Source organism: Alexandromys fortis, unplaced genomic scaffold (genome assembly GCF_014885135.2).
Source record: "Alexandromys fortis isolate MF-2015 unplaced genomic scaffold, M_Fortis_MF-2015_v1.1 scaffold_146, whole genome shotgun sequence".
Lineage (NCBI taxonomy): Eukaryota > Metazoa > Chordata > Mammalia > Rodentia > Cricetidae > Alexandromys > Alexandromys fortis.
Genome location: NW_026068042.1, coordinates 3,231,642 through 3,348,838, shown reverse-complemented (window position 1 = coordinate 3,348,838; position 117,197 = coordinate 3,231,642). Strand labels below are relative to the sequence as shown.

Here is a 117,197-nt window from a genome sequence, read left to right as displayed (position 1 = left end):
TGATGGGGGAGGGAGTGGGAGAGGGTGATGGGGGAGGGAGTGGGAGAGGGTGATGGGGAGGGAATGAGAGAGGGCGATGGGGAGGGAATGAGAGAGGGCAATGGGGAGGACGTTGTGATCATAGTAAATCTCGTATATATGTATGAAATTGTGAAAGAATAAATGCATTAAAAACAAACAGACATCCCTGTCTATAATGCAGTTCTTTCTTTAACATCCTGGAAAAAACGCAAACTCCCCAGGACTCTCCTGCCTCCCACCCTGATGACCTAGTTGCAGGGGAAAGTATGATTTTTTCAGAGCTGAAACTGCTCTGGTGTAGGACATGGGGAGACTGCTCAGCATTTCCATGAAGAACACTTTCCGGGCCCCAAAGCCCAGCCATAAAGATGCGTTTTGGATGAGAATTCGTCCTTCCCCTGCTGAACCTGGGACTCTTTATTTCCAGGCCCTTGAAAACATCGTCTCCTCTTGAAGTTCAAATCCGTGTGGTTTGCGGCTCCCTAGACCCTGCCTGGGGTTTGGGATTTCACAGTGTGCCATTCTTCCAGCCTCTTATTTTAAAGCCATCACCCCCTCGATTTATTCCATGGTTAAGGTTGGTATTTTCTCCTCTCTCTCTCTTTTTCCTTATGAGGACAGGGTTACGGAAAGGAGAACTCGCCTTTGCACTGAAGACACACACTGGACTTTGGCAGAGTCTTAAAGTAGCTGTTTCTTAAGTGCATTAATTAATGGTAGCTGAGGAGACTATCTGGGCATGCGTCAGCCCTCTGTGAGGTGTGGTCTGCATTTGTAGCTGTGTTTTATTTGTTCTCTGAGTGAGCCTAGGGATGCATTTGTAACAATCTGGATGGAATGATCAGAAAATGGAGCTCCTGGTCTCTTGGAGGCGTTCTCAGGGAAATATTTGAAAGCAGACTCCATGTCCTGCAGTGACTTACTGTTTTAAAGAAACAGGATGTACTAAGTGTGAAGTGGTGGCCTGCAGGACACATAATGGTTCCTGATATTTGTCCATGGGCTTCATTCAAACAGCTCCTATTTCTTGAACTTTCTAACCTGTCAAGATGTCTTCCCCACCTCCTAAGCTAGAGACTTATCATCCCCTCCCCTGCTCTCTCTGTTTAATATTCAGTTGACCACCACTTCCTGTCTATCCTCCTACAAAATGTGCTAAGCCCAGGCCATCTTTCCCATCTCCATTATCCGGTCTCGCCTGTATCCTTGTGGTATACGGCCTGGGCTCAGCTTCCTAATTGGCTTAGCCTCCCTCATCCCTTCCTCTCCGCCCTACTTTCCCGCTCTGTTACTACTTTCAGGTTTGTTTTGTTTTGTTGTTGTTGTTGTTTAAATCCTACAGTCCCATTCTATTCTCTTGTTTAAAAACTACTGTTGCCCCTTGCTGCCTCAGGGCAAAGCCTAAATCAATGCTTGCTATACAACCAATTTTCCAGGCTTGACATATCCTTCCCCTTCAGAAATGCACCTTCCTCTTGCCCCGAATCCATCACCCCATGGGCAAGCAGGCCTGTTCATAACACATCTCTGTTCACTCCCTCTTGTTTTCCCCTCCCAACACCCTCCTGTGGCAAGAGTCAAGGCCTTTGTTGGGCACTCTACCCTTCCAAGGTCTTTCCTGCTCTCTTCTAGGCAAAGTTCCTGTTTCATGCAAAGCTCAGTGATAGCATGTGTTGTGGACTATTTTTCTTTGAGTCTTTTCTTCTGCAAGACTATGGCTCCATGGAGGACAAGGTTGTGAATGTGCAACTAATCTGATTTCTTATGACCTATAGGAGGGGCTTAATCTATGTCATCTGAGTCAAATGATCATTGCTAATCTTTATTAGTACTTCTCAGATATCTGGAAAGCATTAGGTGCTCTATACATTCCAATATTCTCAGCCACCTATGAGAGATAAATGCTTACGTTTGCTGATGAGAAAATGGAAGCACAGATGGGGAACAGGGCTTATATAAGGTCACATGACCTTGTTTCATTGAATTCAGACGTCTTGAGCTCAGACTTTCCATGCAGATTAAAGTCTAACATGATTCCTTTTTCTGGTAAATGAGGCTCGAGTCAAGCACTCTGATCATCTTTGAATACAATTAAGATTTAAACTTGAGAGCCACTCCTGGTCCAGGATTGACACCTAGGACTGTGGACCAAATGCTAAGTCTCTAGGTTCTTCAGCTCCTCAGCTAGCAGACTTGGATGAGTCAGTGCAGGCTCAGTCTGGAAGGCTCAGGCAAATCATTGGCCTGTTTTAGAGGAAATCACTGCACATGTGAACCTTTGATCCCAACAGGCACCTAAAAGGAAGTGCCAGTCCCCAAGGACAAAGAAAGAGGCATATTAACATCACCACCAACTACAGCATCATCATCATCATCATCATCTTATTATTATTATTATTATTATCATTTTTTATTGTCTTCATTCTTCAGGAGTCTCTCTGAGGTCAGACACAGACTTCATGTATCAAATTGTTGTAGAACAATGTCTTCCGGAGAAGACCCTCAAGATGAGGCCTGCTGATGTTCCCTTATAGAAGGAGATGCTAGAGGAGGGTCATTAGAGTGCCACCATCAATTCCACATGCTTCTTCTTCCATGTCCCTCCCAGCTGTATGTAATTCTGCCCCAGCTGTACTCGATCTCATGCTCCTGGCAGGAGATGGTATGTGTAGAGTATGAAAGATGAGCTGAAGAGGCACTTCCGCCGTTACAGCTATGGGGAAGTTGTCATCTGTGCTGGGTAAGGCTCCTTACTGGTGCTGTTGATTTAGGGTCGCTCACTCTCGTGGTAGTAACCCTTTACCAAGGCCAAATAAACTTGTTGGTTTGCCAAGATGGGCTTTAGGGCAATTGTACTTTGGTCTGACGTTGATGCCCCCTCTGGGGGAGGTAGATGCTTGTTCACATTTTCTTAGAAAAAAAAATAATAAATGTCTTCGTGTTGAAGACCACATTATAGTTTTCTGTATATTCATTACAGAGCACAGGTTGATACAGGGAACACACAGGTGACCAGAGAGTGTTACTGAAGTTTTCTGCAGAAATACCTATTATTGCATCCTTCCTTCAAGTACTGGGATAGATACAATCCTTTGGTCTGTGATGGTTAGGTGTAGTCCCTGCTGAAGGAGAACAAGGTGTTTCTCTAGAGTTTTCCCTCACTCACCAGAAGCCTACATTCAGCCTACATTCAGCAAACACCACCACCATCTGAGCTCTTCAACAGAGGGTCCAAACAGAAATGGCCAGGTGTGCTGGAGAGAGCAGAGCCTCCTTGGTCTCCATTATGGCTCTGCCATCGCCCCACCCCATGGGTAATTACTGCTCACCTTTCAGGTATAATTCTGTCCCCTGACTCATCCCAACAGCCCCACTGCTGTGTGATCTGTTTCTGGGGATGCTGATTAATCCTGTCTCCAGGGATGGAGCCCAGGACCTAATAGGCCTGGTCTATTACCGCAAAGGTGGCTATGTAACTATTGGCCAGAAGGGGCCTGTGATCTAAGTTGGTCTAATTAGAGGACTTGGGATGTGGCGATAAGATAAAGCATTCTTTCCCCCCTCTTAATTTAACCCGAGGGACTGGTTGGATATGCAGATTCTTAGGCTCCTCCCCAGTCGGTTGAGCCAGCTCCTTCCAGAAGACTCTTAGTAACCTTGGCTGTGAGGACCACTTCTCCACGCCCTTTCATTTGCAGATGGCCTAAACCTATGCCCACAGTCAACTGGCTAGTGAGGAGGTAGCCAGGACCACACAAAGCCAAGTAAGTTCTCACCAACTCCTTCAAGAGCCATCTTGAACTTGTGTTTCTGTAACCTATAGAGTTATGGTAGGAGCTGAAGTCTCAGCCTTGGAGGCTCTCCGCTCTTCATGTTGACATTCATATGCTGAGAGGTCCTTGGAGACAGATCCTAAGGCAACCACATTTTGGAGACCTGAGAGTCAGCCAAGGGCTTTACTATGCCCCCAAAACACAGGGCTACACGGGACCGAGCCCCAGTGCATTCTGGGTGAAGGCTGGCTGCTGTCACTTCATGCGTGAGTTTCTGGCTTCTTCCAAGCTGCTCTGGGCCTCCGTTTTGACTCATCCCCTGTCCTAAAGCTCTGCTCCGAGCCTCTGAGAGGTAGGTGTGCGCACGCGTGTGGGGGTGCACAGCTGGTCCCTGGCCAGAGTCATGGCTCCAGTCTGAAAATCCAGGCATACCTAAGTTGTCTCTCTTGGCTTCCCAACGCCATATTAGGCTGCCCCCTCGGAGGGGTGGAATCTCTGACTCATCCTCCCCTCCCCCACACCCCTCCTTCTGCCAGTTTGGGCCAAGATTAGAATTCCCTCAAATCTGTGGGTTCTAAGGTTTATGTGCTGTTTCAACTTGGCAGCCAACCTCCTCTTATTTCAAGAAGCCTTTTCCTGAACGGGGCCTTGGGAGGCTGGGCTTGGACACCCCAGATTTCTGCACAGCCAAAAAAGCACTGAGGTGACTCTGGTGTGTTTGATCAGCAGGACGCTGATTGGGGTTCTCAGATGCCTCCTGGAATGAATGGGTGGTGAGCAAGGAGAATGTTTCTATCAGGACTCTACCCTGGACCCCTGTCAGCTACTCCTGACTACTCTGGAGCTTTGGACTGTGTCCCCAGCCCCCACCAGCCACTCCTGATAACAAGGAAGCATCCTCTGTGTATTCTATCAACACACACCCCATTGCCACAAGGCTAGAAAACATTACCATTCTAGAGATGAGGAAACAAGTTTAGGGCAATGGGGTCCTCAGACAGAGGTGGTGTCAGGCCTGGAGCTTTGGCCTTGCCACAGTTGGAGCCTACCACTATGGCACGAGGGGCAACAAGATGACTGATCACCTTGCCTTTGCCCCAGGATGTAGGTGTGGCAGTTTGGGGCTTTCAGGTTATGTGCAACAGAATGGGAAGTAGAAAAATGTGGCAGCAGCTGGAAGGGTAAGAGAGCAGGCTGGTGTGTCAGGGCAAACGCGTGGAGACCTGGTTGTCCAGAGAAATACCCTTGGTGGAAGCAGATGGAATGTGGCCACAGAGACGCTGCTAGAATAGGGGCAGCAGCGACTACCTGCCTTCGTTCTGCCTATACCTCAGGTTCCTGGGAGAGCATGCGCACTCTGCTGGGGGCTCTGCAGGAAGGCACACGTCCTGAATGATGGTGGTCCCATTAGACTGTGTCCAAGTGGCACAGGGCTCATTCCTCAGAAGGAAATCAGAACGGTGCTTCTTAGAGAGAGGGGAAGAGAGGGGATGTGGGTTGAAGGGCCAGCAAGCCGGAAATGTCTGTGGTGCTGGAATTGCCCAGGCACCTGGGAGGCTGCTGAGGTTCTCTCTGTGGTACACCTCTCTTGAACATCTTAGAGCCAAGGGCACTCTGTTGAGTGGCACAGGCCTGAGAACATCAGCCTGTGTAGAGCTGACCACCATGCTGAGAGGCGGCTTGGTTCAGCAGGCTAGTGGTCACAAAGATGCTGATCCAGGAAACTGAAGCCCTGCTTCCTCCTTCAGTGCAGGGCTTGGGATGCAGGCCTCTGAAACCCCAGTCCTGTTTGCCTGAGGTCTTTGGGGACCAGCCAAGGCTGGCCCTGGGGAGCTGTGGGCAGCAATTATGAGACCCCCTCCCCCTGCAGGAAGTGCTGGAGTTCAAGTTAGGAGCCAACCAAGCTCTTCTTGGCTGCCAGGAAGTGCTCCCAAGATGAGGAAGGAGAGAGAAGAAAACCGGGGTCTTAGGTCCAAGCAAATTATTACTTTAGAGCGGGAAACCAAGGCTGTGCCTTTGATTGACAACCCGCCGAAAGAACACACAGGTTCTGTAAATTTCCCCGAGGGTGTACCTCCCCCCACACCCCGCCCCCACTCTTCTATCATCTCTCCTTACGGGTAGTCAGGCTATTAACCCCCGTTTATTAAGCGGCTGCTAGGTGTGTGGTTCCACCAGGACTCAGGAAATCTACACACTACCTGGATGAAAACACAAATCAAAGGAGGAGGACACCACTACTCCTAAAGTACGGAGAATTTGACTGTAGATGAAGGAAGAAAGCAGGCAGAAGGAAGAGTCCAGGCTGAACATGGCCGCCAGACTAACCCGGACCGTGAGAGGACAGAGGAGGAAGGTGAGCAATAGGGGAGCCACCAACCAAGAGACTTGGCATTGCCAAAATGACTGAGTTACTTACAAAAGAATCAGGCTAGGGGAGTGGGACTGGGGGGAGGGGGGCGGCGGAAACCCAGCCCCTGGGTGGGAGAGGTTTAGGGGGCGGGGCCAGGAGTACTGGGAGGAGCCACGGGCACGGAGTGACGTTTGTCTTAGGTTTGAGACCTAACACCACCCTGAGGGAATGCACAACCAATAGGGAGGAGAAATTAATTAACCCCAGCAAAGGACTGCAGGGAATGGCGCTACCTCAGGGACTCAGACGTCTCCTCTCTTTAAACCCAAGCTTCCATCTGTGACCCGAGAATAAGGAATGTGAGTAGAAAACGGTCGTAATAGAAGACCTGAAGAATGGAGCCTCAGAAGAAAGCCAGTGGGAATTAGTGCAAGTGTGCACACACGAGGGTATGTGTGAGTGCGCGCGCGCGCGCGTGTGTGCCCGCGCACGTGCGTGCGTCCACATGCGTGTGCAAACAGACAAGGGCCGAGCGAGGATCTTCCTCTTTTCGTCTCTGGTAGGTGTTTTTAAGATCCAGGTGTTAGCAGAACACATATTGCAGGGAAGAGGGCTCCTGTGCTTCCTGGGTTCCTGTGTGTTCTCACACTCTTGCCTTGGCTAAAAAGTCTGCAAGAGAGGAGGAGGACTCAAAACATTTTCTTAGCCGTGGCCTCCCCACCTGGGCCTGGGCCCTCTGCTGTCTGGCAGCCCTGTTAGCTATGCTTGTCATCCTCCACGCCCCAGCACAGAGGCCTGCCCTGCTCCCCTGCACACTTTGGCAGCCTTTTCCAGGCAGGTCCCAGGAGCCCCTGCTACACAGATAGTGTGGAGTGCAGCCTGGGGCCGGCTCAGGAGATTGGTTCAGCCTGGGCCACTTAGCATACTCTGAGGATCTTGGATACATCCATTTGATTAAAATAAAATTAAAAAAAAAAGTGATTCACTATGCCCAGGCCTAATCGTTAGGATAAAAAGAAGAAAAGGAAAAGGAAACAAGGAAAAGAATGTAGCATCCTTGGCTCTGGGCTCTTTTCTTTTACAAATGCAAACACAGTCCAAGGGAAAGGCCTGGGAAACCCGCTGATTAGATAGATAGCGAGGATGCTCTCTATCAGGAGGGTTATCTCTGTTCTAACAAAGCCCTGTTGACCTGCCCTCGTGAGTGTCCCTCACCCAGGCCAGCCTGGCCACCTAGCTGAACTCTGAGAGCTGCTGTTGTCTCTAAGGTATGCGGGCTGTGAAGGGAAGGAGCGGGACTGTGGAGCCTTGGTACATCCAGAATAGCAGAATGCAGGAAGGGTACAGGGAGACTGGAGGAGGCCAGTGTGGGTCAGGGGAGACTCAGGGGCTTGATTTTCTCAGAGCAAGCTGAGGCATTTCGGGAGCTGGGGTTGTGGATCAATGGGACAACCACAGTGCTGTCGAAGCTGGGCATGGACATGTGAGAAGGGAGTGTTGTAAGGAAAGCTGTGCTCCAGTTCTCTGGAGCTGGCAATTTCCAGGAGTACTAGCAGAGGAAACAGGGGAAAAGTCTAGGATGTTGCCGGGAGGCCTGCCTCACCTTCAGCAGTGTGAGGGTGGGTGAGAGGCACTGGGACTTGGCTTCCTCCCACTTCCTTCCCATTTGAGATAGGGAGTTGAAATCTTTACCATGTTTAATGATGAAACAACGTTCTACAATGTTCCACCGCAGGGCACACCTGCCAGGGCAAAGGACCCAGTCTCCTAGCATCTCTGTGGTGCCCTCTAGGCTTCTGATTACACAGGGCTTGAATCAATAAGCAGGACCTGAACAATCAATGAATGAGTGGAGACCAGTGGGTCTGGGATGAGACGAACAGACAAGGATGAGGTACAGCCCAGAAGGCAGCTGGTAACAGTATGTTTATGATATACCCAATTCCGGCTAATGGTAGCACGGCTACTGGAAAAGCCTGAGTTGGGTGGTAATTGCGTTCATGTTCGTAGGAAAGCATCTCTCCCTGGGAGCCTTTGCTCACTATGGACCTGTGTGCATGGCTGTATGTGATGTGCACCCAGATGTCTGCCAGCGGGTAGTCTGTCCTGCAGAAAGACTTGGACCACCACTTCTTCTCAGCTGCATTTGAACTCTTATAAACAGTGGGCAAGACGATTCAGTCGATAAAGGATCTTGTCACCAAGGCTTACAACCCGAGTTCAATACCTCCAAACACCTTGTTCTCTGATCTCCACAGGTGCACCTGTCATGTACATAGCCACATGCACACATATGTGTGCATATAAAATACATAGATATAATAAAAATATGTTTAAAAGGATTTTTTTAACTTTTTGAGAAGTTCTTTATTGTCTGCTTTAACAGAAGACATCTGGGATGCTATAACTGCTTATGTATTTAATCTGTTGTGAGACGACATATCATATAGACAGAGAATTTGTTCATATGTTGTTTCAAGAATGAGAATGGATGGTATTACATAGTATTTCTATGAAAACCATAAACTCATGAGGCCTGGCAAGGGCCCTGGGAGCCCCCAGGGGATACCTTGGTGACGCTTTGAGAATGGTTGCTTGGCATTGCTATGCCCTGTCTTCTCTCAAGCTCCCACGGCACACCCACACTTTCTCTCCCGTTCAGTTCAGCCTAACTTGGATGTCACCTGCCCCCAACCCACTCACTCACAAGCAAGGGTGCAAATGATGCCTCCACCCACTGCCCTCACCCTCTTTGGCCAGACCAGAGCACCCACTGAGCTTAGCTCTGTGCAGAATCCTGGAGAGAGTTACAGCAGGGATCGGGGAGTCTTGCATTCTACTCAGAGATTGGGGGAATAGGGATTGAATGCCTCTGACTGGGCCTGGTGAAACTCTGTGAGCTCTGCTTTATGATGATCCCACCTGAGCCAATCAACATCCCTTTTTAAAGAGGAAAAAGGAGACTATATATTTCGCCCAGCAAAATTGGATATAAAAACATAGTTCTGCCAGTGTAGGGGCAGAGAGGATGACAAGGTAGAACATGGGGATTTTAAGGTTGGGGTTTTTCTATACAATCATATAAGGATGGATATATGTTATCATCCATTTGCCAAAACCCACAGAATATATAGTACCAAGACTATACTCTAGTGAAAACAATAGGCTTTAGCTAACAGTTATTACTCCATATTGGCATGTTCATTGTAAAAGTACCACTTCAATGCCAGTTTTAATAAAGGGGGACATGGAATGTTAAGGTATCGTCTAATTTTTTTTTCTAAACATAGAGCAAAATGAAAAGGCCATGGAAAACATTGTGCTAAAAAAAAAACATCGAACAAAACCTCAAAGGCTACGGTCAGGCTGAATCATGATCAGGGGCCCTGTGTGGTTGGAGGGTTTGTGTGGGTCAAACGGAACCCTCCAGACCAGGGTTCTGACTGGGCCACCACACAGGACTGTTCTACACTCTAACCTGGTTTCCCTTACACATCATTCTCCTGACACATGGTTCCTGCAAAGCATTGTTCCCCTAGACACCATATCTTCTGGGATCTGTCTCATAAACTTAGCATCCTAGCCTCTACAGTGGTGGAGGGCTGTGGTGCCATTCTGGTGGTGTGACCAATTATTAAGGAGAATCGAATGATGCTGGCTTTGTTGAGTGAGGGCCTATCTCCTTGACCATCTTCATCAGTAGCACAGGGCTGGGCTCTAGGGTAAAATGAAGCAAGAACAATGACATTACTTTCCATGGCCTCCTATACTCTCAGTGAGGATTTGGAGGATGCTTAGCTCTTCTGTCCCGGCTCCTTGGGGCTTCCTGTGACTAGGAATTCAACTAAAGATGGGGTGAGTGGGAAGCTGTGGTGATTGCTGGGGGATGGCTCTGATGGACCAGCAAGTTTTTGTTCGCTAGGATGTTTCCCTCCCTCTTCTATCATGCCAGAATTAAGGTAAGGGGGTGGAGCCTGCTTTTGGTATCTTGGGGAATTTGTGGGCCACGGGGCTGGGATGAAGATATAGCAAGAGTGGTACCCAGAGTTTCTGTTCTCAGGAGACACTGACTCTTGGTCTTACGCAGATGTAGGACTGGCCTCTGCGAAGGATAACATTGGGTACTCAAGGTACCTCTCTCCTTAACCCCAAGTGTGCCCCACGCTGACCTATCATATACCTTGGTGGCTATTTTATCGTTACCTGTTACCTGCATTCATTACACCCAGTCTTACATATTCTAAATCATTCACCATGTGTAGTCACGCTGATTCTCTTCACACAACTTGCATCTTCTTCCCCAGCACCTTCAGGACTGGTAGGTTCAAGACATAGGCTTGAATCCGGGAGGTTCCTTCTACATCCCAAGGAACCCACAGACACAAACACACTCACCAACACATGCACACTCAGGAGACAATAGCTAGTTGTTCTGAGGTTGGAAGCAGAGACCCTAGTGACACCGAGTGGGGGAGGTTCCCCCAAGGGAACCCTCAGAAGACCCTTGTCACTCAGGGTGGGAGCTGCCTGGGGGTCGTATAGGAGGACAGGCACTTCCTTGACCCTCTCAAAGAATTTGCTTTCTTTTCCCTCTTCTTTGTTCAAACCTAATCAGTGATATTGTAACTCTCAATTTAATCATTTACCTAAATGAGTTGTATTTTTATCTCTGCAGGAGCCTGGCTGAGCAGCAAGAAGCAGCTGGGACGCTGAGTGAGAGGGAAACTCATTCCGAGATAAGATGGAGACTTACTTAAGTTATGTTTTAAAATCATAAACCCTTGAGTCTCGTGCTGGAGATAAGCTCTGTGTGGGTCTGGAGAGCTGTGAGAGCCAAGAGGGAAGGGCCAGCCCCAAGTCCCTGGGACAATGGCTGCAGCCAAGGCTGTAAGGTCCTGGGGTTTGCAGAGCTCTCCCCGGGGCCACAATAGATGCCTTGCTATCTTGGATTCCTGAGCTGGGGTCAGGTTAACTATTAAAAGAGGGAAGAAAGTATGTCTAACAAAACTTGCAGTTTATTTAAGGCATGCCCCCATTCCACCGCTTCCGTGGGTCCATCTCAGCCTCCAGCTCTTTTCTGGAGCTCTCAGCCATTCTATTGTCAATTCACTCCAGGCAAAGATGAATGTAATGGCATTTCCTTTCCTGGTGATGCGTAAGGGCTACCTCATTGTCTGCAGGGGAATAGATGTCTGTCCCTCACAGAAGCCCGGTCCCAAACCATCATGGTCTGGTCTGGTGTGAGTGTGTGTGTGTGTGTGTGTGTGTATGTGTGTGTACACGAATGTGTACGTGTCCGTAGAGGGCAGAGGACAACCTTGGCTTACATTTTTCTGGTACCATCCACATTGTTTTCTGGGATAAGGTTTCTTACTGGCCTGGAACTTACCAAGAAGGCTAGGCTGGCTAGTCGGGGATCCTCAGGGGATAATCCTCCTGCCTCCACTTTCCCCACCCATGGGATTAAGCGTACCTGTCACTTCACCCAGCTCTTGGAATGTTTGCTGGGGATTGAACTCAGGTCCTTGTGCTTGGGTGGCAAGAACTTTTCTGACGGAACTGTATCCCTGGCCCCATCACGGTCTTTATTTCTCTTACCTCAGGAGCCCTTGTGCAGAAACTCAAGGGCGGGTTGCACATGTCTACTCAAACACAACAGACCCTGCCTCATCCTTGACTGTGCCGTCTCACAAGCTTTGCGTGCCTTCAGTCTTTATAGCCTCCTGCTGGAACCGCTTTCATCTGAAGGGGGAAAAAAATCACATTTTCCTTGAAGATACTGATCATGTAGAGGAAGCAACAATGCTCATAAATAACTCCTCCAGCCAAATCTAAGGCATACATTAATTATTTCAATTTTTTTCCACAGTTCTCTTTGCCCTATCTCCGGTTCTCATCTGCTCTTTGAATGGGAAGACTACAGCCTGAAAGGTTGCTAGCATTTTCTTGGTTAGCCAGGCTACCCCTTTTATCAGATGAGATGCTTTGTCTATAAATGGAAATTTTTCGTTTGGTCCAACTGGTTTGGGATGATGTTCTCCGGGTCAAAGGATTTACGTTTGCATTTATTTATTCGTTCTTAAGGAAAAAAAAAACATTTCTGGGGCTGGCGAGGCGGCTCAGTGGTTCAGAGCACTCTGCTCTTCCAGAGGACCTGGGCTCAATTCCCAACACCCACATGGAGGTTTACAATTGTCTCGTCTCAGGACATCTGATGCCCTGCAGGCATGTAAATGCTGCACGAACAAACATAAAAGCCAAACACCCATGTACATGACAATTCAAAAATAATTTTTTAAAATTAGTGGTTTTGAGTATTTCATACATAAATACCGTATTTATATCATTTCCACTCTTCCCTTTCTCCCCTTCTAGCACTTCCCATGCTCCTCCGCAATGCCTTCTTGAATTTATGATTTCCTTTTGTGTAATTATTATACATGCACACACACACACACACAGACACACACATACACATACCACTGTATTGGGTTTATTTAGTGTTGTTTCTCTATGTGTGTGTTTAGGGCTGACTACTTGGGGTTCAAGAAACTCATCCCTGGTAAAAAACGGATTCTCCCTCCCTGAGCAGCCTGTATCTTTTCATGGAGAGGTGGGGCCATATGACATGTCCTCCACCTGTACTGGGATGCTGGTCAGTGTGGCCATTATCCAGGCCTTGCTTAGGTAACACTGCTATGGAGATGTCGTGGATTCAGTATCCCTCTCACGTCTAGACAGTTCTGTCTCCATGTTGGTTGGTCTTTCTGTTCCCTCTTCCACTGTGTTTCTTAGTGTAGGGGTTGTACTGTAGATACACCTACTGAGGGTGCGCTCCTGTGGACACTTACTCTCTGCGCTAAACATTTCTTAAAAATATTTATTATTATTATTGTTATGTGTGCATGATGTGTGTATATGGACATATACATGCCACAGCACATGTGTGGAGGTCAGAGGACAACTTTGGCGAGCTGGTTTTCTCCTCCCACCTTAATGTGTGTTCTGAGGATTGAATTCTGGTCATCAGGCTTAGGAGACAAATACTTTAATCCACAGAGTCATCTTGCTGACCACATTTCTTTTTAAAGACCACCACCTACAAAAACCAACAGCAGTAGCAGCAGAAGGCAGGCAGGGGATGCATGCGTGTAATCCTAGTGTCTAGAAGGCTGAGGCAGGAATATCAGCCTGGCTACATAGCAAGAGTCTATCTGAAACAAAACGTGGGGGCAGAAGACTTCTTAGCGATCAGACTTAGGCCTTACTGCTCAGAGTCCTTGTGCTGCGGGTCACAGAGACCTGATAAAAGAGAACTGTGGCTTTTTAGAGCAAGCAAAGAACAAAGCATGAGCTCCTGAATCCCAATGTCTTTCTAGAACTTCCCCTTTCCCCTAATCAGAAACTCCTGTCCCCATTAAACAACTATTTCTCACGCCTCCTCCCTGGAGTCCCTGCAGAAACCATTCTTCATTCAGTCGCTATGGGTCTGCTTGTCTCAGGCTTCTGGAACGTGCTGTCAATCAATTTCAAGTTTCCCCGTGCTGTAGTGGGTAGGAGAACTTTACTCCTTTCCTTGGGCAAATGCTGGACGCGTTCCTTTTGTCTCTGAGTCCATTTGCTGTGGAGGTGGGCGGTCCAGCATTTTGGCTATGAGGAGCAGAGCTAATGTGAGCTTCGATGTGAACCAAGACATTTGGGCGTGCAGAGAGACATTTTTATTTTATAAAAATGATGCTGAGAAATCTTTGAAGAAAGAAAACTATACAGAAAAGGAAGGCTTCCCAGCACAATGGAGGCTCTTTGGTGGCATGGAGGAGGCATGGGCTCCAGGGACCTTAGGCTTCTTTGGTGCTGTGCCTATGGCTCCACAGTCTGAGGATGCTGGGCAAATTATTGAAGCCATTTGAGCATTACATCTGACAAATGGCAGACAAAAAGGTGCTGAGATGGATATGTCTGGGGTGTTTTGAAATTCTGGTGTTTCCTAAATTCACTTAGCCACCAAAGAAATACCCAGCAGGCCTTTGGGAGTCCCGTTCTCAAACTCCTATCCAGCGCGTACAGTAGCAAGGTTTGGAGATCTTGGTCCAGATCTTCAGGAGACGTGGACAAGGCTGTTTAAACTCATCATGTGACCACACGGGTGACCCCTTCGCTCAGGGTCTGATCCACAAGAAGGATCTGGATAGATGCTCTCCTGTTCTTCTCCCCTTACTCACCCTGGAAAGAAAGATCATGGACAACCGCATCGTAAGGAACACTTGCAATAGTGGCCATGCTACCGTGCTGGGCTTTTCTGTGGGTCTTGGGATCCAAACATCAATCCTCAAACTTGTCTAGTAAGTAAGTGGTTTATCTGCTGAGATACTTCCTCAGCTCGGCAACAGCGAAGAGTCTAATCACAAGCTGTTTCCTCTTCTAGACAAGTTACCATCTTTGCCTGTAAAGAGCATTGGCAGTTTAGGTTTAAAAAGTCACTTTCTGCATTTATTTCTTGGCCATAGATTTGTGTGTGATTGCACTGGGTATAATGCAAGTCTGCTGGGGAAGGTGGTGACAAGGAGGGAGGCAGAAGGTGCCCAACTATGTTATGTAGAAAGAGAATTGCTTGCCATGAAATCCCGAGACTTCAATGCAGAGAACTCAGTGAATTTATATCAAACAAATCAGATTAATGCTTTTTTGCTCCACCCCCCTTTTCTTGTTCCTTTCAAATTATAAAAGGACCGGACAGAGGGAATCTTGTAACTGTAATTTGTTCCAGGTTTGAATAAAGCGTATTTGTGCCTTATGAAAATCCTACGAGAAAAAAAATGTAATTCAAATTGGCTTGGAGATGCGAACTGTCAGATAGATTGAAGGCTGGATTATAAACCAAGACTAATGAGGGCCCTGCAACTCTACAGAATCAGGGATGGCGTCCAAGAGAATCTCTGCAAGGTCCTACAGGGGAGGTAAACAGCCTATTAATTAAGGTAGCAGATGGTAGTAAATAGGGAGATGCTTCAGATTCCAAGGGCAGAAAAAGAAACGAGAGCAGGGAAGTTAGATTGGGTGGTTAGAAACCCCAGCACGAAGTCAATGACAGGAAAATAACGGGAGCTGCAGGTAGCCCTGGAAGCAAGCAGCATTTGCTCCAGCAAGGGGCTAGAGAGAGGCTCAAAATGTCGGGGAGGGGGCGCGGTAGAGAAGCTGCTGGCGATGGTGGCTGGCGAGGTCCTGGTGTGGATTCAGGACCCAGAGGAATGCCTTGGGCACGTGTGTTCAGATTGAAGGCGCTCATTTCTGGGCAGGAGTCATCCTAAGGCCTCCCCAGAGGGACTGGCAGGCAAGGAGCTGCCTGAGTAGAAGGGACTAAATTGGATGCAAAGAGAAGACATAAATTAGCACTGGGGAAGAAGAAACAGGTGAGCTAAGCTGATGAGAGTGATTTAGCCCGAATGGTGAAATGGGTGAAACTTGGGATTCAGATTCCAGCCGCACCCCCACCCCTCCAGCTCAGCCGTGTAACAGGATGATCATGTCACCTTACTAAGCCTCAGCCTGGGGGAGATTTGCTCGCCATCACCCTCAGAGCACCTGCACACCTCCCTGGCACCCCCATGTAACAAACGTAAGCAGCGTAGGCTTTCAGGAGGGGAAGGTGAGGATGTTTGAGGACTCTCAAACTTTGATAGGAAGGAGTGATCCAGCTATCCCTGCATCTTTTGTGTTTGTTTTTGTTAGATTATATTGTAATTTAACCACACCATCTTCCCCTTTCTCTTTCCTTCCTCCAAACCTTCCTACACACCCGTTCCTCACTCTCTTTCCAGTCCACTGCCTCTTTTATTCATTAATTGATGTTACCTGCGTCCAGGTATATACACATATATTCCTAAGTACATAACTACCTCTGCTCAGTCTGTGTGTTGCTACTCATATGTATGCTTTCAGGACTGGCCACTTGGCTTTGGATAACCAATCAGTGTGCTCTTCCCTGTTTCCTATAGTTCTTGCATAGGGTTGAAGCCTCCTTGGCTTCCCCTCACCCAAGTCTGTCGTTGCTGTCCTTGCTCAGCCCATGTTTAGACGGTCATGGTGGTGAGGCATTATGTCCGCAGCTTCTGACATTGCTAGGAGACAGACTGTGGGAGCCGGAGGATTGGGGAGTTTGCCGCGACTGCTTCCTAGTAATATTGAAACTTGGAACAGAGAAGTTGGCCCCGCTGTCAGCTAGAGAGCAATCGCATAACTGGGGGGGGGGGGGGGGGGGGGGGGGGGGGGGGGGGGGGGGGATAGAGGCTAAAGCCATCACATGACCTGAGGAAAACATATGGTCAAAATTACCCTTGGAAAATCCCAGAACTCACCCATAAAATATAGTGCTCATGCTGTCCTTTGAGAAGTTTTCCTCAGATGGCGATTCCTCTAGTGCTGGAACTCATTTGACGGTTTTGTTTTCCTCTGAGCTGAGCACTAAAAACAGCAGGGGGTGTGTTTGGGGGGGGTGATGCTGGATGAAAATGTCTAACTTTTAACATAAAAAATGGTACTTGACCCGTGGGATGCCCTCAATGAGGGAGGGGGTAGTTGGGGATTCCCTAGATCCAAAGGGTAGATCGGAAGCTTTCAATTCCTGCTGGCTGCACACTTGAGCTAGACAGGTAACCCTGAAAATCTTGATCTCACTCCCCTCTCCTTGTATCTCGCCCTCCTTCTCCTTCTTCCTGTCCCACCCCCATTGGTTTGGACAGCTAGCCTAGGCACCATCTACGGTTACTGTGGTTTGATTCCCCGCACGCTGCAGGTAGTGGAACTTTGAAGACATGGGATTAACAGAGAAAAGGTAGGTTATTGGGGGGCATTTGCCTTTGAAGGTGACCTGGCCCCTTTCTGTACCTCCCCGCTTCCTGACTACATGCACTGAGCAGTTTCTTCTGCCACACCCTTGCTATGAGGTCTCACCTCTGCACAGACTCAGTGTTACAAAGTAACGGAACCAAGAGACCATGGGCTGGGAGCGTGAGCCAACACTAACCTTCCTGCTTTGTAAGTGGCTCGTCTCAGGTATTTTGTCATCATGACTGCAGATGGACTGACTTCAAGGACAGACTTCATTTCTCACAGCAGTAGAAGCTAGATGCCCAAAAACACGCACTGCAGACTTGATGTCTGGCAAAGGCTCTTCCTGGTCCGAAGGCAGCTGCCTTCCAAACAAGTCCTCACATAGTTGAGAGCCAGTTCTAGTTTCTTTAATTGCACCCTGGGGACCCTATCTCAGGACTTTATTTAATTCTAATCCCCTCCCAAAGGCCCTGCCTCTTAATGGTTCTGGGGTTTGGTCTTCAACATAGAGGGAGGAGCCTCATTTAACAGAATAAAGCTGACTGACTGGGAGCATGGGGGGCAGGGGAGGGGGGGGTCCAGCCTTGGAGGAATGCACATGATGCAGAGTCTCTTTGTACTGGGGAGCTTGCCCAGGCCCCCTGCTCAGCAGTTATAACTGGGCACAGGAGACGGGGATGCAAAGCTCAGCCCAGAGCTGCCTGTGTGGAGCCCGGGATCAGGGGAACCAACCTGACTTGTACAGAAAGGCCATTGGCAAGTGCTGCTCCACACTTGCATGGGAAGAAAGTTTGGCTTGAGTTTAAGGTGGCTCGGGTGTAGGTCTGTGTCTCTGCCTGTCTTCCCAGGACGCTAAGCCGTATTAATAAGGGCATTATGGTAAACGAGATATGGATGATAGCCTGTGTCTGTAGTTCTGTATCAGAGAAGTGCTTTTGATGTTACTTAACAAGTATTCTGGGGATTAGTCCTATTGATAAATAAAGAACTCCTTTTTGTTCTTGAGGCAAAATGTAACCTGTGCAAAAGTTATCATTTCAACTTTTTTTTTTTTTTTTGAGATGGGGTCTCATGCATCTCAGACTTCCCTTGAACTTGTTCTGTCCTTGAACTTTTTACCCTCCTGCTTCCACTTCCCAAGGGTGGGATGAGACGTGCGTGCCACCACACCCAGTTTTACGTGGCACTGTCCATTGAACCCAGGGTTTCCTGTATGCTAGGCAAGCACTCTGCCAATCGTGCGGTGTCCTTAGCCCATAACGACTATTTAAAGCACGTGTCTCAGCAGCTCCCAGAGAACTCATAGGGTCGTGCAAGCCTTGCTGCTGTCTAATTGGAAAGATTTTTACTATCATAGAGGAAAGTCTATATCAGTGACAGCCAAAGCCCAGCAGTTAGCTGGCTGCATCTCCTTTTAAGAGAAACATCTGTTAAGAGTTTGTGGTGATATTTTGTTTGGGTTTAACAAGTAAAGCTTGTCTGATGATCAGAGTATAGAGCTAAGCCACTAGAGGCCAGGCAGTGGTGGCACACACCTTTAATCCCAGGACTCTGGAGACAGAGGCAGACCGATTGCTGTTAGCCCAAGGTTATCTTGGGCTGCACAAAACTGATCTAGTCTAAAAGAGAAACGGAGCTCACACAAAGGTGATCCCATTCTTTTAATCCCAGCACTAGGGAGGTGGAGACAGCAGGGATATGGCTGGGTGGAGGGGAAGAATATTAGGCGGAAGGAGACAGGAGTCCAGTACAGTCTGCGGCAGCAGTCTGAAGCAGTCAGTCTGAGGATGCAGTCAGTCTGAGAAGGCAGTCCGAGGACAGGATCGCTCCTTCAGTCTGCATTAATAGAGGTAAGAACTCTCTAGTGACTAGCCACTCTGCTTCTCTGATCTTCCAGCATTAACCCTATATCTGACTCTGGGGTTTTATTATTAATACCAAGTAAAATTCATGCTACAGTTGTTCTTGCGCTCTCTCTCTCTCTCTCTCTCTCTCTCTCTCTCTCTCTCTCTCTCTCTCTCTTCCTTTTGGTGACAGCATCTCACATTGCAACCATGTATCACTGCTTAGACAAAGGTTCTCTGTTTCGGTTCCCCAAAGCTAGGATCACAGGACCATGATGCTCAACTTTATCCTCTCATGGTCTTAACATATCTCAACTAAAGTTGAGAGATCAGTGGTGATTAAGAAGTGTTACCTGTGGGTCAGCACACAGAAGCTGTGCTCCAGAGGTGGCCAAGGTTGTACCTCATCCTGGCAGTCAAACTTGGCAGTGTAAAAATCATGCAGGTGGTACTGGTTTTGAAAGCATGAAGGGGCCATGGAGAACTGCTGAGGCTTGCACTGTGAGAGGTCAGGAGGGGCTCATCAGAATACCCCAGCATTTGGGAGATGCCAGTACCATGGGATGGACCACCAGGAACAGCAGCAGCAGTGGAGTGGAGCCTGTGTTACAAGACAAGCTGTGTGTGCTGCAGAGGGTGGAACTGGAAAAGGGACCCAAGCCCCTTGGAAATGCCCAGATTGTGAGTGATTCCCAGACACTTGGCATTGAGTTATTTACACTTTTGGAGTTTGGTTTTGCTTTGTTCAGATTGTGCTCTGGCTCTTCCCTCTTGAAGTAAGAACATATTCAATTTTTTTAAATTTTTTTTATTTTACTGGAGCCCACAGTTGTGAGACTAAATTTTAAAAGACTTTGGATTTGGATTTTAGAAGAGATTGACTATTTTAAAGGAACCAAAATTATAATTTATTTAAATTTGTAAAGGCTGGGATTTTAAAAAGATATTTATGATTTTAATGTGAGATTTTGGGTATGAATAAAACAGGAAAGATTGTGGCTTAATAGTGATGTGTTCATTGTGTTAAGTTGACAAGGGGTCAGTTGTGCTGACTAGTCTTATGTCAACTTGACATAAGCTAGAGTTATCTTAAAGGAGAAAACCTCATTTAAGAAAATGTCTCCATAAGATCTGCTGTAGGGCATTTTCTTAGTTAGTTATTGTTGGGGAAGGGCACAGCTCATTGTGGGTAGTGCCATCCCTGGACTGGTGGTCCTGGGTTCTATAAGAAAACAGACTAAGCAAGCAATGGGGAGCAAGCCAGTAAGCAGCACTCCTCTATGGTCTCTGAATCTGCTCCTGCCTCCAGGTTCCTGTCCTGTCTGAGGTCCTGTCCTGACTTCCTTCAGTAATGAACAGAGATATGGAGGTGTATGAGAAATAGACCCTTTCCGCCTCAACTGGCCTTTTTGGTCATGGCGTTTTATTGTAGCAATAGAAACCCTAACTAAGACACTGTGTAACTCCAAAATGAATAAAGACAGAGGAAAAGTATAGATGCATAGGTTCCAGACGCATGCTGGCCAGCAGCCCATCAGAAATGGTGAGCTTGTGTCTCTGTGAGAAACCCTGTTCAAGGCAATGAGGCAGAGAGTGATAGAGGAAATGACCTGAATCCTGCTCTGGCCTTAACATGTGCGTGTATAGATGCCTGTACCAGGACACTCATGTACATGCACCAAACCAAAAACATACACCAAACACGTGTACCGCACTTCACACACATACACACACACACACACACAAAACACCACATCACATGCACAAGCACATCACATAACTCACACACACACAAGCACATCACACATACATGACATCATACACAAGCACACCACATAAGGACACCACGTAACACAGAAAAATGCAATACACACACAAGCACCCAGCATAAGCACATCACACAAAAGAACATCACACACCACATCATCCACAAGAACGTCTCTCACACAAGCATACCGTATCATGCACACACAACACACAAGCACACCACAAATACACACAAGCTAATCACACACACAAACACATCACATATGTCACTCACAAGCATACTACATCATATACAAATACATCTCTCTTTCTCCTTCTCTATCTCTCTTACACACACACACACACACACATACACACACACACTCAACACCCCTCTGTTCCAGAGTCTATTAACCAGTTTTCTTCCTATTATGTTATTTGATTTACTTCCAACCCTTCTTACTTAGAACAAAGAGACAACAACGTGCACGTGTAACCACTTCCTACATATGTAAGCACGCGCGTATTAAATCCCTGAAGGTAAGGCTGCGGAGTCAAGCATTGGCTGCCTAACTGCTCCCGCTGGAGGCTGACAGGACATGCCTGCCCTGCAGCTCTGACTCAGAATGTGTTTGCCCACACTCTTACTAATCCATGCAGACCTCTGCCAACTACCCTGTTTGCTTTCATTAGGAATTTTGTCAGGACTTTTATCACTTCTTTACTGCAGCCCTTTCATCGCCTTCACCTAGATTCTCTGTTGCACGTCTGGTATTTATTTGATAGGAGATATTTATGAAGTTAAGGGGCTGTGTGTCTATAATATGTTTTTCATCTGTCCTTTGGCTTTTTAAATAGTCTTGTTTTCTGTACAGGAACAGAGGTAATCTGTGAAGAGTTCCAGTCTGCTAGGACCTGTGAGGTGTTACAGGAGCCTCCCAGAGCAGTGTTACTAGGTGATCCTGAAACAGTGTTACTGCTTCATCACATTGATACATCCTATCCTGTGCCTATGGTTTCAACACTCTGTTTAACTGTTGCTACAAATGAAGTTCTTCTGGTCTTCTGGTGTAAGGCAGGGATGCATTTTTCTCAGTGAGATAATTAAAGTAGTTGCCCCGTTTGTTTATTTTTGAGATAGGTTCTCATACTGTAGCCTAGGCTGCCCTAGAACTGCCTAGGAAAACAGAGCCCAAAGGCAGATGGGGTAGAAGTTCTTCACTTTCAATATCTAGTTGTACGGCCCTGATAAAATAGTCTAACCTCTTTAACAGGGTTCCCTCATCTCCTAAGTGGTAGCAATTATTGCATGTAAACTGTTCAACAGTGGCACCGGGGATCTGCCCAATCTCCTGGTTGTTTACCAAGTCACCAACATCACCATTAACTGTAGCAGGGAGGCCACTAGTTAGTTCCAGGCTGCTTAGCCCCGAAATAATCACACAGAAACTGTATTATTTAAATCATTGCTTGGCCCATTAGCTCTAGTTTCTTATTGGCTTACTCTTACATCTTAATTCAACCCATCTTTTTTAATCTGTGCATCACCATGAGGTTGTGGCCTATCAGCAAAGTTTCAGCATGTCTGTCTCCTGCGGTGGATCCATGGCTTCTCCTTGACTCTGCCTCCTTTCTCCCAGCATTCAGCTTAGTTTTCTCCACCTGGCTCTGTTCCCCTATAGCTCTGTTATAGGCCCTAAGCAGTTCCTTTATTAACCAATGATATTCACAGCATACAGAGGGGAATCCCACATCAATTAACTGATAGCTCCAAACTTAGATTTGCCTCCCCCCAGCCTTGTTGACACAGATCACTGGAATGCACTGGCTTCCTTGCTTTCTCCCCAGTGTAGGTGACCTTCTTTCAAGACAATGAGTGACCCCAATGTGTCCAGCCTTGGCCGCTGTAAGGGGGATTCCGAGATTTTCTGTGCCCTATTCACCACTCAACTTTTACCCACTGTTTAATTTTTTTTTTTTTACATTTTAAGTTTATTTCTATGTTTATTTGTGTGCATTTGCATGGGCATTTGCATGGGCACACATGTGCATAGAAATCAACGGTTGCCTAGATATTGCAGGAGTTGCAGGGACTCAGGATCAAACTCAGGTTGTCAGGCTTGGCAACAGGTGTCTCCACCCACTGAGCCAACTTGCTGCCCCCCTCACATTTTTAAAAGAGATGTTTTTGCTTTTGGAGATTATAATTACACCATTTCTCTCTTTCCTTTTCCTCCTTCCAGATTCTGCCATCTCCTCAATGTTTTAACTAGATGAACTAAAAAAAAATATTAAATCAAACCGTTTTTAATTTAGATGAAATGAAAGCAGAAATTGCATGAAGCACTGAGGGAAGAGTGAAATCTCGCTAAAGGTGAGTTCCCTGGTCTGTTAAAATTAGCTTGCCTGTTTGGCAGAGTGAACCGAAGTTCAGAGTATAAAGATGACCAGAGACCTAAATTAAAACTTTTGTGTCAGGCTCAACCCTCAGACCCATCCTTGTAGCTGTAGTATTTGGTCTTACCTGCTATTGGCATGTTGGGCCGATCAGAAGTTTTATGATTAATTTTTTTAAGTTATTTTCTCAGTTTTTCTTATGTAGAGAAAGGGTATTACTCTGGCACACCTCTGTGTGGGAGGCCCCTGAGCAGTGCCTGCAGTTTCTAATACATCACAGGAGAAACTGGAGGAGTTAGCCTCTACCCGGGAAACCATTACTTCCTTTTGCCCTGTGACCTATGGAGTGGCAGTCACCTCTGCCTCTCCTCAGCCTTAGGGAAGGATGACACAATTCAGTGGAGCGAAGTAGCAAATCTTTGAAACTTGAAAGGGGAAATCTATAAAGTGATAGGTTGCCGAGTCCCACTTTTTTCAGGATTGGGGGTGGGTTGGGCTAAGAAAGAAGACAAATTGACTTACCCGATCTCTCAGGAAGGTTAGGGGATCCGAGTTGGAGGAGGGATCTGCACCTTCTCTTCCTGGAGACCTTGTTCAGATGGGAACTGGCTGCCCAGTGATCTGTAGGAGTCTGGCCTTCTGGGGTTGGCAAAATCCAGGGGTGAGTTTAAATTATAAACAAGTTACAGGCCATAGAACTCGAAATCCTCTTTAGAAGATAATTCAGAAGAAGTAGCAAGCAGGGCTTTGCCATAGTGGGTGAAGTATCCTGGGATTGGGCCAACCGTATACCTTCACAAGTGCACTAAAAACACACTTGTTTTGTGTGTGTGTGTGTGTGTGTGTGTGTGTGTGTGTTGTTTTTGTCTTTTGAGACAGTCTCTGAGTGGCGCTGATTGGCCTGGAACTCACAGAAATCTGTGTGCCTTTGCCCTCGTTGGTCAAAGGTGATTTACTCATTGTGTTTGCTATCCCGTTACTAAGACTGGCTTTGAAGTCCCGATTCTCTGGTCTGAACCTCTTAGGTGCTGGGATTATGAATGTTCGTCTCTGTGACGAGTCCAAAAGGATGCATGGTAGGGCATGTGAATTAGACTTCAAAAAGAAAGAAAATGCCATTTTAGGGGCTCTGGAGAGGCGGCTCTGTAATTAAGAGCAAGTACTGTTCTTCCCAAGGACTGGAGTCTGTTTCCCAGCACTTGCACTGGACAGCTGACAACTACCTTTAAACTCTAGCTCCAGGAGATCTGTCTCCCTCTTCTGGACCCCAATGGCACCTGCACTTACATGCATAGACACACATGGACATACTCTCGTACACATAACTAAAAATGAAGTAAATCTTAACAATATTGTCTTAAAACAAGCAAGAATGTGAAGCTGGGCACGATGGTGCACCCAGGTTCTAGGAGGGGTTAAACAAGAGCGAAGCCAAAGCAAAGGTTGGTTTGTGTTACAGTGCTGAGCCTTCATAGTGTTTAGTTACTGTAGTGCTAAATGCTAAGTCCTTGTGGTGCTGAGCTCCAGTGTGACAAAGGAACAGATGCATGCCAGAATGTCACAGGGCAGAGAGTCCTACTCGTAACTGCACGGGAGATAGTGGCCTTGGGGAGCAGGCCTGCCACAACCCCTATCTATATTTTCTGCTCAGGCCTAGATGGGTGCACTCAAGAACTTTGATACTATCCCAGAAGAAAAATAGAGGAAAGAAAGAGAATTAACAGAAGTCAGGTTTGAGAGATGGGATCAGCACATTCAGTAAGCCTTATTTTCTGTGCTCCTGACTATGACTTGAGGTGTTTGTGTGTGCTTGTGCGCGCATCTGGGTTGCTCCGGTTTGGAGAAGATCCATGATCAGGTTTCCTTCTGCCCCCACAGGTGGCAGGCAAGCAGGGCAGGTTGGCTGCAGGGGACCCCACTTTAAGCCCTCTGGGTTTTTTTTTTTTTTTTTGGATGGAAAAAGTGTCTGCAGTCTGGGCAAGCAGACGGGGCTCTTCGGAGGCCAGGGATATGCCACTGTCATACTTATAACTGATTCTTGTTCGTCGTGATTCAGGCTTCTGTTCCTCACATTTAAAGATCTGAGCCCAAAGCATATTGGGAATCTGGGGGAGGGAGGAAACGAACCAGTGAAATAAATAAGTCACTCTTTCTGACATGACACCCGCTCAATGCTTAGCTTTAGCTGTGGCTTTTTAGATGCATGTGTGTATGTACCTATGTGCGAGCTATCACAGTTCTTTCGGAAAAGGCTCCTTTAATATCCTGGGCTTCTGCTAGTCTAGTCCCCAGTCTCTCTCTCTCTCTCTCTCTCTCTCTCTCTCTCTCTCTTTCTCTCTCTCTCCCTCCCTCCCTCCCTCCCTCCCTTCCTCCTGTTAAGCCAGTCCCTTCTGGTGGGAGGGCAAGTGTGGTACAGTCTTCTATTGTGTGTGTAAAACAGAGCCCTATCAGTGGGGAAGTAACGATAACATTTGTAGTTGTGGAAGCGAAGATAACAGGAATCAGGTCTCTGCTCTGGGGAAGAAAGGAATGGCCTGAGCCTCACCAGGGCCTGGGTGTTCTGCTGAGAGGTGAGTCAAATGTGCTGATGTGTTTTTGTTTCTGGCCCCTTTTCCGTCCTGCAGTTCTTTTTAGCTAACACACTTCACACTCCTTCAAGACAGGAGACCCTACCCTAGATGGCAAGCCTCTATTGCCCCTCCTTGCTTAGCTCCCTCTTGGCTAGTTTTCCTTACATCCAGTGATTTAGTGTTTCCTTTCCTCTCCGGCAGGTAATCTGACCTCTAGAATGGAAGGCAGGCGAGCTAATGTGTTCATTGCGGCAGAGGCCAGTGGCGTGATAGCATCAGTCTGCAGCCCATTTGGATGTCTTACAGAAAGGTGCTAGGCTGGGGCTGCCTTTGCTGGTGAGCTTTCCAAATCTGATTTCCCTGTGGGGGTTTCTGTTTCACTTCCCCCCCAAACAGCACACAAACAGATTGACACCAGGGAGTTTTAACAGTGGCAAAAACTCCACGTCCTGATTCCCAAAGCATAGCAGGCCCAATACACCACCCCAGGGAGAGAAGGCTTTTGTGTAATGGGGGCCAAAGGCCTTAAAAGGTGAGCTACTTGTAGACAATATAAAGTTAACTTTATTAGATGTGGGCTATCCCAGTTTCTCTGCCAGCTGACTTGTCCAGTTTCATTTGGGGGTTGTAGTTTGGTTTGGGGAGACGTGAGGAAGAAGTGGCCACGATATCTTTTTCGTTTTTCATGATAGGGTTTCTCTGTGTAGCCCTGGCTGTCCTGGAACTCACTCTGTAGATCAGGCTGTCCTCAAACTCACAGAGATCCACAGAGATTAAAGTTGTACGCCACCACTGCTCGGCAATAGCCATGATATAACCCAGCACAGAATGGTAGCCCATTCACTTCTGCTGGCTGCCCATCTGATGCCTGTAAGCCCAGATCCATAATTGCAGTTTTTAATAAAATGGAGGCTGAGATAGACCTTCTATTTGGCCCGAAGCACCCCTATTTGTTGTAAAGTGAGGGGTCTTTTTTTTTCTTTTCTGCTGGATTCCTAGGTGGATGACCCACGTTATTCCCCCTTTCTACTTCTCTCTGTGTCCAGAAGAAAAGGGAACTATGAGTGTAGATTTGGGTTTCTGAACAGCAGCCACGGAGTCTACGGCTCACCTAGGGCTGCGGCTAAGAGGAAGCTCTACCAGGAACTGCAATTTTGTTTTTAAATACGCACACGTTTCTTTCCCTGTCTCCAGACAGAAATTTTTGAATTAAAAAATAACTTTGAACACAATGCAGATGTTGACATTTTAAAATCAAATCCAATTGGTCCTGTTGTTGCTAAGTAACTGGTGGACTCCAATCGGCTGGGGTTCTAGGATAGAAAAGATTCTGGGAGACAAGAAGACAGAAAGCTTCCAGGATTGCCTAATTCCTTGGGCTGAGGGCAGTGAGCTAGGGCAGGTGGAATCTCGCGATGCTCACCGTTGGAAGAGCGGAGCTCTTGTCTGAGCATGCATTTTAATTTGACTGTGTCAATTCTCATTATCTATCTACATGGATTCCCCTCTTCGGGTTTGCAGAAATAATTGAGGAAAAAGGCCGTTTCACTCGCTGCATTTTTGGCATTGATAAAGACATCTGAAGCATTTCAGACAGTGTGGGAGCCAGTATCACAGGCGGGCTTTGAAGATGTTCTTTCAATTGAGTTCTGACAAACAGTGGCAAACAGACCAATTAACCCCAGAATCTAAGTCCTGGCTGCTTTCAACTCCTTTCAAACGAAATTAGCCCTTGATGCTAATGAAGTGGGTGTCGGACCATTTCAGATATCAGCTGAGTAGATTGAGTCGGTTGGAATAGAACCATTACGCTGCCTGGGCAAAGAGGAGCCTGGAGCTCGTGTGAAGTTTTGATACAGTTACTGTCTGAAGAATAGGGGGGAAAATCCAAACTATAATAGGAGCAAAAAATTCCAAGTGCAATGCTTAAAAAAAAAAAAAAAAGATGTTGGTGGAGGAGGGGGAGAGGCTGCAGGGAGGAAAGAAAAGGAAGTATCTGGGAGTGGCCGTGCCTTGCAGGGTTTGTGGTTAGAACAAGTATTGTGTTTAGGGCTCACTCAGTAGTGATAAGCCTCACTAATACGTCTCTCTTTGCCAAGGTAGCCTTGTAGCTTGACTTGTTGATTCCTTTTCGATTTTTTTTTTTAGAGCTTTGCGGAGAATGCCCGGGTGCCGCAGGCTCTGCAGGTCTGTAGATGAATTACCAAGGCCAGGGGTGTGGACCTGTGTTACCTGGATGCTGACAGGAAGAGGAAATGGTTTGCCAGGGGGAACTGTTTTCACAAAATGGGACCACACGACTCAGACCTTGTGTGATTTTGCTTAAATGTCTATTACTTTCACCAAAGAAATAGAGCCTTTGTGGGTGCGCTCTCTGAAACCGGAGGACATTAGGGCCTATTCTGCAAGCATTTTACCAACAAGAGTAGGAAGGGGGTGGGAGAAGTCTAGATAGCCGAGAAGAGAGCAGAAAGGAGCAGTGTTCCATGGGACAAGAGGCTGGGGCCATCATCACTGGGACGACCTGGAGGCAGAGGAGGGGCCTGTGTGGTCAAGCTCCTCTTCCTCTGCAGCTAGGCTGTGTATGAAATAAAAAGCAGAGTTTTAGCTTTAAGGAATCTCATCGATCCTTCTTCCATCTCTGACTTCCCCAGTCTGCAGAAATCCAGAAAAAAAGGGAGACCAGGAGGTAGGCTGCTTGCACACAGGAATGTGGCTGAATGCCGAGACCCTATTCTATTCTCCTGCCTTACCTGGTCCCTGGTTCTTCCATTGCAGTGAGTCACCTGAGCACTGAGTAAGTGGCCTGCTGGTGAGGGGTGATGGCTGGTTCTGACTGTCAGCTTGACAGAGTCTAGGATCTCTTGGGAAGGATGTTTCAGTGAGAGATCGTCTGGACCGGGCTGTCCTGTGGGTGTGTCCGTGGAGGATCAGCTTGTCTGTATTAATTGAGGTGGAACGACCTCCCCACTGTGGGTGACATCAATCTGTAAGCAGGGGGTCCTGAACTCTGGAAGAGCAGAGAGAGTGAGCCCAGTACTAGTGGGCATGCTTTCGCTTCCTCTCTGCTCTTGACTGGATGTGACTAGCTGCTTCAAGTTCCTGTTGAGTGAATTTCCAGAAAATCCTGGGCCATAACCTAGAACTGTGGGCCAGATCAGCCCTTCCCTGTTTCTGCCAGGGTATTTTCATCATGGCAATAGGAAATAAAACTAAGACAAGAATCAAAGTTTAATTGGTCGGGTCAGCATTCTGAACTTGTGACAGGTGCTTTCTTTCTTTCTTTCTTTCTTTTTATATGGCACTATGCTCTTAAATTGGCTATGGGTTGAGGGATTAGGGTGTCTTCTGGTTGGAAGGCACAAGTTCAGAGTAAGGAAGATTTCTTCGAGTATGACTGAGGCCAGAGTATACCTTAGAGGCACCCTTCCTGATCACCTTTCTGGATTTATTTTCTCAGACTTGACCTTGTTATTTCTAGTCCTGCTCCCCTCCCAACCATGTATAACTCTGATACCCAAATAGTAGGAAGCCTGACTTGGTACAACAAGGTATTCCTCTAGCACTAAGTACTGACCCTCTTTTTAGATTTAACGCAGTCCTTATGTCTCCAGACAAAATAAAGTTCCAGACTAGTGTAGTCTTTTATGGGAGTCTACATCCTTTGTCTACCATGTGGGTATCACCTCAGTCTTCTGGATATCAGTCATCCACTCCAGCATCCAAAATGAACAGCTACTTTATTTAGCTTCTTTCTTAATTCAATGTCTATTTTGAAGCAAGCAAGGGCAGAAACCAACTCTTCATAAACATAGGAGACTCTTCTTTCCCAAGGACCCATGAGGCATGGCCCATGAGGCAGCAAACGAAGGTGGCAGGCCAAGCCCCAGAGAGCAGGCTGATGTCTGTAGAATTGTGTACTAACCTTCCAGGCAACAAAGGTTGCTGCTGAGCTGTCCTCATTCCGTTGGGAAAGACCCCAAGGTGACACCAAGACAGGAGAGGACTTTCCCAAATGCCTGAAGGCCTGCCTACCTCATGTCAGTGTGGTGCCCCCCGCCCCAGAGGGGTGTAAGTTGGAGTGGGGTTGTGGGTGGTAGAGGATTCCAGCCACACACGATTATCTAAGTTAACTCTCCCTTCGATTCTCTTTCTCTTAGCCTGGTGATCTTTATCCCGTACCAAGTACAGGACTCATCTTGTTTCTGTTCAATTCCTTGGTTGAGAATGGCTTTTTCCTCTTAGGTGCTAGGGTTTGAACTCTGGTCCTCCACAAGATCTACGAGTGCTCTTAACCAGTGAGCCTTCCTTCCAGCCCCAGCCTCCCCCTTTTGAACATGAAGGAAAGAAGTTCCAATCAGCATTCCCTTCCAACCAAGCTTCTGCTTCTCTCTCACCTGCGGAGAGCAAGGAGGGTAGAAATAGGGAGATCTTGAGTAGAATGTGAGACTTAATCTCTGTGGTGAACAGAAATTTGAACTCAGTGAGGAGACATAGTGGACAGGCGAAATGGGAGTGCCGTGTGGTGAGGGGAGGGGGTGCTGTGTGGTGAGGGAAGCGGGTGCTGTGTGGTGAGGGGAGGGGGTGCTGTGTGGGGAGGGGAGGGGGTACTGTGTGGAAAGGAGAGGGGGTGCTGTGTGGTGATGGGAGGGGGTTGCATGATGGCAACCCTTCAGTCTAGACATGAATTCTGATGCTTAGGAAACTCAAGGTCATGTAGCGAAGAAGACAGACCATGGGATATAGTTGGTATTTATGTTGCCTCTGCCATGACAGCAATGGAGGGAAAATGGGGTTTAGAATGCTATAGGAGAATGTCTGAATCAACTGCTGAACCTAAGCTGACAATGCAGGAAAATGAAACAAGGGGGAAAAAGGGTTGAAACCAGGGCAAGCGAACAGTGGACAGAGAGGCCTGAGGAGAGCCATGAGGAGGCACGAGGAAGGAAGAACGGCTGTGTTCTGAAATTGTGTCCCAATCTGTAACTGTATTATAAGCATTAGAGGTATTGCCTGTCTAGATACCAGGTAACTCCTTGGGAGTGGAGAATGAGGTCTGTGGAAACGAAAGGTCAAGAATTCAAGATGGCAGACTTGGGAGGGCTGTTCACCTGCAACTCGGAGCTCCTCCCAAGGGTAGTGGTCCCACTGGAATCTGACTTCTGATCCAGCTATGGGATCAAGGTGGAGATGAACAGGTGCTCACAGGCACTTGTTTCCCATCTGCTTCCGGGCACTGAGTCTTAGGGGTCCAAGTCTACTTCAAGTATAAATGTCCTTCAAGGTTTCCCTTGAATGCAGTGTCTCAGCCACATGGGTAGCTTAAGGGAGAAGAACTGAGAGGAACTGAAATGTGGGTGACTCTGTCTGATGACATCTGCCTTTGATGCTGTAAACACCTTGTTTTTGTCATACCAATGTCAAAGAGCATAATCTTCTAAGTTTACTCCATGACCTTTGGCTGTCCAAAACCACACAATATTGTACCTGCAAGCTTCTTGAAAATGGAAAGAATTGTTCTGTCAGCTTTCACTCAGTGTGTTCGTGTCCTAAAGAAGCACTTCTGGAAGCACGTTGGACATCAAAGTTTTATCACTCTTCTATACTAGGCTCTCACTGATGCAGGGCTTGAAAAAGTAACCCAACTGCCCCCCTCCATTCCCTTAAAGATTAAAGTGAGGAAGTCACATAGATCGCCAATTCTACTTTCTAACTCACAGTGAGTGATCAACACATGTGTTATTCTTATCTGACCTTTCTAGGGTCATCCATTCAAGTCTTATTCACAGAGAACAGAGTTGCACACTATTTAAATGAGTACAGTTTTCTTTACTTCCCCAAATGTCAAAATGTTTTTAGAGAATTATTGAGAAGGCCGAAGAAGCAGGTTTTAAGTTGACAAGTGCTGATGGGAGCCACTGACTCCTGCAATCCAAAGACACCAGGGTCCCCACCAACACTAGAGAGCAACCACATCCACTGTGACAAACACTAGCCAGGTGGATGTCTCCTATTCCTGACACCCATGAAGCCAAGACACTGAAGTTGCTGTGCAGAAGCTAAATGCCTTCAAGGCCAGGTTTATCAGAAGTGAGAGTCAACAAGGCATTCCTTCTACCTTCCTCGTATTGAATTCCATGCTTGAATCTGATTGGGCAAGATGAGCATGTACATGATGATGTAGTTGCCGGAGCATTCAGGAAACTGAATATAGTTCTAGGCCCTACAACTCAAGCAGGTGTATAAGAAGAAGGGTAGAATGGGTGTTGAGTACCAATGGGTATTGAGTAGCAATACATCATGCTAGACGTGTCTCATAAGAAAGGTAACTGGCAGGATGCTGACCAGTTCTTCTTGGTATAACTACTGATACTCCCTGTGAGGTTATAGAATACAGATGAGGAGAGGGCAGGGATGAGCCCAAATTGCTGTGGGATGATGCTCTTGTACACTGTAAAGATTTGTCACTTGTATTGGTTTAATAAAACACTGATTGGTCAGGAGCCAGGCAGGAAGTATAGGTGGGGCAACCAGACTAGGAGAATTCTGGGAAAAGGAAAGCAGAGAGGCAGTCACCAGTCACATGCAGAGGAAACAAGGTGGTAATATATTATTGAGAAAAGGTACTAAGTCATGTGGTTAAACATAGATAAGAATTATGAGTTAATTTAAGTTGTAAGAGCTAGTTAGTAATAAGCCTGAACAATAAGCTAAACAGTTTATAATTAATATAAGCCTCTGTGTGTTTCTTTGGGACTGAATGGCTAAGGGATCAGGTGGGACAGAAACTTCCATCTACACCAAACTCTATAATTCTCCTCAGTTTCCACCAACTGTGAGCATGGCTGCTGTGCAGTATGCATCCCCTGGACACATCGCCCTTTGTGCTCCCTGTCCTGGGTGCGGTCGGCATTAGTGCAAGGTGCTCTGAGCCAAGACTCTGGCTGCCCTTTGTTATTGACTAGGTGTGACTTCAACCTTGCTCCTCATTTGCCAACCAACAACCCCCTTGTCACATTTAGCAGCCTCTAAGCTTATGAAAAACACATTCGCATGTGGTCACTCCATTCCAGAGCAGCATCGAAGAATCACATATCTCTTTTCAATATAAACATTGTCAAAACCACACTATTTGGGTCTGCATGGTTTCTGGTAAAACGGGCTGTTAAACCTCTGTCCCTGCAAACGTGGTCATAAATAGGCAATAAATCTTGATAGGTATATAGGACTGCTGAATTTGGACTCAAACTTGCTCATCCTCACAAGATCAAGTTCAGTTTGCTAGTTCAACCCTCTTAGCTTGGCAAAGATTTATAAATGGAAATTTTGCAGATTTCTTGTGAAAAAAATCTCAGAGAGAAGAAGGAGCAATATTGAACGTTAAAATGAAAGCTGAATTTCACTGTTGGAACCCAGGCCAAAATTGGGTCCTTGGTCTTTTGCTCTATGGAGGTCAAATATGAATTTCTGGATTCTGTCTTATTGACATTTCAAGGGACTAGAGCCATCTCCCCAAATGTGAATGAGAAGGTTAGTGTATAGATTCTGTTGAGAATTTCTTCAGCCTGGGTGACATTCCTAAGCACGGCCACCTGCTCAAGAGAGTCTCACCAGGGTGTCCTCACAAGAATATTGACCAGAAGAGACTGCAAATGTCACATGGCAGTCAGCTTTCTTCCACACTATACATTAACAAGCCTTTCTTTGAAGCACAGTCGATAAAAACTCAGAGGGAGAAATTGGGGTTCAACCTGAAGGTCAGAAAAGCAAAATAGCCAGCCATTGGCTCTTTCAACCTCAGTCTGAAAATGGCGATCCTGCCTCCAGGAATCTCAGAATGAGACTGTGCCTGAGAGCTGTCTCCTCCTCTTTTATAATCCTCTCTCTTTCTGGGAATTAAAGGTGTGCACCACTGGGATTAAAGGCATGCACTGCCAGGTTTCTATGGCAACTACTGTGGCTTCTGGGATTAAAGGTGTGTTATCACTGCCTAATAGTAAAGTTGACCAGTGGGGCTGTTTTACTCTCTGATCTTCAGGCAAACTTTTCTTATTAAAATACAAATGAAATGCCACTGTTTCTCTTTAGTGAACAGGGGCACGAAGCTGTCTACCACAGAGCAGAACTCTTCTCTGGGAAGGCACAGTTTTACGGTTGCACATTATAATCTCACATGGATAAAGTAGTTATTTCAGTGCCTCTAGCCTGGCTTCCCCATTGGAGAGTGGCGTCTGGGAATGAAGTCATTTTAAGAAATCCCAGGTGGAGAAGAGGAATTGACTGTTAATCCCTTTTGACCCCTCTCTCTTGCCCAGATCCAATGGTGTGTCTAGCTCACCTCTTCCTGGGCTCTGGGAGGGTTTTGTGGGTCAGCCAGCTCCTCTTATCCGCACCCCATCCTCCTCATGGTTTTCCGTTCTTAAGCAATCTGTATTGGGCTTCCTTATTCTTACAGCTGGTAGGATCTTTGAGAAGTGTCCCCGTGGTCTGTCAACATAGACATTTTACGCCTTTAGCCTTGATACTGTTTTGTTCACCTTGGTAACCTACGCTCCAAATCATTGATTTGTCGCTTCATGGAGCCCCTTCCTTTCCTCCAGTCACCCTCTTCTTCTCCTCTCACTTTGGGAAGTGGACGGGCCTTGGCTGGACAAGGAGCCACTGGACTGGTGTGAGCAGCTTCCTCTCCAGGGCAGGAGGGTACCCAGAGAAGCCAGTGGGGAATGGAACGATGCAGGCACCTAAGACCTCACATAAGAGGAGCTTCCAGCTGATGGGAAGTGTAAGGGGAGAGAGGGTGAACTAGAAGAGCGTAAAGTCAAGCGCAGACCTTACGCCTCCCAGTTGTGCCAAGAAACAATCAGCTGGGTTTATAGGTGTGTGTGTGTGTGTGTGTGTGTGTGTGTGTGTGTGTGTGTGTGTCCATGAGCAATAAGAAGCACAGGACATATTCCTCAATGATAGTTTCACATCCATTTAGATATATTCAGCAAATCCACTCAACACTTAGGCATAATACTAACGTTGTGCTGGGCAGAGAACAAATTTGATAATGAAGATGCTTCATGCATCGTCTGCTCTCTCAACTTAATGGTGTGGGACTCAGTTTCCCAAAAGTGATGTCTTCAGTCTCCTCGGGCAGTGAGAACAAGACCCCTCAAGCTGAGTGACTTTGACCAATGCTTTGGGTAGTTTCTGGTGAGGGCGGGGCTTGAACACAGCTGCTCCGTCCTTTCCTCTGAGCATGTGCAAATAGAAAGTTCTCTGACTGCGGCTCTCACAGGAACACTTACCCTCTGGATCAGGGCTCCTTCACATTCAACCTTAACTGCTTCTTAAAGACCCGCTATTGTCTGAAAGCTTGAGTGTTTGTGCGAAACCATACGTCATGTCTTCTTATTTATTTGTGTGTGTGCACGTGCACAATGGCATGTGTGTGGAAGTCAGAGACAACTTGTGGGAGTCAGTTCTTTCCTTCTATTGTTTGGGTCCCAGAAATTGAACTCAGGTCATGGGTCTTGCCTATCGACACCTTTACCACTGAGCCATCTGGCGAGCCTCAGATTTTATGTCTTGAAGCCTAGGTGAGGTCTTTAAAAGTAACAACTTGGATTATGGGGACTGAACCCTCAGGAGAGGGCTCAGTACCCTTGTAAAGCAAGTCTGAAGGAATCTTCTAGTACCTTCGACAGTGTGAGGCTGCAGCAAGAGGAGCTGTTCCCACAGCAGAAAGGCCACTTTGTGAGACAGGGAAGCCATCTGATCTTGGACTTCGTGGCATTCATAACTGTAAGCAACATATTTCAGTTTTGATAGCTACCCAGTCTGAGGTGTCCTGCTGTATCACCCCAGATGGATGGTGACAGGGCCTCATCTACACACAGAGTCACGCTGGCTGCCATTATGTCTAGGGACGGACTTGAGGAGGAACGGAGTTTAACCCACAGCAGAAGAAATGGGGCTAAATGTTCTCTGAAAACAATTTTAAAATAACACAGAAGGAGGAATTTTTACAGAACTTAGGGATTTCCAGCAAGCAGACACAAGGCTTTGTAGGATTCAACACTACCCAGGTCACTTTGAGCCCCTGCCATCTGCTCTCACGTGTTCCCTTCATTCCCCAGGAGCAATCTCTAGGGTTCATAGTTTCTGACCCTGCATCTGACCACTAAGGTCAGGGGATCTTCCAGGTCCTTAGCTGAAGCTGTTGAAAACTGAATCCTGCCCTCCTCAAGCATTTTGAGGAGCAGTGTGACAAGAACTGGCTTGTAAGGCCTGGGTAGTTTTTGTAGCTATCAGAAATGTAATTTTTCTCTCTCTCTTTTTTTTTTAAATAACGGAGAATGAGTGACCAAGTTTCTCTATCTGCTTTCTCCCCCACACTTCCCTCCGTGGTTCTGAGTTGTTCTGTGGGCCAGGAAATTCCTGCTTTCATCTCAGAGCACAGTGTGGAGTCACAGAGCTTCTTTTTTTCCTGGTTGTGCAAAATTGAGCTGGGTGGGTACATCATGGTGCTAAGCTGTTCCCTGGGGCTGCCAAATTGAATCTTGGCTTATGTGCTTATGCCCGTAAAAGGTTGCTTCAGGCATAGCAAAAGGCCAGGCATCATCTTGATGTTTTACACACACACACACACACACACACACACACACACACACACACACACACGTACGCACAACATTATCCACCAGGCCCTGTACCACAGATTACAAACTTGAGGTCCCCATTCAAATGATGTTTGCTGAAGGAAACGGATTTGAAAATTCTTTGAATGGAAAGTTCTGCGGGTCTGGACAGTGTTCAGAGACGCAAGAATAACCCTATCGCGAGGTTTTACTGAAAAGCCGGTTACCAGGAAGCTCAGGATCATCTCGCTGCGGCTTTCACTGAATGCGAGGTTTCTAACCTCTCTCAGCTGGTGACGCAGTTGGAGCCACTTCTGATGATTCACTGGGGAGTGAGCCACCATCTTTGTCTCTTTTTATCCGCCCATCAGCTCAACCACAATTGGCTCATGCCTGTTCACGAGCTCCGGCCTAAGGGCCAGAGCACACCCTTGTACGTGTACGCATGTGCACCCGCTCCACACAGATTCAGCCGCCTTTCCCCTCTCCTCCCTGGCCACTTCTGCATATCGACCGAAAATTAGATCAAAGATGGCCTGCTTCACATCCGATGGCTGGAGAGGGTGGGAAAAGCTGATCCTGTGGGTTTCCTTTTGAACTCAAAGAATGCTGGAGTGGTGGTTCTGATGGGTAGGGGCACATACTCCGTTTCCCCTGCTGTTAGGACTTAAATGACTGATTGTTTCCGTGTGGCATCTCCTACCAGGGGTGAGGCACGGGTGGAGCTGGAGGTGGGCACTTCTGGGGCACAGTTTAGGTGTGGGGAGGTCCCAGGCTTTTAAATCTCTCTCCCTTTCTATGTCTACCTTCCTGTCCAGCAACCGAGAGCAACTTCCTGAGCTCTGTCCCTGGACTTCTAAGGCTCTTTGGTCACTAGCTTTTGTGGTCTGATCTTCAGTGAAAAATCAATGATGAGTTTCCGGAAGTGGGGTTGGGGGCAGGGAGCAGCAGAGGGGAGAAGGCAAGAGTCTGGGAGAGGGTTGAGGCGGTGTTGTGGGGACTCTGCTTCTTGTTTTGAATTTTAAAAAGTATGTGTGTATGTGTGTGTGTGTGTGTGGGGGGGTGTGCTTGAGCATGTGCACACATGGGAAAGTGAGGGTAACTTTGTGGGAGTTAGATCTCTCCAACCACCATGTGATTTCTGGGGAGTACACTCAGGTCTGCTCTGTGGAAGACATAGCAGGGTAAAGGGGATGGGCCTGCTTCGGGAGAAGTACTGATTATAGGTCAAAACTGTTCCCCTAGAGGCTGAATGTGCCGATCTATGTGAGGTCGAGGGGCCTGCAGCCTCTGATCACAGGAAGCACAGGGGTGCTAAAGACTTTTACCTGGCTCAGAACGTACTTCAGGCCTAGCTTCCCACCTGCTAACCATGAGGTGCTCCTGTTTTTCTGTGGCAAGAAAGAGGCCCCTAAATCACATTGGCCTAAGCTGAGGCATAGACCGTGAGTGTAAGAACAACCTTGAGCCTGTCCAAGTGCCCTTGTTTTTTTTTTTAAATTTATTTATTTATATATTAAAGATTTCTGTCTCTTCCCCGCCACCGCCTCCCATTTCCCTCCTCCTCCCCCAATTAAGTCCCCCTCCCTCATCAGCCCAAAGAACAATCAGGGTTCCCTGCCCTGTGGGAAGTCCAAGGACTACCCACCTCCATCCAGGTCTAGTAAGGTGAGCATCCAAACTGCCTAGGCTCCCACAAAGCCAGTACGTACAGTAGGATCAAAAACCCATTGCCATTGTTCTTGAGGTCTCAGTAGTCCTCATTGTCTGCTATGTTCAGCGAGTCCGGTTTTATCCTAGGCTTTTTCAGACCCAGGCCAGCTGGCCTTGGTGAGTTCCCGATAGAACATCCCCATTGTCTCAGTGTGTGGGTGCCCCCCTCGCGGTCCTAGTTCCTTGCTCGTGCTCTCTCTCCTTCTGCTCCTGATTTGGACCTTGAGATTTCTGTCCGGTGCTCCAATATGGGTCTCTGATTCTAGAGAAGCTAAATAAGAAGGAGAACCCAAAGAAAAACATATAGGCATCCTCCTGAATATTAACCTTCATCAGGCAATGAAAGGAGACAGAGACAGAGACCCACAGAGGCTGGGGAGGCATCCAGCAGTGTAAGTTCCTGGCCAGCCGTGAACCTTTGCACAAGTCTGAAGCTTCGTAAGCCTCGGAGAGCAAGGCAATTCTCAGTGTAAGTCTGCAAAAGGCTTCAAAAGAAAACAGAGGGAAACCGGATCTAACCTGCTGTTGCGGGAGGTCCTTCTGCCCCTCCAACCAATAGCTGCTGAGATACCAGCCCATTGGGACGTGGTCTCTCTCCCTTTAAAAACGTGGCTACTTCCTCCGCGTTCTCTCTCTCTCTCTTCACTTCCTGCTCCATTGTCAACTAGACTCCCTGGTTGCGCAGAGGGCTGTTGTCTGGGATGGTGATCTGTAAGTTTTTCCCTCTTTAAATAAATACCACCCTATTAATCATAATTCCAAACTGGTGTGGCATTGTTTGTGACTTACGCCTTCAACCTGCCATCCTTCTTCTAGGCTTCCTCTGGGCAGGCTGGAAAAAGGTGATTTCAGGGAAGCCCAGAGAAGGCAGCAGGTTTTGGGGGGGGGGGAGGCTTAGGAAGCATCTTAGCGGATGAATGAGAGATAATTTTAGAAGAAAGTTTGATAATGGGACAGGCCCAAGCTGTCACCGAGAGGTGTCAAGCTTCCTTAATCTGCTGGAATTTAGGGAAGTTTTACAAAATCATGGGGATGTACGGATTGGCGCTGATTGGTGTTGATGAAGCCTCAGAACGAGCATTGCAGTAAAGCAATGCATGCTGGTTAAGTGCTGAGGAAGACTGGTGTGAGAATGGAGGGCATGAGACTTTGGGACTTGTGGGTTTACAGACTTCCATTATGGAACTACTCCTGCTAGGGCTGACTTCCAGCTACCCAAGTGATGTCACTGGATGCAGCCTCAGGAAGAGACCTGCAGACTGCGTGTTTCCCAGTTCCATCATGACTGGCACAAATAATCCAACCTTAGTTGCTCCCTGGCTTTGATGTGAGGCAAGCTGGGGCAGGGAGGCCCTGATCTGGTTGCCTGTTGTCAGATAGGAGTTGACAGCCTGCTTCAAGATGGCAGGTCAGGCTGTTTTTTTGGTTGCTATGACTTGGGCTGGGGGTAGGAAAGTCACCTACAGGTCACTGCCTCTTGAAGGATGTTATTTAAAATTCTCTTTTAACATGAATCCCAGGGAATCAAATGCAGCAGAGAAATTCCAGTAAGCCCAGAGGATTCTGAACAAAACACCGTGCTAGAGACAAAGTATCACTGGACTTCAGGGGAAAGTGCCCATGGCTTGAACTGACTCTTTTTAATGATGTGTGAGCTGACCTCGGGTAACTGGATCAACAGGGGTCAAGGGGTCATCCATCTTGTGACTGGTGAAGATTACTGGAAAAAGGAGGCGATGCTGCCTCCTTTGGCACTCTGTGAACACTCCATATGTCTTGCATTTTAAAAGACTAGACCCGAATTAAAATCCTAGGCCTGAAAGTATAATTCCACTCTTCAGTCTCGCTGGTTCAGTGAGAAAGCCCCTCCCTTACCAGACACCTTTGCTTTGAGGGTAGGGTTGCAATGGTTTGGCTTTAGGAGTGCTGAAGGAATAGCCTCTCCACCTTCCAGATAATATGGAAAAGTGAGGTCACATGGTCTCTCCAAGAGACAGCCCTACTTCTGAGTGTCTTTGATTGATCAGGGTTCTGTATAGACTGAATAAACAAATGGTCACACCCCAATATGCAGCATCTATCTCCTAAATGAACTAAAGCAAGAGGGGGGATTTGCTGTTTAATGGCTTATCCCTATTAGCTTCCCTCTCCTCAAGACACTCACTTCATATGGAATGTGGTAACAGGAGGAGTTAGGACAAACTCAGGAGGTAGTGGGAGCCGCGAGAAGCTTTGGACCAGGGGCTTCAAGCTATGCCATTAGTAGGCAGCGTGGGGAAGGTGGACTGGGAAGATGGGATGCAGGTAGCAACGGTCCATGGAGATGGAGCTGGACATGGCAGGAAGGGAAGAGGGCAGATGAACGGCGAGTGCGTGCGTGCATGCGTGTGCGTGCGAGTGTGTGTGTGTACCTGTGTCTGAAGGGCAGATGATGACCTTGAATGTTGTTCTTCAGACAGACCCTGCACTCACTGAGTAGGCTAGACTGGCTAACCAGGGATGCCCCGGAGCCTTCCCGTCTCTGCTTCTCATCACTGGAGTTTTAAGAGGCACCGTAACACCCACCTGTCCCAAAAACTGGGTTCTGGGGATTGAACACAGGGCCTCATTCTTACAAAGCAGACAGTTCACTGACTGAGCCATCTCTGGAGCCCTTGAAGGCTCCTTGATGCCCGCATCTGAAGCTTGGCTAGTGTACTGGGGACACCAAGGGTGCTATTTTCCACGGGTGAAGCTGAATTCCCAAGTGGAGAGAGCTGAGTGCTGCTGGGCCCTACAGACGAGGTCACACAGCTGTTTTTCTGTCAGCTTGCTAATCAGTGTTCAGTGCAGAGGCCGAACTCTGAGGGCAACTTTCATCAGACTCCAAAAGCGGGGGGACGGGGAGTGGGGAGGTGAGGAGGTGGGAGGGTGTCGGGCCCCACTTGAGTCTCAGGGTTGGAGGCCATTTACAGGGAGTAAACCAAATTGGTTTGTGTGTGTTTGCAACTGGTACCTACGAGGTGATATTATTGTTGTTATTACTGAAAATTTTATTGCATTTATTTATTTGGTGGTGGTAGTGGGGTGTTTGTGTGTGTGTGTGTGTGTGTGTGTGTGTGTGTGTGTTTGGGCCTACACATGCCAAGCTGTCTGATGTCAGCACCTGACAACTGGCAGATATTGGGTATTTTTTTTTCTTCCTTGTGGCTTCTAGGGGGATTGAACTCAGGCTGCCAGTCTTGGCAGCAAGCACCTTTACCGGTTGGTGAATATTTATTTAGCAAATTATCCTTTAGACTTATTCATGACACACACACACACACATATATATACATATATATATGAGTATTTTGCCTTCATTTTTGTTTGCACACTGTGTGTGTGTGGTGCCCACACAGGTCAGAAGGTTGCATTGGATTCCCGGGGAGTGGAGTTACAGATAGTTGTGAGCCACCGTGATGGTGCTGGGACCCAAACCCTGGGTCCTCTGTGAAAACAATGCTTTTCACTGCTGAGCCATCTCTCTAGATTCCCCAGGTAGGTATTATTAATGTCTTCACAGATGAGGACATCAGTGCTCAGAGAAGAGCTGCAGAGTCAGGAAATACTGACTCCAAGATTGAAAAGGCCACCTTTACCTGTTCTGCTAAATCCAACCTGCTCTTGCTCCTTCTTCACCATGAAAATTTAGGAACTAGCTGAGAAGGAGTAGAAGTCCTATACATAGCCTGTGCTATTTAAAATAGATGCTGTCAAAGGTCTGTATTTTTAGAATTCATTGCCAAAGGCAGGCAAAGCTATGTGTAGGTCTGGCCCCGCCCTCTGGCTTTGGCTCATCTCCTCTAGCTCCAGGGCATCTGAAATAGTTTCCACATAGGTGCCTTTCCCTTTGTCTCATTGTGATTTTACTTTATGGAAAAAGATAAACGCCTTGTGTGACTTCTGTAAAGTTGGGATTCACCTGCCTAGTGCTTTTTCTTTTTATATGTTCTGATTCCCAAAATGGTAGGTGAATGAAACCATTTTGATAGACACCTCCCCACAGACAACCACTCTGCCTGATAAAAATCTCAACGTTTAGCTGGTCTAAGCTAGTCATAGACACTCCCCACCCCTGCCCCACACCCCACTTTCTTTCTGGGGGGGGGTGATTTTATGAGGGAGCATATAACAAAGATCTGGCCAACAATGTGGAGTGTGGAACTCTGACAATGGGTGGTGTGTACTATAAAGAAAAACCCCTTTGCCCCCGCTGCTTTCCTTCTCTTTAGAGTGTGAGGGCGGCAGAACAGAAAGATGGAAAAGTCCGAAGTCTTGGGTGAACAGTGGGAAGTGTTGAGGTGGTTAATCAAAATCCCATGACTAACCTCTAGTTCAGCTGTTGTTTGAGGCGAATGATGTAACCTACTTTCTGTTAGATATTCTGATACTTGTGGCTCAATGTATTCTTAGCAAGCAATTATTAATTTGTGAAAAACAAGTCAAGGGAGAATGACTAACTCTCTGAAAGAAGAGTTGACTCGGAGGTTCAGGGAAAGCGTGTCTTGACACCTGGATCCATCCTTTGGTTATTAATCAATGGTATGCCAATAATTGCAGCAAGCTACCATTTATCACATTGAAGAGTTTTCTTATCTTAATAAGGAGCATTTTGGTTGCAAGTGATTAAACCCAGAAAATGACACTGGTGTGAAAGGTGGGAAATTTAAATTTCAGTTAAAACTGGACCCAGGGCTTGGATGATGTCATGGAGTCTTGGTCCTTCTCTATCACGTTCTTCTCCTCTTCTTTGAGTTGACAGTGGGTCCAAGTTCCAAGCAGCAGCCACAAGGCTGCTGGACCTGCTACAGCATCTGCGGTGAGCTCCTCATTTTCATGATTGCTGTGGCCGGGACCAGCTGTGAGCACTGGAGACGACAGAACCTCGTCCAGGCACCAGCCGCTCAGTACAGGAGAGCCATCTCGGCGGAAGGTCTGCAGACTGGGAATGCTGCCTCCCCAGAGGAAAACAAAGGCTGTGTCTGCAAGGACATCGAGTCTGGAGCTGGAAAACCTGGAGCTGTTGGCCCCTCCACTCTGGTTTCTTTAAAAAAAGGCTGAGCTTTCTGGAATCGACTGGATGAAGTAAAGAGTAATTGTTCCTATCTTTAGTAACACTTCTTTTCTGGAATATTGCAACCTCTTCTTAACAAATACCATCCTTTTTATACTATGTCAGCTGTTTTTGGAGTGTGTGTGTGTGTGTGGAGAGAAGAGAAGAGAAGAGAAGAGAAGAGAAGAGAAGAGAAGAGAAGAGAAGAGAAGAGAAGAGAAGAGAGCTGAATTGCCATGCAAATCTAGACCTAGCTCTTCCAAGGAGGCTTGCAAATTTAGTAAATAAGAATACAGGTGGAGGGCTGGGATGTGGCTAAGTCTGAAAACCCTGGGTTTGATCCCCAGCATCCCAGAAACTGGGCGCAAGGTGCCTGTCTGTAATTACAGCATTCAGGAGGTGGATCCGAAATTCAAGGTCACCCTCAGCTAAATAGCAAGTTTTGAGACCAGCTTGGGCTGCATGAATCCCCAATTTAAAACTAACAAACAAAAGCTGTTAAATTTGAATTTCAGACAAACAACAAACAACTTTTTTTTTTTTGAAGCACAAATGTTCCAAGAATCATTTGGGATTTATTTATGTTTACAAATATTTGCTGTGTAGTCTATGGAGTTCAGCTTGAGTAGGTGCCTCGTATTTCCGCTTGCTAAACCTTCTCCCAGGCTCGCACTCTCTCTTCTGTCCATAGGATCGATTTATTCTGCCTGCTCTTCATCTGGGAAAGGCTGTGTCTAAGAGATGGGAGTCGGTGGACACAGAGGGGGAGGAATGTGTAGAATATGCAGACTTAAAAATTATCAAATAGGTTAAAAGTCCTTTGAAAAGCCAGGCATTGGTGGCACGTGCCATTTAATCCCAGCAGTCAGGAGGCAGAGGCAGGCAGATCCCTGTGAGTTTGAGGACAAGGCTACACAGAGAGACCCTGTCTCAATTCCCAGGAAACACCATGAGTGCTTTTGTCTGCTGACAGATAAGCAGGAGGTTCTCCAGTTTCCCCCATGGGTCGGGAGGCAAGGGAGCACATTCTTTGACAACTGGGGTTATTTTGTTTTTATTTCTAATTCACTCTATTTCAGGAGCTTTAAAATCTTTAGAGCCTACATCAGGGCAAGGAGGGCATTTGTTTATGCAACCATGATGTAAAGATGCATTGCCTTGCCTGCCTAAGGCACCTGATTGGTCGAATAAAAAGCTGAATGGCCAATTGCTAGGAAGTAGAAGGATAGGTGGGGCTGGAGGGCAGAGAGAATAAGAGTCTAGGCTTAAGAGAGATGGGAAAAGAAAAGGAAATACCCAGGGCCAGGCAGCTGCCAGCCAGACATGGAATAGGATGTACAGAATAAAAGAAAGGTAAAAAGCCCCAAGGCAAAATGTAGATAAGAAACAGGTTAATTTAAGTTATAAAGAGCTAGCAAGAAATGAGAGAAGGCTGAACTTTCATTACTAATAACAAATCTCCATGCCATGATTTAGGAGTTGGTGGGTGGCCCACAGAATTCCTGTTACAGTAGGTCTTTGTAGTTGAAAAGTGATGTGTTCCTCATCAACAGGAGCTCTGCTGAGATGTGGGGGGCAGCGCTGTTCCCAGGAGCAGGATGGGGCTGCCTGGCCGGAACTGGTGGTATCTATGGGGCTCTGGCCTTGGTGTGGGTGCGCTTTGTCAGTCTGTCTGTCAGTCCGTCCTGGCTATGTTCCCTGTTTCACATCTTTTCCTTTGCAACTGTTCTTGACTGGAGGAGAAAAGCAAGGACCTTTGATTTGTGCCCTTAGCTGTGTCAACTGAGTTACACTCTGAGCTCCTCCCAGTGCCTCTCCCGGCTAAAAAGTCCTCTTTAGTCATGTCCAGGGCCACGTCCATCCAAGGCCGTTGTGAGGATGAAACCCCAGTGCCCTTACTGCCTGCGTTCCTGTCCTTGCCTTCAGAACAAACTGTTGCTGGCTTGGTTTGGCTTCAGACATTCAAAATGTCTAAAATGTCACCCAGTCTAAAAGCTCAGAAATCTGAAATCAAGGCATTGGTTGAGCCACGATCCCTCTAAAGGCTAAAGGGAAAATCTCTTCCAGCCCTTAAGCACCTGGCACTTTGTGGCATGTGCCAATATGCCTCCCTCTATCACCCGTGACTCCTCTCTTTGTGTTTTTTTTTCCCCATCTCTTCAGACCTAGGGGCCAGTCTATCCTAGGGTGGTCACATCTCCACCTCTACAACTATTAAACCCAAGGACCCTGTCTCTACAAGGTCCTCTTCTGAGGCCCTCCTGGACATTAGTGGGGTAAAGGGACACAACATTCAATCCACCGTGCAGCTCTGACGGACTGAAGGATAATGATGGCCCCTGTTCCCTTTTGCTAACCAGGTACATGGGAAATTCGCAGGGCTCTTATGTAACATTCGCAATCCCCTCTAAAGAATAGGCTATTTATGTAAGGCCACAGAAAATGTCTCGTAGGGTCACTTGCCAGGTGGTTTGTGCCAGGTGGTTTGTGCCAGCTGCCAGGAGTCAAGGGCTAGGTGACAGTCAACTCAGCTCCTTGGGAGCCCTTCTTTAGAGGAGGAGAGCGGCTCGTAAACAAGGAATTACAATACGTCCATTTAGCAGACTGGTGAGAGCCCAAGGCTCCATCCACAACAATGCTTTGGAGCTGTTGACTTAGCACCCGGAGAGCCAGCTCAGCCCTGGCCCTGGCAACTGTCTGCAGGCCTCTCCCTCCTGGCCCTAGCCACTCCAGCTGGCAGGTTGCACAGTCTGTGCACGGGTTAATCTCCCTCATCGCCTTTCTCTCCCTCCTAGTTTACTCTGTTTCTGGCCTTTATCTCCCTTGGAAGCATCTCAGCTGGCCTGGGCGCTGTTTAATTTTTCTTCCCTGGTGATGGATGTCTACACCCCTTTTTCAAGAGACAAAACAAATTGTTTGTTTAACCTCCCTAGGAATAAGTGGGCCAGGGGTAGCGTGGGAAGGGAAGCATGTTGACTGTTCCGTGGGCAGACCTTCCTGGGTATTTCCAAAGAGTTCTTGACTGACTCACCTTCTTTATTAGCTGAAATGTACTTTAAGAGAGTAACCCTTCCATTTCTTCCTCGTCCATCCCCTTTCTTATTGTATTGTCCCTGTGCGGACACCATCATGATCACATGTGGCCACAGCAGAGTCCCCTTGCTTCATTTTTTGTCTTTTAGATGAGCACACGGAGCGGAGCTGGCATGTGAATGATGCTGTCTGCTGACCAAGTTGTTGCTTGAATGAGGTCCCGGGTTAGCCCTGTTAGGCAATGCTGAGAACACCTGACGGTAAAACAGGAACATGGGAATGACCTGGGTGTGGGACGCCTGTTTGAGTAGGGATGTTCCGCTCCCTCTGGAGAGTCTGCATCTGTGAGCATCAGCGGTGACCTTTCCTGATTGTCCCCAGGGACCTGACATGTCCTTGGGGTGGAATGTCAGTTCCCAGGCTTGATCCCAGGTGGAACAAGTCAATCACTAAAATCAAGATCTCTGGGAAGAGGTATCCATCTTGGCCTTGGCTTTGAAGGTGCCCCCACATGAGTCCAGTCTACACTCAAGGCCAAGGCCCCTTCACACGCCCCTACAGTAACCAGAAGACTGGAGAGGAGCAGGGGGTGGGCCTACCCTTGGTCTCAGGTTCTGCAGGGACTGATGGCGGATGTCTCCAGCTTCTAGGGGATGTTGCTGCTGCTTCCTGCCAAGACTACTGTTTTGGAGGCGCAGTTCTGAAGCTAAGTTGTCCCCATCTGCCATTCTCATTGACTTCAGGTACTGTTGACCCTACTGTCCTCTCCTCTCCTCTCATCCCGGGCCTTCCTCTGAAATACAGGAAAATCAGCGTTTGTTTTAATCCACTGGTCCAGGGTGTGTGCTGAACTGAGCCTCTTGCTGTTGCTGGCTTCAGAATGAAGGTGATGTATAGATAGCTTCCCCTGAGGCAGATAGACCCATTTCCTATCTCAGCCTGCTTTTGTTTTTCTTTCTTAGATCATCAATCTGGGTACAGTTACAGTGAGTTTTCATAAAGCCAAGCTTGCCTCTCTCATAATTTCCTCTCCTAGAGATGGCTATGTGGGGTTATCCATGGCACCCAGGTTTAGTACAGACATTTCCTAACACAGCTCCCTGGAAGGGGATAGATGACCTTCAGTGCTGAAGGCTGAGCACACAGGTGGCAGTGTCCAGGTGGACAGGCTAGGTGCCCCAAGGCATTGATTGCTTTGTTTGGAGCAGTTATGGGGAGTGACTTATGGGAACCAGGTGAGAGATAGCCATAGGATAGGTAGGCTTTTGGCCCACAGGGTAGGTAGGTAGGCTCCATGGTCTACAAGGTAGGTAGGTAGGTTCCACAGTCCACAGACCACAGAGGTTTGGAAAAAATTTCTTTCTGAGAGATCTTGTTTTTCATCCTATGAAGAGCATAAGTTTTACTTTTGGTGAAATCTAATTTTTTTGTCTTGTTCTTCACGGTTGCACCTTTTGCTGTCTAAGTTTAGGAACATTTGTCTAGCCAGGCATAATGGCATTCAATGTAACCCCATTGGGAAGTAGAGGCAGGAGGATCAGGGATCCAAGGCTCTGAAAACTAGCAAGTTCAAATCTCAAAACAACAATACCCTTCAAACCAACCAAACAAACTGTTTGCTCACCTAACTCAAGGTTCAACAGTGTTTATGTTCACCCTAATTTTGGATGTTAAAATCCCATCCCTCAAGGTGGTGGTCACTTTGGGAGGCTGATAGGTTACAGGGCACAGACTTCATGGATGGGATTCATATCCCCACACAAAAACTTTAGAACAATGGTTCTCAATCTTGCTAATGCTGTGACCCTTAAATACAGTTCCTCATGTTGTGGTGAGCCCCAGTCATAAAAATATTTTGTTGCTACTTCATCATTGTAATTTTGCTACTGTTATGAATTATAATGTAAATATCAAATGTTCTGTCCTCTGGGGGTCAGGACCCAAAGGTTGAGAACCACCGTCCTAGCAGTTTATCCTCCCTCCCCTTCCTGCTCTGAGGTCATAGTGAAGAGATGGCTCTCTGAGGAGTGAGCTGTCTTCAGACACAGAATCTGCTAGTGCCTGATCTCGGACTTGCTCACCTCCAGAACCGAGAGACATAAGCTTCTATTGTTCTTATGCTGCTCTGCCCACCAATTTGTTCTCTATCTCTATAAGTTTCTCATTTCAATAATGTCTTAGAAACGAGCATATATATATACACATATATATATAAAATATTCCATGAAATGGACATACCACAGTTTAACAATTCACACACTAGATAATGTGCCGATTTTTATATATGTTTTCGCTTTTCTGGGATGCATGCCTGAGGCAGCAAGTGTTAGCCACATGAGAGTTGCGTGTTTCATTTTATAAAGCCAAGAACTGTCTTCCTGGGTGACTCTTCCCTTTTCCATATCTATTGGGAGTGTGTGAATGGTCTGGTTTCTTGGATTCTTGCTTTCATGTGGTGCTTTCATGGTTTTAAAATCACAGCCGTTCTGGTAGGTGCATAGTGATGTCTTGCTTTGGTTTGATATGTTGTAGGCCTAGTGTACCGCAGGATGCTTTCTGAGGAGCTGGATCTTCTCCTTTTCAGGGCATTGTTCCATTTTCCTCAGTTGTCAACTCTAGGGTCATGAAGCGATTGTTTCCCATATTTTCTCTGCAATGGCTCTGCCACATTATCTTTTAGCTCCATTTTGATGTGTATTTTAATTTTTCTTATTTTTTTAAAGAGCTAACTCAATGGTGCAGCATTTGTCTGAGAATTAGAAGGTCCTGGGTCTTGGGTTCAAATCCCAGCATAGAGACAGTAACAAAAAATTGGCTTTCTGTTTCTGTGGCTTTTTATAGTTTTCCCAGGGTAGATCATTTTGATTTCTGTGCTTTTATTGCCTTTCTTCTGCTTGAGTTGGGCTTGCTTTGTTTGAGTTATGCACAAGACCTCAAGCTGTACCAGGGAGCTTGGAGGTTGGGGATGGGACCGTCCACCAAGAGTCAAGGATCTTGTTTGTGTTATTAGTGTTGTTGCAGACAGGGTCTTACTATATAGCCCAGGCTGGCCTGGAACTCAAAAGAGATCTACTTGCCTCTTCCTCCAGAGTGCTGGGATTAAAGATGTGCACCACCATACCTTGTTTTGTTTTGTTGAGACAGGATCTTGCAGCCTATAACCCAGGCTTGCTTTGAAAGAGCGACTCCTCTGGCTCAGCGTCTCCCATGTTGTGGTTACAGATGCCAGTTACCTTCTAAGAGGATCCAAATAAAACGGCAGCCATGTGTTTAAGCCTGTAGCATCTGTTCATGAATTCCCAGATGCATGTGGTGTCCACTGCCATTCACCTGGAGGACATCATTTAACCTCACCTGTGCATAGCGTAGGCGAGGGATTTTGTGTTACCTTCATTTTGTTTCTAGTAAATTCTATTTCAGATGAGTCTAAGTCTGAAAATCACCAAGTTAATAGAAAGGGCGTTCAATTTCCCAGCAGCTTTCAAACAAAGAACCAGTATTGATTCTGGTGATTAGGTCTAAACTTTATTGGCATTTCCTTTATTTGCTCTAGACTAATACCTTTTCTGGGCTCTAGAAATCTGTCCAGGATAGCACTGTGGAGGCTCCACCTGGCAGAGACAGACAGATCATCAAGGACAACTCAGATCTGATAAAGTTTTGAGAAATGCTCATTTTGTAGGATGCCCTGAAATACAGTGCTTTTTAATATATAATTTATTTACTTTTATTTCCATGCATTCACTTTTTTCCTGCATGTATGCCTGTGTGAGGGTGTCAGCTCCCCTGGAACTGGAGTTACAGACAGTTATGAGCTGCCATGTGGGTGCTGGGAATTGAACCCCAGTCCTTTGGAAGAGCAGCCCGTGCTTTTAGCTGCTGAGCCATCTCTCCAGTCCCTTGGTACTTTCTCATCCACCCTTTCTGATGTTTTTCTCATGATTAGACTAGAATTGGGGAGTTTAGGAGGAACTCTAAAGCTCTTAGAGGTTAAGTGTCGTTGCCACCCCGTCACGTCTAGGTCAGGTCCCATCCCCGTGAATTGTCACTGTTGGTGCAGCCTCGGTACTTGCCTGAGCTTGTGCTTGCCAGGTTTGTCCTCTTTGCTCTCTTCCACACTTTACTGTAGAAGGAAGTCACTCCATGCCCCCACACTCAGGAGGAAGAGTAGACCTGCGTTTCCCTGACAATGCGGTCGCTATAGAATCATTCAGGAACTGCCTGATGGAGAATTTGTCTTTCACGTGTTTACCTGAACATTGTTTACATCAGGATGGCTTCATGTGTATTTTCCCACACTTTAAGTTAAAATCCCACCTGTGCTATTTATTTTGTTACTAGCTTCATTGTGAAAGTTGTCCTCCCCCCCCCCCCCAGGTATTGAATTCAGTACTAACAGGTGTTTTGTAAGAACACTTGCCCTTGTAAGGACATTGTTTCACCGTCTCCTTGACTGTGTTGCTGCCAGATCCAAGGCTGGTGGCGTTCTTAGTTCTTTTTTTTAATTCTTCTGTGCCGGACACATCCAGTTCTCTGGCTGCTCTTATGGCTTCTTCTTTATCAATCACCTTTATGGATTTGCATTTGATGTGTCTCGTTGCAGCTTTCTGCATCTTTCTTCCCCTTGGGTGTTGCTGAGTTCCTTGAATTACTGGTCTGTAGTTTTTGTTGTTAATACACTTCTGTTGGTACTTCTTCAAGAGCCCTTCTGCCGCCTGTGTCTTCTCCTTTGGGAGTTGATGCGGGATTGTCCCTCCAGGTCCTAACGTGTTGCTGTCTTGTTTGCTTGGCCACTTTGACGGCATATTTTATTTTGGACAGCTCCCCACCCCTTCACCTTCAAGCTTACCTATTTTCATCTCCCTGTCTATTTGGCCAGGAGTCCCATCTAGCAGATTTTGATCTGTAGATGGAACTTCATTTAACTATATTTCCTATGTTCCGAAAGTTGTACTAACCAGGCGAATGAGATGACTCAGTGGGTAAAGGTGCTTGCTGGCAAGCCTGATGACCTGAGTTTTAACCCTGGGACCCATGTGACGTCCTCTGACCTCCATGCATGCGCCGTGGAGCCTTCCCATGCATGCATGTACCATATACACCTGCGCACAACTGAAATAAATCAATAAAAGTGAAATAAAATTAAAAAAATTCGAAGTACGCACTTAATGTCTTCTCTGCTAAATTTAGCGTGTGAGTCAGCTGGGGGTGAGTTCCCATTGGCTGACTATTCTTCGCACTGTGGACTCTGTCTTCTTTGTCTCCACGCATGCCTGGTGATCTTCGGTTGGATGGCACACTTTGTGATTTGCCTGTGGTAGGTGCTGTTTCTGCGTTACTATAAACACTCTTGGGCTTTGTTCTGGGCTGCAGTTAAGTTCCTTGGAAACAGTGTCATTCTTTGAGTCTTCTGTGTGTGATTAGTTAGGCTGGGCCAGAGCACAGCCCTCTCTCGGGCTGATTATTCCCCATCACTGAAGCAAGACCTTCCTGAGTGCCCTACACAATGCCTCATGAATGCTGAGTTCTCGGGCTGGCTGGTGGGAACCAGTGTGACTCCGTGTGCGCGCCCGTCATCCTTTGCCTGAAGCCTCTTGCAGATCTTTTCCTGGCATCGTTAATGGCCTTATACCTTGTTCAGGCTTTGAAGAGGCTCTCTATAGACCGCCAGGCTCTTCTCTCTTGGCCCCTCATTCTTCTCTGGTGTTCTCTTCTATGAGCTCCAGTTGCCTTGCTTTTTTTACAGATTCTCGGCTTTGACCTTAGACCTCAACTTAGGAGGTCTGTAAAGCTCTGCCTCAGTTTCCCCCTCTTTGCGGCACACCCAGAAAATTCTCTCCGGAGAACCGAAGGATTCACCTTGTTTGCTTTCTGTCTCTCAGGGATCAGTGTTCTCCACTGCCTGACACTTAGTGCCAAGGTAACTATTGTTTTACAAGTTTCGCCTGCTGCAGACACGAGAGTAAATCCGAGCAGTTTTAAGCCAATATACATTGTCGGATCTTGACTCTAGGAATAAGTGTTCATTAGTAACTCTTATGTCAGAGCTTAAAAATAAAAACCATAACCATTCAAGGTGATTCAGGCTTTGTAATCCCAACACTCTGAAGCTTGAGACAGGAGGAATGCTCTCAGTTCAAGACCAACATGGTCTTTACCACCCTCTTCTGGGCTGTATATCCACATGGCACTCTTACATATACATAGGCAAAACATGCTGTGGTGGTTTGAATGAAAAATGGTCCCCATAGACTCCTAGGGACCTTGTTGGAGTAGCTATGGCCTTGCCGGAGGGGGTTGGCTCTGAGGTTTCAGAAGCTCAAGCCAGGCCAGTGTTGGTCTCTCTTTCTGCTGCCTGCTGATATAGGTGTAGAACCCACCGCTATTTCCCCGGCAAAATGTTTGTTTTCATGCTAGCCTGCTTCCCACCTTGGCAATAATGGACTAAACCGCTGAACCTGTAAGCTAGCTTCAATTAAATGCTTTCCTTTATAGGAGCGGCCGTGATCATGGTTTCTCTTCACAGCAAGAGAACACTGACCCAGACACACTGATATGCATAAAATAAGTAAATAAATAGAAAAAAAATTAAAGAAAAAAAAAGAGCAATAGAGGAAGACATTTGATGAGGACCTCTAGTATCCATATAGGCCCGCTGCACAGATGGGGGTGGGCACCCACATGCACACGTGCACACACACACACACACATACACCACACACACACACACACACATACACCGCACACACACACACTTACACTGCACACAGCTGCCGGCGACAAGAGCAGCAACGAACCAGCTTTGGTGACTGTGTACTGCCCGCCCTCCCTGCTGAGAACTCGCCAGTGGCCTGATAAACGAACCAGCTTTGGTGACTGTGTACTGCCCGCCCTCCCTGCTGAGAACTCGCCAGTGGCCTGATAATAAGTTATCAATTACTGCGTACTTCCCACGCATACTTGCTCATTCCCATGCTTGTATAATTTCACTTTTGTAGGCGATCGATGGTAAAGATACCCTTATCAGACGATCGGAGCAGAGGAAATGAGATTTAGAATAAGGACACAAATCTAGCTTTCGGTCACCTCGGATCAGCCCGCCAGCCTGCCTGAAGTATCATCACACAGTCCCAAACCTTGCCCATCTGCGAGCGCCGGCTCTTTGATATCTGAACAAAGCAGGCAGCAGCTTTCAGAATCACTTTTGCTCATCGTGATTTACTGGGTTTAACTGACTGTGGCCTTGTGCAATTACGTTCCCGTTTAGACACACCATCTCCTTTCTTGGTTATGATACTCTTGTGGCTCTTTCTGTCCTTTTAAAGAAAAAACATGAAAAAAATCAAATATTAAACACAAAAGAACAGTCACAGCGTGAGTAAGAAGGAAAGCATGTCTGTGTGCTCCTGATGGCTTAGGGAAGACACCCAGGGCTTTGTCACGGGCCCTGCAGGTGAGGCCGAGGCTTCTCTTCAGGCCTCTACCTCAGGTTACCAGTGTCTCTGTCCTCGTCTTGAGCAAAATGTCCAAAGCATTTGTTTTGACAAGACTGGTGACCATAGGCCCCAAGAACAGGGCCACACTGCCTTACATGGGCCAGGGCTCAGACACTCGAGGAAGCATCATATCCCTGTCCAGAAAAGGAATACCTGTGTGCCTCGTGGGTCACACCGCATAGCTAAAAGGAAACGGGAATGTCTCAGAGGGAGGATGAAGCAGAGGTTATGGTCTCAGGGTGTCAGCAGTTTATTTTCTGCGCCTAGGCTCAAAAGCTGTGGAGAATTCACATCAGGTAATTCTCTTTTCCTCTGGGCCGGCCTCAAATGAAACCACCCTGGACCTGGACCTCCCTCACAGAGGGAAAAGCCTAGGATGCGTGTTCTTCATGTGCCCTTCCCATGAATGTTACCTGCTAGCTTTGTGTGTGGGGTCAGAGAGGAGCTGGTGCTCTTACACCTCCTCTGAATTTACTGGATGAGTTCTCCCGCGTGAGTGCTCGGCAGACATGTGGCACCCTGGAGACGGTGACAGAGGGGCTTCTGTCTTTGATTCCATATGCACACCAAACTTGTACACACATGTACATAGATGTTACAGGATTAAATGCATGAGCTAACTCAGTTTCTGAATTAGTAACAATATTTTATCACACTTCAAATGGTCATTAATTTTTACTATATAATCTTATGTTCATACATATAATTCATGTGTAAAATTCATAATTTTATCATTTTTATTTCCCCTTCCCTCTCACTCTTTTTATTCCCAATTTCCCCGCCTACTTTCATTATCTTTTATTTCTTGTGTGTGTGTGCCCTACCGTGTATAATTAGGGTAGCTTGTATGATCATGGGTGAGTGTCATGGGGAGACTGGTGACCTACCTACTTTGCTAACGAGATAATGAATGTGGGGGACTTTTTTCATGTACCAGTGGCCATGCAGCTATGGATTATGACTCCCCCTTGCAATCTTTAATTGCCCATGGCCCCTCAGGGAGGGTTGAAGTCTTATGAGCCTTTCCCTTGTTGCTGGAGGCTGCTTGTTTGTTCCTGACCACCCAGTCCCGAAATAATCACACAGAAATCTGTATTAATTGCAATACTGTTTGACCAATGGCTTAAGCATATTTCTAGCTAGCTCTTACATCTTAAATTAACCCATTTCTATTAATCTGTGATTTGCCACTTGGCTGTGGCTTACCGGTTAAAGTTTCATCCGGCATCTTTCTTCTGTGGGGCTCCATGGCTTCTCACTGACTCTGCCTACTCTCCTGATATATCTTTTCCAGCCTGGCTATATTCTGTTAAGCCATTGGCCAAAAACAGCTTCTTTATTAACCAATAAAAGCAGCACAGATACAGAAGGACTTCCCACACCACTCCCCTACCCAAGGTGAAATGCTGTTGGGCTCCCTGTCTTATGGAAAACATTTTTGTTTTAATCAAGAGATAATATTTCAAAGGGGAATTGTGAAGTTTTCCACACATTAAACACTAATCCCTTCCTCAGGTTGAGAATCATTGGATAAAGACCATCCCTCCTCATTTTTTTTTTTTTTTTCCTGATTCAAATTTCGTGATCCTGTGGCCTTTAAGTGAGGCTTGTTGCAAATTCTGGACTTTTCATCTTTCTAGTGTCAAGAGATTTGGCTCACGGGCCAGGATGCATTTTGATGTTACACTTGAGATGAATATTTTAATGGTTTTCAGGCTGAAGGGCTTCCCCAAGTTCATTGGCAGTCTGTTAAGCCTCCCATGAGGCAAACCCCCTTGGGTATTTCTCGTCTATCTATTCGATGCTGCAGTAATCACTGACTCCCAACGGTGGCATTTAATGCGGTCTGCTCTGGCCTCTCAGATGATCTCAGAACCGAAGCTATTGCGCTCATTTCTCATCTCATACTCAGACTCAGGCTCCCCTGGCACAGACAGTCTCACTCAGCCAGGGTTCAGGAGGAACACCCCCTGACTTAACTCATTCATACAGAGCTGTGGCTTCCTGGAAGCACCCTTAGAGATGCATTTCTTCTTGTAGCATTGCTGATTCCCTCCTCTGGGTTCCCATGGGTACTGTAACAGCTACAGAGTCCAGAGAGGGCAGAGGAAGGAGAGAAAAGCTGTAGTCTGTTGGCCCTGGCTGATTTTTCTTATAAGATAACCGAATTGTGCAAGTATACGACTTCCTTATTCGGGACATCACCATGATTATTTCTGGTCACGTGAATTAATATTGAAATACGGCTTTGGATTGCATTAATATTTACAATCACAGCAATTTAAAACTTTCAGGTTCTCTTTCCTATTCTTTGGAACTGTTGCATCAGGAAGACCTGCATACTAAAACCTGATTTCTATATTGAGTTTAATTCAGAATGGAGGATGGGAGGCTGTGGTGGTAGGCAGTGGGGGATGGGAAGGGCTTGCCTTGGTGCAGCTAGTCCTGAGAGGTGAAGGTACTTAGGTGTCATAAATCCTTGCTCATAAGAAAATAGGAGTGTGATTTGCTTATCTAAGGCTTGGAGCGGGGATTCTAATCCTGAAAAGAAGTGGTAACTACTGCAATATAGACTTGAAAGTTTGCAAAGCTCGGACTAAGAAGCAGATGAGACTTGACAGAGTAAAGATGCTGTGTAGGGGGTGGCCACAAAGATGCTGAAAACCCAGCTTTAGCCACAGAACCCACATACTTGGTGATCCCAGTGCCTTCCCTGAGACAAAGACTCTTGCTCCATGGCTGGCCAGAATACACAGGCGTTTCCTGCCACAACTCAGGTGTACCTGACCACCCTGCTAGCCCCCAGAGAGCTCGGCCTCCTTGGGGGTGGACAAGCAGAGATGGAGATCACACCTTGGCTAACTATTACCAGAAGAATCCTAGAGTCTGTATCCCCACAGGCAGACAAAGAGAATATGTGGTCATGTTTTGAAAGTTGCTGATCTCATAGAGGAGAGTGGTGTCTCAGGAATATTTGAAAATTTCTAGTTATTACCGAGTTTGAATCTTTTTATATTTGTCCAACCATCAGTGGCAGATTTGGTTTCTCAAATTATGAATTTATGCTCCTTTCCATTTTCTACTGTATTTTATCCCTTGCCACACAGATTAGACTTCTATATACATATTAACGATAATAGTCCTTTATCTATGGTATACATAGTAAATATTTTTTCCAGTTTTGCTGATGACTTTATATAACAATTATTACATGCTTTTAAAAATCTTCTTTTTGACTCCCATGGATCCAGATCTATGAAGCTCTCCTTTATTGGCTGTAGATGTAAATCAGAGAAACCAAGTTTTCTCCTGGGCCAAGATTAAGCCCACCTCCCCTCAGGTTGGATTGCTAGGTAGGGCAGGGGTTTGGAAATGAACCGTGGTTCTCTGTGTCTCCTGGGATCCATATGAAGGTCCAGTACATCATCCGTTATTTAGAAGCAACTGTACAGGGCTCTGCTACTCGAATACGCAGCCGGCGTATCCACAGTAATCCACAGATACCCACCTTCAAGGGCTCCAGACAAGGCACGTGGCCACGAGGAAGTCATGTTCTTTGAACTGAAAGGCATTTTTGAAATGCTGTTCTTTGAACTGGAAGACACCCTAGGCTTCTGATGTAAAGAGTTGCTCAGAGAGAGCAGATAAATATGTTTCTGTGTGCATGAGGTACTGAGTCAAAGAGGGTGATTGCCTGAGACAGGGAGCAAAGGAACTTTTTCATAACCCACGCTGAGTCTCTACGCTGAGTGGTGTGACCAGAAAGATACACCGAACCTTTCTTTTAAGGAAAGAAGAGTTGACCCAGCACTTGCGAGGCAGTGCTCTCTAAGCCCTTCTCAATCCTCTAATCTCTTTCTGCTTCCTCCTTCATCAAATTAGGGAGGCCAGGTGGAGTTTCGGTGATTACATTGAGTGTTCAGTTAGGTCATTCTTGCAGGTTCGGGACTTAACGTCCTCCAGGCAATTAGAGAAAACAGAAACCGCTGCCTCCACCTCACGGACACTCAATATCTGGAAGGTTGTGACTGTCAATCAGCAACCCCTGCCACTAAGCTCCCCTACTCTCTGTTAGTCCCCTGCCCACTGCCCCAGTAGGGTCTTGCTATGTAGCCCAGACTGGCCTCAATCTCAGGGTCCTTCTCTTCCCTCAGTCTCCCCATACAATGTGATTCCCACATGAGCCAGTGGGGCTGAGGGAGGCCCCAGCAGCCACATTTCGGCTGCAGATCCACCTTGGAGAGCAGGGCTGGATCATTCTGGAAATCAAGTCTGTGGATGCACTGGCTGTACTGCATCAGCTATATTCTCCACGAATGATTACCTGAGACTGGAGGGCTTTCCTTAAACAGGTTCTTTAAAGATGGTACATATGGGGCTGGAGAGATGATTCATCTGTGAGAGTACTTGCTACTCTTGCAGAACTGGGTTCCCAGTACCCAGGCTGGGCAGCTCACAACTGCCTCTAACTCTAGCTCCAAGCAACCTGGTCCCCTCTATGGCCTCCGTAAGGCACTCTGCACCTGGGGTGCACATCCACACAGGCAGACCGTTCCTAAACTAAAATAAATCTGATTTTGTTTGTTTGCTTTCTCAAGACAGGGTTTCTCTGTGTTATGGACCACTCGCAGGTTTTATCATTTTTCTCGTTCTCCAGCTGTTATGGACCTTAGATGTCCACACATTGTCTTGTCCACATTGAATGAAGCGATCTCACGGGCGGGGGCGGAAACCGTGCAGGTTAATCTACGACAAACTATATAAGTGCACAACCCCATAAAGCACTGCGGCTGCGTTGTGTTTGGTCACTGGAATAGTTCCTGGTGCTTTCAGAAATGCCCCGTCTCAGAAACAGGAAGGAAAGCAGCAGAACGGATGCACCCCCCGAAGTACGTCACAATGACTTCCCAGATACTCCTAGTGAGATCTGAGACCAAAGGTGCGGACGACTGTTTTGATGATTTTGGAGCTGATTCTACTGTCAGGGAAATTACTAGACCTGTGAGGAAGGGCAAGGTGGCAGTGCTTTCAAGAGATTCCAACAGTGACGAGGCTCTGATCATTGTTGGTCTGAAACTGACACCCCACCACGCTCACAGACCTTTGAAGGTCATACTGGGGTCACTACAGTTCCATCTCAGTGTGACTCTGTACCCTCAAGAGATTGTGACCAGTTTCTTTTTTGGTGATGAATTTAATCTGTTTTCCTGGTGATGAATTATTTGAGTTGATGTGCCAAGAGCTGTCCAACGATCACGATCGAACTGTAATGAAACACCATCTAGAACACTTAAGTGATCTCCGCTTACACAGAAGGACATCGAGAATTCCTTGGCCTAATTTTATTCTGATGGCTCCAATAAGAAAAGATAGCTTGGAAGACAGTTGGCCAACAGGTCCTTTGATATGTACCCCTATATTTCCACTGTCGATTTGAGCAAACATGAACATTCCGGCATTTCAGTGATAAAGTCAAAATGGAAAGTCACTGGGGACACTTTTCAAGATCCAAACTGTGCTGGACTCGTTCCTGCATAAATTTTGAACAATCTGCAAACCAAAGCAAAGGTTGCCTTTGGTCGAAGAAATGATTCCAAAAAGAGGAAGTTTAAAATTTTGCACGTACAACCCAGCAAAAATAACACGCGGTTCACCTGCTGGCATGGTGTGCGAGAGTGACCCCCGTGTATCTGCAGTCTGGAGGTGAGTCGTTGGACCCCATCCTTGCAAAGGATGCCATATTTACCAGGATGATTATTGCAATGCTACATCTGCTGAATTGCAGCTGTAGAAGAAAAGTAGAGTCAGTGGGACTATTAGAGAGTAGAGGCTTAACATGAAATTTGAAAATGAAAGCGTGAATGAAGAAAGTGACATAATATTTTCCAGAAAAGGTAATGTTCTTCTAGCAGAGAAAGGCAAGCGGGTTGTCCAAATGATATCAATGATCCATGACACTTCTGTCTCAACTACAGGAAAAAACAAACAAACAAACAAACAAAAAAACAAACAAACAAAAAAAAAACCCCAGAAAAGTAGGAGAGAATATTATAGAACCCACCGGCACCAAAGAATGTGATGCCCAGCATAAAGGGCGTTGACCATGCAGATCAGTTCCTTTTGTGTTATTCCATTCTAAAGAAAACGGTGAAAGGGACCAAGAGATGTGGTGCTGTACCTTATAATCTTTGTACAACGCCCTCAATCCACAAGCAAGACTGAAGTTTAAACAGTTTCTGCCTTGGTGGTGAGAGACTGGTAACAGAGGATACCGAAGGGTGGGAACCAGAGACAAATCTGTCCAGCCCTTCCCCTGGGGGTGCAAGGAGAGCACCTTCGTAAAGATCCACACAGAAGGAGGTCATGTGATACGATGCAGCATGAACCTACATGTATTCCAGTGAGTGGAAAGACAACATTTCCTACAAGAGCCTGCAGGATTTGTGCTGCCCACGGAAAAAGGAGCCAATCTACATACGTACGTAAATTTTATTTGGTTCCTCTTCATAGAGGAAAATATTTTACAAAGTACCAAACATTAAAAAAGTACCAGGAACTTTAATTGTTTATTGCTTTTGTAAATAGAAATGTTATAATTATTGAAAAAACACTTAAAGGGCATGGTGTGCAATTAGGGTGATTTAAATAATGTGTGATTTGCCCAAAAAAAAATGCAGTCCCTGGCATATGTCTTAGAGATTTCTAAGCTGTATGCAAAGTGTTAAAACCACACTTTTTTTTTTCTGTTTGTTTTTTTAACCCTCTCCCTGCCTCCATCTAAAGAAGGCCTGGCCCAAGAGGCCAGCTCAAGTCTTTGGAATCCAACTCCTCAGCATGGGGCGACTCTTAGGGACAATCCATTCTGTGACTAGAACAAGCTTTCTTCTTGTGGTCCCTGTTGTCACTTACGCCTTCAAGCTGAGACTCCCTGTAAGGCCCTCCATCCCTGCCCCCCATCCCCCCCATCAGCAACAAACCCAGGGCGGCCCTAGCTGGGTTTTAGGATGACCCAAAGGCAGCCGCTGCTTTAGCGGGTGGAGCTGTTCTGCTAGTTTTGGTCCAAAGTGTGATTAGCAGTTAATGGGCCTTGACGGACATCTTTACTTATTACTCTTGCAGATCACTGGTGTCTCGATATTGATCTTTCCCGGTTTTCCTTTCTGTCCTTTGAAATGCTCAGAACACTGCCACAGCGGGGGCAGCCCATGGCCTGCAGCGTTTGCTGTGTTCGGAAACTCATTTCCTTTTGCAATTAACGTAGTGTACGTTTCATTGTTATTGATATTTGCTTTGCTTTGCTTTCAGGCCAGCAGCCTGAGCTAAATGAGGACACGCTGTTTTAAAGGCAGGTGGCAGATAAATGAGAATCTAGTTTGAAAGAAAGTTCAAAACTGCTGTTCGAAACGTTAGTGCAAGGCTCTTTGTATTTGTGGAGAAGCTGTAGTTCTTGATACAGTAGTGGGGTGGGGATGGGGGGGGAAGGATTGATTTGGAAATTGTAGAAAGTTGGTAAATTAATCCAAGGGTGGATATCTTGTAGCTGGGAATGCATTTGGCTTCGAGTATTTCTGGAGGACTATGTGTTCAGACAAGATGAGCTAAGGAACATTATAGTTTGATGTGGAGTGATTATGTCTTTGATCCCTGCATTCAGGCTGAGGCACGCAGTGCTCAGTGCCTTTGGATGCTGCTTCTTAGAGAAGACCCAGGGCGAATAACACATTTCTGGGCTCTAGGGTCTCAAGGTATAGGGGCGGAGTCAAATGACTAAGAGAATGAGCTCAGAAGTAAGTGAGGGCAAGGTGTTTGTCTCCTTTCTGTTGACTCTGAGAAGACACTCTGTCAAAACGCAACTCAAAAGGGCAAAGGGTTTATTTGGTTTGCCTGCAGGTCACAGTCCGTCCTTGAGAGAAGTCAGGGCCTTCTCTCAAACTATGGAGGCCTGCTACTTGCTGACTTACTCTTTGGCTCATGCTGAGGTAGCTTCTTTCTAAACAGCTCAAGAGCCCCTGCTCAGGGAATGGCGTTGTTCATGGTGGGCCAGGCCATCTTATGTCAATTAATAATCAAGATACTGCATCACTGACACGTCTACAGGCCAAGCTGATCCGGGAAATCCCTTGATTCACAGTCACTTCTGGGGGGGGGGGGGCTTAGGACAGTGTCAAGTTGGCATTCAGAACCAAACAGGTCATAATGTTACACCACAGGCAAATAAGTACATGAAATCAGAGCATGGCAGCATGGTGCCGTTTCAATAAGCCTCACTGGGGTCAGGGAGCACATGACCTTTGTCTTTGGGAGATCTTACCATTGCTGCCTTTGCACCTTGAGACTTCAAGCAGGCTTATGTATTGGGTCATTCTAAAACCACGCATCTTTGAACTCCAGACTTCTTCTGGAAGAGGCAAAGTGACCCAGGAAGAGACAGATATAAGTGACCGCTACATGTGGCACTCCACACTCTGGCAGGAGGATCCCTGCACATTTTATCATTCCTCCTCCAGGGCAGACATTTAATTCGGTGTCTAGAGAGGAAGAGCTGAAGCGGATTGCTGGGCTTCTCTTTGGACTTGGCGTGTGAAGTCAGGCAGGCTTCACAAATGCTAGGAACATAACTCCAGGGAGAGGAGAGACTCAAGCAGCCCTATGCATTTATTATAGCATTTGTTACATGTTTACTTTTCTGGGAAGGAAACAGTTTCCATGGAGTTTTAGGAGCAAACATTGCAGCTCTGGATGACTGAGCTGTCAGTGAATTCTCTCTCCAGAACAACGTTCTCATTAAGAAGCCTCACCTGGAGCCTATTTGGGGCGCAAGAAAAAGATTTCATGGCTTGAATATAGCTAAAGATTCTGTCACATAGTAACCCAGCACCTCACTTAGGGACATGAGAGAAATGGCAAGGAAACAATTTTCCTTTTAACCCTGGTTGTCCTGGAACTCGCTCTACAGACCAGGCTGGCCTCGAACTCACAGAGATCAGCCTGACTCTGTCTCCCAAGCACTGGGATTAAAGGTGTTCACCACCACTGCCCAGCCTGAGACACTCATTTCAAAAGTGTTTAGAGTAGGGAACTGGACTCGCTGCTGTTATGACAAGTTCCAAAGGCCACACTCAGCCCAGTCCTTCTGACTTTCTAGGGCAGGGTGGATCCATAATGCTTTAATTCCCGGGAGAGCCGTGGGGGTCATTTTCCAGCTCACCCAGGCCCCCAGTGAGACAGAGAGCACCTTGGGGGTGAAGGTAAACATTTTCCTAGGAGAAGTCCTGGTGGGCCATGCTGTTGGGAATGAGACTGACACAATGTTGCCTCATTCTGAGGCTAGAGCTCAGCAAAATGTAGCAATGCTTCCCTGGGATCAACTGGCACCCACAGAACCTCTAAAAGTCCAGCACCAAGAACGGGAGACTCCAGACCGCGATGTAGGCGATGTGTTGTGCGCTCACCCAGCATCGTATTTCCCCTGCTTTGGGTCTGGAGCGAGGTGCTGGACCACACTTCTCACAGACAGCTTCATGAATCAGCTTCCCTCTGTGTCGACTGTCTGGCTCCAGAGGGCAGAGCTCCAAGCCATGCCCACCTGTACCTTTTTCTTAAGCAGAGGGTGCAAGCTTTGTGTAAGTGGTGCTCTTTTTCTGTTCTGTTTTTCTTGCCTTTGGGGGGTCTAAAGAGTAACATTTTTGGCATTCTTAGAGAGCCAGCAGGGACCAAAACTGTTCGGAAAGATGTTTTTCTCAATAGTTGACTGTGGGATTTTGTGATGAAACTTAATGAAGTCTCGAACCTGGGGAGAAGGTTCAGTGGGGAAAGTGCTTGCTGTACGAGAATGAGGATTCAAATTCTATTCGGAACCCACGTGAAAAGCTAGCTGTGGTGGCACAGGCTTGCAATCCCTGCACTGAGGGGCAGATGGGATCCTTGGGGATTAATGAACTCATGCATGTCAGCCATCAATCAGCAGAGAAGCTTCTTGCAGTAGATGGGAACTAACAGAGATCCACAAGTGGACAGTGTGCAGAGCGTGAGAGACCCGGGAGTACTCCGTCCTAAGTGGACGTCTTCATTAAACCTCTCGGCTTAGGGCTCTGGGTCTGTATGGAAGAGGAGGTGAAATATTTTAAGAGCCAGAGGTGGTAGATGTCTTCCAGACACAAGAGAACTGATGTACATATGGACACAAGAGACTGAGTCAGTGTGCCCAGGGCCTGCATAGGCACAAGCAAGATAGGATCCCAGTGCTAAGAAAAGTGGAATCCTACCCCTAAGCAGGAAGCTTTTTGTGATTGATACCTGCTTGCAAAGAAATCAATTCTCTCCTGTTCTCTCCAGTACTTTTATATTTATAATTGTGTTTATATTAAATACAATTTAATACTTGGTGTATTAAATACACTTCAGAACAGGCCTCAGATCCAGGAGTAGTTGACCAATCCAAAATAAATTCAGTGGTAGTTTTTCCATAGACTTCTAAAAATCTCATATTGCTTTGTTTGGGTATTGTTTTTTGTCTTATTGGTCTTTTGCTTGCATATTTTGGTTATGGTCTTGTGGGTTTTTTTTTTTAGGCGAGAATGGGGGTGTTAGGTGGATGGAGAGGATCCAGGAGGAGCTGTGGGAGGGGAGAGGCATGGTCATCATGTATTAGATGAGGAAAAGTTTCTTTAAAAAAAAAAACGACAGTTAAAAGAAAAAAAGAAAGAAGAAGAAACCGAGGCAGGAGGATTGTCACCAGTTTAAGGTCAATCTGGGATATTTTGCAAAATCCTGTCTTGGGAGCCAAATTCAAAATCTAATTATTAAAATTTGCTCCAGCTTTAGTTTCAAAACTTGCAAACTTTATCCAAAAATAGCAGCATGGATAACAATAGTTGCTTACATGCTATCATAAAAATAATCAGTATCAGATTAGTTTCAGCGACCGTTAAAAAGAAATAAAGAACACGTGACAGAGGACTAAGGACATAGCCTAGTGGTAGGAAGTTTACCCGGCATTCAGGAGGCCCTGAGTTTGATCCCCAGTACCACCAAAAAGAAAATATGACATTTGTGGCTGACCCTGAGCCCTTTGTCACCCTCTTCTTACAGTTAGAACATTCTAGAAATGTCTATTGTTTTATACAAACATATTATGGATAACAATATAATTTACATAATTAGATAATGCTATAAAAGAACTATTTGGTACAGCTTTAAACAAAAAAAGGGCAGGGGGACTTTAGTTACAAAAGCCTTTCTGCCCAGAATAAATTTTTCAAAATTACTTTTACTTAATGGGACAAAAAAAAAATGTACTCAGTGACTAGTCATGCCTGGTTCCTACTGTACTAACAGTCACTGGAATTAGGAAGAATGCCCAAATTTCAGCCATTGCCGTCAAGGAATAATGCATTTTGATTCTTTTGGAGTGTAGAAAAGGTTCCTGATACTCTGATGCACAGAAAGTTGAATATCCACATGGTACAGTACACTCCTAACATCAGTGCCTGCCAGTCGTCTCTGCCTCCTGAATCTGATGTGTGTTTTATAGGACTTATTTTTGGTAATTTTAGGACAGAATCTTATTCTGAAACTCAGGCTTGTCTTAAAGTTGCAACCATCCTCCTGCCTCAATCTTCTGTGCTGGGATGACATGTGCCCCCACAGCCAGCTCATTTTTATACATTTTAAACCATGAATGTGTATATGTGTATTCATAAATAGTAAATTTAAAAACACGTTGGATCAAATGATGTTGATAGAGGCAATTCTTAGTTTATTTTACTGGTGAAATGACATTTTGTCAAATGACTGAGACACAGTCCACACATGCCACATGAGGGACAGTTGTTTCTATCTCTGCTATAACAACACACATGCGAAACTACAGAAGTGGGTTTCCTAGGGTGAAGAATGTACAAGGGATTCCAGGTACTGACAAATGTTTCTCTACATTACTGTTCCTTTGTCCTTTGGACAGTGAGTTTAGTGTCGTTCCCAAAAATGGCCTTCAATATTTTTTGAGAAATCAAAGACCAAGCTGAAACACATGCTCTTAGTAAAAATTGAACAGAAACATTACAAATTTTGTGTGTTGACTTCCAAATATCCTCTTAACATCACCAAATATACTGCATGCCCCTATTTTTTTTTAAATATATTGTGGCTTCAATTTTGCTTGGCCTATAAACCCAACCTTCAGTTGGTTTGGTTTTTAAATATGTTTTTCATTTCTTTCTAAGATGCTAAATATCCCACATGCTTTGTTCAGGTCTTTCAGTGTTTGACATCAAAGAGAAAAGTGTTTCATATTAATGAATCAAATCTGGACCATTTCAAAGAGTTTAACCCTTTTACAGATGAAGGAAGAGGCACAGAGTGGGTGTGGGTCTGGCTTCACGGGTAGTTTTCTTTTTTTTTTTTTTTTAAGAATGACCAGATACAGTTTCGACTATTAAGTAATTCAGAATCTCACCATGGGTTAGGCGATGACTTCCAAACGACGCTTCAGTGAGCACATAGCAAGACAGCGCCTGTGTTTTCTGATAGGAAATAGCAGAATAGAATTAGCTTGGAAGGATCTTGTCGAAAATCTACAGCTGTAAAAGGAAATGCCAATGGGATCATAGGAAATGCCATCTGAAATTTTATTCTTCTTCGATGAGTAAGCCCTGCTGATATTATTGAGTGAGTCTATACCCCCATGTTCCTGAGGAAACAGAACAGCTCCACAGGTGTTTTGGGGCGCGAACATTTAAAGGGACTCTCCGCTGCCTTCCACAGTGCGGACTCTATGGCTGGCCACCGTCAGACCTTTTCCCCTTGCCTTTCTCCCTAGGAGACAACCTTCTGCTTGTTAATTAGTGCCTAGGGACGCCGAACCCGTTATTAGGACCAGGTCCCAAACCTGAAAGAATGCCCGGCCATTTGTCTCATCAAGGGTCTTAGTCAACCATGTGTGGAGCTCGAGGGTCACATGGAATGGGAAGGAAGCAAAGCTGCCTTTGCCACAGTGGCCACTCAGTTCAAGACACACAGCCGTGCCCATCCGGCTGCTGGTCTGGGAAGTTTGAGCTTTGGTGGTGCCTATTTTGGGGGACAGTTGGATGTGAGAATGTGGGACTTAGACGTTTGTTGGTTTTTCTCTGAGGGAGGGCAAACACATTCACCAGCAAGTTGATGTAACGGTAATTGCTGTGTAACACTCAGAGAGAGAGAGAGAGAGTTACAGCTAATAACCATATTTCCCCCAAATTTCCTTCACAATGTTATACACATATGTAGAGTTCCTTGACCACATCTTCTGCTATTGTCTTCCCATACCTCTCTTTCACTCTTGACAAACCCCTCCTTTTTCCCAACAGTACCCCCTCACTTTAATGTTCGTGTATGTGTGTGTGTGTGTGTGTGTGTGTGTGTGTGTTCCAGGTTTGATTAGGCGTATGAGCATGGGTGAGGACATTTCCTAAAGTCACTGGTCACACCCCTGAGGACCATGACTCTCCCCTCCAGTAAACTAGTAACTGCTTTTAGCTCCTGGGACTGGGTGAGGCCTCAGAAGCCCACTCCCTATCCATGATGGAATATTGATGGGCCCAGTCTTGTGCAGCTTGCCATAGCTGCTGTGAGTTGCTGAGGGTGATGGCCACGTGACGTCCGGAAGATGAAGACGGCGGCTCACAGCAAGCCCCCCCCCCCCCCATCTGAGAGTCCAGCCGCTCCCTCCGGGACCCTCCACCAGCCGTGTGTACTTCTGCCTGAGCTACGCTTGGTCTCTGTGGGTGTCTGAGAGTTCTCCAAAGGGACAGCACAGAATGAAGTGATACACTCATAGATTAAAAGAGATCTATTGGCGTGGCTCACAGGTTGTGATCCGAGCAGTCTCACAGTGGTTATCTTCTTCCCTGTCCTTTATGTTTATGTAGGCTTTATCTTGGCCAGAAGGTGTGGCCAAGATTTAGGGTGGGTCTTCTACCTCCAATAATCCCACCAAGGAAAATCCCTCATAGGTGTGCCCAGCTGCTTGGGTTGTAATTAATTCCAGATGTAGACAAGTTGACACCAAAAGTTAGCCAGCATGGTAGGTGGTTGAATATATAGGTAGTAGAAGGTTAAGTGGGAACTCCATCTGTGCAGCTGTGGGGAGGTCATCGTCTGTGTCAGGGGAGGGCTTTTTGTTGATGAGGCTGTTTGGGGGTCCCCAGCCCCCCTAGAAGGTAACCTCCCTCATTCATGCTGTTGCAAATGAGCCTAGTAAACTCACTGGTTCACCAAGCTGGACGTGGGGGGCACTGTCCCTTTGGGGAGTCCTTGGTGTCCTGTCTTGGGTCAGCAGGTGTTTGCTCAGCCCCTTCCCCGAAAAGGTCACACATCAGTGATCACAGATTTCACAGCATGCTTTCCTTTCCAGTATATTCTTTTGGTTAAATTGGGTCATTTCTCCTCAAACCTGGCCTCTCATTGTTCCCCGCTGCACTTTGAGAAGAATTTTGGAACGCCAGCACTGTTGACAGTGTGGTCCACTATTGACCTGTGGGGACTGCAGTCTAAGATGGTGGTTGTATCCTTGGTCTCCGCTCAACTAGAAGCCAGAGCACTGCCTCCTCTCCGATCAGGACAACCAAAGGTGTTGCCCTTAAGAACCACTGACTCATCAATATCTAGAATCTTTCTGGGTTAATAAAGCTACTGTCTTTTTGGGCTCATCCTATTCCTATTCTTTGAGTCAAGTTCATCTCCTCCTCAGAGTTTCGCTCGAGACACAAGCAGCTTAGCAAGGAGGCCTGTTTGCTCTGGCTTTGCATGGCTGTCTCTCTCGTTTCCGTAGGTCCCTGCCAAAACTTTCCCACCCAAAGCCGCCTCAAGCCCTTTACTCTGTCTCGCCCACTTATTTCTTTTCGTTGTTGTGCCTAACCACACTGGAACAAGCGAGTCCAGCTCAACTGTCCGTCTGTTAGATGCCTTCCACCAGAGGACATTGCTCTGCGTGCGGTACTGCAGGGAAGTAAGTCTCCAAGCATAGACACCGAAACTGGGTGACCTCTGACTCTCTCCTGATGAGGAATTCCTTGACCTTCAGCTTGACATTTTTGTTGACTGGAGTTAAGATGGCAAATGTTGACTCAAGAATGTGAGGGGATAGTGTCCCTACTGGCAGAGATCTCATTGGAACATGGTGTTTAGAATAGTCAGCTGAATAATTCAGAGCACACCCACCCGAGTCATTTTGGGGAAGTGACCTTCGACTTTAATAAACACTTAAATTTCAGTTCTTCCCCCTCTTCCCTCCCCCCAACTATGGCTGTATCTCATGAGCTTTTATATGCTATGCCAAGCAGCTCTCTGAAGGACTGTTGTCTAGTGGAGGTCAGAGGTTACTGAAGGGGCTTGCTTCATAAACCCTCCTGGGGAAAGGTTGTTGTTGGGGCTGGTCCCCATGCCTCCCAGACTCACCCATCTCTCCTTTGAGGGATAGCATGTCCCCAGGGGCTCTGTAACCTGGATGTTACAACCACAACGTGACTGGCAGGGTTGATGGCAGCTGGCTTTGCACCCTTAGCAGCTCCAACACGGCCAGGGCTCTGAGGCCGTTTCAGTATCAGGCAGAGCTGAGGCTGAGGTGCAGAATCGGGGCAAGGAGTGCGAACTGTATTAGCAAGAAGAGCGAAAACTAAACCCACCGGCGAGGGCCCGTGAAAGAGCTCGGTTTTACTTTGTTTTCACACAATAGGTTCTGCTTATGGCAGACAAGTCCCAGTGCAGGCGCTCTGAAAAGGGGCTTTGTGTGGGAGCCTGCCGCTGCTCTGTCAGGTCTGTCATTTCAGGAATGTCGCCAGATGTATTGACTTACGAGCGATGACTCCGGTACCATCTGGCCTCACGGAGGCCGTGGTTGGGATGGAAAAGCTGAACAAGAAGTGAAATTTGTTCGTCATACTGTTACCCTCGCTGCTTGTTTAAAGAAGTGACCTCTTGGTGGGGGTGGGGAGGATGCCATTCGGAAAGAAAAACCGTTTTCAGAAGTTTGAGTTCTCCAACTCTGAAGTCAGCCCCACTGTTTATACTGACTTGAAAGGCCCCCATCCCCTCAGCTGTCAGGTTGTATATAGATATTTGTTCAATGTAAAAATCTCTTTGAGACCCTACTCTCCGGTGTGGAAAAAAAAAAGTTAACTCCTCACGTGCTGCTCCGTGGAATGATATTCCTTCTATGGTTTCTCAGAATATCAGCAAATTGTGAACCCTATGGCTTGAAATTCGTGGCAGGGAGTTTTGCCTTATCCTGGCTTAGAATAAATAGGCCGGTTGTCACCTGGAGCAAGCCAGTTTCCTGCAGACAGGCCCCTTTCCAGGAAAAAAATCAGCATCCAGCTGCTTTGAAAGGCTTCTTGTCCATCAGCCTTCCCAGCGACTGTTTCATTTCTAAACATTCCTTTGGTTTACTCTGTCCAGAGGGCTGTGAGGTTGTATACAGACATGACACATTTGAATTCATAGATGCCTTGTCGAGCGAGTGGAAAAAGCAGCGTTGTAGATTCAGAACCGTTTACATCATCTGCAGGGCCCAGGGTAAGAGGAAAATGAGGGGGAGGAGTGGTCTCTTGTTCAAAAGTAGTAAGGACTTTAAGATGGTGAACGCAGAGACTTCGGCCAAAAGGCTGCCTTCTGCGCTCAGGGCCTTGGATAGCTGGACCATACACTCACAGGCCTGTCACGAATGTGTTTTCCTTCTACTTTACCCCCCCCCCATTAGAGCCCATGGGCCCCAACATAGATAACTATTTTCCCTAACTGGACTGGTACAGACGGAGCTGCTAGCAATAACCAGACACAGCTTACATGGTCATCACGGAAGGGCATCTCAGGGTTCTCTTCTCCTGAAGATCTCCCCGCGTTTATTATCCGAACAGCTTTTATACCAGCACATAAACTGAGTGGGAAAATACACCAGACCTGTCTCCTTGGTAACCAGGTGAATGGCATTTTGTCACGTCCGCATCTACCTGTCTGCTGTGTATGCTATCTGTCACGTAGGCTTGAATCAGCTTCTCTATCAGGCATCCTCCAAATTACGAAGAAAGAAGCAACAACATCCCGACCCTTTATTAGGCAGTGACAGCCTGTCTGCAGGGCTTCGTGACCACCTCAAATGGGGCCATGGCTTCAGAGCCTGGCCGCCACACCATATAGAAATATGGGCCTACACCCCATGTGACAATGCTTTCAGGATCTATTTTCCACCTCCTCCTCCACTCCCCAGCTTCCTAGCTTCAGACTGAGAGACCCTCTTTTCTCTGGTCCTGTCTGCCTCTGTCCCTGTGTTCCCCTTCTGAATTGCACATTTAATGTTCAGTTCTTAGTCCACTAATGCACTGATGGATGATGACGACGATGACATCGGAGCACTACATTCCCATTTATTTAGTATTTCCTTTGTGCCGGGCACTGGGGACATAGAAATTTATTTTATTTATTCATTTTTTGCTTTGTTACTCTCTTTCCCCAACTTTTAAAAAACTAAGACACAGTTTTTAAGTAGCTGGCCTTAGTTGGTCTTGAACTTATGTAGCTGGGGCTAATCTTGAACTCTTGTTTTTCCTGCTCTCACCTCCTAAGTTTTGTCTTCCTATCCATTATCTGTGTGGAAGGAGAAATTCTAAACCCAATTTGCAAATAAATAGCTGGAAAAATAAAGCAGCCACCAACATCTGGTGTGGTCAGTGTATACTGGTAACTAAGGAAGAAAATCTTAATGGAAAGGAATTATGATATACTCTAAGCAAATATTGGATTTGATGGCTTACTTTTTAAAAATTAATTAACTGTTCTTGTTTTTGAGATAAAGACTCACACTATAGTCCATGCAGACCTGAACTTATAAAGTCAAGACTGGGCTCTAACTTGTAGCAATCCTTCTGCCTCTGCCTCTTAGTGTTGGGATTATAGGTGTGTGTCACCGTCCCAAGCAGCTAATTTAATTTTATGTGTATGTAAATATTCACATGTGTGTGTACATATGTGCATGTATGTGTGAAGGTCTGAGGTTACCACTGGGTTCCTATCTATCTATCTATCTATCTATCTATCTATCTATCTATCTCTTTGACACAGGGTCTTTAACTGAACCTACAGCCTGATGATTTGATTAGACTATTAGGCCAGCTAGCCTCATAGATTCTCTTGTCTCTGCCTCCACAGAATTGGGATTTTAGGTATTTGCTATCATGCCTGGCTTTTAAGTGGGTGCTTGGAATTGAACCTGGGTCCTCATGCTTGGACAGTAAGTACTCTACCAACTGAGCCATCTCCCTACTCCTTCTAATTTAATTCTTAACAATTAATATTCTCAGTTTAGAAATGAGAAAACCGTTTGTTCTTCCTCACATGACCTTAAAAGGGCAAAGCCAAAAGGAAATGAACCCATAGAGATTTACGAAAGCTTTCTTCGATTGCATTTGATCTAAATCTCCCAACCTGCATGTGCCATGGATGGAGCAGAGGGTGATATTCAGTGCACAAGGACACCGCAAGGAAAGCAGGTAGGAAGCAGGCTCAGGAGCTGACTCTTGCTTTTATCTCACAGTGGGTTGTGCTTATCAGCTCTTGCACTCAGTTCTCTGGGGTTTGCAGGAAGGCAGAGTTCATGGTCTTCACCCTGCCATGTAAAGCCACATTTATCCTTGTTTATTAAAACTCCAGGATCAAATGGCGCTCATCCCCTCCCCAAGCCCCCTCACCATGTCACTCATGTGGATCTGCTAAGCAGGGAAGACACCTAGGCCTCAGTCTCTGAGCAGGGAAGACACCTAAGCCTCAGTCTCCCTTTCCTTTCCTGGAAGCCGGACTCTGACATTCTAACCTTCTGAGGAATGTGCTGATGCCTCCCACAGGGCTTAAGCTGTTGGATATGGGAGATAAGGCTTCCCCAAGGCTTTCAGGGGTCTGGTTTCTAGCAGGCACTAGGATGACTGATTTGTGGTAGGTGAGTGAATGTTTTTCCTTTCTCAATAGTTTATTTGTAAATTGCTCTTTATATCTACTCAGAACCACAGATTCTTCCACACCCAACTGGTTGGATCACATTGTGGGAGAAAGAGATCAGGAACCACTCCCCCAAGAAAGAGACCAGATGTCTTCATTGTCCGTAGTTCCACAGGACAAACCAGGGTAGGAGAAGACCCGTTTCCACTCAGTAATGGGTGAGATTTTTTCTAGCAGGTATCCTTTGATGGGAGGAATAACTTTTAGTAAAACTAATATTTATTCAGTGTAGATCTCGGTGTGTGTGTGTGTGTGTGTGTGTGTGTGTGTGCGTGCACGTGTGTACACATATACTATGGTCCAACATAAAAATCAGAACCATTTGTGGGAGTCGATTCTCTTCTTCTACCATGTATGCTCCATGGGTGACTGAACTCAGGCCCTTAGGCTTGTTGACAAGCTCTTTTATATACCGAGACCTTAAAGAGCTATTTTTTAAGAACTTCAAGAGCATTGGGATTTGAGGAGTCTTTCTGAAAGTCAACTGGATAGAAGTCCCAGAAACCTCCACATCATAAAGACTCCCAGATATCCCAAAATCTGAGAGAAGAGCCCTTCATAAATGCTCCAGCCACAAAAACACCACCAACAAGAGGAAAAGTGAGAAAGACAGACACTGAAAGGCAGATGTTCTGACACAACCCTGTCTGAGAGCCCTAGACTTAGGCTCCTCTGCCCACAGCATCCATTTGTTCCAAACTAAGAAGACTGGACGTGTGGGGTGTTACCCCTCTCAAGTCTCTTCCTGCGTGCCAGCCTCTGAACTAAGTGTTCTCTCTCCCCCAGCCTCCAGGCTGCTTCAGGGTTCCATTGAGGAGAACCACACTCCTGCCTGGGATGAAGTTCTAGACTCTGTGTTCTAGACCCCAGGCCTGAAGACCGTGAACTTCACATCTCTGTGCTCAAACTCTGGGCACCCATTTTGCATGCTCCAGCTGGAGTACTCACAGTGAGGGCAAAGCCCTTGTTTGGAGACAGAACATACCTTGCTGGCTGGTGTGTGAAGGTTACTTACACAGATGTGCCCAGTGTACCCAAATGGCTGCTGTGAAGGCTTTGAAGTAGTGTTTGGTCATCTAGTCTAAGAGTCATACTGAAGGCCTTCAAACTTTTAATACGTATGTATGTATGTATGTATGTATGTATGTATGTATGTATGTATGTTTTGGTTGTATGCTAAGGCAATATCTTGAGCCTGGCCTCAAACTTGGAACCCTTTTGCTTCAGCCTCCCGAGGGCTGGAACCCCTACATTCACAACCAAGGCCTGGCTTCAGCGTTTCAATTCTTGTTGGAAAATTATTTTAGAATTGTCCCATTTGGGCTGCGAATGTAACTCAGTTGGTAGTATGCTTGCCTAGTGTTCACAACACTCTGGGTTCAATTTCAGCACTGCCTAAGTCTGGCAGGATAGTGCATGCCTATAATCCCCACACGCTGAAGATGGAGGCAGGAAGGTGAAAATTTCAGGTCATCCTTGCAAACAGCATGTTTGAGACCCTGTCTCAGAAAATCATTTCTTGATGGCGCAGGACAATGATGCTGATGATGCTGATGATGCTGCTGCTGCTGCTCTAAAAACATTTGTGCCTTTCCAATGACCTCATGGGCTCCAGTTTCTCCTGTTAACGGTGCCCAGGATGTGGACTGAACTGAACTGGTTATAGTTTTTTTTTTTTTTTTTTTTTTTTAACGAAACCTGTGATTTCTTCAGTGTGAAGTGTAGTGAACGGTACTAGGAGAAGCCCAATAGGTCCTTGCCCTCCGGTTTGCAAATCGTTGTGACTCTGGGGCTTTATTTGTAACTCCATTTAGCTTCAGTCTCTTCCTTTATAGACTGGGGCAATGATACTCCCAAGCCCCGTATGATTGCGTGAACGTTAAGTCAGGTACCTTGTAAAGATGGACGGGCACACGGTGCTCAGTTAAGTTTCACCCTGTTGCGTATCAGTTCCAGGGTTCCCTTCGAAGCAAAAGCAGCATACAGGCCAGGTTAAGGATTCCGGTGAGTCAAAGTGGGAGTCGGCTGAGGCTGACTACGGCCTTGACACTGCTGGAGACGGAAGGGAGTGGGGAGTCTGAGGTTCACCTTCAGGGAGCACCACAGATGAGGCTCCAGGAAGTAGCCCTCCGTTTCCAGGGTGAATCACCTGGGGTTTTCAAGCAGGTCCTTGATTTCACAAGAAGCGTTCAGGAGCTCTGGTGAGAAGAGTGTGTCCTGGCAGGCTTTTCCCAGACCAGGGAACAAGGTCAAGGCAGAGCTGAGTCACACAGGAACAACCTAGGGATACATTCTCATCCTCAGAGTTGCTTGGATTCATTTCAAAGTTTGATCAAAGCGGCAGGATGGTTGTTCCTTGTTGGGAAGGGAAGACCGTTCCCCCCCCCCCCCAATGCCTGTGGGCAGGAGGCCCATGGTTCTGCCTGTGCCAGGCACACGTCTCACACAACAAGGCTCACTCATGCACCTCTCCATTCCTTTCTCATTCTCCAAGCGCCTGGCCCTCAGTGCAGTTCCCCGTGCCGGTCACAGTTCCCTGCTGGTCTGATTCCCAGCTCTCTTTGGGCTTCCCGCAAGACCTGCTTGACCATGGCTGTAATTCTGGTCTTGGGGGTTGCCTGACTCCTTTTGGCATCGTCCCTTTCTAGAGAACCTGATGGCTAGCAAGAACTGGTTGATGGACAGGTGCTGCCCATCCCTATAGGGAGGTCTGTGGGCCTGGGAGTTAGTAATTTTTTAAATAATAAAATAGAATAGAACACACTATTTCTTTTAGTGTAAGCAAAACTCTGCCTTTTTCTTTGACTTTTACCTCAAGTTTTCTCTTATCCCTGCTATCCCAGCTTTGCTCTAGCTGCTTATTTTAAACGTAGCTGAAGGTAACTTACTATATAATCCAGTCTAGTGCTGGACTTCCAACAATCCTATCGCAGCCTCCGACTTTTGATTACATTTTCTTTTAAAATCCTATTTCCCCAGAGGGCCAGTGAGATGGCTCAGAGTGTGAAGTCTTCTCCATAAGTTGACCTCTGACCTCCACATGCATACTTGGACACAGACACACAGACACAGACACAGACACAGACACACACACACACACACACACACACACACACACTTAAAAAATCCTATCTTCTAATTATCCTAAGGAAGCTTATTTGAAAGTAGCATGTTGGGTATGTGAGGAATTGTGCTTTATCCCGGCGTCTGGTTTGAGTTTGTCTGACAGAACAGCCATGAAAGTGTCCTCTGGAGACTGCACACTTGCTTTCTGTGGTCTACATTCAGTCCGGATGGATGTATTTTTGATTACATCTATCTCTCTACCTCTATCTATCTATCTATCTATCTATCTATCTATCTATCTATCTATCTATCTATCTATCTATCTATATCTATTTGTGTGTGTGTGTGTGTGTGCCAGGATGAGGGAGTATATGTGTCACACCACACATGCTGGCATCAGAGGATAACTTGCAGCTGACTCTCTCCTTCTACCAAGTGGGTTCTTGGCCCTGATCTCAAATCCTTAGGCCTGGCAGCCACCGAGCTCCCTTGCCCACAGAGCCATCTTGCCAGCCCATGTTCCTGTTTTTTTAAATGTTGGAACCCTGACTACTTCCTGGGTGAAAAGAGAAGCAGGTGTTTGCTGATTGTAGATCACAGGTGTTTTAACCAACCTCTGTGAGGTCTGAGGCATGCTTAGGTCTGTTTCTCTTTCTAAAAAGTTCTCTTTCCACTTCTCCTTTGAGTGAGTCTTTCCTTGTTCTTGTGTCTGAGTGTTCATATGTCAGTTCTCGGAGGGAATGCCACATACCCTTTGCCTAGGTCTAGTGTCCTTCAGAACCACGCCCTGGCAGGTGTCTGTGGTTTCACTGGCATCAGCGCCCTTAGACTGGGGGCTTTATAAAACAAGAGACTGCTCATTTCTTCATCTTCATTTTTGTCTTTGCTTTGGTCTACTTCAGTGCTCAAAAATATTTGCCACGTGAGATGGAGCGAGTTTCCAAATAAATGATATATAAATGGACAGTCAGCTCTGAAGAGGGAGCTGATCCTCACAGGTCCAAGATGAAGGCTTAAGTGGGCTGAGTTCTTCTGCTGCCTCTAGGAAAGGCCTTTGTTGGCAGCAAACCCCTTACTGTGGGACACACCCACTGGATATCCCCCCCCCCCCCCGCAGTGTGGCAGTGTGGCTGTCTCATCTCTCTTGAACTGCAGCCCTCTCCCACTGTGTGAGTCCCGCCACACAACTTTCCTGCAGGGCAACCCCACTGTGCTCCTCAGACATATCCCCCGGTAGTGCAAATCTTACTGTAGGACCCCTGCACATCTCCTAAGGTATGAGCCTCCCATGGTGCCCCTCCCCATTGCCCCACGGTGGTGCAAAGTTCCCAGTGTGTGACCTATCCACATCTCTCCCGTGGTGGTGCAAAGCTCTGTTAGACCTCCCTCCCCCAGCAGCCTGCCCCAGCACAACACTCCCTGTGTGATCTCTCCACACGTGGCTCCTTGCAACGGGTGGCCCGCCTGCCCGTTCCCGTTGGTTTTGTTACACTTGGCTGTGTGCTGGAAGAATTTAGCAGTAAGTTTATTTTCATATTGGGTGGTCTGTAGCAGGGATCACCACAATCCAAAAAGTCTCACCAGCGGAGTCAGTGAGAGTTCCCATAAGAGTGTGAGTTAGGAACCTAGCATTTGCCTCCTGCTCTTCCCGGGGATTAAGAAACCCACTGAGTGCACAGTTGCTATCAGAATTAGGCCTGTTTAGAAAGATCCTAAGTGATGACCTTGCACTCTTATGCAAAAGACGGCAGATGGAACCAATGGCAGGAATGGTGCTGAGGAAGGAATGAACATCTCTTAGAAAGGAGCAAAGGACCCCTCCCCCTGGACTTTTTGAAAAACTTTTAACAAGTCAAGCGCAGTGGCACATACTTTAGATCACAGAGGCAGGGGGATCTTTGTGAGTTTGAGGCCAGCCTGGTCTACATAACTGGTCTCCAGACCATCTGAAGTGAGACTTTTCCTCATTAAAAATAAATAAATAAATAAACAAACAAACAAATAAATAAATTTTAAATTGTAACTGTTTGTCCCTCATCCACCCAGGCACGTGGGGAGGACAACGCACTGTTTTCTCTAGGTTCTGCGCGTTCCAGCTCTGAAAGCAAAGCCCCTCCATCCCAGACCCCAAAACCCTTTCTAAGCTTACTGATTCTTTGGACGTTCTGTGACGACTGTCCAGCCCAGAGAACCCTTGTCCTGAACCGACAGGCTGACGTAGGAATGGAGACGCTCCTCATTCCTATTCGTTCCCAGGCATCCCCAGCAAAGCCATGTCCTCTTAGCGATGTCATGGGACTGCAGAGACAATTGTCTTCTAGGGGAAGGACCTGTTTGCTTCAGAACGTTCCCCTGAGCCAGCTAGGTCATAGCCTCTGCATTACCTCCTGCCTGCTAGGCTTAGCCTGTGTCCTCAGCACTTGCAGGTTTGATTGACAGTGAGGAAGCGTCTTGCTCATGAGCCTGATGCAGAGGCTGCCTAGAAGAACCATCCTAACTACTCAGAAAACCTGTTGTAGCTGAAGGTGTGACCCTTCATCTGGGGAGGTGGGGCAAATGCTATTGTAATATGTACATCACTGAATGTCTATCAGAAGAGATAAATGAGTGTGAGTGTGTGTGTGTGTGTGTGTGTGTGTGTGTTATTTTATTCAGAGATTGAACCAGGAAGGGTGATAACTGTGACTTTAAGGTCTGCCTGGGTTACATTGTAAGTTTCAGGCCAGTTGGGGCTACATTGTCTCAAAAACAAAAAATAAGTAGAAGCAAACAAATAAACAAACAAACGATTCCTCAACTTTAGCAAAAAAGAAAAAAGAAAATTTGGACTCACTATTATATTTAAAGAACCTTTACTCCTTCACTCAAAGAGCTGTGCCACCTCCAAGGTGCCAGGATATATTATGAGGGTGTCGCAGATAAAAACTCACTGATTCTTTGCAATTGTTTCCAGACATAGCTTCTCCTGTCCCCCATGCTTTGGGTAAGAACATGCTGTGTGATCTACAGGCTGTCTTTCGGAACCAACATCTCTGACTCTAAGGCATGCATCATACCGGCAGCTGGACTTACTATGTATGCCCTTGACATTGTGGCAGCCGGCATGGAGGTCACAAGGATGGGGACTTGGGGATGCAGAGATCCGCAGCAGATGCGGGTTTGGGCTCCAGCCTCCACTCTAGGCGGCCTTGACAGCGGCCAGGTGCTTATTAGATGGTAATGAACGCAGGCCACTGTGGGCCATCAGCAACCTGAACCAGATGTGGCAGGGCTCTCAGAAGTCTGCATTCCGCAGTTGATGGGCGGGGACCTAGACACAGCCCCTGCTCTAGCTTGTCTCGGCTTCGCTCCTGTACACAGTTCCACTCCTATTTAATGGGTAGCTTGAGTGCGCCTTAGAAATAAGAAATGATTTACTAACTGCTAAGTCATCAGACAGAGTTATAAGTTGTCTGAAATTTATCATACTAAAAATTATAACGGATTTTATGGACATAATGAAATAGGGTCTTAAGTGGAGAGTCAATAAACGTCTTAGCCGTTTGTTCTGCGCAGTATAGGAGACCCCTTATGTTCCCATGGTCTGGTCCCTTCCCCGGGGGAGGAGAATTATCCTTTTAGGAGAGCAAGAAGGACTTTTAAGTAATAGTATTTTTAAAGGCCATAGCAAAAAGAAGCATGTCTTAAAGTGACTTCTGTGTGTTCGTGTTAGCTCTTGTGACATTACTGCAGTATAGAGTTAGTGCGTGACTTTTGATCCAGATGAGCATCCTCCATGTAACTGCCGCAAAGTTCCAAGCAGTGTTCAAGTGTGACCTAGGAAGACAGATGTGGGACCACAGAGGGAAGAGTCGGGAGAAAGTTTCCCTTTCCCTCTCTAGGCTGAAATCCCCAAGGCGCTGTCTGGGGCAGGGTGGGTTTTGTTTTCAACAAGAGTCCCTCAAGAGATTTGGGTACTCTGGGCTGGGGGAGCCGGGCTCAGGAACAGGCAGATAGGAAAGTGTTCTGGGGGTCTGGCCTTGCACAACACAGGGAAGAGAAGGTGGGGGCCCCAGGGGATGGTGAGTGGAGAGTGTGCTCACGGTGAGGATGGGACTTGTGGGAACACCATCCTGCGCAAAAGCGCTCTGCCATCTCCCAGAGCGGAGTCTTGGAGCTAATCATAAACGATTACAGTAGACTATGGGAGGGCCACATGGGGTCATTGTGACTGGGGTTTGGCCTTCTGGGTATTGCTTGTGGATATGTGGCAGTTTGAAGGATGCCAATGAAGAGTTGAAAAAAAAAGACATTGCATCTCTAAGGGCTAGGCCTAGGTTTATTACAGTGAGGCAGAGGGAAGAGTCACTTGGTCCTCCGGGAAAATAGATGAATTCCACCACTCCCTGTTTACCCTCATTCTCAGTCATTCCTGCACTCACCCCTGGGGGCATCTCAGGACTGAAGTTGGCTATGCCACATGCTTGCTTCACGTGAATGAAAGACACAATTATTTATTGTGATTGATAGCTTTTAAATATTTAGACGCATGGGGTTAGGGGGCGGTGCTCAATGGTAGACCTTTCGCATGTGTGAGGCTCTGTGGATGACCCCAACACTACAAAATATTTAGACTTATGGCATATGAGCCGCTGTTTGACCTTGGTTCTAGGTCATACAGATGTTAAAGTTAGTCATGGCCACTTGATCTCCAAAGAGAGATGTAGAAGGATCCTTGGAAAATAGCACTCTAGCCTTCCAGAGGGAAGAACCCTCCTTGCCCCCGCCCCTCCACCTTTCTGGTTTACTCCTGGGTGTAGTCTCCTCTACCTCTGTACCAAGGTGTGACCAATCAGCTGTTGTGGCAGGAGGGATGTTCTGTTGCCTCTGAGATTTGGTTATGAAAGGACTTGGGTGTATTCTTACTCCCTGGGGGTTGCTTTCTGAGTTCAGTGTAGGAAATTGGGAGTGTGTGTGTGGGGAAACTCCGCTTATGTCATGAGAACATTCAGGGAAGCGGGAAAAATTCTAAGTTCAAATATACCCCAGCTCCAACGAAGCGTAAAAGGCAGATGTATTTACTCCCAGTCCTTCATTTTGTGAAGAGGGAGGTCCACGTGGTGGGGAATAGCTTCCCGCTAAGAGATTCAGGCCTATCAACAGTCACATGGGTGGGACTTGAGGTAGGCTCTTCCTCCAATCTTTCACAGGGACAGAAACTTCAGGAGAGACCTTACCCCAAGACCTCCCCACCAACCTCCACCCCCTGCTAAGCTGCTCCCTGCTGCTGGTCTAGCGAGACTGAATATTAGAATGATGTTTGCTGTTTTAGCCTGCCAAGATTTGGGATAGTTTGATAAATCACATGGTAACTTAGTTCCATTTTCAGCAGGGCCATGATCTTCTGTCTCTTTAATATCTACAGTGGCTAATCAGGAATACAGCTGCTGGAGGCATCGGCCTTAGACTCAGGCATGGCACGCCCCGCCTGTGCTTCCCCGTGCTTATTCTGGCCTCTCTCTCCTGGACCAATGATTGTGCAGCCTGTGTGGCTTGGTGCCGTCCATAGGGCATTTACTTACCTCGCTGGGATCTCTGCCAATAGATCCCCAAACTCTCCTCAGGACCCAGACCTGGAGGTATTAATTCCTAACGGAGACCTATGGTGCGGTGGCTTGAGCAGATGTGGGATGCCTAGGCTAGAAGATCAATGTATGTGTTCCCAGGGGCCACTGTGGCATACGGAGTGATGGGGTGAGGGGGAAAGTGGGTCAGGCTGCAGATTGGGGCTGGCTCTTCCTTGACACTCTGGTCCTCCACATCACCCTAGAGGGAGAACTGCACATTTTACTTAACTTGTTACCTTGCTTTATATACTTATATATATAATTTTTAAAAATATATTTATATGTTATTCAATTGGTTAAGGTTTTGCTAGCATGCAGGAAGCCTTGAGTTCAACCCCAGCACTCCGTAAACTGGGTTTGTTGGTGTATCCCTATAATCTCAGTACGTGGGAGGTGGAGATGCGAGGAGAATATCAAGGTCATCTTAAGCTAGATAGCGAATTCGGGCCTACCTCTGATGCACTAGATAGTGAATTCGGGCCCACCTCTGATGCACCAGATTGCATCAAAAAGACATGGTGGTTTTGCTTTTTTTTTTTTTTTAAGACTTGCCACATTTGCCTTCTATGTTCTATGTTCTCTTATTCAATAAATGTTTGAGTTGGTTGTTGCCATTTGATCTTCAAAGGGATTTGAAGACAAGGATTTTTGTTTTTGTTGTTTGTTTGTTTTTTAGAAAAAGAGCTAGTTTCTGCAGAGAAGAAACACATTTCTAGCCATGTTTATTATAAAATGGCAGGGGATCGAGCTTAGGTTTTTGCTTTAGGTCCTTTTCTCTCTCTACCTAAGTCAATAGATACGTCATTATCCATATACCAGCCACCCATCGCCTGATCACCTCTGTATTCATTGGTTGATCCTATCCATTTATTATTCGTTTCTCCCTCCCTCTATTCAAATCTATCTTGCTCTTTTAAGGAAATGTCTTTTCTTAGAGAAATTTGCTCTGCCTCCTACCTTTAGAGACACCTCATCGAATTCCAATTCCTTTGAATGCTTTTCTTAGTAACTGAGCTGGCTAGCCCAGAGCCGTGAGACACCCTGGTGAGTCTGCGGATTATTGGATCTCTGAACTTGCTTGGTATCGGCACAGTTCCCAATGAGAAGAAAACATCTGATTCCACTGTTTCTCATGCCAGGAAAGCCCTCTGTCCCTGACCTGCTGGTGTGCTGGGTTGTGTTGTGAGCGTCCGCTTCTCAGTCCGGGAGCTGACACGCTTTAGTGGGAGAAGAGATGGACGTGGGTCTGTACTTCTGTTTATGTGTGACTTAGGGAACTCGAGATCTGAACCATTTGTGGCATTCTAGCCAATGGCAGAAAGGGAACCATTTTCTGTTCTAAGTGAAGTTGGGATCCTAAACATAAACTATATTGCATTTGAAAAGGGCCCTTAGGTTTAGCATGCTCCCAGGAATCTTATCGAATTCTTGCGTTCTAATGAAATCCAAAAGTCTGGCTGGCCATTAGTAAAATCAGTGACCATTAAACAATGCTCAGGTTACCCGACCCCTATCTTTCTTTCCCTAAAGCATGCCGTAGGACTGTTTTAGTCAATATGATACAGGAAAGCAATTTTCAAGTTATTTCCTGGTATCTAAAAGCATTTAATAACCCGCAAACTCAAGAGTGGCTTTGTCCGTGTGTCTGGGCACGCGCCTGTGCTGGTGCGCATGCGCAATATGTATTAATTTTTTTCTTTGATATTTTTTTCCTCTTGAAGTTGTCTGACGTGCCTCCTGGCTAGGTCCAAATGGGCTTGTCTGTGAGAAACACTGGCTTCTCAGAAGTTGCAAGCGTGAGGGGCGCGTTCCAAGTTATCAGTGTAACTCTGAAAGACACGGTTATTTAATCCTGACTCGTAGAACGCGGGCCATCAAGCCCCTCCTTCTCCTTTGCCAGCAAAGTAATTGCTACCACATTTAGCTCGACGAATGTGGTACCATTTCCCTGCAATTGTGGTTAACTAAGGAGAAATCCTGAAACACATAAACCTTGGTTTCTGTGAGACATGTATGTGTGTCGCTGTAATATGAGCGCTTGACATTACAATGGTATCCTTTTAGAGAGACAGGCTGTCCAAGGCTCCTTGGACTGGTTCTTGAAAGACCTTGGCAGTGCTTCGAACAGTGTTTTTTTTTTTTTTTTTCTTAAGGGATAGGAGTACAGATTAAAGAGGGACTAGGGCAAACAGCAGCTGGGGGTGGGTGGTTGTTGTTGTTATTTTGGTCAGGAATCTGGCATTATTCAGTGGAGGTCATTCAGGCCCATTTTTAGGCAGGGCCCTTAGAGTCTGACCACATTTGAAATACTAGTCCCGTAACTGCTGAAATTTGTTGGTTGGGCTTCCAAGGGGAACGTGTCCAAAGCCTGGTCAACTGACGACAATCAGGGCTTTGAGATCAAAGCAGCCATACTTTATCAGCTGACACCCGAGAGCATTATCAGAGGGGACATTGAACTATCAGCAGCAGATGGGAAGGAATTACTTACTGGAGACGTAGGGAATTATTGGAGGCAAGAAACCAAACTTTTTATTTTTTTTTTAAATCTCATTTTATACCTGGCTTCTGATAGCTCCAGTTTGACCTTTCCTGTGACCGCCGTTTTCGTCTTCTAGTGACAATCAGGGCTTTGATTGGTCTTCCGTTTGGTGCAGCTGTGTCTCCTCTGGTGGAAGCCAGTGGGGCAGCCGTTTCCACATGCATTTTGCTGCTCATTTGAATTTCCAAAAGAACCATAAAATTCAGGAAATAAACAGACTCCACAGGGAGGATTTCTGCTCCAGCAGACACACGCAGGACACACGCAGGACACCGGTCCGGGTGATCATATTTTTCTTCTGGGAATGTGGAAAGCATAGTAATAGGGGTTTCGCTGTCTGCATGGCTCAGAGCCTCCTGGTAAACACGCGAGAGTCCCAGCAGCGCCAGATCAAGGTGGGCTAAGTTTTAAATGGGCAGGGGAGGCCATGAAAATGATCAGAAAGTGAGACACCAGCACAGGTCCCAGAGTTGTGTTTGAGTCCATGGATGCAATACTGTCCTTGGTTGTCTATGACTAAGCTACCCCCCAGGACGAACAGGACAGCCTTGTTTCCAGATTTTGCAAGCTTTACATCCCAGTTGAGGGGATAAGCTTCAAACAAATAATCATGCCAGCATTTCACTTTAGACGGTGGAAACTGCTCTGAAATTGAAGCCTAAGATGTTCAGTTGGAACAGAACCAAGGAACTGCACTTAGCTCTTCAGGTTGGGAAATGTGTGGTGAGCCCCACTCCCTGTCCATAGAAGCGATGTTTAAACGATTCCCGAAGACGAAGTGGATCAAGGCAAAGAGAGGGAAGGATGTGATGTTGTCTGTGATGTAGAATCAGCCTGACCTGATGAAGGTCTTGACTTCAGCCAGGACCAGAGGTGGAAGGGGAGAAGGTGGGCCAGCCAGAGTGGGCTTGAGCCAGGAGATGAGATTAGATGTGATGACATTTCCAGTCCTTCATGAGAAAGAGTAGGGGCGCCTTTCAGTTCTGGCGAAGGTGTTGACTCCGCTTTGGAAAATCAAATATCCTTAAGGCAATTTAATAAAGAACCCAAACAGGAGTCCCAAGCCTCCTGCTGATCTAAATCACTTTTCGAAGTGTGTAGGCGGGGCTTCTGTCTCACTGACGCACGAATTCTGTGTCTACCACTGACGTTGCTGGAGCGGCTCCAGAGGAACAAGATGTGTCGGAGCTGGTTCTCTGGAAGATTGACAGCAGACCTATTTCAGTTTGGTCAGTCTGTACTTCCTCACCTCAGTGAAGTATCTGCCGTGTCCACACAGCTCAATGAATCCCTTCAGTCACACGGATGTCAGACTCTTGTCTCATTCAGACCCTAGAACTAAATGCCTTCTCTTGAGACTTTTAGGCAGAATCCTTCACTGAGCCCCTGCCCTACCAAAGATCTATATGAGAAACCGGGGATTATATCTGGCTCCGTGTGCCTCAGTTCCACCATTTGGTAAGGTCTTGGCTACATTGCCTAAGGAGGAGAATCACTGGTAAATGAAGAAGAAAGTAGAAAAGGATTGACTACTGTAGCTATAACGCCCAGGTTTCAGCAGTTGAGACTCTCCAGTTTTCAGTGAGCATGCTTTGGGTGGTGGACGGAGGAATGGTTTAGTAGCTACGTATTTATAGCTTTACCTAATCTATTGACTTTTGGTTTCAGCTTTAGTTTTGTTTTTTGGGACAGGGTTTCTCTGTGTAGCTTTGGAGCACGTCTTGGAACCCGCTCTGTAGATCAAGCTGGCTTCAAACTCACAGAGATCCACCTGTCTCTACCTTCTAAGTGCTGGGATTAAAGCCATGTGCTATCACCGCCCGGTGTCTTTATTTAATCCTAAAATACAAAGATGGAAAAATTCAGAATATTATCTTTGAAAAGAGGCTATTTAATAATGATGCTGTTCTGAAGGGCCCCTTGTTAGTGTAGCATTTATACATACTTTAAATGAAGAAAATGGGTTAAGAGTACTTAAATTTGGGCTGGAGAGATGATTAGGCAGTTAAGAGCATTAACTGCTTCTCCAGAATACCCAGAATTGATTTCCAGCACCCACACGGCATCTCATAGCACCTCTAGGAGGATCCAATGCCCTCTTCTGGCCTCCATGGGCACAGGCATGCCCGTGGTACACAAACATACGTGGGTGCAAAATGCTCATTCATGTAAAATAAATAAATAAAGGAATACCTAAGTATTCATGATGCTTTATGTCTTAATTAAGTATTGTAAACATTGCGTCTTTCCTAAGAATCTTCTTTTAAATGCTACAGAGAGTTCAATCCAGAAGGTTCGCCACTTTCAAGATACTTAGACACTTTCGCTAAAATGAATCACCATGGGTTAAGCAGGTTGGAATGTAAGGTTTGCATCCACCTGTAGTTTCATATGCTTGTGTCCCTATGTGAGTAGTTACTCATATTATAAATAGGCTTCAGACCTCCAGCATTGAATTGCTGGGATCTAAGTTTCACTTGCTACTTCTTAGGTGATTTTTCCTATCTGTGAGCTTGATTAACTACAAGAACACGTTTTCTATGATCCTGTCATAATTTCCTAAACCAATAATGTCCCCAAAATGTGGTCTCCTAGATCCTACAAATACAAATATGATTTCCCCACACCATGGAATACCATTCAGCCACAAAAGGGTAGGTGAACTTGGAAGTATTGTGCTAAGAGAAACAAATCAGGCCGAATGGCTCGTAGATTGTATTATCCCATTTGTTTGAAATATCCAATGAGGTAACCATAGAGCTGGAAAATAGATCACTACTCTTCAGTGGTAGGTCGGTGGGGACATACCAAATACCACTGAATTTGGTGATTTAAATTGATCAAAATGGTAAACATGATGTTTTTGAAATGAAAAAGAGCACAAAAACAAAACAAATCAAAGTCACCAAGACAAACAAAAATAGGAAGTAATGACACTCTTTTATATGACTGCTGAGGGGACCAGAGAGAGGCAGTATGGTGCTCATGGGCATTCTTTTTATCCGTGTCAAGGCTATCAAGAAGAGCATGCTCTTTCTGGAAACGAGAAACTAACAGCCACTTCTCAGGTATCCTGATGACATTTACTCATCTGGATCAATTAGAGGTAACGCACGTTCCCCTAGAGTTCACCTCCCCCGAAGAGACTTTTTAATAGGATAAGATCAAAGTTTTTCAAAATATACTTTTAAAAATGGCCAGAAGCACCATTGCTGCAATAGGGTAGTGGGATTGTTTAACAAAATGACTTCTCCCAGGGTCCATGCTGTGATTTATTTGTTGTTGCCAGAAGTTCATCTTTATTTAAAAAAAAAAAAAACCAGAAGACAAAAACTTCTCTGGTTCTTTAGTTTCCCATCTCATGAAGGCATGAATTTGACTGCAATGTTGGCATGAGAAAGTTTCTGGGCATTAAAATCCAAATGTGAACTAATGCTCAGCTCACCTGGCCTCAATTTTCGGCAGCACAGCCTATCCACACATCTCCTGAAGAGCTGCCAGGCAGCTTACTCACTGGAAATATCCTAATCATAGGGAGGTGGCATTAATCCCCTTTCTCTTACTATCTCGAAGATTTAAGATTTCTTAAATGACTCTTTTGGCTTGGGCTATGCATTAGAATCAGGGTTCCTGCACGCTCAAAGTTATTGACATGAAAGAAAAGGACCATTGCCTAAAGAAGTGGGGAAGGAAAGAAAAGCACCTCTAGAAAATTCCATTAGAAGGTAGCAATGGTGGAAATGAAATCTCCATTAGCCTTATTAACAAAACCTAGGGGACCTTTGAAGGGCATTTTAATAGAAACATCTAGTTTGAGAGACTAAGAATAAAACCACAAAGATGAAAAAATTAACTCGCTCACCTCTGCAGTTACTGCGTCTGTGATGGAAGAGAATTTGCTTTGAAGAGCAGCCCTTGCTAAAAGGAATCATTAACTCACTCACTCATTCATTCATTTGGTAAACATTGCGGTGCAAGGCCCCACCTCTGTATTCTGTCCCCACGAAGGCTGGATGAGACTTTATGATAGGGGGTTGTTACTGAGGACTCAGGGAGCAGAGGTCAGTGGCACGGCCACAAAACAAATAGGATGTAGGCTATAATTAACAGCAAACGCTACCTACAGAGCAAATATGTTTGAGTGCCAGAAAGATCCGAGAAGACTTCACAGAAAAAAAAAATGATTGTGCACTTGATCCTCGAAAGGCAGATAGATGGCTCTGTATTAAGCAGAGGTGGGGGAGGGCTCACCCTGTGCCCATTAGGGGAAACATTGATGATTCAAGGAACAGGGAGTCTGGATGGAGACAGGGGGCTGGTGCAGGCATGCTGGCAACTCTTTGATTTCAGGGCAGTTCCCAAGAGTAGAGTGGGTCAGGAGACTACAGTGGGAGAGTGAGATGCCGCGGCAAAGCAGGGAGGCTCTGGGCGGGACCAAGTGGGACACCCTGAGTCTTGCTTCTTTTCCTGCATCTGTTAAGGACACCAGCTGTCCTCGTGGTCGGGACACTTTGCTTTTCTTGTCCGTCCATCACAACAACAAAATCCTTACATGAAGGGATAAATGTGACACCTTCTAAGAGCACTTGGAAATCTTGGACTTAAGGGCACTTCTTTTATTTAAAAAATAAAGCAAAGCCCTTCTCATTTTATTTGGGGCTGTGATTCTGTGGTGACTTGAGAGAAACAGACGATTCCCTGGTAGTGTGTTCTCCGGTGCCGCGGTGACTTAGCGCCAAACAGGGGAGAGCTGCATTGGTACCCAGAGACGTTCATCTTAAGCCTCTTCTGTGGGGGTGGAGTATCAGCTGTATCCTTCACACTGGATAGGCGGATGATGCACACGGAAGACCAGCAAGGGTCCTGGATGAAGAGCAAGAGGGATGCCTGAGAAAGGAGAGTAGGAAGGAGCGAGCAGTTGCCACAACCTGAACGGCTTAGGTGTTGACCTATCTGAGGTGACGGGGAATAAAGAAATGGCAGACACGCATATGGAAAAGTGAGAATGGGGTGGGCCTTATGATCTGATGGAGAAACACCAGCAGCTGGGAAACTCAGCACTTTTTTTTATACCTACTGCTGAGTGAGGGAGTGGGTTTATTGTATACAGCTGAATGAAGAAGAAGGTTCAGTTCATCCCAGTAGGAAGCATTTGTCGGGGAGCAGGTTTAGATTGCTCTCATCAGGAGGAGCAGGCTGTGGTTGATTATTTCTGTGTACGCCCTTTTTAGTGAAAGGCCATCATTTGTCAACACTGGGTCTTGGACCAGGGGAAGGGCTTTGCCCTTTTTGTGGGTCTGGGGTGTTAGGGTCCTTCCCATGGTTGGGCTGTATCAATGATACATATTCACTGGGGACCTCTCCCTCTCCCTCTCCCTCTCCCTCTCCCTCTCCCTCTCCCTCTCCCTCTCCCTCTCCCTCTCCCTCTCCCTCTCCTCTCCTCTCAACCTATGGACATGCCGAAGGCCACTTCAAGGCTAGGCAGGTAGAAAATTAGTTCTCTAGTCAACAATAGGACAATCAGGGAAGTAGGCAGCTGTCTGTCACACTGGATGCCTTTTGCTGTTTCCTAAGGGAACCTCAAGTCTTCAAAGACAGCAAAGTGAAGGGGTCAATAAGTATCAGTAAGTGGCAAGAAAAGATCTGACTATATATTTTAGTGTTTCCTTGATGACATGGGCCTCCTGGTAGGTTTGTTTAAAAAATTCCCATTTTCTAACTGCAAGTCAACCCGTGGACCTACCACCACTTATCTCTGAGCACTATATATGATCATGGCCTCCCCAAATGAAAGCACCATGGAGTACTGGCTGGTTTCTTCCTTTTACCCACAGTCCAACATGTCATCTAGACTAAAGCGTTCCTGAGGGTTCTGATTCGCTCTGTATGACCAATACCTTGGAAATTGTCTGGAACATGGTATCTGTCAGATAAATATTCATTGGTCTCTTAAGTCAGCATCATTTTGTAGATCCTTCACTGAGCAGTATGCCCTCCTCTCTTCTAGGCTTTGTGCTGGGTTCTGTTGCTACAAAAGTGAATAAGGAGTTTCCCTGAGACAGTAACTGATGTTGAGGAACAGGTAAAACAACACAGCAAAATACACTCTCTAACCTGAATATGGTTGTGTATGCCTGGAATCCCAGTACTCGGGGAGGAGAGGCAGGTTTGTCAGTTCAAGACCAGTCTGGGCTACCTGGTGCATCTCTGTCCCTGGCTGTTTTTCTTTCTCTCTTTGTCTCTGTTTCTCTCTCTCTTACACACACAAATACACACACACCCACCACATCAACCTTATACATTTTATAAAAGACAACATAGATAGAAGGGAAGAAGGAACTGTGTTTATCATATACCCACTGGGCACTAATTTTTCTCTTCCATGCAGATTTTTTGTATCTTTTTATAAATGTTCTCCATTTAACAAATGAGGAAACTGAGGTCAGGAAAGATAAAATAGCCTGTTTTGTTAGCAGAAATGGTGCGGGAGACTTGTCTGTATTCTGTCAATCATGTTATAAATAAATGCTGATTGGCCAGGCAGGAAATATAGGTGGGAAAACCAGACAGGAAGTAGAAATGATGTAATGAGAACAGGAGAATTCTGGGAAGGAGGAAGTTGATTTCTCCCACTCCTGCCCAGACCACCAAAGCAGCAGGATGTGATCTGCCCCACTGAAAAAGGTACTGAGCCACATGGCTAACATAGATAAAAAGAAAAATGGGTTAATCAAGAAAGTTAGCCAATGAGAGGCTAGAGCTAATGGGCCATTCAGCTTATAATTTATGGATACCTATGGGTGATACACACTGTTCACTAATTTTTCTCTTCCATGTGGATTTTTTGTATCTTTTTATGAAGCATAGTCTCCATTTAACAAATGAGGAAACCGAGGTCAGGAGAGATAAAATAGCCTGTTTTGTTAGCAGAAAGAGCTGTAATGAGCAGGGTATGGATCATTATGTGTAGAAAGAGATAACAGAACTAGTCTAGAAAGATGTTCAAAGGATAACAGCCCCAAAACTTACAGGGATTGTCACATGGGCCTCATCCCATGGAGAGGCAGCCTGCAGCAGTTCCTCTTGCTAGCTAAGACATACCAAAGGGCAGTACCAGATCGTGTAGGTTAGCGAATATGGCGCGCGAGCCAGCCCACCTCGTAGAGGGATCCAGGCGCCTGTGTCTACATACTTCACATTCTGCTTCCAGAGTGCTGTCTTTATGACATTGAGAAACGACTGACTTCTCCTTTGGTTGCTTTTTAAGGACAACAGTGTTCCCAAGGAAGGGAAGACCTGTTTGTCTTCCCAGAAATGGATTATGGTCTTAAAATTAGCAGGCTGAGTCAACATTTTCAAGTGCTGATGTCTACAGTCAACAGATTAGGTTTTCCTTCAAGACATCATCATCTTTCCGAGTAGAACTGCCTCAGGCTGTCTTGGTCAGTAGCCTTCATTTGGGTATTTAGGCATAAATATATATCCAAGCCATCTGCCTCCTCATCTCTAAATTACATGGACCATTGCCTTGCTCTTGACTCCAATTTGACAGCCCACTCTGGTGTGAGAAGAAACTAACAGTATCATGTTCCTTGCAGTAAACAGTTAATTCATCTCACATGGCCGAGTGAGCTTGTTGCCCCGGAAGTGGTGGCCTGGCTACAAACAGGGTCAACCTTAACTGTCCTAAGGGAGTGAGGGCTCTTGGTTTTCCCACACACAACCCCTCCCCCACCTTGCCCCTTCTAGAGAACCTGAGATAATCAGATAGTTCAAAATAAAATAAATGTTTGCTTCACGGGGTCAACTTCCATAATTCAAACGCCTGCCTCACCATAATGTTGCGGTATTTAAAAATGTAGGGTTAATGCGGAAATCCTGGAAAGACTCAAGGAAGTTATATTTTCATGATGGTTCTTGAATTAAAAGCGACACATCCATGTGGAATTTTTTTTTTTTTTAACAAAGCCATTGTCCTTCGGCAGACTGCAAACGTGGCCACCAGAGGGGCACTCCATCTTTGTGGGCTGCCTCTCAGATTCCAGCTGCATGCAAATGTTGACTCTTAGATACCCCTGGGCTCCTGGTTCTGGTCAGAATTTCAGATTGTTTTACTGGGGTCCTGTGGCACAATGCCCTCCCGCCTTTGATCTCTCCCACCCACCATCTCTCCTGTTGAACTGAGTCTCTGTACCCAATTCATAGGGCTGGCAGCTCAGTTTCAGGGGTGTCCTGGCAGCCGAGGTGCCACAGGCTCCTCTTGACCTGGCTCTCTCTTTACCATCTAGCTGGTGTCATTACCTGGGCACCAGGGGCCATTTACTTTTGAGATCTCTGTCAAGGAAGGTGTAGTAAAGGCCCCTCAGGACTTTGACTGCCTCTGGGTCACTTGTGGCCCCCACCCCTGGACAGTGTACCTCAGGACAGTCTTAAGAATTTATTCCAAATAAGGCAAAGAGTTGGCAATTCCAGCAAGGGAGTAAATGTCTTTAATGGGACCTGCCATGGGTTCTTACCTGACCCCTTAGTTTTCTGTATAATCAGTCAAATGATAATATTTCTTCTTGTGTGGTGGGAATTTTGTAATTTGATGTATATGGTTCTTAGCCTTTGACCTTCAACCCGGGATGACGTTCTGATATCGCACACCATAAGCTTGAAATGTCAACCCGAACATGAGCTGACTACCTCTAAATTGCTAACCACCCCGGCAATACTGCAGGGCTCTCCAAAGGAGCTTTTGGGTCCTCTTGCCATGGTGGTGCTCACTGATGGGCATTGGTATAAAGCTGCAAAGTTGTTCGGCTGAGCCATCCTAGGTTGGGGACTGTGTGTGCAGATGCAGGCTTCCCTCTATGCAACCCTCCCTTGGCAGAGAAAATCTCAACATTCCTTCATGGTTTGCAATGGAGGCCGGGAAGCTTTGAAGATTTAGAAACTCTTTCCAATCTTAAAATTTGCAAAGACTCAATCCAACTCCCAACATGGCCCCCAAACCCACCATAAATCTTCAAGAATCTCCTTCCACAGAGACCCCTAGACGTGACCTATGCCCCATAGAAAAGCTTATAGCCTTGCACTGGTTTGTCTCCCATTGGCTGGTTCACTCCATTCAAAGCCCTCTTCCCCCCACTCTCTTATAAACCTCTAAGTGACAATGAGGACAATGCTGCCCTCTCCCCCTTCCTCCCCTTGTCCTTTTCTACCACCAAGAGGTAAAGTGAATTATGCTGTGTGTGTGTGTTTCTCTACCCCAACCTCCCCACCACCACCACAGGGGGCTCTTTAGGATAGCCTAAGGCCATAATAAAGATACCACTAATGTTTAACCCATTTGACCAAACAAGTGCAAAGTCCTAGGGACACCAGAGGACTTTATTTAAAGGTCTGCTGCTGGGAAGAGGGCTTTGGGGCATGCTGGTCCCCTTTCTTGTCTGCTGTCCAGTCCTGGAGAGAAACTGTTTGGACCATTGTGTCAGGAAACCTAAATATTCCTCCTCCTGCATTATGTGGAGTGGCTGCCAAGTCTTTCAGAGACCAAGAGGCCTCGAGGGGGAACTGACTGATTGGCCACTTCAGAGGAGAGCAGGGAGGGAGCCAGCCCTGGAAACAATGGGGCCAAGGGCTTTGTAACTCTGAGCCCTGTGCCCCTCTGCCCCTCTAAACCCTCCTCCTCTGACCTCTCCAAATTGGGCCAAACAATGGAATTCTAAGGAGGCCAAAATTTAAGCAGCTCTCCCAAGGATTTTGCATTCCTACTTAAAGCCTTGTTTCCAGATGGAAGGAAGTTGTGTGTGTGTGTGTGTGTGTGTGTGTGTGTGTGTGTGTGTGTGGAGGCTTCTTGTAGACTGATCCATGTTAGGCTGCCTGAAATGGGTTGATGGTTTTGCCAGCAAGTGGTGGCCCTGATCCCAGGGGCTTCTGATTCCTTCAGATGTTTGAAAGCCCTGCCTATGCCCAGTGGCCACAGCAGGCTCTGAACGGCGCCACTCTGAAGCAGACTAAAGCACAAAGATCAAAACTACCCAGGTCATCCCTCATTCTGACGAAAGAGCTGACCCTGAGCCTCTCTCCACCAGACAGGGCTGGGGAGGGCGGGCCTTCCTGTTAGGCTGTTGGTGTTTGCGTTTGTGGTGAGTTAGCTTTGCCCCTTCCACATTCATTTCTGATTTGAGAACTGTGGAAAACCCAAGCGCAAGATGAATTCCACTTGTGAGTTATACTGGTTGGCAGTGGGAGAGCCGGGGAGGCTTAACACACAGACCTCAAGACTTTGAAGGTCTGTGCCTGCAAAACAGGGCCGGACCGCAGTGGAAATTGGAAGGAGACATATAGTCCTGTTTCTGATGTGTTTCCATAACTTTTTTGGGGGGGTTAGGCTAAACATGAAAACCTTGAGCAAACAGTCTTCCTGATGACGTGTCCTTCTCCGTCTCAGTTTTTCCCCCCAACCTAGAGAAATGCCGAAATTTTCTAACCTTGAAAGAACATCTCCATTCAGATCTGTTCAAAGTTTGAGAGCCCCTCCCGAGGACGACACACTTCTTATCTTTTCAGTTCGTCTGCTTGTCTATATCAGAAGTGGGGGTAGAGGACCGGGAAGAGGGCTCAGTGAGTCAAGGGCTTACTGAACAAGTGAGAGGGCTTGAACTCCAACTCCCAGACCCCTTCCCACATAAGCTGAGGGTGGCAGAGTAGATCCGTGATCGCAGTGCCCTATGAGGCGATAGGAGGCAGAGACAGAAAGATCTCCAGGATCTTGTAAGCCAGCAGTCCTGTACACAGCGTCTAACATTAGAGACAAGGTGAAAGATGAGGCCCAGCACCGGAGGCTGTCCTCTTCCCGCCACATGTGTTCATGACATGCATGTACCCGCTCTCACATATATGCACATGTGTGCACGCGCATATACATGAAGGTTTTTGAAAAGTAGAAACACGGGGCATTTCTCAGATGGCCACATGCTTAACAGAATGTATAATTCTTTGCTCTGTACTTGGCCCTCGCCAGCACTTTGGTCTGTGCCTCTTGTGCCCACAGAAACCTTTCCTACCTCGTCCTTTTGGTCTTAGTTTAAATGCCATCTTCCCCCATCCTTCCTCCCCCAATTCCCATTTGAATGTGTTCACCTGGTGAGTATCCAAGTTTATTTTGAATATCTCCATGGTGACTGCCCTGATTGGGGTGACCTAGAGCAGAATGTGCTAATCCCAGTTGACACAGTTTCTTGTGCGTCCGAGTGGCACGTTTGTCAGTGCATGCTCACAGATTTAGGAAAGAAATTTCTCGATACTGAGAGCCTAACCCAAGAGGGACTCAGAGGATAAATCATGTCGAAGGGCAAAGCAGGCAATATATTCTCTGCCTCTCGCCACTGATTTATTTTTAATAGACTGCTATTCTTGAACTCTTTCCGTTCCACCTCTTTTGTTCTCTTGATTAAAATTTGATTTATAATTCTGCTGGCATTTCTGAAAGAAGGTAGCCACATTTGGGGCAAGTTTGAGATGGGGCAAGTTTGAAAACAACCCAAATGTTCTGTTGGTTGAATGTATTTGTTCTTGGAGAACCTGAAAACAGAATGAGACCCCCAAACCTAAAGCCTAAGGTTGTTCTGGCTCCTGCCCTGGCTCACCAGTCTCTCCATGAACTTAGCAGAAGCTCCATCTGGTGTTGAGCTTGTCTGTGCTGGAGCTGAGGACACAGGGGGCCTTTACCCCTGGATGTTTTCGCTGAGTCAGCCTTGCGCTTAGCTTAAATGGTTCCATTGAACGTAGACTCAGAGATCATGACATTCCCTCCTGTGGAATATCCAGTCCTTCTAACTATGGCCGCTTTCTGCCTAGCTCCGAAATGCATTAGAGATCCTGCATCACACCCTTCCAAGCAGTGAGGATATGTCATGGGAGGCAACAGCACAGGCCCACACCCTCACCCTTATGAAGCTTTCTTGCTAGGACAGACTGAAGCCAAACATCTCCACAGATAATTTTCAAGGTAATTCCTGAGAAATGTTTCTAGAAAAGTTGTAAGAGATAATGTTAGGAATGGGAATGGGAAGGACATTGCCTGGTATGGCCAGGGGAAGCCACGGAGAGTGAAATGGAGCTAAACCCTGTGACATCTAAGACGGTAGCCTTCCATACACAGGGAATAGCAAAGGTAGGAGTTTTCAGGATCACAGAAGCCTGCTATGGCTACAGAAGGGTTGGATGGAACGGGATAGATGATGGCAGAACAATGGACTCTACTGGCTGCAGCTATGGCGAAGGACCCAAGGTTGCTAGGATCCCTTCTAAATCTACCTGTGAGACTCTGGTGATACCCACAAAGGTTGTGTTGATTATGACCACCAAGATTTCTGCTCACTGGTATCTGAAGACTTGTAGGGAGTTCGTTAGGGGATGGATAGGGATAATGATGATAATGTCAGTTGGGGGCTGGAAGATGCTTCAGGAGAGGGAAGTGATGGATATATTTAGAGCCTTGATGGTTAGTAGTGGTTTCGTGATTTCTTTGATGCTATTATTGGTATATTTTAGGGTCTCTCTATCTAGTTTAGGTTGACCTTTAACTTGTGATGCTCCTTTGCAGCACTGGTGTTACAGGTATGCAACATGACATCTGACCATGATATATTCTTATGCATGAACTTACTAAGTTATATACATTACATATATGCAATGATTTTGAGGTCAATCATACTCAATGAGGTGATTTTTTTAAGGAGATGCCCCTGCCCTATTTTGCAGTTTGTTTTTGTCTTTTGAGACTAGGTCTCACTTTGTAGGCCTAGTTGACCTAGAACTCACAGAGATTTGCCTGCCTCTGCCCCCTGAGTGCTGGCATTAAAGACCTTTGCCATCATGCTTGGCTCTCTCATATCAGAGCCTGGCTCAGCCTTATTTTGCAAACAGAACCAAGGCTAGAGTGAAGACCCATAAACACGCGAACATCCTGCACAAGGAGAGGGCAGCCCTCGAAGCTCAATCCCTGGGTGCCACCTCTGAGCACTCTATCAGGTTCTCGCTGCTTCCCTGTCTGGCCTTGTTCTTACTCACCTATGTGGGTGTGATCTGAAAGCATGCATTGTTTCAGAATCAATAAGGGGCTGAGTGAGCACAGTACAGTGAGTGTGTGAGCTCCAAGGGCCTCCTTATCATTGTGCGCTGAGCAGAACAGGTCCAAATAAAACACATTATCGAGTTCTGTTGACTTTGCCGGCCCAGCAGCTGTATTAATGGAGCTCTTTAAGAACCCAAGTTCCCCACTTGCCTTCTTTGGGAACTTCTAAATAAAATTTTTGTTGAGGGACAGCAGCGATGCTGAGGTTGGAAGGCTAAATAAAAGCCATTTGCTTCCTGGAATTCATCTTGCGAAACAGAGGGGGCAAGGAAGAAAAGAAAAAGAGCACCCCATTCCAAGAAGGAAGGGTGGGGCTTCAGTGTTGACTTGAAGGTGTTCCAGATCGTATTTAACTATACGATGCTCTCTTGATGCCCACAGCCTTTGCTGGGGTGTTTTCCTCCAGATGCCCACCTCCATAGTGAGAAACCCGGAGACAAGTGCACGGCTCTGCTCTTGAAGTCTCCTAAACGGCAGCTTCAGTCTCTGATCCTGCACTAGAGGACTGTGCAAGAGACCCAGATCACCAACGTGATGTTTCTCTCTAAAGCGTTTAGTGGGATTCCACCCTTTAACCTGCTCAGTAGTTACTGTTATGACTGCCTGGTGGGCACTTATAAGATGAATGATAATTTCACATGGCATGCGTTCTGCTATATTTACAATGAGCAGATGTAAACTTCTTCATTTCTGTTGGAGCCATTGCATTTTATGGATGCACGGGCCTGACCCTTCTTGGGTACGTTACTTAATTTATAGACCGTTTAACTCATGATTTGACACAATAAAGAGACTCTGCTTTAAAACCAAACCAAAACAAAAACCTGAATTTCTATCTTCTCTTGAAATCGCGAAAATGCTCTCAACACTATCTCTCCCCAGGGCCTGGAGTCGTCCACAGTCTTCACCGTTACCTGTTGGCTTCCTGCCTCTGAGGTTGTGCAATTTCTTACACACTGTTGCTCTCCGGAGAGTAGAGAAGAATGGCTCTGTACTTACGTCTTTAGCCAGAGTGGAACTAGTGACTGATTCCCAGATCGCTCCACAGAGCAAGAACCGTGCTGTCGTTCCTGGGTTCGGCTTTGGTGGCCACCTAAATTTTGTTTGCTGGACCCCTAAGTCCATTTGTATTCTCCACCTCATACTGGTGTCCCTTGGCTGAAGGGACCTTTTCTGCCTCTGCATGTTGTTGTCAGCTTAAGTGTCCTTACCTTCCCTGATTCCTGCCTTAGCTTTGGGGGTCCAGAGCTGTGCTGGCCTAGCATGTACTCGCTGTGCTGGCTTGTCATCTTGTGCTTACAATGAAGCTGAAGCGTGGCTGTCTGAACTTGACTCCTTAGTCTCTGAGGTCGAGAATTGTCACCTCACTGCTGCAGTCTAGATTCCACATCATAGGGAGTGTACAAGAAATTAATAATAATTAAAAATAAAACCACAGACGGATGTTGCTTACATCTGGATTTTGGAGAAACATGCATTGTACTGTTGTTTCCTTTGAGTTCTTGTAACAACACGTTGGGTCAATGCATCCTTGTTTCTAGTTGGAGTAATTACATCTGAAAAGAGAAAGAGCCCCCAGGTATGGTGGCATAAGCCTTTAACTCCAGCACTCAGACAGAGTGGGCAGATCTTTATGAGTTTAAGGCCAGCCAATCTACATAGTGCAGTGGTTCCCAATCTTTCAAATGCTGCAACCCTTTAACATCTGCCTGTAGTTCCTCATGTTGCGATGCCCTTCCACCATAAAATTATTTTTGTTGCTACTTTATAGCTGTAATTTTGCTACTGCTATAAATCATAATGTAAATAAATGTGTTTTTCGATGGTCTTAGATAAAAGGGTCATTTGACCCCCCCCCCCCTTCAAAGGATTTGTGACCCACGGGTTAAGAACTACTGACATAGTGAGTTCCAGGCTAACTAGAGATGAATAGAGAGACCTTAGAGAGAGAGGAGAGAGAGAGAACAAGAGAGAACGAGAATCTTGTCTCCTTTACTCTAGTGCGGGATTTGGCCTGAATAGTCATGGTGGAGCCATGATATGTGCTGTGCACACAGTGACTAAGGCCGAAGTCTGACAGCTGCTGCTCCCTGAGGCGGACATGCTGGCCTCTTAAGAAGTCTGACTTCTCATCACCGGGGCAGCAGTCGCAGACCAGAACACGTGGAAACAAATAGATAAGTGCAGGTCTTGATAAACAACTGCAAAGAAGCTAGAACAGGTGGGGAACTAGGGAATGACTCAAGGGGACAGGTGGAGATAAGAGACTCAGAGGATGGGCTCTCAGCTACAGCTTTTGACCTGCCGGGTCCCTCCCACCTGCCCTTTGCACTTAGATCCCAGGGATAAGCAAACAGCACCTTCAGGAAGACCCTAGAGAGTGCTGGAGGCCCAGGAAAGAGCAATTGCAAAGGCCCTGCTTTGCAGTGAATTTTGTGCAGGAGAGAACAAAGGTCAAATGTGGCTGATTTGACTTAGGGTGAAGACCTGGGTGTGCAGTGACTTGGAGAGGGAGGTAACGGTGACACAAACAGAGTCTTGCAGGCCACATTGGAGCATGAATTTCTTTATTCCCGGAGGGGGAGAGGCTGAACCTGTCATGGACATTCAGGCTCCAGCTTTTCTTCTTGGCCTGTGAGAAGTGTCCTGGAGAGCCTGTGGGCTTGGTTTGAATCTCTGCTCTCTATCCTTCTGAGCATGACCTTGACGAAGCCATTCATTTCTCCCAGCCTTGGATTGTAGCTACGAATTAATCTTGTGAAATTGGATTAATGCTTCCAAAGGACCTAGTTGTTCCTTTGTTCCTTCGACCTAAATACCTATGGCATCTCTGTCCTGAAAATCTATTTGCGAGTAAGACAAGACTCTGCTTGTCTTCATGGAGCTTGTGGCGGTGTCCTTGGGAGAGGCAGTCAGTTGGTCATAAGCCATGCAAACTTGAGACAGATGCTACCAAAGGGCACAGCAAGAGTCATTGAGACAGATCGACTTGGCTTAGCTAGTTGTCCCCATTTTACAAAGGGTCCCTGAAGTGAAGTGACCTGCTCAAGGTCACAAAGGAGGTGGAGCTGGCAGCTCCTGCTTGTCCTCCTGGTTCCACGGGTCCCTCTCTTTGGAAGCACACTTAGCTGTTGGTTTTAGCCTCTCCTACCAGAGAAGAATAATCAATGGCTTCTCTTGTTGTGGTGACCTATAGTAGAGGATGGAGAACAGAGTCCTGCAGCATCCTGGCACCTGCTTACAGGGTGCAGAACTTCACTTCCTTCGGAATTATGAAGGTGCCCAGGTGACCTGGAGTGAGGAGACAGTTCCTACTGAACAGCTTGGAGAAGTCTGGAGTCAGCACCTCATTGGCCCCACGCAGGACAGCCCCCAGTGGCAGCTGTCCTTTATCTCTCCACGTTGTGCTCACACTGGAACCTGGGAAATGACCTCTCCAGAGGATGGGAAAGAGCCCTTAGGGAACCGCCTGAGATGTACTGATGGCCTTTTTCTACTTCCTCCCCCCCTCCCCTGCTGTTCTCCCAAATCTCGACCCTAGCAGGGCATCTTCTAGTGGTTCTGCATAATACACCGTTTTTATTGGTGCACGAGCTCATTCAGCACTCGACACCGTTATGACCCGAGCCAGTTCTGCCTTTGGACACTTCATTTGATCAGCAAGCACCTCTGACAGGGGGAAGGGACTTTGTTCTGCTCTTCCTCAGCCTGGAGACTGAGCTTGGACCTGAGTTGATGTCTCATGTAGAAATAAGCCAAAGTCCCTCCTTGATGTTCCCTCCTTGTAGGGCTCTGGTGAGCTCTCCCCTTCTCTTCTCTGTGGTTTCATCTCAGCAGTAACCATCCTCTCCCATGCTCTCATCACTCAGCCCAGGCTGCTCCCTTTTCTGCTCGGCACACCACCTTCCTGTACCTGCTCCTCCATTTGCAGTCTCTGGGTTTCTCGGCTAGTTGGCTGTAGTCAGTTCCATTTCTCAGTGCTGTGCAGGCCTTTTTTTGTCCAAGCTGAATCCCTTCCTCCAGACTCACAACATGATGCTGCCACACAGGAGGCTTCATGGCTACAGTCAGAAATGGCTGCTTATGTCTTCTCTCTCTCTCTCTCTCTCTCTCTCTCTCTCTCTCTCTCTCTCTCTCTCTCTCTCTCTCTCTCTGCACAGGGCCCCTTTCTCTCACTGTCAGCACAAGGACTGGTATTTTAGATTGACTACAGTCACTCTGCCAGAGCAGGCAGTGGATATCAATTTTCCCTGCATGTTTTGGAGGGCATGATAGCGTCATGCCCTCCTGGTTGGAGATGCTGGTCCCAGCTGTCATTACCAACATTATAGCCTCCATTATTATCACCACCATTATGATTTTCATATCCATTTTTATCACTTGCTTTACCTTCAGGATCAGCAGCACCATTATTGTCACTACTTTAGCATCAGCACCATCCCCAATTCTACCATCTTCATCATTATCGTCACTACTTCAGCATCAGCACCATCCCCAATTCTATCATCTTCATCATCACTGTTAAGTTTTTTCCTTAGCTGACAAACCTCTCTGCCAACACAAATCATCCCATCAGACCAAATTAGATCAAATTAGAAGATGCCCAGGTTTAATGGATGGCAACACTCTCCGGTGGCCCCCTGGGAAAACACAGAGAACCAAAAGACCATGGAAAACTGGGAGACCATGTGTTCATTCTCTGGGGGGGCAGTTTAAATAGCCTGTGGAAGTGGTCATGACCTTCCCTGGGAAGGGGTTACCATTTGGTGAAGTTTGGACTGAGGCAACTCCTAGGGGAGGGAGCTTTGAAATAGAGCTTTCCAACCAACATTTCAGGATGGATGCCAGGGGGTTGGGGTCAAGCCCCCCAACTAAACAATCCATACTCTTTGTATAAAGGGGTGCCAGGGAGCTGAGGTGATGCTTTCAACCAAACTTACCACCACCACCTTCAACATCATCACCATCATCATTATCATCATCACCACCTTCACCACCAGTATCACCATTGCCACTGACAATTACCACAGTCACCTCCACAACGCGCTTCTACCACCTCCGTACCCCCTTACTGTCATTCTCCTTACCACATCTACCGTGTAGTGTAGTGTGACCCTACCCCTGGGAGACGTGAGTCCACATCCATTTACCCCAGATAGGCAAACAACAACAGATCAAATAAGGAAGTCACCGAAGTCCAACTTGGCAAACCAATGAATTTTATTGGGCTTACTTCACACTTTGTAGCCAGTCTGGCTTGGGACTGGCAGCAATCCTCCACCTCAGGTCACGATGTGCTACGATGATGGGTAATGAACGACCACATCCAGCTTTATTAATTTTTTTTCATGATTGTGTATGTACAAGCGTGTGATGTGTGCATAGCCTTGTGGGCTGCCGTTGTGTGTGGAGGTGGAACCATCTCTCTCCTGTATTTCTCTGTGTTCTGGGGCTGAACTCAGGTCCCCCAGGCCTTTCCCACAAACACCTCTATCAGCTGAGCCACTTGCTGACCCCTATTTTTTTTTTTTAATTCTAGAAAAAGTGTTTTTCTTCAGGACACTGGGGATTTCTTTGATTTTGCAGACGGGAAAGCAGTACAAATCCTTCTGGGGATTAGAAGTAGGATCCGACTCATTTACAATTATTTTTTAAGTATCTCCTATGAGCCTGTGCTTTAGAGACTGGAGACATAGTGACTGCATGAAACTCACATTATGGTGGGGAGAAATAAATAATGAGTGAATAGATCAGAAATTATATATTAGGAATAAAAGGGTCATAATGAAAACAAGATGACATGGCTGATCCTGGGGGTGTTATTAATTGTGAAGTATATCAGCTTTTTGTTGGGTAACAAGCCATGTTTAAAGATCAGGGGCTCACGAAAACAGACTTGTTTGAGAGCTCCTTTTTATTGTGGTTTTGTTGTTTGCTTTGGACCCATGGTGATGGGTGATCCTCTCAGCACGGACATCTCTTGCTGGATCTCAACAGAGCAAGGGGGTGAGTGTAAACAGGCCATTGCTCTTGGAGCTTCAACTTGGGCCTGGTCTCCTGCCACCAACACCCATGTATCTCCAGCCAAGGAGAATCAGATGCGCGGTGTCAACAGAAGGATGTGTCTGCTCACAGTGAGAGGCCTGCAAAGACACCAGGCAAGGGTGTGGACGTGTAATCCGGTTGCCAGGGAACAAGGACTGAGATAAGCAATCAAGGCTACCTAGAGAGAGCTGGTTAAGAGGAGGTGACATTTAAGCTGAGGTCTGAACAGAGAGAGTGATTGGAGGAAGAGTGGCAGGTGGCACCCAGCTGGACTGGGCACATCTGGGGATGTCAGGGGTGGAGTTGGGGTAGATGAAGCAGAAAGCAAGGGTGGCTGGAGCTTAGGGGCAGGGGAGGAGCCTCGGGGACCCAGGCAGGCTCCTGACCACGTGGACCTTGTAGGACACAAGGCCAAAATGGCAGAGAATTGCCACGTCTGGGATTTCGTGCTGGCAGGTAATGCCAGAAGAGCGATCTCCTTTGAAAACCTGTAAGATGTAGGCTGTAAACCTTTCAACCTTAAGCCCCAGAGATTCACCTTTCTCAAAGGACTTAAAGGCTGCTCTGGAAAGCTGGAAGATGATCTAGGCTAAACTCCGACCCTTTTCTTTCGTTGCACAACCCTGGCAGGCTGTTCCCAGGGCTGTCCCTTCCCATGGCGTCACTTGTTCAGGAGAAAGAGAGAGTGCAGGGTGGGCCCCAGATACGTCCACCACCACCCTGACACAAACTTCTAATTCAGAGCAGAAGCCTCAATAAGGAATCACTTGAGATGAAAGGCTCTGCTCGAATTTATTGTTTTTTTCTCTCAAGTTTAAACATTCTCTGCACTCGAGTGGCTGTTGCTTATGCGCCCGACTTATTCAGGCCATTTGCGTATGTGTGTGGTCTATGCAGCCTGTTTCAGTAAAGTGTACGTTAGATGCTTGGAAACTATCCAACATGTGGAGAGAGAGACACACAGAGAGAGAGAGAGAGAGAGAGAGAGAGAGAGAGAGAGAGAGAGAGAGGCAGAGACACAGAGACACAGAGACACAGAGACATAGAGGAAATGAGAGGGGAAGGTGGGTAGGGAGGGAGGAAGGGAAGGAGGACAGTAGGGAGGGAGGAAAAGAGGGAGAGAAAGAGACAGGAGAAAGAAAAATTTTAACTAGCAGCTCAAGCAGGAGGTTTGCAGATGAATAGCGCATATTTAATTTGAAGAATTAACTTTTTTCTTCCCCCTGTTGTTTGGCTATCGTCAGTCCCAATGCAAGCACACTGACATGGTTTAAATTAGCATTGTGGAAGCAATACACTGCCGAGCAGTGCGTGACTGAGTTATTAAGAGCCATCCACGAGGATCAAGCAGAAAACCATCCTGACAAATAGAAAAACTTTCTGTGGTGCCTTCTGCCAGCTGGGTCCCCGGTCATCGAGCACAACGTGGAACAATTCGCCCACGGACTCTTTGGGGTGGGGGAAGGGAAGAGGCATTTCATCAAGGGTACAGCTTGGGTTTGAAATTTTGTTTGGACTAGTTGCCAAGAAATTGAGGTCTAAAATTAAACATGAAATATGTTGAAAGTATTGGAAACTAAGGCAGGGCGTTTCATTCAGTGAAATTTAACTATTTCTAACCTGTTAAAGACTAGTGAAACTGAGCGACTTGCTCTTGTTAGTAGTACAAAATTTGGTCTTATATTACGATTTCTTGTGAGTGAATGCTTTGGCAGCTTTCAAGATCAAAGGGCTAAGATGCAGTCTTGGCTTTGTTACTTCGAAGTGATGTGAACTTGGGCAAGACATTTTTCTTCTTTTCTGGATATGTATGTATGTATGTATGTATGTATGTATGTATGTATGTATGTATCTCTATGTGGGATGCTTGCATGAGTGTCTCTGTGTTCGTGTGTGTGTGTGTGTGTGTGTGTGTGTGTGTGCATGCGCACATGTGCACCCTCGTGTTATAGAGGCCTGAGGTTAAAGCAGGATATCTTTCCTCATCACTCTCAGTCTTATGAGGCAGATTCCCTTGCTGACCCCGTACTCAGCTTGCTCTCTCTTGCTGTTTCCTTAGCCCCGCGTCATTTTTGTAAGCTCTGGGGGTCCAAACTCCAGTCTTCATATGAGGCCAGGGCTCCTGCACCCCCTCCCCACGGCTCATCTCACTCCATGTCCCCTCATTCACTGTCTGTATACTAGAGTTGGTGTTGCACACCTCGTGGAAAGAGATCACCTCTGCGAAAGGCCCTGTAATGTGACACATACATGAAATATTACTGGGGTCTTTTATTGATAGCCCCGATCTGAGGCTCACTGTCATTATACCGGACCCCAAGAGGCTTTAAAAAGGTCCCTGTGGCTATTTCATTAACCAATCAGAGGAAAAAGGTGGAGTCGGTGACTGTTTCAGCCCCACCTCTTGGGGACTGGCTGTGGAAGATGGTGGGAGGCCAAGTGTAACCAAAGGCGAGGAAAAAGAGAGAGAGAAGAGCCATCCTTTGCAGGCTCTGATGTTTAGACTCTCATAGGAGATTCTTGTGAGACTCCCATATTGTTTTCATTTCCACATGTTAGAGTCCCATTAGTCTCACAGGCGTGCGGGGGGGGGGTGGGGGGGGGGGGGGGGGAGGCAGAGAAGAAGGAGGAAGAGGAGGAGAGGGAAGAAGGAGAGGGGGAGAAGAGACATCACCGGAGTCTGAGCAGCTCCAGGTGGGAGCCTGAGAAAGGTATGAGGTCTCTGAGGCTGGCACCCTCATCCCAGTACACAGCAGTGTCCCCAGGTGTCTAGTGCGGCTTCCTAGTGAGCGAGCTCAGGACCTGGTTACTGCACCCGTGAGCAGAGATGCAACAGGGGATGGATGCGCACTCAGCAGCAAATTCTGCTCACTACATTTTATCCCAGGTTTGGGGAACTTCTTTTTAATTTAGAGAAAAAAAATCTTAAAATTAATTTTTAAGTTAGTGCAGTAGCGCGTGCACACACACACTCACACACACACCCTTAACAGGTCCTTCTGACATTTTCTTTACTCGTACCTTGAGGTCACACCTACATTAAGACTGATGTTTGCACTGGAGACCCAAATAGGAGGAACATTTTATACTACCCTGAACTGACATCTAGAGGGCAAGATGACCAGAACATCCAATGCCAACATCTTTTTCCCAAAGAAGGTATATAAATAACACACGCATGCACACACACACATACACATACACACACAGAGAGAGAAGTACAACATATTTTATCATTAAAGAAATGCTAATCAAAAGCACACTAGAAACCACTACATACCCACTCTGAGGGCTGTAATAATAACAACAACCACAACAATATAAGTAGAAATTGACGTATGTTGACAAGGATACGAAGAAATTAAAACCCTCATGTACTGTTCATGAGGATGAAAAATAGTGCAGCCACCATGGGAAAAAAAATGAAGGATCTTTCAAAAGCAAAACCTAGAATTGGCATGTGACCTATCAACTCTCCTCTGGATCTATCCGAAGAACTGAAAATATTCTCTCTCTCTCTCTCTCTCTCTCTCTCTCTCTCTCTCTCTCTCTCTCTCTCTCTCTCTCTCTCTCTCTTACAGTGGCACTATCTACAATAGCCAAACACCCACCAAGAGATGAGTGGAAGAAGATGCGGCATAGCCATACCGTGGAGTATCACTTCACCAAAGAGACGATACAGCACCAACACCCACTATAGTGTGCTGAAAAAAGCCAGAACAACCAACTACAAACGGGATGGCTTTCTTTATGCGAAATATCACGGACGTGCAAATCCCCAGGTTGAAATTACCCAGGGAAGAAGGCACGGGGGAAGGGGAAGGGACCGCTGAGAGGCAACAGGGTATCTTTTAGGAAAGATGAGAAATCCTAGAATTCGTGGCAATGGAGGACCAGTCTCGCGGATGTACTTAGTGGGGCTGAAGTGATTCATGTTCAGTGTTAATTTTGCCCCAATAAAAATACTTTAGTGACACAACAACAACAATTACTCATGGCTTAATAAACATTGTGAGACACATATGGTTAAGACCTTGGGGGCACGAATAAAGAAAGATTCATCCCCCATTTGATGTGCTGGAGGGGACAGGTGTAGAAGTTTCCTGAAGAAAACAGTGTGGAGGAGGATGAGCATCTAGAAGAGCTGACAGCCTGGGCTGTTTCTGGGACGAATCATCTTGTAAGGTTGGTGAGCCAGACAAGCTGGAGCTAGTACCGTGGAGAAACAGACCCTACGAAACAAAACGCATTAGACACACGTTCATAGAACCTGCCAAGTACCAGGCTGCATCTTAACCTTCCCAAATGCTCTGACCCATGGCCCTCCACTGTGTCCCCACCACCATCTGTGCCCCCGGCCCACTGCTCCTACCACTACTGGTGTCCCCACTACAACCCACTGTGCCCCCACTACCCACGCCCTCCCACCAGTAACCCCCTACCACCCATGCTCCCACTACCACCCATGCCCCCACCACTACCCATGCCCCCACCCCCCACTCCTGCCCCCATCACCACAATCCATGCCAACACCACTTCCCGTGCTCCCCCTACCATACAGTTTTGTCTGTAAAGCAACTGTGAGAGAAAGGTGTTTGTGTATCTGCTCACTTGTATGGCACACACAGCCATGGGCATTTGCAAAAGGTAAGCCTGAAACTCCTTCCTTCTCCGTGAATGCTGCTTTCTGTACCGTTCACATGTTCACAAATGGTGGGAGACTTTGCTCTGAAACTGTGTGATCGTTTGTGTTATTGGTACCCTTTGTGTTGCATTCAAAACAGTTTTTCTTTTACTGTTTTCACATGTGTGTGGCTGGTGTGCCTGTATCTGAATGTTTCCATGTATGTGGGCATGCGTGTACATGTGCGTAGGTGTGTGTATATTTGTGTATGTGTATGTCTATGCAGAGGCCTGAAGGTTGGTGTTGGGAATCGTCCTCAATTGCTCTTTGACTTTATTTACTGAGGCGGGGGTCTTTCAATCAAACTCAGAGCTTGCCAATATGGCTAGTCTAGCCTCAATAGTTAGCTTGGGGAATCCAACGTTTTTCCTGTGCTCTAACCACTGAACCACCCAGCCTCTGGTATGCGAGACTTTAAAGAGACTTGAAAGATTGTTTTACTTTTTAATTATAGCTTAGAAACCACCTGAGATAGATGTAAACCGATACAGTCCAGACTTTTTGGACCATTAATTCAACAGAAGGCAACTTGGAAACCACTGTCCAGCAACACTGTTTTATCATTCGGCTTTGTTCAGTCCCGTTGCATCGTTATTCAAGTAGATCTCCATCTTATTACAGCCCACATTTCTTTGTTGTTGTTACTCTTTATTTACTTTATTTCCTGATCTTAGCTTCTCCTCCCTCTTCTCTTCCCATCCCCCCCCCACCTCCATCCACTCCTCCTCTTTTTCTATTCAGAAAGGGGCAGGCCTCCCATGAATAGCAACAAAGTGTGTAGCATCAAGTCGCAGTAAGACTAACCACCTCCCCTTGTATTAAAGATGGGCAAGGCAAACCGGTATGAGGAAAAGGGCCCCAAGAGCCAGTCAAAGCATTAGGGACAGCCCCTGCTCCCATGGTTAGGAGCCCCACAAGTAGACCAGACTATACAACTGTCACATATATGTAGAGGGCCTAGGTCGGTCCCAAGCTGGCTTCCTGGTTGTTGGTTCAGACTCTGTGAGTTCCTATGAGCCAGGTTAGTTGTTTCTGTGGGTTTTCTTGTGACATACTTGACCCCTCTGGCTCCTACAATCCCGTCCTCTTTCTCTTCAGCAGGATTCCCCGAGTTCGCTCTAATGTTTGGCTGTGGGTCTCTACTCTATTTCTCTGTTACTGGATGAAGGCTCTGATGACAATTGGGAGAGTCACCGATCTGATCACAGGAGACGGCCAGTTCAGGCCATGTAGCTGCTATTGCCGGGAGTCTTAGCTGGGGTCATCCTTGCATCGGTTTCTACCTGACCCCAAGATGCCTTCCCCCTTTCCATTCCTCTCTCTCAGCACTCTCCCCCTCCACCCACTTTCCAGCCCAATCCCTCAAGTTCCCATCCCCACCCACCCCACTCCACCCAGGAGATCCCTTCTATTTCCCCTTCCCAGGGAGATCCTTGGGCCCTCCTCTCTGAGCTGCAGAGAGGTTAGGTAACCCCTCTGGGTCTGCAGCCCACATTTCTTTTGACTCCTTCTTCATGTTATAGTGTATTGGTCAATCAAGTGTGATGGTAAATTCTGTTAATGTGATTGGATTGAGAAATGCCTAGGAGATTTATTTATAAACTCCTCTGGGTGTGTGTTTGAGGATGTCTACAGAGAGAGAGTCAACTATGGGAGGAAGATCCTCTCTGAATATGGTGACCTCATTCCCTATGGAGGGATCCCTGATCTAGTACAAGGGAACAAAGAAGAAAACATCCTATCTGTTTCCTGGCCTCCTTCAGATGCTCCGTCTTGCCATACCCTACATTCCAGTTATAATGAACTGAACCCTCAAAACTCTGGACCCAAAGAAACCTTTCCTCCTGCACGTTGTCTTGTTCAGATATTTTATCTTGGCAATGGAAGTTGGATTAACAAGATAGGCTTATTGTCTGTCTTGTCTTCAGAAAGAATGGCTGCATATTGAGCTAGATGAATGACCGGTTGCCCGGATCCTTATGCAATTCTGTAATGTCTCCTTATGAGCAATTACATTGGGACCTTTGTAACTGCTAGAAAATCCGTCATCGCTCTCCTGCATTAGCCATACCATCTTTCTTGAAATGGGCATCTTTCTGTAGGCTGGAAAGGTAGCTCAGTTGAGAGAATGCATGACTAGCCTGCCAAAAACCCTGTGTTTGATCCCCAGCACTGCAGAAATGGGGTGCAGTCGTACATGCTTGTAACTTTTTTGTCTTTATTTTTGAGATTGCATTTTAATTACAACTTTTCACTCTTCCCTTTTTTCCCTCCAAATGCTCCCATATACCCCTCCCCCCTCCCCATTCACCTTCAAATTCAAGGCCTCTTTTGTCATCATTGGTTATTGCATACGTATATGGATATGTATATACATATTTATTCCCAAATATAACCTGTTGAATTCATATAATGGTATTCCTCTGTATATTTTCAGGGCTGATTGTTTAGCATTGGGCAATCAGTTGGTGTATTCTCCCCTGGGGAAGATCACCTCTCTACCTACCTGCCTGTAATCTTAGTACTTGGGAGGTAGAAACAGAAAGATCAGAAATTCAAGGTCATCTTGACTGTATAAGGAGTTCCAGGTCAGCCTGGGCTAGAGACCCTGACTCAAAAACAAACAAGAACAAATAGAATCTCATTTCATGCTATTTTCCAGTTTACCAAGCATTGCAAAAATTCACGGTGTTTTTATATTCCAATACCCGTTTCTTCCTGTTAATAACATCTTATATTAATGCAGTACATTTGCCACAATGGGGCAGTCTGTGTTGATATATTAATATTTAGAAAAATCTATCTTTTATGCCTAATTCTTTAATTCCTACCTGTTGTCTTCTATTTCCTGTCCAGGTCCCATCCAGGAGGCCAGTTAGCCGACACATCTCTGGCTTACCTTTGCTGAGATGGCCCTCAGACTTCCCTTATTTTTGATGACTTTGGCAGCATGAAGGGATAGATAGCATCAGGGCACCTTGTAGATTATCTTACTCTTGGCCTTTTCTCCCTGAGGAGGTGAACTGCCTTTCATATCATATCGTTCTGCCGACATGATTGGTCACTTTTGATGTTAACTGTGTGTCCTGAATGAACAATGTGTGGGAGCCTTTGCCACCGTGAAGCTGGAGGCTCTTTTCCCATTTCACCCCGAGGAAGGCAGTCAGGAGGCACAGCCAACCTTGCCTAAGTGTGCTCTGACGTCTTGAGCTCTGTGTCATGAGAGCAGTGGTCCTCAACCTTCCTAACGCTGCAGTCTTTCAATACTGTCCCTCATGCTGTGGTGACCCCAACCATAAAATTATTTCATTGCTACCTCCTAACTGCAATTGTGCTACAGTTATGAATCATAATGTAAAAATCTGTTTTCTGATGGTCTCAGGTGACCCCTGTGAAAGGCTCGTGACCCCACAGGGTGAGAGCTCCTCATTTAGCCTTCCCTCTCCTGTCCTGGTTGTCTGTGTTGCTCTTGTTGCTGTGCCTGCATGTCTGGTAAGAAGCATCCTAGGGGTGCTTCTTGGTTTCTTTCTGTTGCTATGGCAAACTCCTCTGACGGCAGCAGCTTGAGGGAGAAGGAGTTTATTTTAGCTACAGTTCAAGCTTACAAACCCTTCACAAGAGCAGGAACTTTAAGCCGCTGGTTACATCACACCCCTGGATCGGAAACTGGGAGGGCTGCATTCAGGGTAGCACCCAGCTTGCTTTCTCCATATTCTACAGTCCAGGACCCTCTTGCCCAGGGAATGGCGTGGCCTCCAATTCAGCTATGTCTTCCCGCTTTATTAGGATAATTAAGACAATCTCCCATAAGCATGTACATAGGCCCATTTCCCTGGTGATTCTAGACTCTGTCAAGTTGAGATTTAACACTCAGCAGGCCAGGAGAGAAGTGTTTATTTCAGCTTGTAGTTAAAGGGGCCACAGTCCATCTTAGCAGGACAGGTAAGGCAGCAGCTGGTTGTATTGCATCCACAGTCAGGAAATAGACATGCTGGCGCATGCTGGTGCTGCTAGCTTTTGCTTCCTCGTGCAGACTGGGTCCCCAGCCTGTGGGGGCTGCCCCTCCTCCCACACACACCCAGAAGCTTGGCTGTGGTAATTCCAAATCCTGACAAGCTGGCCATCAATATTAACCATCACCCTTCCCTTCTCTTCACAATGGTCCTTGTAACCAAGGATGAGCTACCAGAGGAGGACTGTTCCTTTTCCTTCAGGCAAGTCTTCTCCACAGTGACACCACTGAGACTTTTGAACAGGTGAGCCACTGTCACAGGGCCACCTGTACTTTGTTCAGCATCCTGTATCCATGGTCTCCATATATCGTGAGTCTGAAGCAACTTCTGTTGCTGACGGCAGCTCAAAGTGTCTCTAGACATTTCCAGGTGTCCTCTGGAGTGGTGTGTGTGTGTGTGTGTGCGTGTGTGTGGCGGGGGATTTCTTCTACCTCCGTGCTGGTTGAGAACCACTACCTTATTGGTAACCATAGTACTTTGAAATTCTTAAAAAAAAAAAAAAACACATCTAGAGTAGGTTAAAATATTTTTATTTTAAACACAAAATTATTATACCACAGTAAGAATGCTCCTATTCATGAGTTAACCTTGACATATAATGCAGGAAGTATTTTCTGTTAATTTTAAATCAAAGTGCTGCCCAAATTTAGCGACACAACCCACAGAGTGAATGGCTGTTCTCTGTGCATGCAAACTCCACAGAATAAAAATGTAGCATGAATGTCTCTACCTGGAGTTGTACAAGACAGCAGCTGAAACATTCCTGTGCATCTCTCTCTTCGTATCAGTCAGGATGGGCAATGTCATGCCATGGTAACAAATAACCCTTATGTCTCAGTAGATAAAGATATGACCAACTTACTTCCCATGCATGTCCCATGTCCTGCGGGGAGAGATGGCACTGCTCTCTGATTACTGGGAACTCCATGTTGGCATGTTGCCATCTTCATGGCAGAGTGGAGTGACTGCTGCTGACCCTCACGGATGCAAGCGTTTCCCAAGCAGCGTTCATCACACTCTCCTACCCTTCATTGGCCAAAGGAGGACACAAAGTCATAGTAGCTACTATCATGAGGAAGGCAAGGGACGATCCCTTGGGTACCTAAGAGGAGGCAAATCAGAATACCTCTGGGCAGCTCTAAAGAGTCCTGCAGCTTTGAAAGCCAACAAGTAAGCTGTTACTGAAGAATACAGATGCTTCTATCTCAGGGAACCCCTTCCTATCTGATGACAGAGCTTCAGAAATGTTTGTTGACTAAAATGCGTATCTCAGAATACCCTTAATTTGTGACTGGAGAGATGGATTAGTGGGATAAAGGAGTGTACTGCTCCACCAGAGGACTGGAATTCTGTTCCCAGCACCCAGCTTGGGCAGCTCCCAATTGCCAGCTACGGTCAATCTGATGCCCTCTTCTGGCCTCTGCAATTACCCCTGCTCACATTGACATATACACATACACATCAATAAAAACAAATCTTTAAAAAAGGAATACACAAAGTTTTCAGAGAAAGGGAGGAACAAGAATAGTCACCTGTAAAAAAACCAAAACAACAACAACAACAACAACAACAAAAACCAAATCAAAACAAAACAAAAAGAATAGTCACCTGTACAGACAATGCTCAAGCCGGGTCTAAACCAAGAAACAGGGTTGGGCTGCATCTGGACCACGCTTTCCCAGTCATGCCCTTTCCCATAGCCTGATGTCTTTGGTGATGGGTGCATTTGTGCTTAGGTACATTTGCTTTATGGGCACCTTCCCTGGGGACCCTCTGTGAACACAGGTGCTGGGTGTTCAGAAGGTCACAGCTTGGGACTTGGTCACATGAACACCTTTAGCTGAAGCTGAGCGGTGGAATATTCGTCTCCTGGGAATGGTGAGATTCTCTCTTCTCACCCAGGAGGCTTCCAAGACTAATGCTGTTTGTGATGATTTGATGACCATTCATGTGGTAACTTTATATTTGTTAATTGCCTGTGAGTCAACAACTCTACAAGGAGAAAGCAGTTTACTCTCTGGCATGCGCGCTTTCAAGTTTATTTGTTTCAAGAAGGAGCAGCCCGGAGAAGCCTCTTCAAAGTCTTCCACCTCCAGAAGGGAAACCCATGCGTGTCCTCATCACTGATGTACATAACAAGCAAGAACGCCGAGACAGAATGGCTCTAGCGAGGAGCCAATGGAAAACGCTGATGAGAGAGGAGGCGAGTGAGGGCACGTTGAAGTGTTTGTTCAGAGTGAAGTGTGAGTACTCATAAATCTGTGAAGTCGGTGGGGCAGGACCATAATTAGGGATCTTGATAAGTTAAGACCAACTATCAGAAAACAAAAGCACAATATGTAAGCGTCAAGCAAGCAATGAGTTTGGCTAATCCATTGGAAGACAGGAGAAGAGAAGAAAGTCACAAAAGTTCAATAGATGGAAAAAAAAAAGAGTCAACCGAAAGAGCAGAAATAAATCCTGAAGTAACTGTAATTATAATATATTTATATCACCATTGAGACAGGAGAACCGAGATGGGATACGGAAGATAAGAACCAGCAACATCTTGTTAGAAAGATGGGTGTGACGGTAGATAAGAATTCCACTGGGATATTAACAATGGGGCAAAAAATACATAGCAGGCAAATGAACCAAAGGAAGCTGGAATAGCGATATTCTTATCTGATAAAATCAAATCAAAACTCACCGAGGGTTAAAGAGCTGTGTCACATACATAGCAATGTAATGATAATGTCTAGTCATCACAAACACAAAGACACTTGATAATATTGCTTTAAAACACTAAAGTGATAAAATTCTGGAAAGAATTAGACAAGTCAGCAATTACAGACAGAATCTTAAAGCTGTGTTCTCAAACTGATGGGTTAAGTAGACTAAAGGTGAGCCAATGATAAAACATCCTTGAATAATATCGTAAGTCTAGAAACGGATGAATAAGTATGAGATTTTGTTTTGTTTTGTTTTGAGAGAGAGTTTCTCTGTGTAGCCCTGGCCATCCTGTACTTTCTCCAAAGATCAGGCTGGCTTTGAACTCAGAGATTTCCCTGCTTTTTACCTCCCAAGTGTTGGGATTTAATGCTTGAGCCAACATTGCACAACTCTAAGTATGAGATTTTATGCTGTACAAACTGGAGAAGTACCTTGTGTTCTGAGACTGCACTGTTCACCCCAGCTCATCAAGACTCCAAGGTGTCTTACACAGCACGAGAAATCCTAGTCAATGCAGAATATGTTCTCCAATAACTGGCAATCAAATGAAGACTCTGTGTCAGAGGAATAATGAAAGAATAGCCCAAATATCTGGAACCAAATCAACACAAGTTAAAACAAGAGTCATGAGAGAAATTATGAAACAGAAAATAGAAAATCTAAAAAAAAAAATGTAATACTACTACACCTAAGATAGTACCCCAAGGATGGTGAGGATTACTCTTAGAAACATTTGTTTGAAAATGAGGAAGGTGGAAGACAAGAAAAGATTTAAATGGAGAGGTTGAAAGAGGAGGAGTGAACATAGAGAGACAGAGAGACAGTAACGTGTGATAGGTGGCGTAGTGCTTGAAGACCCAGGAGCCTGGAGTCTGGTATTTAGAAAATGAGGATGAGAGGGTCATCCTCCCCCTAACGGCATTAGCAAATAGACAAAATAAATACTACAGACACAGAACAAAGGAGAAGGAAGTATAATAATACAGCTAAAAAATACTGTAAAGACTATTAGAAAAATTAACCAACCATAGATTTTTTTTTTCCGCCAAAACTACAGGACATGGAGTTTTCCAGGAGACTTAGGCTTTCTGGAAAATCAAGAACTGCCAGAATTGAAGAAAGAGACACTGCAGCATGTTTAATAGGCCAGTGAGCTATCATAAAATGAAGACAGCATTAAAAGGCTTTTCTCCCCCTAAACCAATGGTTTTGTAGGTGAGTTTGAATCTAGTTTTAGAAAATACGCAACCTGGGGCTGGAAGGCTGGCTCGGTGGTTAAGAGCACTTGCTGCTCTTGCAGAGGACCTGGTTTCAATTTCCAGCACTACACTGTGGCTCATAACCATCTGTAACTCCAGTTTCAAGGGATCCAGTGCCCTCTTCTACCATCTGAAGGCACCAGGGGCACAGCATACACGCAGACAAATCACTCATATATACAAGATAAAAGTAAATGCATTAAAATCAGACATCTCTGGGACATCCAAATGGTGAAAACTTTAGAAGTCATTCTGTAAAACCTGTTGCCGATTCCGAGTTCTGTTAGGGGCTGTCAGATAAAAGCATCTTGGAAATATTAGCTACATACATCACACCTCTAGCTACATACATAGATACATATACATATGAAAGGAATAGATGACCCTAGACAGTCCAGCCTAGAAAAGAAAAGATGGTCGAACCCCAGAGAATGTATTACTATTAATTCAAAAAGAAAAAGTCAGCAGATTGTCTTAGGAGAAGTTTGAAAATGGAGCTAGGGCAAGAGTAATTAGTAAAGTGTTCACCTTACAAATATGAAGACCTGTTTTTGTATCCCCAGCACCCAAAAAGCATGGGGAACACTTCTTTAATGTCAGCAAGCTTGGGAGGCAGAGACTGGAGGGTCCCTGTATCTACTGGCCAGGCAGCCTAGCCAAACCAGTGAACTCTGGGATTAGGGAAAGACCCTCCTTCAAATAATAGGGTGGAGGCAAATTGGAGAGATCTGCCAATGTTGATCTCTTTCCTCCACATGCATGTGCACACATACAAATACACATGGCCACCCACAGGTACATACACACACATATAAAATACACATATAGTACACACTCACAAGGTGTTTGAAAAGCATTTTGTAAAGTTTGATGCCAACTTTGCAATAAAACCTCGTAGAAATTCATGTCCTTCTAATGGGGTAAAGATGAAGATTTATGTCCCCAGCTTACAGCAGACAAGAAGAATTTGGCTTTGGACTAGTTTCCCTTAAGGAACATATATTGCTGCTTCCATTGCCGCCACCGCTGAACATGCTAAGGAAGGGCCTGGTCAGCTCCGTGGGATGAAAGCAAAATAAACAATGATGGTTTGGTGATTGGGGGGGGGCATTTGCTGATGCCGTGACATAAACACAGACCTGGCTTAATCAACAGAAGATTGGCACAAGGAGCTCCGGGAATTTGCAGGAGACAGCCCAACCCTGAAAACCCAGTCGCATCTCCCAACACCACCAGAGAAAGCAGAAACCACAGTGTAAAACACGGCGCCACAGTGAAGGCAAGAAAACTTCAAACGCTGTCGAGGCTTCACAGACGGTCCTTGCTGCTATGTCTCCGTGAGGAGAGCATTTTAAGAGAACAGCAGCAAGCTGAGGGCCACTCCATGCTTGTGAAAGGGAGGCTTTGACATTTAAAAAACTTTAATTCGCTTCAAACAAATCCACAATTTTGGTGGATTAAGAAAACAACAGTGAGATGCCCTTCAATTGAAGAATGGATGAAGAAAGTATGGAATATATACATATTAGAGTACTACTCAGCAGTAAAAAACAAGGACTTCTTGAAGTTTGCAGGCAAATGGATGGAAATAGAAAACACCATCCTGAGTGAGGTAAGCCAGACCCAAAAAGAGGAACATGGGATGT

At 46.2% G+C, this 117,197-nt stretch overlaps 2 long non-coding RNA genes across 7 annotated transcripts; both read left to right on the top strand.

Annotated features, from left to right (window-relative positions):
* Nucleotides 1-5,703: 5,703 nt before the first annotated feature.
* LOC126515968 (uncharacterized) lies at nt 5,704-8,410 on the top strand. Of its 2 annotated transcripts, none has more exons than XR_007595963.1 (3): nt 5,704-6,150; nt 6,478-8,041; nt 8,158-8,410. It is a non-coding gene; the product is annotated as an uncharacterized lncRNA (long non-coding RNA). The 2 variants fall into 2 exon arrangements; XR_007595962.1 differs by having other exon boundaries at nt 6,478-8,068.
* A 16,773-nt stretch (nt 8,411-25,183) lies between these two features.
* On the top strand, nt 25,184-106,839 carry LOC126515978 (uncharacterized). Of its 5 annotated transcripts, XR_007595968.1 has the most exons (7): nt 25,184-25,534; nt 25,736-25,870; nt 27,683-27,721; nt 28,189-28,331; nt 42,649-42,978; nt 46,129-46,239; nt 106,465-106,839. It is a non-coding gene; the product is annotated as an uncharacterized lncRNA (long non-coding RNA). The 5 variants fall into 5 exon arrangements; XR_007595970.1 differs by lacking the exon at nt 27,683-27,721; XR_007595967.1 differs by lacking the exons at nt 27,683-27,721; nt 28,189-28,331 and having other exon boundaries at nt 42,656-42,978.
* Nucleotides 106,840-117,197: the final 10,358 nt, after the last annotated feature.